Source organism: Electrophorus electricus, chromosome 23 (assembly GCF_041902795.1).
Source record: "Electrophorus electricus isolate QZ-2024a chromosome 23, ASM4190279v1, whole genome shotgun sequence".
Lineage (NCBI taxonomy): Eukaryota > Metazoa > Chordata > Actinopteri > Gymnotiformes > Gymnotidae > Electrophorus > Electrophorus electricus.
The window spans coordinates 11,482,039-11,626,217 of record NC_137519.1 but is presented as its reverse complement, the minus strand read 5'-3'; the positions used below and the strand labels follow the sequence as shown (position 1 = coordinate 11,626,217).

General features: G+C 41.9%; 8 protein-coding genes across 18 annotated transcripts; 4 read left to right on the top strand and 4 right to left on the bottom strand.

Annotated features, from left to right (window-relative positions):
- Positions 1-27,823: 27,823 nt before the first annotated feature.
- kcna4 (potassium voltage-gated channel, shaker-related subfamily, member 4) lies at positions 27,824-59,369 on the bottom strand. The gene is made up of 3 exons (XM_027017667.3): positions 59,276-59,369; positions 54,858-58,722; positions 27,824-32,545 (listed from the first exon to the last, which is right to left on the bottom strand). Exon 2 carries the CDS (start codon positions 58,159-58,161, stop codon positions 56,188-56,190), a length of 1,974 nt encoding a protein of 657 aa, XP_026873468.1. The 5' UTR covers positions 58,162-58,722; positions 59,276-59,369; the 3' UTR covers positions 27,824-32,545; positions 54,858-56,187.
- A 190-nt stretch (positions 59,370-59,559) lies between these two features.
- fshb (follicle stimulating hormone subunit beta) lies at positions 59,560-64,625 on the top strand. The gene is made up of 4 exons (XM_027017695.3): positions 59,560-59,696; positions 62,649-62,944; positions 63,180-63,353; positions 64,178-64,625. Exons 2-4 carry the CDS (start codon positions 62,909-62,911, stop codon positions 64,403-64,405), a joined length of 438 nt encoding a protein of 145 aa, XP_026873496.1. The 5' UTR covers positions 59,560-59,696; positions 62,649-62,908; the 3' UTR covers positions 64,406-64,625.
- A 350-nt stretch (positions 64,626-64,975) lies between these two features.
- Positions 64,976-67,952, bottom strand: arl14ep (ADP-ribosylation factor-like 14 effector protein). The gene is made up of 5 exons (XM_027017684.3): positions 67,812-67,952; positions 66,939-67,146; positions 66,356-66,481; positions 66,104-66,165; positions 64,976-65,879 (listed from the first exon to the last, which is right to left on the bottom strand). The coding sequence occupies exons 1-5, from the start codon at positions 67,880-67,882 to the stop codon at positions 65,651-65,653; spliced, it is 696 nt and encodes a 231-aa protein (XP_026873485.2). The 5' UTR covers positions 67,883-67,952; the 3' UTR covers positions 64,976-65,650.
- On the top strand, positions 67,886-72,403 carry si:ch73-314g15.3 (uncharacterized protein HI_0077). The gene is made up of 13 exons (XM_027017679.3): positions 67,886-68,019; positions 68,342-68,487; positions 68,632-68,720; positions 68,931-69,049; positions 69,138-69,240; positions 69,325-69,422; positions 69,685-69,834; positions 70,193-70,360; positions 70,445-70,514; positions 70,625-70,703; positions 71,344-71,497; positions 71,721-71,825; positions 71,924-72,403. Exons 2-13 carry the CDS (start codon positions 68,381-68,383, stop codon positions 71,954-71,956), a joined length of 1,275 nt encoding a protein of 424 aa, XP_026873480.2. The 5' UTR covers positions 67,886-68,019; positions 68,342-68,380; the 3' UTR covers positions 71,957-72,403.
- Positions 72,404-72,559: 156 nt separating this feature from the next.
- Positions 72,560-79,640, bottom strand: spi1b (Spi-1 proto-oncogene b). 4 transcript variants are annotated; one of them, XM_027017680.3, is made up of 6 exons: positions 79,289-79,640; positions 78,535-78,609; positions 78,347-78,425; positions 76,636-76,865; positions 74,121-74,271; positions 72,560-73,676 (listed from the first exon to the last, which is right to left on the bottom strand). In XM_027017680.3, exons 1-6 carry the CDS (start codon positions 79,328-79,330, stop codon positions 73,363-73,365), a joined length of 891 nt encoding a protein of 296 aa, XP_026873481.1. In that variant the 5' UTR covers positions 79,331-79,640; the 3' UTR covers positions 72,560-73,362. The 4 variants fall into 4 exon arrangements, with proteins under 4 accessions (XP_026873481.1, XP_026873482.1, XP_026873483.1 ...); XM_027017681.3 differs by having other exon boundaries at positions 76,636-76,826; positions 79,289-79,638; XM_027017682.3 differs by lacking the exon at positions 78,535-78,609.
- Positions 79,641-93,398: 13,758 nt separating this feature from the next.
- Positions 93,399-107,813, top strand: slc39a13 (solute carrier family 39 member 13). 7 transcript variants are annotated; one of them, XM_027017676.3, is made up of 10 exons: positions 93,399-93,821; positions 95,104-95,472; positions 97,961-98,068; positions 98,592-98,725; positions 101,994-102,122; positions 102,442-102,531; positions 104,649-104,699; positions 104,979-105,111; positions 105,984-106,083; positions 106,235-107,813. In XM_027017676.3, the coding sequence occupies exons 2-10, from the start codon at positions 95,112-95,114 to the stop codon at positions 106,308-106,310; spliced, it is 1,182 nt and encodes a 393-aa protein (XP_026873477.2). In that variant the 5' UTR covers positions 93,399-93,821; positions 95,104-95,111; the 3' UTR covers positions 106,311-107,813. The 7 variants fall into 7 exon arrangements, with proteins under 7 accessions (XP_026873477.2, XP_035376703.1, XP_026873478.2 ...); XM_035520810.2 differs by having other exon boundaries at positions 93,399-93,915; XM_027017677.3 differs by lacking the exon at positions 104,979-105,111 and adding an exon at positions 105,694-105,718 and having other exon boundaries at positions 93,399-93,915; positions 95,085-95,472.
- A 1,328-nt stretch (positions 107,814-109,141) lies between these two features.
- Positions 109,142-117,830, top strand: tmem276b (transmembrane protein 276b). Of its 2 annotated transcripts, XM_035520726.2 has the most exons (5): positions 109,176-109,227; positions 110,269-110,993; positions 113,989-114,102; positions 114,429-114,566; positions 114,944-117,830. In XM_035520726.2, the coding sequence occupies exons 2-5, from the start codon at positions 110,600-110,602 to the stop codon at positions 115,192-115,194; spliced, it is 897 nt and encodes a 298-aa protein (XP_035376619.1). In that variant the 5' UTR covers positions 109,176-109,227; positions 110,269-110,599; the 3' UTR covers positions 115,195-117,830. The 2 variants fall into 2 exon arrangements, with proteins under 2 accessions (XP_035376618.1, XP_035376619.1); XM_035520725.2 differs by having other exon boundaries at positions 109,142-110,993.
- gas2b (growth arrest-specific 2b) lies at positions 116,368-137,348 on the bottom strand. Its single transcript, XM_035521065.2, has 8 exons — positions 137,282-137,348; positions 132,495-132,645; positions 130,272-130,381; positions 128,306-128,447; positions 124,426-124,489; positions 123,800-124,250; positions 123,532-123,639; positions 116,368-118,886 (listed from the first exon to the last, which is right to left on the bottom strand). Exons 2-8 carry the CDS (start codon positions 132,637-132,639, stop codon positions 118,668-118,670), a joined length of 1,239 nt encoding a protein of 412 aa, XP_035376958.1. The 5' UTR covers positions 132,640-132,645; positions 137,282-137,348; the 3' UTR covers positions 116,368-118,667.
- Positions 137,349-144,179: the final 6,831 nt, after the last annotated feature.

Sequence of the window (144,179 nt, the reverse complement as noted above, 5' to 3'; positions counted from 1 at the left end):
CATTCATGAGACTGAGCCAAATGAGATATGCTGTAATATCCCATTGAAGTAGGAAGTGAAAGAGTAAGCGAGTGAGAGAGGGAGCAGAGATTTATCGAATAGATTACCAAACATTAGCCTTGATGGAAAGGTTCTGTAAAATGGGCATACATCAGTGTCTTGTTCATAGCCACAAAAAACAGATCTTGTCAACCACGGGAGTGAGCTCAGCTAGAACGAATGAATCTCACATTTGTGTGTTTGAAACTTCAAAAAGGAGGCAGCCATATAAAGGCTTCCAATCTCACAATAATGCTTAAGCCCACAGCCACTGCACTGCAGTAATATGGGCATTTATGATCTATTTAAGTAGAAACAAGACTAGTCCTAAAGTGGAGATTGAGTCTGTTCAGCTGTTTTTGACCATGGTACCTGTGAAGGGAGTGTTATACTGACTGCAGTCATGTGTGGCTGATCAGTTGGTTCCAGACAGGCACACTGAACTATCAGAAAAGATAGCCGACGTTGTGCGGTCATGCGCTATTTGAGCTGTGAGACATATCCATGGTTTCCAGAGACATATCAGCCAGGAGCTGCCAGGCAAGGGGGGTTCAAGGGTCAGCCATGGGGTTGGGGGGAGGTAGGTAGGGGTGTCGGTGGTCCGGCTGGGGAAACATGGGCTTTGACCCCAGGTTTGACCCTGCTCACCCTTGGAAGGACAAGCCGTTGCACTGAGCAGGTGATTCTCAGCCAAATGCAGCAGCTAATCAGGCAGCCACTGCCATCCATCTGATCATTCCAGCATGGTTAAGATACCATCAGTCACCATCCTGCTCTACAGAGAGAGAAAAATGGAGCTGCTACAAGATTAGTTATGTTTGAGTGTGTGCATGTGCGCGTGTGCCTGTGAGCCATATTTTTCACATTTTGCGCTGGATCGTGTGTGTGTATTATTTATTTACCTCTGCTGTGTGTCGTTGCAGGGGGAGGCAGAGGTTGGTCCAGCGGGACACAGTATGTCCACTTCTATTTGTCTCCACGACATACTGTCGTGTCAGGGGGGCTTCGCCTGCTTCCCTGACCGTCTCCATCCACAACACTCAGAAACCCAAAATGGAGAAATGTTGACAATCCCACCCACCCATACACATCACACATATCGCTGCACACATTTAACAAATGGATATTCATGCGCATGAAAGCATACACATGCAGTACATAGCATGCACATTCACACATGCGTTCACATGGTTAAAACAGCAGGATGGCTCTCATTAATGTAGGCCCTCCCCCATTGCCCCCACTGACACACACACACACACATTTACATACCATTTAAATGGGTGGACTGTCTACGTCAGATTCTTCTTTCCACATCAGTGTGCAAAGTCCACGCTCCTCTTCCATAATCCTCCTCAGTTCTCTCCTCCTCCTCCTCTTAGTCCATCGCATTAATCCCTCATCGCAATAATGATCTCACCGTGGCCGCTTCAAGCTGTCTCCTACGTTCCAGTTATATAAGACCATGTGCGCAGGAGAAAGGATCCTCACCAACTGTGTTGTCTTCTCCTGATCATTTAACTAGGAATTGTATTAGAGTTAGAGGAGTCTTCGCACTCCACATCACACTACTCACCTTTTGTGTCAATGCTGCTCTTCAGACCAAAACTGATATATGTTGAGTCATCAAAAAGATAGAGCTTCTGGGCGTTAATCAAATTTAGTGTTTGGGTAAGTTACCACACCAGTATCTTCATGTCAAATGCGAGAACTTGTATTTTACAATAACATAAATACTGTAAAAGGGCATAGTGCCTATATCACAATGCAACTGAACAAGCGATGTCTCTGCTCTCTGCTTTTGGACCTGGGTTTGATCATACATATATCCCAGACACACAGAGTAAACATACTACCATGTAATTTTGCTTGAGTAAAATTGCAGTATCAGTAAAAGTAAGAAGTTAGACAGGCTTTTGGCTATATTTCATAAGACACTATAAGGACCACATTTCACAGAATAATATTTGCAAGTAAATACTTTCAGTTTGTCTTGGACTAAATAGCAATACTAGTGGTGTATCAGCACTGGGAAGTTTTTTTAAATATAGGCTCATCTTTAATCTGTGTTTGGGTGACTCGCCCACTAAGTACTGTACAAACAAATACAAAATAGAGTATTTTCGTATTTTCACCAAAGTCATTTTCAAGCTCAAGAGATCCACAGTAACAGATAAGGTCGTAGATGTTCACTTCACAGGCCATATAGCCTTTGTTCAAAAAGATACAAAAGAGCTTATGTTGTATTTGAGGAAAAGGTGTTTTACTTGGGATTTATGAAGAGGTATGAGAGAAAGAGACATAGCAAAGTAATTTGGAATAAAGAGATTATAGATTTATGAAGACAAATGTTTAAAGAATTGCATATATTACAATGTTGAGAGTATTAGAATAAGGAACAAGTATGTTTTATTCATGTGTACATTCATATTTTTGTTTTAGAAAATATAGCTAAAGGCAGAAAATAACCATGTATTAATGAAAATGCATAATGTAATATTTAACATAATGTTCATTATGTTGAATGTAAATGTTACAATCAGAGATGTTTTCATATTTAAAATATTTGTGAACTGTTTGCTAAAATAATATTCAAATTCTTCATTTAAGTATATCATTCAACAGTTATAGATAGGAACCACAGCTGTTCAAAGCATGATGCAATTAGGCTTTTCCTGCTAAGTTTTTCAAAAGCGGTTAACCACCCTCTGATTCCAAGTCCTTCCAATTTGTTTTTGGAATTCTGTTAAATGATGACATTACTCTTGTAACAACTGCATTGAGAAAATCATATGCTCACTGCTGGGATTTGTGGCATGCGGTGTGGTTTCTGCTTAGACTGATAGTGTTCCTCTGTTTTCCTGTGTTTGGAGAAGTCTTGGCCATGGCTGATGTTCACAGATGATTATACTTTTACCATAAATTCTCTCTCTCTCTCTCTCTCTCTCTCTCTCTCTCTCTCACTCTCTCTCTCTCTCTCACTCTCTCACTCTCTCACTGCTGGGGGCCAGGAGGCTTGTGAGAGAGGGACACGCTGGTGCCAGGCTTGGAGGAGGTGCTTCACATACAGTTTCTGATGCAATTATTGTGCCAGATGCATCAGGGGATCAGTCCTCAACAATCAGAATTTATCTTGCTGGTTTCCCATAGACTGTCTCTCTCTCTCTCTCTCTCTCTCTCTCTCTCTCTCTCTCTCTCTCTCTCTCTCTTGCTTTTCGTCGTCCCTGTTCCGTCCATTTGTGACTTATTTATGGACAAATGTTATTTTGTGAATGCCACATTTTTGTTGATTTAGAAACATCCATCTCTGTATAAACCAGCTCAGCTAGATTAATGCATGGGAGCGCAGCTGAGCCTTGTTCCCAAACGGGCAGATGCATGTGCCTCAGGGTGCAGGGTACTTTCCCTCATGCATATACATTCACCCCCACATGCACAAAAAGCTCCGTTTGTTCATTACAAGTGACGAGTGTGTTCGCTGGGTAATCCAGGATCCATTCACAAAATCTGCTACCATAATCGCATAGCGCTCTCTTTGGTCTCCCCATCTCTGTTTGTCCTGCTGAGGGGCAACTCTTTGCGTCATGACAATGTCTGGCATTCTGTCCCCTAAACACCCTGCTGGATTTTAAGTAAATCTCATTTTGGAATGCAAGCTTGAGCTGACAGTAATGCACCGTGTCTTGAATGAGTGGATCTGTCTGTGCCAGCGTTGACTGTAATGACCAGCCATTTGTGCAGATTAACCATCTCTCAGGCCTTTGACAGGAAGAGGACATTTCCTGCAGGATGATGAGCGCGTGCGAGTGTGTTAGTGAAGGTACCCCAATATAGGTCAGGGAATATGTGGCTATAAGTTTGCCTGTCTTCGTTCGCGCGGTGGTAGGTGGTGCTCCATCACTCCTAGGCGTCTGCTTTGACATGACAGTGAGTGTGGAACATGCGCTTCTGTCCCTGGGAAACACAACTGATGAAATGCCAGACTAGCTAACATACGGCTAGAGCTGCCATGCTCTCTATACCATTGCATCATTCACCTTCAAGACGTCTAATGGCAGACAAGACGTCTAAGCACTCTCTTAGGCTGGGACATTTCTCTCTCTCCATCTCTCTCTCCATCTCTCTCTCCCTCTCTCTGGCTCTCTCACATTGGCTTTAAATAGACTGATATGCGCAAAGAGACATTTCTCATTCCGGAAATGCCCCGTAATTTGTTAAATTGCGAATCCTTAACGGTGCTTAGGATAATGTTGTGTTTTTGCTGTGGAGCCATTGTGAAGCTGACTGACCGCTAGGAGTGATGAGGTGAAGCTGAGGGAGGTGAGAGAGAGAGAGAGGTTGAAAATGAAAAAGAATCCATCAGGATTCCTTTGCTAGGCCTTCACATATTCAGATTAAGGGTGAAAGCATAAAGCATGTGCTTCAGCATAAAGGCATGCTTTAAAGCTTGATTGTTTGTTGGTTCCTGAGCTCATTAAAAATTTAATTGCCGTAGTGCAATCCAAAGTTTGATGTATTAACATGTTTGCATTAGGGAGGAGTGCCCATCAGACTCATTAGCTTAATATCCTTTGATGATAGCAATGTAACTATAAGAGGTTTTTTTTAAACCTTTTTTTTTTTTTTCTCAGTAGTGCTTACTTGCACAGTCTACAGGTACCCATAACTACATCACATGGTTCTCTACAAAGAATTTATGTGTTCCAAAAACCTTCGGCCAGTTTGGCAAGTATGTACTGCACTAAACATTTAGGCAAAGCACAAAACAAACTACATTTGTCTGCTCACCATTGTTCTTTGTGCCAAGTTAAGGACAAAAACAAATCCAGGAGCACCATACAGGGAGGGTGGGGGAAAGTTAGGATGATTCTCGGGGCCCGTGACTGACCTGGGCCCTAAAAACACCTGTAGTAATTGGGTGGTGGGGCCAAATGTGGGATCTTTTCATGGGAACCAAAATCCCTACCAATGCCCTTGGACAGACCTTTAAGTGACCGATGCTGTCAGAGCTTGTTATGTCAAACATCCAACCGGGCACTGCCAGTACACTGGACTGACACCACCTCACACAGCGTACAGGGTGTGAGTCAGAGCAGAGCTGCTGATTACTGCAGCCGTCTGTTCAGATGCCGAGATTGAGGGCAGAGGCCGCGGGATGAGTTTGGTTTTTCATGACATTGAATATTCAAGATGCAAGCTCTTCCACCAAACATACCTTCAATTCTAAGCACATTATTCTTCATAGAACCTGATTTTCACTTCTGCTGGTTCTTCCAGGGTGTGTGACAGCTGGAGAGGCGGATCTGCTGTTGTTCTGCTTGCAATTAAGGTACTTCTCCCCATCATCATTAGCAACAAGCATGTCTCATTAGGGGAGAAGCATTGGCTCCATAAAGCTGGACTCTCTAGCTGTGGAAGATGGGGAGATGGTGAAGCATGTAGTGTGGATAGTGTGGAGCACACACTACATGATTTTAGCCTCATTTGTGCTGAACGCAGACAAATGTTTGGTCTTGTTGACAGAACTGTCTTAGCTCGGCAACAAATTGCTTCTCGTGCCTGTGACAGCCATTCCTGTAGTATGAATGGTTCAGTGAGATTTTCTCACTCTGCAAGTTGTATGCCCTCCGATATTTTGAAACATATTTGAAAATCTTGGCGACAACTCTTGTCGAATCTTGTAGTGTGCTTACCTCTGTAAGTAGTAGGAATATCGATGAGTAATAGCCAATGAGAACACAAAACATTCGTTCTAGACAGTCGCTCAGGCCCCATCTTGACGTGATATGTATAAAACATGATGCAGTTCTTATGTGAATTTTAGTGAAACTGGGATTTATGGATCAGACCCTCTTTGTCGGGGATTTCAACTGAAAGATCATGTAGTGCGTGAGTCTGTTGGCTCGTGTAGGGTGTTGGGTGTAAACCTCTGTCAACAAAACAAGCCGCAGGAGACTTTTGAAAGCTGTGTAGTGTCCACTAGGTTTAACAGTGTTCGCCTGTTTGAGTTGTGGGCGAACCCTGTTGTTTGCCCAATACACCAGTGCTGACTGCTGCCCTAATCAGTCTTGGTCAAGCTGTCACCATTGGAGTTTGTTGTGTTTGTCAATTTTTCAAGTTTGCAAGATGGAATCATGTGAATATGTAAACAATGTATGTTTGTGTGGGTGACCACTCTAACAGCAATTGTGTGCGATGTTAAATCTTTGACTTTATCACTTAAATACCTTTAAGACTGAGTTAACTAGCTGAACTATCAAAATATCCATATATCCATATCAGACTCTTTAAGTATTATTAGCATTTTGCCTTTCTCCTGCTATGTGTCATAAGTACCTGAACTAATCTAGTAGTGATCTGAGAGTATCTCTGTCTGGTTGTTTTTTTGTTTTGTTTTGCTTTGTTTTGCTTTTTGTTTTTTTTTGCTTGCTTGTTTGTTTTGTACTGACACTCCTCAGTACTTGCTATCCTGTTGGAAAACTGCCTTCAGGAAGGATCAGTGCTCTTAGAGAAAACACGACCAACCAAAACTCAATTAGACAATATCGTCCTGCCTGACAGGTAGCACAAGGACCCAACGTGTGGCCATAATCAATAGATACTATAATAGATAATATTCATGACTCCTCACCTTACGAAGCGACACAGAGAAGGATATTATCCGCATATGTGTAGCACATGGCACTTAAAGCTATGTGACCATAGCAGATCATGGATGTGGAGAAGCCAGTCTGAAAAAAGCCTTCTGTCCAAAACTTGCTCTCTGCCAAATGCATAATAGGCTTAAATTGTGGTGACTGATTAACTTAAGATCTGTCCAAATCAGAATTACTTTCTAATGTCATGCATGGGTAAGATAAGCTAAAGAACCTTGGGGGGAAAAGCTTTCTTTTCCCTGTAGTGGAATAATATCACTAGGAAGCTTTTGGTTTAAAAAAGAAAAAGAAGAAATGCTGGAAAAACTTCAGTGAGGCTACAATGATCATTTTCAGCCCATTAAGCTGTGGCAATCTAATTCAGTGAGTGAAGCTTTAGCAGAAATACTTTGCCAAGAAACTGAGTCTGACCACTAATTACTTTATATTCATGGCATCCAAATGCAGTTTTAATCACAAGTCCTTTAAAGACAATGTTCCGCTATTGCTGGTGATTAGCCATAATAAAAATAATTCCAGTTATTTTCTTGGCTCATGGCAGAATGACGCATTTACTTTTGAAAATAGATACTCTTTGACCTCCCACCCCACCCCATCCCCCGTTTTGTAAACATTCCAGTCCTCTCTGCATATGGTTATAAACACTAGTATTAATATAGGACAAGTTAGTTATTTTTTTTCAAATCCCATCAAACGTAAATGCACTGGTGGAGAATGTACTCTGACATCATGGCTTTTTCTGTACTGTCCAGTCCAGTCATGTTTTGTGACATGCTTTGCATGGTGGTGGGCAGGAAGGCTCTGGGGCAAAACCAATAAAGCGATGTCATCTTGACTGCTAAGCCAGGAAAGCTTTACCCGGTCCCTGCACCTCCCCAAGTTTATCTAGAGTGCTTCGCAGGCCTCATCCTGCCATAACGAAGCCCACAGAGTTTGGAAGTGACGAGGGGGAGAACACGGCAGAGGCACATCTGTTCCTTATTGAAAACCAGGCAAGGATCGAACTCGAGCCAACAGGATGAAACACAGAGTCGTTGGAACTCAGTGTAAACGCTCACATGCGTCATCCACGTCTGGCTTTGTATGTAATTTTAGGTGAGGCCAGCCTAAGAATGTAACCCTTAGACCTCCCAAACACTGGGAGATTACACACATTAATAATAACAGCAGTTTTAAGAACCCCCAAAAAATTATAGATGTACAATACAGGAAACATTAGAACACACCATTTTATCAGGATAATGGCATTGAACGGAAAGAGCACACTTTTATCACTAAAATGACCAAACATACAGTTGATTCTTCCTGTATATTCATTGATGGGAAGCCCAATTAAAAATGCCTGGAATAAATTCATTCATTAAGTCCTGCATTTATGCTTTGCCCTGATGCCAAGGCACTGCAAAGCAATGAGAGAGCCCTGGGTGATGGGTTGAGCTTGTACACTTTGTACACTAATACACTTTTGATGTAAGTATTGTAACAGGGCCTGAATATGTTTAGTGTATGTATTAATGTATTTATCTAATGGGATCCTTTTTTAGTTTTAAGTGAATGTGAAAGTGTAGTACAGAATAGAAATCCAACATGCTGTTTCTGTATTGTCCTTGGAGAAAAAAACAAAAACCTTTACTTTAGAGTTCATTATTACCCAAGTGCTTTGCTAGAAGTGACCTGATATTTCATTTCAGTGAAAGTCCACTCATGTCATATAATAGGTATTGGGGTTTGGGGGGTCCTTTTCCCCCCAAATTTAAACCAATTCCACAACATCTGTTAAAGTGATCTAAACTTTTCCACATTACGCTACTGCCCAAACCTTTTGCAGGATGCGTGTGTCGCCAGGGAAACGTGCCTCTGAAGAGATGAATGAGCACGAAACTGCATACTTAGCATTAAAGCCAACATTCACACAGGCACAATGACCGTTTGCAGAGAAATGCCGCTGTTCCTGTTTGGCGAATGTCTGAATGGACCTGCCTAAATGAGGATGTGGAGTTAGCGCGCAGATGACGCACCTCTCCCAACCATGATGTGTTGTGGCTCACCGTGATTCAGCAGATCGCTTGCAAACCACCGTCGTCTCCGTGCGTCTTGTTGGCATGTGAGTGAGCGTGCGGTGTCGTTATCGGACAGATACACATGCAGCTGTCGGAAACCCGTAGGACATAAAAACCCGCAGACACGTCGGAGGGAAAAAGTGGGAGAAAGCATAAATGAAAAAGATGCATGTAAATAAGACATTGCTACGAGAGAACAGTCTAAGTGGGAAACATTTTCAAAACCCTGTGACAAATTAAATTCCTCTCTAAACTGTTTTCTGTGATTATCGCTTCCATGAACTTTTAAACAACAGTAAAGCGTAACGGAAGATTGCAAACGGCTCAGGCAAGCTGCAATGCTTCCCGAGTTCAAATAGTGGTCTTCAATGCAGTCAACCAATTCAGTGGGATCTGGCCAGCCCGTAAAACCAAAGCCGAGCAATTTTCCACATTTGCCGCTTCAACTCTCGGTTTATTCACCATTAATTCCCAGCCATGCTAGCAGTATTGGAGGGTGGAGGCTACATGAATCTAAAACCTCAGACTTTTTCAGACTCAACTCTGAGGAGGACTCTAGGTTCCTGTCTCAGCCCAGGCCAACTGGCTAACACACTTGAATGCAACAGAGAAAGTGGCCAACCACCTATTTCACAGTTATAATTTTTTTTTTTTTACAAATATGGAAAAAAGGGAATGCTTTTAAGGGTTGTATTGGGGCAAAGGTCTCTCAAATTTCATGAGATTTTCACCTTTATTTTTCCATCTTCATTGCCTCTTTGTCTGTTGATTTCCCTTAGTAGTGCCATGACATGTGGGCCTTTACAAAGAAAGTCTCTTTGCAAACTGTGAAATTACAAGATTATGATAATATTTGTGCGAAAAGTGATGTGTAACTGAGACTGACTATAAGTGTGTGTGTGTGTGTGTGTGTGTGTGTGTGTGTGTGTGTGTGTGTGTGTGTGTGCGCGCGTGCGCGTGTGTGTGCATGTGCGTGTGCGTGTGTGTGCACGTGTATATGCTATGACTGCAGTTACTATGGGAATTATCTCCTAATGCCTACAGTGACAAACAAGCCTGAATCAAGCTGAAATTCCTGGAGCTATGTGGGATTCTTCTCCTAAAGGCTTATGAGTGACACCCCCCCCCCCCCCCCCACCCCGCAACCCATTATGGTTTCTTCCACAAACTTGCTTCTCCTCCTCTGCTTTTGTCAAACCCTTATCTCCTTGTTATTTCTGCATAATTGCACGTGACCACCATGTTCATTCAACATCTAACAGATGTATAGCTCCTACTGCAGTTAATAAAAATGAGGATCAATGGATAAAAGTTAAATAACAAGGCAATTTTAGCAGGAACAAGAAGGATTTAATCGTAGTCTGACAAGCTCACACTATATATTATATAACGTCTCTAGCAGGCAGAAACCATAACGTAACTAATTAGGCCACATAATGCTCATACTCTCTTAGTATAATCCAGTGGTCAGTCTGCTGTAATCGTATTGTATTGGAATAGTTGTTAGCCTTGGGAAATGTAGATTCTACTGCCCTTTTCATCCTTAACTCACCTTGCCTTACATCACAACTTTAACAATTTCTGTTTGTTTTTTTATCCCCTTCAAATCTTGTTTTTCCTTTTGATTCTGCACTGATGTGCTTTTAATTCATGCACCACAGTCCAGAGCACAATCTAATGTGTCACTGTGGTCATTTATCAATAATTGATTTAGCCGTACTTGAGCTCAAGAGTCTTAGATAAGTGGAATATAGCACCTTGTGCAGAAATAACAGATGCTCAAACTACCAGCGGTCCATCAGCTATGGAAACAGCTCGGTTTATGCACTGCTGTTCCCCAGAGTTGCATGATGAGCCATTCCGATCTGGTTTTCTGACTTTTAATCCAAAGTATTGCTCTTGATTCACTGTTGGCCATTTCACTCTGCCACCCGGCTCACCCTGCTGAGTCACGAGCGCTTGTGAGAAGCAACTGACTGGCGTGTGGTGCCCAGTGACTCAGGCAAAGAGACAGACTGTGTTTGTGGTGTTGCTTTCACAGGTGCCGCTTCATCACACACATGCACAGACACATATACATGCGCATACACAGAGCGAGACGAAGAGGGAGAGAGGAGGCAGTAGTGGGCGTCGCATAGCTCTGAAAGAGCCAGCACTGTAGGAGGGATCCCAGAGAACAGGCTCTCTTCTTCTAAATGTGCTCAAAACAATCACCCAACATCCATGCAGCATCTGTGATCATTACATAAAAAGAGGCTTTCTTTGCTGGTTGGAACATACAAGATCTACAAAAGTACATTCTGTGAACACCTATCCAGGGTGTTTTTCCACTATTATGTAGTCTTGTTACTGACAGGGGTTATACATGTTTACCTCTTAGGTAAAACATAATATTTAATTTATATTATATTTTATAATATTGAGTTATTAACATTAAGTAATGTATTTATTCAGTACCCATTTTGAATTGCTCGGTAGCTACATTAAAACGGTTATAAAAGGTATGCAGTTGCAAGCATGGGGAATGGTACCAGTGGACCAATGGATGAGTCCTTGAAGTGTGAGCTATTAAAAGGAGCCACAGGCCAAACCAAACCTGCACAGCTTTGCTGAAGGCCCATGAGAGCATCTGGGCATTGAGGAGAACAGGTCAGGCATTTTCAGCCATGCTGAGGAAGCATGCCAGCGACTGTGGAGAGTACTACAGTTTCCTCCAGTGAATTATCTCCAGCTTTTTCAATGAGTTACATAACTCCTCTCAGTGCCATGAGATTTCCTATGGAAAATGGTCCGGTTGGCTTATTCCTGCTATATTGCCAGTAGTTCGCATGAATGAGGTTCACAGCAGCCTATGAGAAGCTCGCAGAGTTATATAAACTAGAGCCTAAACAATAACTCACAACTCAAGGGCACAGCTAACTTAAAAGCAAGCCAAGCGATGTGAACCTGTACAGCAGGCTGCTTCAGAGTACTAATTACCTCCCCCGAATTAATTATATATGCTGCCCCCATCATAAATCATTCCTATAGCAAGCACGTTTTCCACCATTCGGCAGCAAGGGGGTGGGCTGGGGGGAGGAGTCAGAGCACACCTCTGCTGCCTGAAGGCTGATTATCTCACTTAGCCTTGGGTAAAGGGGGCGTTGCCCACAGGGCCGTTGCCCACGGGGTCCCCTCTGGGGATGAGAGGTGAGCGTGCTGTCATCAAAGTACCGCCTCCATCACTCACCCACTCAGGCTGGTGGATTTCAGGCTCTCAGGATTTATAGCACCAGACACGTCAGGGTCCCAGAAAACAAACAAACAAACAAAAAATAAACAATATGTGCAGCCTCCAGCAGGCTGGGAGGCGGCCTGTCATGGAAAGTTCAGAAATACGTAAAGGGCCATGAGTGATTTTGTCAGAACTTCATTAGCTCCGAGTCCTTTGACCGGAGCTATTGATCTTCATCAGGGCCGGAAGCAGGAGGGTGGGGGATTAGCTCCCATCCGCGCTTCAGAAACGAGGCCAGCAGAGTACATAAGTGCCAGGGACTTTTAATGAAGGGTGGACTGTATGCCAAAGTGAAAAAGGAGGTGAATGATTATATCAGTGATAAACATCTGGAACACACTGCCAAGGGAACAGCATGGGACAAATTTATCCCTTAAAGGGGCTCAAATCTAAGATGAACAGCATGGGACAAATTAATCTCTTAAAGGGGCTCAACTCTGATCTGAACTGTGTTTTGTTTCACTGCACCATGTTTATTAAAGAACTAAGTGCTTTTTACTGTTGGATTGCTTTGTTGAGAACTTAGCCGAGAAATCGGCGATTTTGTAACGTGGCGGTTTTTGGCAGGCTGTGGAGATGAGCAGTGTGGAACAGAAACATATGTTTTATTTAACGTTGAGACACGCACACCAACAGAGTCAAAAACCGACAACACAACCTATCAGCCTATCAGGCCGCAGCCCCGAAACCAACGCCAAATGGTGTTGGCCAGGTGACCGAGTGACCCGACACGGGCCAGCGCGAGCAGGACAGTGGGGAGAAGGACAGGGATCAGGACATGGACAGACACAGGGATGGACACACTGACAGGCACAGGCACAGATACAAAGGGGAACAAAGCGACAGGCACAGATAACGTGATGGGGACAGACACAGTGATAGGGACGGGTACAAAATTACACAAAGGACTAGTGAAGAGTCTGGGGGGGGCCAGCAGGATCCCCAGCCTGTCCCCCGGTTGTTGGCTGGGCAGGAGTCCCACCCGCCTGTGGGGGATCACCTTTCACCGATTTGGGGGGCGGTGACCTCCGCGCACCCGCTACAGGAGGCGGACCAGTTGCTTTGTCTGTCTCTGGGGCGGGCACTGGTGACACCTCCCCCTTGCCTCTACGAGGCTTAGGTACCGGCGCACGAGTTCCAGGGCTGTATGCCCTAGTGGGAAGAGTGTCCTCGAGCGCAGTCGCCCCTCTTTGAGCGGCCGCTGGAAGGTTCGCTCGCTCCCGAGCAGCGCCTCCTAGGCAGAGCCTTGGGCGGTATCTGAAGTGCCAGGGCTTTGTGACTCTCGGAGTCTGCAGACTCTATGTCACTGTCTTTGGAGGGATCCTCATAGAGGACCTCCTCCACCTCCATAGATGGGAGTCCACCTCCACATACCAATCCTCAGAGTCCGGCTGCGGACTGTAGGACTCCACGGAGTCTGACCCTGGCGCGTACTCGGGGGGGCCCCCCCAAAATGGTCCTGCCCCACGGTGGAAGTGTGGAGTGAGGCCAGGATGACGGAGGGTCTCGCTGCGCGGGTTGTGGGAGGGCGTTATCTCCCTTCTTCCCCTTCCTTTTCTTACTGCCCTTCCCAGGCATCCTTCGTCAGTCGGTTTTTCTGTAATGTGGATGTTTTTGGCAGGATGCGGAGATGAGCAGTTTGGAACAGAAACATACGTTTTATTTAACGTTCAGACACGCACACCAACAGAGTCAAAAACCGACAACACAAACGCGTACACGACAGACCTTTATACATATGATAAACGACACGATAAGGAGCAGCTGTGAGACACGAGGGTGTGGCCACGTTAACGAACACACACACACGAGAAGACGTTTGGTGGGGGGGGGCGTTCCATGACAAATGTTCAAATTGTGAATTGCTTATGTCAAATGGAGATCTGCATCTCAAGCAAGAGAATGGGTTGTAATCATTTCCTTCTAAGGTAATTTTCCCTGCTCATCTCAGTCAGAATGATGGTACTTATTTAGAAAATGGCCTCCTGAAAGCTGCAATTTAACATTCTTTCCACTTTGTCTGGAATCTTCAGTTTACTGTCTGTCCCATGTAGTTTATACCTTGGCCATAACCCTCCACAGGCAGTCCAGATGATATTCGGTCCAGACGTGTCAATGACTTTGCAACATAATTGGAATAAGTATTTGATTGAGGGAACAGGTGTGTGATAAACACACATACACAGACAGAGAGACAGAGAAGGGATGAGTCTGCAGTGATTGTTGCTCAGGTCAGATACTGTTAATTAAGGTTAATGATAAGAGTGGAAGGAGTGTCATAAAAGACAAAGGTGCCATCTGGTTCCAACAACATAACACTTGACAAAGACACTCCAGTGTGCTTAGGACACAGTGAGAAATACTGACAAAATGAGAGTCAGCAAAGCACTGAATTATATTATTAAATGACAAGATTATTTTTGGGTAGACAGTTTTCAGACCCTTTCATAGTTTTCCACAGTTGTCTCAAAACTTTTTTTTCTCATCAATTTGCATTCAATACTCCATATTGGCAAAGTAAAAATAGAATTTTGGAATGTTTTGTAAATTTATTAAATAATAAAAAAGAAATATTCCATTTAAATATTTGTTGAGACCCTTTACTTGGTACTTGGCTAAAGCACTTTTGGCAGCAGTGACAGTCTCAAGTCTTTTTGGGAATGACCCTATAAGCTTGGCACCCCTTTCTGTTGAAGGTTTTTCCCATTCCTCTTGGCAGAATCACTGAAGCTCAGCCAGACTGAATACGGAACATCAGTGCACAGCCATTTTTAGGTCTTTTCAGGTTGGGTTCAGGGCCAGACCCTGGCAGTACCACTCCAGGACTTTCATAGTTTTCCTGAAGCCACTCTGGTGTTTTCTTGGCAGTCAGGTTGTTGTCTTTTTGAAATGCAAACCTTTCCCCCCACCTAGATATGGGCATTCTGGAAAACGTCACCCACCCTTCTCTATCACAGAGAAAAACGTCTCCACTTCATGGTGCTAACACCACTGTCAATGACTACTGGGATTCATCATGTGATGCACAATGTTTGGTCTCATCTATACATGCCTGTTTGTAGCCAAGTAGTTCATATTGTATGCCATCAGACCAGATTTAGCTTTTTATGGTCTGAGAGTTCTTCAGATTCTTTTTGGCAAGCTCCAAGTATGCTCCAATGTGCCTTTTAGTGAGGAATGGCTTCCATTTGACTATCATAAAGGCCAGATTATGCTGCACTGCAGAAGATCTTTATGGGAGGTTCTACCATCTCCACAAAGGAACTCTAGATCTCATTCACAGTGACCATTGGGTGTGTGCTTATCTGCTTTGTACTGGATTACTCAGTTTGAATGGGCAGCTAGATTTAGGGAGACTGGTGTTGGTTCCAAACTTCTTCCATTTTGAGAACATTCGTGTGTGAAGAAATGTTCTTGTGTTCTTCCCCAGATCTGACACAGTCTTATCTCACAGGTCTACTGACAATTCTTGCAACTTCATGGCTTAGTTTTTACTCTGACAAACGCCATCATCTGTGAGGACTTACATAGACAAGTGTTGGCCTTTCCTAATTATATCCAATCAATTCAGTTACACACAGGTGGACCCAAGTGTTGTAGACATATTTAATGGACCATTGTTAGAAGTACGATGCAAAAGAGCTCAATGACAAGTGTCAGAACAAAGGGTCTGAATACTAATGGAAAACTAACATTTCAGTCCTTTATTTGTAAGACATTTCCAAAAATCTACAAAGAGCAACTTTTGTTTTGTCTACTTTTGCTTTTGCTTTGTGGAGTATTTTGGATTAGATGGGCAGTGGTAGCTCAGTGATTAAAGTGCTTGACTTGTTGCTGGTTCAAGCCCCGTTACTGCCAGGTTTCCATTGTTGGGCCCCTGAGCAAGACCCTTAACCCTCAATTGCTCAAGTTGTACTCAGTCAAAATTGTGAGTTGCTTTGGATAAAAGTGTCAGCCAAATGATGAGACAAATGAGTCGAATCCATTTGAAGTTGAACCTGATACATACCAATATGTGGAAAACCTGAAAGTGTCTCAAAACTTTATATATGCACTGAATACTGTTTATACTGTATACACAATACAATATTTGCTGCTTGAAGAAAATGCCTTGTATCACAAACAAAAGTGTGATACTGAGTTGCCACATCATCAAGTAACATGCACTGTAAATTTGAGCTGCACCCACATTGTCTTGCAGCCTTTCCTGCTACTCCAGGTCCACAGAACCAGTAACCCATAGGTGTCACCCTGTTTTGTTATTCCATATGGCCCAGCATCAAAAATAGTTCTCATAATAAACAGCTTCATGTCCACCCCAACCCCCCAATACACAAATAGAATATGAATTTCACAGCTTTCATTATTGCTTGTGTGTGTTTGCGTGTGTGTGTGTGTGTGTGTGTGTGTGTGTGTGTGTGTGTGTTTGCGTGTGTGTGTGTGTGTGTGTGTGTGTGTGTGTGTGTGTGTGTGTGTGTGTGTGTGTGTGTGTGTGTGTGTTTGCGTGTGTGTGTGTGTGTGTGTGCGTGGGGGTGGCTGAGAAAGCTCACTTGTGGCGTCCACGATGGAACAGTTGGCATCTCTGTTAGCTTTGCTGGCAGGAGCCCAAGGGGAGACTGCTGGGTAGAAGACGCCTCACCATCTGCGTCCCGTGCCAAGACTCGCGCCGTCTCTCTCCTTCTCTCTCCTTCTCTCCCCTCTTCTCCTCACCAGGCCCCACCGACTCGGCAAGAGCCTCAGCAAAGACTCCCGCTGGGTCTTGGGCTCACGGCAAGGCACTTCCTTGCTACCTAGGAACACTTGAGACATGGGATCTGTGAGACGAAGCTCAGATTAGAATGAACCTTTTCTTATACGGTCGGCCTGGCTCCCAGCCCGTGCACATTAGGCCGTGTCAGATTGCAGTCACCTCTCACGTATCAGCATCGTAGCAATAGTTAAAGTTGTCCTTTAACCTAAACAGGTGTAGCTGTCTATTAAAGGTTAAGTAAAATGACGCAATTAATATAAAACTCAAGTGGTAGTCTTGTCAGATTGTCATCACTGTTAGTATAAAATTTGTTTACATTTTTACAGATACAAAGGAATACTTTGTGTACATAAAACACAATATGTAGTCATGATCGCTTCAGAGTAAAACTTTTCCAGATGTCACTTGACACTCTGTGAAACAAAGCATAGATAAATGGGGGTTCGGTATTGTTTATGTGTGATATCAATAGTTTTCTTCAGTTCTTGCCCACTTAGTTGAGTGCCCTGGCCTGGTAGGCATCCAGATACATCATTTAGATGCTGTGTCATGGTGCTTGTTTCCTTGGATTATTCACCTCGAATGGGATTGAGTGAAAAAATTCATAAGTACACCTGCTTCCAAAGGGAAAACACATATGTTGCCAATAAACCATGGTGTGTTTTGAGAGAATGTTCATATGACCTTTTTAAAGAGGGCATAAACCTTTGATATGTTTATGATTTTGTATTATCATTTACTTCTGTAGTAATTCACTCATTTAGTTTAGCCACATAGATTCTGGGGAATCTTGGTTTGGAATCACTTATTAAATTATGGATTTGCCGTGGAAGAAATCATAGCTACAAGGCAGTTTGAAGAGCCCATGATTGAAAATATCACAGATTGGGAAGTAATTGCACTTAAAGGAAGTTTTCCAGTTTTGATTAAATAAATGGAGCTTCCTCTAATTTTGCATACGGCTCAAGGTTATGATTGTGTGTGACACTCAGTGAAAAGATTTCATTACAAAGTATTTTTCCTGGTTTGAGTTAAATGTGAAAAACCTTTTAAGCATTTTTTTCTAGGTTGCACTGCAGATTTAAGCATATTTAAGTGTACACATTGGACAGTCCTTTGGCTGTTTCACAAGGTACGTGGCAAATTTAAAAGACCACTTTGAAGCCCTGCATGCCTTTATACATGCTGATTGTTATTGACTGTTTATCGACTGGTCTGCTGGCAGATCTTTTCCCTTCTGTAGGTGAGATGCATTGCTGAGGCATTGAGTTTATCACTGGCAAATAGGCTGCCTGCTCTGGCCCAGCGGGTCTTTATGCCTTTCACCTCTTAGGCTCTAGGAAGAAGAAATGGAAAATCACCTTTGCCCTCCCGGCCTTCTGTAAGAACAGCCTGCTGGCTCCTGCTTATTTGTGGCACTTCTTCTATTGGGTCACTGCTCATAATACATAAACTGATTTTCCTTTTTTATTCTTGTACATTTTCTCATTGCTTGTTTCTTATTCTGCTTTTCAAAGAATATAATTATTACTTTAATATATTTACTTGCAAACAAGACAATTGCATCATCTTTGTTCAGTAATGGCAAAGACATTTTGAAAATGCAGGTACCAGACTTGAAAGTGGAACTTTCAAAGTAATGCATTATTCTGTCTGCTAGACAGTTTCATTTGATTACAATGACCCCATTATACCTTATTGACTCTTCTCCTCTGGCCTGCTTCCCTAAATGACCCAATAGCATAAACCCACTTTATCATCACAGATCAATTGCTGTTGGATTCATGAATATTACAAATATGTTAGTACAGAGAGGGTGGGAGAAAGCATTAAGACTATATGAAATGGCAACTTGTAACTGTTTTCAATTCACAAAACTGTTTAGGATTGTTACACAGAGTGAAAACAGATTATACATATATGGCCAAAAAAATCCCAAAATTGACAAAGAAGGCTCCGTTGAATTATTCTGAGTACTGAGGGCAATTTTGTGGCAGTTTGGTGGGGTATCTGTGGATTAGAGTGGGTGGAAGACATATGAGGTAAGGATGCCAAGGCACAGATGATGTACCTGTTGTAAACAAGACCGAGATACCCCCACCCCCAAGGCAGGTTGGTGCAGTGCCAACGGTGATTTTTTTATCCCGAGGTGAAAACTCTCCATCCTGCCAGCATGCTTGAACACACAATATAGAGGCAGTGTGTTTCATCATGACTGTTCAGTAGGAAAATGTATTACTAGTCCCAGCACAGTTGGCTTGGTGATATACACCATGTGCTTTCGACCACAGAATTTGGATAGGAAGCCCATAAAATGTTTGGCTCAAGCTGTATTTGTATTATCATTGCATTGCTATCCCCCAGTAGCTTTCATGTAATTTCAATAACACTCTTCCCTGCAGTTTCTCAGGTATTGCCACATGTAAACCACAGACAATACAGTCATCTTCCAAGGTAAGTAACCTACTTTGAAAATATGGCTTTAACCTTTCATCTTATACATGTTTTGTGCATCCTGACATTACAATCTTTATAATCTCCTTCAACAGGATCTCAGTTTCATTTGCAGTGTCTTTTACAGTGAGTGTATACTGGTTTTGACACTACATCTTTACAGGATTACAGGTAACCTGCAAAATGTGCCAGTGTTACTATGCTTGTGTGATGTTTTGTACTGTAGTTCATAAGTATACACTGCTGGGATTAGAGCCTGTCCCTGCATTCTGGCCGCTGCAAGAACAGGGACACCTGTCTTGGATCCAAGAATTTTAAGCAACAGCTTGTGATCTGTCAGAAAAATGAACTTTCTACCATAAAGGTATTCCTGGAATTTCATGACACCAGTGCCTCCTTCTCTATTTGAGAGTATTTCTGTTCTGGTTTTGTCAGCATTCTAGATGTTAAAGCAGTTGCTAACTTGCATCTTTCATTCTGTTAAAAATGACCACCCATATTCCTACAGGAGGTGCTTCACATGACAAAATAACTCAGGCTTATAATGAATATATATGAATATATAATGACTATAATGTCCATAGATTGTTAGTGTCTCTTAGCTTCTTCAAATGTCCAATAACATTAATTTGACCACATCCATTTTGATTATTTGCATAACAGGGCTATCATATGTTGGATTATTGTGGACAGATTAGGAATAAACCTTCCATAATAGTTGAGTAAGGCTAGACATGACCTAATCATGTCTAGCCTTGTTCCATCAAATCTAAGGCTGTTACATTTGATACAGTTCCTTTTTCGGTAGCATTGATTTTAACTCTCTTTGGGTGGATACCTGTAGCATCTATGACGTACCCTACATAACAAATGTAGTTTGTCTCCTTAGACCTTGAGATTGTGAGGTTGTAACCTCTTAAATACCTCTTCAAGGTTTTTCTTTCTTTTTTTTCTCTACCAGTTATCCAGATGTCATCTAAGTAACAAATTACCCCTCTAGGCCCTGAAGAATCTGGCCCATTATCCTTTGGAAAAGGTCTTGTAGATCTTTGTAGACATGTAGGTCTTTAGATGTCAATGTCTTTAAGACACTATTTGGTGGACCTTTTGGTGGTTTTGCAGACCTAAACCAGCGTTTGCATAACCTTTCTGATATTATAGAGAGAGCTGCTCTAAATGTCTACTTCCATTTGAACTCGGACACTATTTACTTAAGACCTCTACCTGTCTCTAAATCAAAGAGCTAATTGCCAACAGTGCCACCTGAATCATGGCCAGGAGTACCTGTATCTTGTGCCCCTGACTATTGGCAATATCCTTCCACCTATAATTGTAAAGCATTGCTGGTTCCACTGGCCTTGCACTACGGAGCAGAATTGGACTTTATTGTGACATCCAGATGCTTGTCCACTTGGTCTTTCCCTGTTGCCCCCCTGACAAGCTGTGGTGCTGTGCCCTTTCTTTTTGCATTCTCAGCATTCCGATTCTCTCAAGATTCAGTTGTAAGTTTGTGCCCCGTTCCACTGCACCTAAAGTTTCCCCAATTTCACATCGCAGCCAACTTTATGCAACTCACAGGTTGACTCTCCTTTGAGGTTCACTAATAAGGTTAGTCCTATAGTGTGTTTAGAACAGGTCAACCAGGTCCTTGTTTGACTTGTCTGTCTGTTCCATTGGCACGCATGAGTACATTAGCAAACTTTCTTGCCCACCACAGTGAGAAATACAGCCTTTCTCTTCCTATCCATTGGATTAAGTCCATGTGCTTCAAAATGATTGCTCTAGCCTTTCCAAGTAGGCTTCAAAGTTTTGCTCACTTTCGTCAAAGTGAAATTCCTCTGGTTTCCCAAACACCATTCTACCTTGGCAAGACGCCTTGACTCACTGGAACAGTGTCGCCATTTTCAACACTTTCTTCTCAACAGCTCAACAGAGTTGTTTTTCCTGATTGTTTCTCTTTTTTATTAAAACATCTAATCTGTGTCACTGAATTCTGTAGTGTCTAAAGTAAAACCTGCTATACCAAGGTTTGGAATGTTTTAATGCTGAAATGAAACCAATGAAATGTGACAGCGGAGCCTAGCACATCATACTAATCCTTTACTTCCATCAACGAGCAACCAGAAGGTGGCACTCAAATTACATCAGACCAAGAGGAACCAATACGAACCACTTACATTTAAATGGTCCAATCTACGCCCAGCACATGTTTTATATGGTTCCTGAACAGCACAGGATGCCTCGCAGTACTCCAGAGAATCACACTCTCTCACTCTGTCCTGGTGGAATCAAGTAATCAACAAATCGCTGTGGGATAAAAGTAATAATAATAAATAATGTGCTACTGAACAGTGAGGCCAATTCCATACCTGCACCAAGAGCTTTGTTTTCATGCTTTTTGTTCTTCTCCTGAATCCTCCGTCGCCAAGCTTCATCAGGAAGGTGGTGTCTGAAGCCGGGTGCAGCGAAGAGCAGCTCCACCTCCTCTCTGCCTGTCATTTAACCAGCCACATGTGACACTTTCAAGGCTCTAGCACAATTCATTAGCATGGGAGCTGTGCAGAATGAAATAAATATCCTTTTCTGCCTCATCAGTACGATTCCAACTGAGGAAGGGTTACGTAAGCTTGCTAAAATTACCAGCGCTCGTTTTCAGCAAAGACCCTGGCTTGCAGGCAAAGACTTTGCCTCTCAAACTGGAGGATGCTTTTTGTTTCTCTGCAAACCAATTCATTCTATTTATGTCAGTGGGGGAGAAGAAAAACAAACATGATAGAAAAAGGGCGGCTATTTTTAGCAGGGGTTTCTCAGACGAGGGGGGGAGGAGAAATAAGTACATCTTCAGTTCATGCTTGCACAGTCAATCAAAAAGGATTTCAATCATTTTAATATGCACAAGAAACAGAGAGAGAGAGAGAGAGAGAGAGAGAGAGAAAGAGAGAGAGAGAAATGGAACGAAAAGGACACATCTATACCATGGGCATAGCTGATGCCTTTGTATTCAAGAGAGCAAAAAAGGAACATTGTGTGTGCGTGTGAGTGCATGGTGTGTGTGCGTGTGTTCAGTTGAGTCTTTGATGAATGAATTGGTATTCCAGCAGTGTGAGGCTAACAGAGAGAGACTCAGATCCCACAGGAAACTGCTAGTCTCTCTCTTTCTATTCCCCCTTTCTGTAAGGCTGAGTAGTGTGATGCTTCATGGCTGTGAGGTACTCAGCCCCACAGGGGAATGGGGGGGGGGTGAGAAGTCCTTCAGCAGTGCAGTTTAACATTAGATTATACAGCTACACAAACACACACACAGGCACACATGCAAACACACATGCATGTGTGCATCGTTTGTGGAACATGTAGAATAGGTAAACAAGCTAGATTTTTAAACAGTACAGTCACTGGTACCCCCACTGGGTGAAAACAATTTCCTGTATATCTGCACTATACAATACAGAAATAATACAATTACAATTAACTTAGAATTAATACACACAAATAAACTAGTTAAATATAAACAAAAAATAAATGAATAATTAAACACTGTGAACCTGACTTGAAAACTCTAAAATAACATAAATCTTCTTTAATGCAGGTTTTTTGCAAAGTTCTAATGGCAAATAGATGCAAATGAAAACTAATGAGTGTGTATGAAGCTATTAATTGTAAATGGGTTTAAGGTGTTCAGAGCATTTGTTTTGGGATTAAGTATTAAACACATTAATTATATTACAGTGACAATAGAAATGTATATTCATCTTCACTCTTCATTTAAGAAATTTAACCTGATTGTTTAAACTCCTTCATACACACACACACACACACACACACACACCCCTGAGTGTGTCCCATCATGGCTGATGAGGGCACCACCAGGTCAGTGATGTCAGGACTGAAAATATCAGACCTGCTCCCACTGCATGGATGGCTTGAGCCTTTAGCCTGCATGACTGGCAGAGGCCTTTGTAAGATGCGTGTGTGTGTGTGTGTGCGTGTGTGTTTGTGTGTGTCTGTGTGAAATGGAGGCCTTTTCCAAAAGGGTCTGGTGTATTGTATAGTCCAAAGGGCAATCCAGCAAATGGAAAGAGCTGCAGCAGATGATTGACACAACCTGACAGTCATATATCTCAAAGTCCCATGGGAGATATGTGCCCCCCAAGTGTGTTTATTTATGTGTGTGTGTGTGTGTGTGTGTGTGTGTGTGTGTGTGTGTGTGTGTGTGTGTGTGTGTGTGTGTGTGTGTGTGTGTGTGTGTGTGTGTGTGTGTGTTGTAGGAGAGGTTAGGGCATATGTATATGAGTGTATGTTGTAGCAGGGTTTCTGTGTCTGTGCATAGTAACTTCCTTATATCATAATGCATTTATTATAACCCTGAATGTTTAATATGTAATCTTATTACAAATTAATTCAACATAACTAGATTTTATGACTTTGGAAATGTAAATTATTTGAATACATAAATTCTTGAATATTTGCATCATGATGGCATTTGTATATGATTGATGCTTTACTCAGTAATCTGAATTAATCTCAATAATCTTTGATAATCTTTAATGCCTTCAGTCTTTCACAGAAAGCATTTTTCAAACCTACTTACACTGAGCCTTCAAAGCTCTGGCTTCGTAAGAACTCACTTTTCTAATTAGGCAAAATTTATATTGGATAGCACTAGGGCATGTTTCTGCCCCAGGGTTTTCATTGTTCCAATCAAATAAATGTGCCTCATCCCTGAAACAGAGAAAAGGGATTCCCCCAATGAGATATGGCATGTAATCTCACCTCTCCTCTCCTCTCCTCTCCTCTCCTCCACTTCTGTTTCTTTCTCCTCCAGACGATTCACACTGGCAGTTTCCATGACAACAAATAGAAATTTAACTGCACACCTCATGTGCATCTCACCATCAGCATCCTGCCCATATGTCCCCTCCCAGGCTGTCACATCTTCCTCAACCAGAGCCCTTACACCCTACCACTGTCCACCAGTACCCTCACCTCTCACCTCCTTCACTGAGAGGCTTCTCCTCCACCTCCCATACTCCCCTTCCTCATCCAGAGCCCTAACCCCCCACCACCCTCACCCAAAGCCCTCATCTCCCATCACCCTCACACAGAGCCCTCAAATATGGGCTCCAACCCACAGCTCCCATACCACGCCCCCTCAAACCCGGGGCCTTACTTCCAGTGCATCATATCACCGCCTCCATTTTGCCACCGTCTGCCGATTGAGGGTGAGCCGACTGTGACGAGGCCGACTGTCTATGAGTCGAGCGTGAAGCCCCCAGCTGGCCTGAGTGGTTGGAGTGCTTCGCACTAAAAGCCCACGGCACTGTGGCTGGTGCTTTTCAACCTCCTGTTCGGCGCAAGCCGCCCCCATCTCCTGCTCCCTGCCAGGACCTCCAACCCTCTCCTTCTCTGTCTTCATCTCTGTCTTTTGCATGCACCGTTTCACTGTTTCGGGCTTTGAATGTGCATTTTGAATGTGCATATCCTTAATGTGTAAATTAAAGATGAAATTATTTGTCAGTGTTTTATTATAAATGTTTCTCACATTTTCTTGTATGCGTGTGTAAAAATGAAACCTTCAACTACGTTCAAATGAATGCGTCTCAGTATGTTGCTCAGGTTTTCCTCCTTGAGCCTCGACATTTGACTTTCCAAGGTTCTAATCCTCCTGTAGCTGTGATAGTGACTGAGGGACAGCTGTGATGATGAGCCCTTGACAGTGACAGGGGACACACTGGGGCAATGACCTCTACCTCATTCTATCAGATGCATCTCGCCGAGTCATTTTAAATATGTTTAATGCCAACATCAATTCATCTGCTTCTTGATTGAAAGATCACCAGTGCTGAAACTGGACAGGGCAGGATTCAGGCCACAGTAAGGAGAGATAATGGTTAACAGTGTGGGTGATAGTAAATGTATTAACTCTGTCCTGGCCTTCTGATTCTCATGAAATCAGAGAACTATATCTATTACCCCATCTAAACTAATACAAAACGTGTTTTTTCAATAGACCTGTATCTAATTCAGTGTTGAGAACAGGCTATTCAAAAGGAACCCTTCACTTTCCTATAGCCACAGCTCCCACTGTGGCTTCTGTTAGAACACTGCCAGAATTTTGAATGTGACCTTAGCAGCTGGCATAGTTAACCAAGTGGGAGAAACCACAAAAGACTACATGTGTAACTTAATAGACTGCATTGCAATTGCAATTAAATACCAATCAAAGCTAGCGTTAGGGTTAGTCTATCTTTCATTTGATACAGTGTCAAATGCAGGTTATTTTCTGTTGCCAATGTAAAAATGTGCATTGTCAGTCCCATTTGTGCTGGAGGAAGGGCTTCACTGCTGAATTTGCAGGCCTGTCTCAGTTAATCAAACACCTGATGAACAGTTGATTGGTTTAATTGGACTTGCTACTGCCTATATAGACCAAATGAGCTGCACAGGCATCATTGCAATGCAGCTTGGGAATTGCTGTCTAAAGTCAAGCAGTCAGTCAGGCATGCCGGACAGAGCTGCACACGTCAGAAAGGGGGGGACGTTTTAGAGAGCTGAGGGGAGCACTCTGTCGGGGGTAAGCTGTGGGAAGAGAGGGGCTCAAGAGGGCATGGTGAGCCGGGGCAAAGAAAGGACGCGCCAGGGCCGTTGGAGGGTGTCCAGTTTCGGGGGACAGTAGCGCACGGGGGTGTTGAGTTTCCAACACTGGATCTGCGCTGAGAAGCGCTGCCCTGGGTGCAGTCATCCTGGCAGCGTGACGGCTTCAGAATGCCCACCATGTGCTGGCCTATTGTTCTGGTTTAATGTTACACCTCTGAGCCATGCCACCTATTCCTGGAAGATGGCCGTGCGCTCGTATGCCACCCGCAAGGCTTCCCACCCTTGTAGCATAGAGCTTACTTAACACTTCGCTATATTGCCTAATGCCTGTTGTTACCATTCATGGGAAGTTATGTATGCTTGAATAATGGTCAAATGGAGTTTCCTGGAGGACGCTTGCACGGTAGTGGGAGAGGTAAACAGGGCTCACCTGCTGCACAGCTGAAACACTGGAACAAGTGCACTGCTCTGTCCTGAAACAGGCTTGGTTTGAATGGGATGGCTTACATTTTACATAAGTATACTGAGTGGTCTTTACATGTGTATACAAGTGTGTATTTAGTTCTTTGTGGCAGAAAAACGTTGACATTGTGGGGCCATTTGCCAGGGCCTCGTGAAAAGTTTCTGAAATAAATATATAAAATATAACATTTTATATATATATGTTATATTTTTATATATATATATTTTATATATATATATAGAGGAAGAGAGAGAGAGTCTATGGGAAACCAGTAAGATAAATTCTGATTCTTGAGGACTGAAAATCTTATGGTACAAGTAAGATTATTTACCTATAAAAACACAGGACTCTGTGTGTGTGTCTGTGTATGTTTGTGTGCATGTGCATGTATTTGTATCTCGGCAGGAGAAGATGTTTGTTTCTGTCACAAAATGGTGTTACACAGTGGCTAGTGGCAAAACGGAAATCGCATGGATGGTTCCGGATTCTTTGGCAAGTTCACCCACTTTTCCAGACAGCTCTGATGGGTCCTGCTGTATAAATAGCAGCTCCTGACACTGATTTACACCCTGTGGACTCCTCCCAGAGTCCACCAGCACCGACCTCCAAGGTGGACGCAAACACACAAAGACAAGTCTGCCTCTTTTCATGCCAACTTCAGCAGTTTACAGTAAATACAAGAGCCTGGAGGGAGAAGTGTGTCCTATAATTAAAAGAGAAAGGTCACCCAAGCTTTGTTACCTGTTGACTCTCGTTCTCCAGCCACTGGTGTCTTGGCCACTGAAGTCCAACTATGTTAGAAGATTAACCTGGGCTTAATTAATGTGTCTTTATTTTAGGTAAGGTGTGTGTGTGCAGGGAAAGGAGGCTTTCAGCACACGTGCATGTCCATACCCTCAAACAGTCTGTAGAGGACCGCATTGCTTGTGTTTAGACAGAGAGAGATGGAAAGAGCAAGAGAGAGCAGAGAAGAGAAGAGTGAGAGAAACTCAGCTGTTTTTGCCTTAGGTGGGGCTCTGGCATCTGAAAGACACACGTGGGTCTAGCAAATACTGCACATCCATTTTAAATATTTAAAACCTTATGCAAGTGAGTGGATCAGGTGTCAAAAGTAAACCTATTGCTGGAGAAGATGTCCCATCATCATGGGGCTCTTTGCTCTCATTAGACACACACTCGTGTGCGCGCACACACACACACACACACACACATGCACTCAGTGGTGTAGACACACCTGTGTGCACATGCACGCATAGACACATGCACATACACACACGAGGACATATACAGACCAAAATGTATTAACATGTACAACGTGTACAATATAAAATATACCATTATCAAATATATTATTGGATAATCTAGTCATGTCCAGTCATGTGTCAGGTTTGTGTTTTTTAAAAAAAAGTGTGAGGATGATGTAGTGTTATAACAGAACCCATGGACGTGCTGGCTTCATTTGATTATTTAGTCTAATTAGATTATTAAAAGAACACTATTTAATGAAGAAAGACAATAGGGTACCGTTTGTTTTTTATTTAATATATTATGGTTTTTTTTATTTAAACATTGCACATAATTCCATTTTCCATCACATCTCATATTGCTGCCTACAAAATGATAAGAAGGTAGAAAAACTCAGACGATCAATTGATGAGATCACCAAAAAGAAGAGAGAAGAAAAGAAACAGTGGAAAATAAAAGCTGAGGGTCCCAAATATAACCGAGCAGCACATAGAAAAGAAGAGGGATGAGTGGGTGCGAGCACAAACACACAACTTCAACTGTGATGCACGGTTTTCAGAAACAAAGCATCATGCATAAGAAAAGGCAAGACTGTCCTAAACGCACATGAAGAACGGTACGCCTGGATATGTCCGGCTGACCATATTATACACTCCCCGGCGCTCAGGGCACCGTGCACACCTTGGCCTGTGCCATATTCTGTGTGAGTGACCAAACTCTCGAGATGACACAACACACAATGCCATCAGCCCCGGGAGTGGTGGGCAGGGACGTCGGCGGGGGTCCTTGCGTGTGTCGGCAACCAAACGCGGCTTTTCAGCTGGAGCAGAGGCTTTTCTGCCTTGTTGTGCTTGCGAGAAGTATTGTGGTGGACTGGTCTGTTCCTACAGGCGACAATAGATGGGTTCTGAGGCATATGATATGATAGAGGCAGTAAAATGATCGGCCGGCTGAAAGAGATCTTCCCCAGTGCGCAATGCTCGGCTTGCCTCCTGTTACCATGGCAAGACAGACCAGGGAGCAGCCGAGTATTAGTATCCCATGTGGATTGCTCTGCCCCATTGGAGTGCTTCTTATCCTAATGGAAAATATCTCCTCACTAGTTATACCTTGTAGGTCTACCTAATATAGTCACACAGGTATAGGTTATAGTATTATAGTCATTATGCTACAGCGCATACAATAGAATGTAGTGCATAAATTATAACCATTTTTAGACTTTATATGTTATTATAATTTAGATGTTGGTTTTACGTTGCTTGATATAGCTTTTAATTTTCTAAGCAAGTGCTGTATATATACAGTCATTACCACTAAACACGAGGTCATTATGGTTGAGATACTGATAGTGAGTTCTATTAGTAAGACATAACTCTCTGAGTTGGTGGTATTGTGTGTTGTATCATCTATACAAACGTTTACAAGGCTGACTAGTAAAAAGTGGCGTCATCGCCATGGTTTACCTCTATTTTGTTCAAATCATTTAGCAGAAGTGACAGGCCATACATCATTTGAACATGTAAAGCTATAGCTGAACAAAACTATCAGCTGATCAAATCAGTCCAAAAATGTGAAAAGTGCTGTGTGAACAGCAATGCTTTGTTTCATCACGTAATTCTCCACTTCTTTATAGCAACCCATCGTCTTCCTCAAAAACAAGCCGACTAGTCAGCAATGGAAGAGTGTCCATGGTAACACAGACCCCTTGCAGTTCGTTGGTAATTCTTGGCTATTGACTGGATGTACAATGAGAGACATGCACATTGCATCGCGGCATAGAAAGGAGCTCGTTGCGTTGGGACGGAAACCGTCCCAGGCTGCCGGAAGGAGCCCAGAGCAACGTGCTGTGGTGACATCATTATCTTGCTAGCGTATTTATTTACATGTTTGTGCCACACGCAGGTACACAGCATGTGACGCGACACGTCGCCCGTGGCGTGGTTCTCCAGCCCCGGCCAGATCGCCATGGCAGCCAGCCGTGCAAACCCCCAGCCCCTTACTCTTTACCTCTATTCCCGGCCTTTAGCGCTAAATCCACTCCTGAGCAAACATATTCACATGCTTAGGGCATGCGTGGGTCGTACCACCCAGGAACAGGGGACTGGCGCATTTTGGATTAGGTAGATGGAAAATTCTGCGGGACCTCATTTGCTGGGGAGCCCGGCCAGCTATCAGAAACAGACAAACACAAAAGAGAATGAAAAAGAACAAGAGAGCAAGAACGTCGGGGGGGATCCTAGGTTGGTAGATCTAGCATTCACTGGCTGCTAAATAACCACTAGGGATCAGACAGTTGAAGAAACACAGAGGCTGGAGACAAGTAGATCAAGGAAACACAGGGTCTGGGAGCTGGAGATGTCTAACAGTCAAAAAAGTAGAACTTTCTGGAGTGTGACTTCTTAATAGGACACATCAAAATAAACATCATCTTATGCAGACGTTCTGTGCAGCTCACCAGGTTTATATCTCCAAAGAAAAAAGTCCCAAACATAGAGCGGATTTGAATTCAGCTTTGGTTATATAAGAGTCAAGGCTAGATTTAAAAAAATAGATAATACACCTCCAAAGTACTTTGCATACAGATGAATTGAATGCATTTTCGTGACAACAAAGCAGCTGCTTCATCCTTTTAGATATAATCTAGCACTCCAAATATTTCATTTAAGAAAACTCCACACATCCTTTCAATAACATCTCTTGACAGGCTTATCTCTATTCTGTGCAGATATCAGCAGGTGCAGTTGGAGCTGAGGGAGAGACAGAGAGAGAGAGAGACAGAGAGAGGGGGGGTGCGAGAGGATCATGAGAGAGAGGTTGAGAAAGAAATGTGGGCTTGTATGCATAAGTTCATGTCTGCATGCATGGCTGAATGTGTCAGGCAGAGTGTGTGTGTGTGTGTGTGTGTGTGTGTGTGAGAGAGAGAGAGAGAGTGTGTGTGTGTGTGTGAGAGAGAGAGAGAGTGTGTGTGTGTGTGTGTGTGTGTGAGAGAGAGAGAGTGTGTGAGAGAGAGAGAGAGAGAGTGTGTGAGAGAGAGAGAGAATTGTGGGGTGGAAGTTTTACAGGGTGTTTTGTAAATAGTCACAAGCAGCTCTGACTCTCTCCTCCATGTAGAAAACGTTTGTGAAATGAGGATGCAATTTGCAGTACTGTGTTCTCATGTCAGTGCGTGTGAGCACATCATTGTCGTGCTGTCGCTGTGTGATACTGTAATTTGCCGCCATCTCTGCGAGGGCATCATTTGCAGCATGGGGTTGTAAAAGCGTAGATTAAATTGGAGCCTAAACTGTTTGGAAGAGCTCAGTACAACAGCAATGCTGAAGCATTGTCGTTGATACGTTAGTCTTAGGCGCCCAGTGTGAGCCTCCCAGGCTTTTAGCATTCTGAGTACTCTGATGAATTAGGCTAGCAGCTTGGTTCATAATGACAGTCAGACGTGGAAATGCATTCTGCAAGCCCCCACCAATGGCTGATCCAATCATGTCAAAGGATTTTTGCTTCACGTCCACTGGCAACTGCCTGCATGCCTATATATGGACCAGACAGAAACCAAACAACACTAAGTCAAAACTCAGTTCCGGGACAGTAAGACTACTAATTCCAAGAGGTGTAACTATACAAAACTTGTCATCTTAAATTAATTTGTGATGCAACAATTTGCCATGTTGTTATAATCTACAAATATGGAATTATATTTTATTTAACCTTTTTTTTTTTTTGCCTCTTGTGACTTTATCTGTAGGCATGTAAATTGCCTCAGTCCCAAGTACTGTGTCATATCTTGTATAGTATAATACCCAAAGGTACTGTACTATGCTAAAATGTATGAAATATTAACATATTTCACTATTGTGCATTGTACTTGTAGCCAGACCCAGGTTTCACGCCCCTGGCTTATCATGCTGATTTGGTCTCTGAAGTTTAAAAGCCAGATTGTTGTGATGAGGCAAAAAGTGATGTTTGTGGTGTAGGCACATGCACAGCAGTGTAGCCAACAGCAGACTGAGGCCGCCATCTGAGCATCGGGCATGGGGCCAGAAACCCACTGCCATGTGCCGAGCCCACCCAGATCTCCAGTACACCTGCCACTACGACTGTTCATCCTCGAACCCTTTAGCTCTACACCAGCCTCCGCACTGTCTCCACTCCCAAGAAAAACCCTGTCACACCTTGCATCTCTTGTGGCTAGTTTGTAATTATATATTAACTGGCAGCTACCAATACTCTACACACTGATGTGCTAGCTCTTTGTCTGACAGCAGTGCCTGTGATACTGAGTCCAATGATGAGGGTAGTGGGGCAGTTTTGATCCTGCTTGAATGTGCTGCAAACGAAAGGCCGTAGGACACCTGCAAGCTGACACCAGGCGCCCCGCTTGCACACTCACGCCCTTCAGGCCTGCAGTTTCACTTCAGACAGAAGGAGATATAAAAACTAGACACTGCAGAGAGAGAGAGATCTAGAGAGCACAGCCTTATCTGCTTTGCAAATCTATTAGCAAGCCCACCCAACGGAAACAAGTGTCCATATTACAACCAAACATAGAATTCTCTATTATATTAAAATATTCACATCTGTTTTGTACAAGACACAGGTTCACACATAAGAAAAAAAAAAGTCCAAAAAAACCTCCAAAAAAAAAACACGCCAAGCTTTTTTTTCTTTTTCCTTGTGTTTTTCTCTCTTTTTTTAATAAGTTCTGAATCCCTCTGCGCAGAGATGTAGTGTACTGTGTCTTTAAGGCAATCATTAGGAGCAGAACATAAATAAAGTGAGTGACATCTGGCTTGATGATGGACTTCCTGTCTTACTGGTGGTGGGAGAGCCAGCACTGTCCATGCTCTCCTCCGCTGTCCAGAAGTGGTCTCTCTCAGGAGGACATCGTCAGGTCTTTGGGTTCCATCAGGCTTCTGTCCACCCTGACGCCTATTGCCACAAGTTGTTATGGCAAGTCCTTTGTATGGGAGCTCCGATCATAGACCACTCATAGTCTCTCATGGACAAGACACTGCACTGCAATGGAACACACGCAAGGGCTGCTTAGAAAAGCATTGGTTTCAAAAAGTATAAGAATGCAGGCAGTAGGACATGAAAAACTTATGAAATTTGAATTTCAAATCAATGCATTGCCAAAAGTAGTGTTTCTGATCATAAATGTTTGTAATTTTCATATGAAATTATTTGTAAAGTTCAAATATAGAAATACACTAATAAATAGAGTGTAGACTAAGGACTTCTTAGGGAATGTTAGGTGAGAACAGTGTATCTTATTCCATAAAACAGTATGCAAGCTATATGTGTTTACATCCTGGAGTAGACAATCCCCCCCAACACACACACACACACACACACACACACACACACAAACAAAACAAAGTGACAACTATCACTTTTTCCTAGCAGATCCACTCCTACTTAAAGATTCTTTGTAAATTATTCTAAGCACTCTCAAACTTTGATGTATACCTAATCACAGTAATGATATATTTGCCAGAGTAATTGGGGAGGACCTATAGGCTTATTGACAGCAGGTTGTCTGGCGTGGACTGCTGTACCAAATGCCTAACTGGACCTCACCAGTTACAGTGGACCGGCCAATAAAACTATACACAAAGAACCAGAAAGAATCACTGTCCACAGTCAGGAAATGAGGCCCAGTTCTCCGAGAGAGAGAGAGAGAGAGAGAGACAGACAGAGAGAAAGAGACAGAGAGAGAGAGATTTGCCTAATATTGAGTATCTCTGCGTAGACTCTTCTTGTATTATGTGTGAAATTCTATAAATTACAGATGAGTATGGTTTCTAAAGGAGGATTTGTGATGTTTTTTGTGATTCATTCAGTTTATGAAATACGCCAGAAGTGTGGAAGCACATAAGCACAGTAATCAAAACCTAGCATTCTAATACATCGTACAGCATTGGTCATTTCAACACATATTCAACGGCTGTCATCCAGTGTTATAACAAATTAACATCTGAAATGCAGTAGCATCAACATAACAAAAAATGTATTCAACAGAACTAAAAGGTCTGATGATTTTGAGTCCAAATACATCACCTGTTTGTACAACTGTTTATTTTATGAATGTCGTTTCGGCAAAAGTGCCAGTGGCAGACTTAGAGGAAACTCATGAGGTTGCAGTTCAATTACTTTAAACCCAAGAGGAATGAAGGTTCACGTTCAGTTCTAGCATATTGCTTATAACACAATTATACAGCAGAGCATCTCCACATTATTGCCCGCATGCTGACCGCATCCAAGTGGAAGTAATGCAGGAAAACAAACAGTAAAAATAAACAGTGGGCTGCAAGCAAACAGGCTGAAGGCCATACTGGACTTCAGATGCTTAAAAGGATAACTATTAGAGGGGAATAGAGTCCAATCGTGGCGGAATATAATGAGTCACCTTGCTCCATAACAGCTTCACTGCAAACAGCCTTTCCACGCCCGGAAAATAAAACATCCTTCGCTCAAACAGCGGCTCTCTCCCTCCTTTACCTATCCTTCCATTCTCTCACTCCTTCCCTCGCTCTTTCTTCCTGTTCCTCGCTCGCCAGTAGTGCTCTCGTGCCATTTCCCCTCTGCCCCTCACCCTAGACGATATTTTTCATATTTTCCTGGCACAGTGTAAGTCAAAACGTGACTCAGTAAGGAATTCTGCAGTAATTGCAGCCAATTTTTGTTTTCCAGGCTGTCTGATTCTGGGGCTAATTTTAGCTGGCCAGCGCTCAGGGCCTGTGCAGTGAGCCGGAGACATCGCTGCGGATTTCAGCAGAGGCAGGCAGTGCAGGCAGTCTCTTGAGCAAATCTCCGTTCACCTCACAGCAAAAATCCCACACGATTAGTTGGTGGCTGATAGATTTGTAAATAGATGAGAGAAACAATCATGGAAAGTGAGACAGAGGGGCACTGTACACGGGAGACGGGCTGTTTGGCAGAAGTTGAGCATGAGAGGGAGAGAAGAAAGAAAGATATCTGAAATTGCTTTTGTTTTAAAAAGAGTACAGTGATTTAGTACAGTACAATAGAAAGTTACAGATACTGTAACTGGCCTAAGAGGTTTGATCATGAAATGGAAAAGTCTATACATTTTTAAGTATACGAGGGCTCAGGATTAAGGCAAACTAAAGCACCTTTACATTTTTTACCTTTAGACATATCCGTGAGAAAAACGTGAGAAAAATCCGTGAGAAAAACATGTGCAAACCCACTGGAATTATCTGGATTTCTGCATGAATGACTGAAGATGAGATGTAATCTTCATCTAACTCATAATAAAGCGTTGTTGTTTAACAAACATGCCCACAATTTTACACTGCTTTATCTTTATGGAGCAAATTCTTTAAACAATAAAGATTATTAATGGAAGTAGTATGGAAACTTATATTTAGTAAACACTGCTTTCCAATGCAGTGTTTCTGTGAGGAGGTGTTTTGGCCCGTTGCTCTATACAAAACTGCTTCAGTTCATGTATATTTTTGGGATCTCTCACTTGAATGGCCTGCTTCAGATCACTCTACACTCCCCCAGGGGGATTGAGGTCAGGACCTGGCTGTTCCAGAATGCAGAATTTCTTTTGTTTGAGTCATTCTTGCAGATTTACGCCTGCATTTTAGATCACACATGCTCTGACAGTGTAAGTCTCATCAACTGTAAGCTCCAGGGCATCAAATGAGCCCCAAACCTATGTCCTCCTTACACTATACTTCACAACTGAGGTGAGGTTTGAGTGTTTTTTCTGTAGTACTGCAGAACCTTAGGACTGCAATTATGTTTTTTGTTTGCTTGTTTGTTTAAGAGCACCATTTTCTCTGGATTAACCTCACATAGACACCATCCTTGTTAGTGTTCTTTTTATGGTAGATGTTAAGCTTAAATGATGTCTGCAAATGTGAAGATGTCACTCAATGCATCTTTGCCACTTGTTTGCACTGATCCACTGATCTTTGGGGCTGCTCACACCTAGAGGGAAGCCACTGTGCTGAATCTTTTCCATTTGTAATATTTGTATGAGTGTAGACTGACAAAGGCCCAAGTCTTCAGAAATCATTATGCACCAGTTTACAGTGTAATAAGCAAATCTTCTCTGTTGATTGGACCGTACTGCACTTGAACGGAACTCAAGAGATAGTCCAACTATGGCAAGAGATAGTCCAGCCCACACCTTAATTGATCAGAATCACAATGCCCCTAGATCAGGGTTTGAGTCTGCTCCTTAGGCTTTTCCTCTCTGCCAGCACTGCATACACATTCAGTGGGTAATTAAGACTTGCAGAGCTGCAGAGCTGCAGAGCTCTGGAATACTTGGGCAAAATGTATTGGGAATTAGAAAGAACAAAAGCCTGGTCTGACTGGGGGTCACAGTTGTAAATACTCTGAAACAATAAACTGTGGATTGGCACAGTAGATTACTTACTAAACAAGAATTTACTCTACAAATACTTTTATATCACAGTGCTTTCATATTCTAAAATACTGCAAAACATAAAATGTTTATTACTACTCTTTTGCAACAAAATTTACAGCATTTGAAAAAGTCAATCCAAATCAATCCATACAAATAATATCCACATGTAGTTTTTTTTGTTTGTTTGTTTGCCATTTACAGCTTACATTGAATATTTACAGCAATACTTCTATCTATACTCAGACAAGGCCATTCCAAAATGTCTGCTGCAAATTTCCACATCATTTATCATTGTTGATCTAGTCTGAATTTTCAGTGATGCATCCTTCACAGAGATGCCCGAGTACCCTCACAACTGCCATCATCTCTCTCTCTCTCTCTCTCTCTCTCTCTCTCTCTCTCTCTCTCTCTCTCTCTCTCTCTCTCTCTCTCTCTCACATACACACACACACACACACATTCTCTATCGCTAGGCCTTATGGAGTATGTGGCGGAGAGTTTTGACAGAATCCTCAGAATCTTCATTCCAAACAGGTATGGAGGAGAGGTCTATTAATGCCCCAGACTCTCATTTCAGTGAACTCCCCACAGACCTAAGCCTGTTTTCCCAGGCAGAGGACACAACACAAAGTAATGATGCCCTCCTCTGCCTCGATAGCATGATGCAAACACATCTGGGTGAAGAGCATCTCTACCAGCTGGCACTTACTGTACTGAGTTCATGGGCAGAGAGGGTTATAGGAGAGTACGTAATCGATTACAAATGCAAGCAGTGGGGCACCAGAAGTGTCCAAGAGGCAATGAAGACCATGGCTTGAACTGCCATGCGCTGCAACAGTTATTGATGTCTTGCCAAACACCCTCTCATTGTCTCTGTTGAGACCTGTGCCTTTAATAGTCGCCAGTGGCAATTATAAATAATACTTGCTGTAGCAGTTATCTGAAACCAGGAGGTGATATATCATAATGAGGACATGACCAGCCCTCAGCCAACGATGGCAACATTAAAAAATCTGATGCTAACAGCGATATCATAGGAGCAATTTCACTAATTTTCTGTAACACAACAAGAGTGCCTATGTCAATTTTATTGATATGAGACAGTTGGTGCAACATCTTTCCCCAGTGTGTTTGAAGTTTAGGAGCCTAGTTACACCATGATGGTTCTACACTGCAGATGATTTTAAGATGTTCAACTACCATTTAGCCAACTGCAACTAGCATCAAACTTACCCATCACATTAAATATGAATTATTACATTAACCATTCCATATCCAAAGCCCTTACCCAAACTTTGACCCTAACCCTATAACTAACCCAAAGCCTATAAATATAAATGATGAACATATTTGTCAGTTCAGTTTGATTAGATTAGTTTGTTAATAGTGTGAGTCTCCACAGACCTAAATTTGGACCTCTTAGCTAACTTATTTTTGAATTGAGCAGGGTGCTATACTTTTAGATGTAGAAATAATAAATTGTACCTTACCCATTGCATTAAGCATTACAATCAATGCTGAACTGCAAAAAATAACTGCACTGCAATTGCTTATGCTCCAAAGCATGGATTTCAGCAAGACATAAATGTGATCATTTACCGGACATTCTCCCCTCCTGACAGCTATCACAGACTAACCCTATTTCAGGCAAACAGCGAATGTGCTCTAGTGCCAAGAGTTTTGGAGAAAGCATTTCAAAGTGCATGTGCACTTTCACAAGATGATAAACTGCACTTTCAGCCAGTGCTTAAAACAGAATCCTTAGGCATGTTCTTATGGCAGTAAAATAGCCCAAAGTTCAGCATTTAAAAAGGGGAAATCTGCCAAATTTTGTTATATTGTGTATTACGATTAAATGTGCCCCATGAATACAATAAACACCATCGTATTTGGATTATAAGAAAGCTTAGGGATGAAGGGTGGCTATTTCAGGCTATTTCATGTTTACTTACCAGGGCTGTCCCTGGATGCCATCAGTGACTTGCCACTATAAAGAATGATGTCAGACCAATCTGCTTTTTCAGACAGCAGAGTATGAGAGTTCTAGCAATTGCCTAGTTTCAAAAAGCTGCATGTGTATGAGGGGGCACAGGCGGTACCTTGATAGCATGGCTGTAGTCTTTTCTGAGGTTGGCAACAGTGATATTACAGCAGCTAGGAACAGTACAGAAGTAAGACCAGTTTTCTCTCACTCATCTAGACTCTTAAGTGAAAACAGTCCAGAGGAGGAGAGTCCACCAGGGGTTCCCCAGCCTCTGCAGCAAAGCTCTAGTCAAGCTTGGGTGATGCACAACACTGCCAAGCCCCTAGCATGAGAAAGGAATGTACAGGTGGGAGACTAAAAAGGACCAAATAAGGATCAGTCTCCACTTCAGTTATTGTTGTTGAAAACTAAAGAAGGAGTCTTTTTAACTACAAGATTAAATCACTTTTTTTAAGCCAATTATAAGAGTGGCTGATAAGTGCTGTAATTGAAATATATGTCAACACAGCAAAAATGTCTTTTTAGTGAGCATTCCTTCTGGTACACTATTACTTACTACTGGTGCACATACAGTGTGTGTAATTATGAAAGCCACAGTACAGATGAAACTTGCTTTTAGAAACTGACTAATCAAATAATTGATGATTATTCCAAATTTTTGTAAAACTTTCCTTTGACCTGTCTATAATTACAGCCTGTGTCAATATTCACTTAATGCCTACAAGATAGATCGATGCAAGAGATCAGTCCTACTTGATCTATGCACAATTTCTTTTCTGCACGACAGCATTAAGTCTGCTGAATTCCCGTGATCCAGAGCCCCAAGCAATATCCCCTAATCAAACTCGTCTTAAATACCAGCTCGTCTGAAACGGGGTCCCAGCCAACCTGCTGAAGATTTAGCCAAATGTCAATATGTGATTGGTAATAGCGGCGGGCCAGTTGGGGAGCCAAAGTGGAGCAGCAAGAGTGTGAGTCGCGGCCGATGCTTCCCTTCGCCGTGGCGGAGATTTATGGAGCGTGTTTGGCCTCATCAATCAAGCCGGCACATCTGCTACGCGGCTGATCGGAGCAGTCATTCCCTACCCATTCCCGTCTCTCTCTCAGCGTAGCTTTTTTTTGCTTCTCCTGACCTTCATCCCGATCGGAGAGGAGCAGCGCTAATGCGCCAGACGGGCCGCAGCTAATGTCATTTACGCCCTGCTGAACAGCCATGAGAAACTTCGCAGGAAAAAGAAACAGGCAGAATATTACAGTTAGAATAGCCATAATTATAACATTCCTGCATGTAATACTGCATTAAAGGTTTAACATAAAGCATACAGCAGTAAGATACAGGAATATTAAATTGGGAGGATCTAGTACAACTGAGCTTCAAAGTGGTAGATACTTGTTGGCTGTTGTCAAGCAGACAACCTCCATATTGTAGCTAACATTCAGCTTAATGCATTACACAGTATATTTATTGAGGAAGCCAGATTCTGCCAGAGGACAAAAGAATGTCATTCTGAGTAAATAGAGGAAAAAAAATGAATAGTAGTTTTATAAATTCCATATCACTGACCTAACATACAGGATTAGATACCTTAAGGCCAGGACTATAGTAAGCCAGTTCCATTAAGAAGGGATAGTGAGTTTACATTTACCTTTACGTGTACAGCATTTTTAATTAATTTATTACAACACAAAGTTATGTTAGAAAGCGTACACAGTTATATTATAAAGAAGTAAAGCATCGCTTAGTATGTCTACCATGTATAAGATCCATAGATATGGTGCACATACATTCAGTATGTAAACTATCACTGATCAAGTGAGGGTTAAAGTCACACAAACATCAGACAAAATCATCTCCTACGGGATGACAATCTAGTGCATCATGACCTGAATCCAATAACCAAAGAGGGGGAGGTTGGGGGGGCGGGCTCTTCCAGTTCAATGTTAAGTCTATTAAATGCCTTGCCAGAACAGTAGCATCTGCTGTAGTGTCAGATTGGGCTTACAGCAGTACTGGTTTGTTGCAGCATTAACAAAAACAGCCCATTTAAAAGCAGTGAGTTCACTGAGTAAACCAAGAATGTTGCAGGGGCATGAACAAACTATTAATAACAGGATCAACAAGGCATGTTTGCGTCACACAAAATGACAATGTCCCAGAATGTCCTGCGGGAACTACTACTCTGGCATTAGGTTAAAGTTCAGCACGCAAGTTTCAAACCAGAACAAGTTATGTGTTTTCTTACAGTCGCTGTGTTGCTGGAAATTACACTTTAATGTGTATCTGCACACAAACTAAATTCAGTTTCTGTATCATTCCAAAATACCCTAAGCACCAGTAGATGTCACTGAATCTGTGGTTTATCTTGACTCTAATGTGCAGGTTCACATTAGGCTTTAGGGGAGTTTAGGCTGTGAGGATAAACCTCGAGGTTTAATGTTGGTGCTGGCCCAAGCTTGGCATCCTGGAGTGAACAAGGTGAGCCTCACTGAGTGAATTCAATCATTGAGTCACCTAAAACAATTTTGTTTAATTTCATTAAAAGCTAACATTATGGTCCAAGGTGCTAAACCAGAACTAAGCTAATGAAAATACAATAGTTTAAATTTAAATAAATACAGAGTACAAACTGAATTAGGCTATGCCTGACAGAAATTGAAGAAGAACCCAGTCCAGGGTTTTATCCCATAATTCATCTGAAGAAATTATATTCAAATCTCCTCCCTAACTTTCCTTTAATATTGTGAGTGATGGGCAATTCATCTGTGATATAATGGAGAGAAAAGGCACATTTTTAACATGACATCTCAAGGCTCTTAGCAACAGACTGATTTGTTGCTTAGTATATACAGGCCCTGGGGCTCAATTGTTCCAAACATAGGCTATAAAATCCTGAACAGAACTAGGCACATATCAGGTTGCTGCAGAAGATATAACACAATATGACAGGAGAATGCTGTTTACTTCAGTAGCTACAAATCTCACTGCTGATAGTTTAAGCAGGTGTATTCCTCAGTGTCCAGAGGAAGCTACAAAGTGGGAAAGGACATATTTTAATTGACATTTTCTTTGTTAGACCGTGGAACTGTGTCGATTGTGTTGCATCATTTCGTCTGATCTCTGGTTCTTCAGGTCCTGACTGCTATCAGCTACCCCCTACCACATTTTCAGACTGCTGCAAAATTAACCTGTTGGGTATAGTTTGAACCTTCACAACTTACTCATCTATGCAATGAAGTCTTTAATATGGGGTTTTTTTCTAAACTCATTTCTCAAAATCTCATTTCAGGGTATCTGAAAAAGAGACACTGCTAACCAGGAATGTGATAAAATAACTGAACAGTATGTGGGACCAAAGCACTATTCAGAATATGAAGCACTCACAGTTTAGCTTAGCAGACACTCAGAGATGAGCAGAGGTTTGACCTTCAATGATGCAAGACCTGTGATAATTGCTTGCAAAGCTTCTCCATCGCTACTGAAAACAAGGCATGGGAAAGAAAAGACAGCAGAGCACATCATGTAAATCTATATTGTTGCCATGAGAAAAATGTTTCTTAAGGCATAACCCATACCATATTACAGTCATAGTCTTTTGAGAACCAGGGCACAGTGAAGCCATGCTCCAAAATCTCCTTGTATGAGACAAGGATGTAGTAGTCATCATACATTCTCTTTGCATTGCATGAACATCAAAAGACTGTTTACCCCTGAGGACAAAACCCCCACTTAGCAGTGCAGAGATGTATCCTGCGTAGTTTGAATCTCAGCTGTGTAATGTGCCACCGACTGCAGGACGCTGCACTATCACTGAGACAGATGATGGTGTCCTTCAATATGGACGTTGGAATGGTAATGTGGTAGGTTTCGAGCAAATGCCACTCTCCTCCGAGTATGCCTGCCACTACCGTGGTGAAGGTGAGAGCAGTGGCCTTGAGTCGAGGCTTATCGCTGACTGACATCTCAGTCTCGCTGCAGCCCAGCGTGTACAGAGGACGAGCTCTGTGCGCTGCCTCATGTGTACCCTGCTCTTAGCCATGGTGTGACAGCCACAGCCTTTGATATTCGTTCACAAAGTGAATTTAAAAGCCATTGATTTTCTCACACTTCCAAAGCAGCCAATGATTCAACTGTCAGAGGCTCAGCTACATATACGTCAGGCTTAAAATCCTTACTCTGCCCACACCAACCACACATGCGTACACAAACACACAAGCTGGCGCGCATGCACACACACACACACACACACACACCAATAATTCTTTACCTGACACTCTCTGGCACTATCTGTGGTGAATGTAGTTAGTTCTGTAATTTGTTTAGTAACCTTGATGCATTTAATGTTGAATTGTTCAACAGGTGACTCGCAGACCCTAAGCTATATAATAACTTATATTAGCTGTCATGCTCATAAAATAACAATAATAAAATAAAGCTGTGCTCCTACACCTAGTGACAGCATCCACTGTGCATGCGTGGAGCAAACAAAAAAAGAAAGTTCTGAAATGTTAACCTCTAAAGGGAAAGCCGGATGTGCGTGCTCCATTATCAACAGGTTTTGATCAAATGTTTCATACTAAAGACATTGTATCATAGCTTCCTTCCTTGCATTCCTCTCCTTCTGCAAACAATTCTGCGCTGGTTTCCATATCACACTGCAAACTGCATTTTACTGTGTTCATAGTCGCAAAGCGAGCTATGCTTGAGGCACAGTGTACTACACTGTCTAGTACTGGCCATGAAAGGACTTGCTCCTAATATGAAGCAGAAAGTGGAGCAACAAAGCATGGAGAAAGACCATTAATAGCTAGTTAGAATCTGTAATTGCAAGCACTGTCTTCACATATCATAATAATATCAATAAAAAAAAACACAACCAAGACATTACATTTCATAATGCCAAAGTGAAGTGGCCACAGCTCCACAAAGTCTGCTACAGACATGGGCGTTGCACAGGCGATGCACTTGCCTCTTGTGATCAGTCTACAGCAGGTCCCCATCCCGGCCATTTTTCCACCTTCACCCGAATGTAATCCAAGCTATGGCCTGCCAGGTGGTAGATGAAAGACATGCAGCCAACAAAGGGGAGGAAACGGCTGAAGAGCAACACTGGCCACAGTGCAGCTAACAGAAGCAAAGGCATTACATGAGAAAGAGCTAAATCTAGAAGCCCAATCCCACACACACACACACACACACACACAATATATATATATATATATATATATATATATATATATATATATATATATATATATATGAGAATCAAAACTGGATCATTTTACGGTAATAGCATTAATTCATTAATTCTGAGTTGAACAGTAAGGTATTTGTTCTTATGTAAAATTAAAAACTAATGGTTTAGATTTCCCATATTAAAAATACAGGCGACACAGTAGGAACTCAATACAACAAAAGTCACTGTACCTTTCATTACTAAGGTTTTTCATTACAAAATTCAGTACACCAGGTTCAAATCTTTTTTTTTTGTTCAATAGTTCTGGAGAGATGTTCTGCCATTCATCAGAGACAATTTTTCTCAGCTGCTCTTTGGTGGAGAGGTGGTCTTGCCCTACCTTTCATTTTAAAATACCCCAAAGGGGTTATATTAGATTCAAGTCAGGTGGCATACTGAGGCAGGTGATAGGTTTCAATTTTTTGTTCTTTAGAAACTCTTGGATTTTGGCAGTGAGTTTTGGATTATTATCTTCTGGAATATTCCTCTTCTGTCAAGCTTCTGGTGCCTGGGATTCATCTGGTCAGCCAGTATTTTGGTATATCCACAGGCATTCATGGTACCATCTATAAATGTCATCTCCCCAACACCTTTTACACTCATGCAGACCCATATCATCACACTCCTCCCCTCATGTCAAGATTGTGCATTCACTGTGGTAGTCCTGGCCATGTTTATGCCAAACATGCTGTAGTCCATCCAAGCCAAACAAATTTATCTTGGATTCATCTCACCAAAGAATGTGCTCCCAATACTCATCAGGCTTCTTACCATGTTCATGTTTCATGCAAAGTTTAATCTTGCAGTTTTGTGCCAAAGAGCAAGCAAGTTTTTTTTTTCTTGGATGCCGTCCACAGAGACTGACTTTATGCAATGTCCTTCACATTTTCTGAACTGTCACAGAAACTCTGACTTTCATTGATTTAATTGATTTTCATCTGTGCCCCTCTGTTTTTCAGACCTAGACTCTGCAAGTAGCACACTGTCTGTGGCGTCATTTTAAGGGCACAGCCTCTACAGTTTCAGTTTGTGGTACTACAGCTTGTTATACCTCCTGATTACCGCTGCAACTGTCTTTCAACTGATTGCTAATTAGTGAGAGATCTTCCTGAATCCTTTTCTATCTTTGTGAAGATTCAAAATCAGATTTTTCAACACCTCTGGCAATTATTTACCATGTGGAGCCATGATACAGACATGCACATAGAAACAGCCCACAGCTCCAAAATTGAGAAAGCTCTGCTGTTTAAGCAATTAGTCTAATTGGAAAACACAGATGTACTCAGTTTTCTTTCAGTGATCACAGGTTTTCTAACTTGGATGTCAATGATCAAAGGTATATTCACTTATGTTGCATTGGAGTTTCTACCTCAGGGCCTGTATTTTCAATAGTCTTTCTAAAATATTTATCTTTGTGCATAAGAGAAAGAATATTTGTCAACTTTGTTAAGAGGTGATACAGTTTTGAATAATTTGACATTTAAGTGAGGGTGTACTCATACGTTGTAACTTGTGTGTGTGTGTATGTATGTAAATATATGTATATATAATATATGTATATATTCAGTGCTTCTGAATTTGCAGGAGGAGGGACCAGTTTATATATATATATATATATATATATATATATATATATATATATATATATATATATGTATATATATATATATATATATATATATATCTATATCTATATCTATATCTATATATATATATATATATATATATAAACCAGTCCCTCCTCCTGCAAATTCAGAAGCACTTTGCTCCCTATATATATATATATATAGAGAGAGAGAGAGAGAGAGAGATAGATAGATATGTATATATATATATATATATATATATATATATTGGGAGCAAAGTGCTTCTGAATTTGCAGGAGGAGGGACCGGTTTATATATATGTATGTATGTATGTGTGTGTGTGTGTGTGTGTGTGTGTGTGTGTGTGTGTGTGTGTGTGTGTGTGTGTGTGTGTGTGTATGTATGCTAATAATTTCTCTTTAACAGGTATTAATATAAAAATCTAGTGCTTCAAATATATTGTGTGAGACAATGAAGTACACAGACACACACCCACACATCTGCAGTTAGCAGTGCAAAGGGTCAGAGCAATGCTTAGCATTATTTAATCCACAAGGAGAGACTTGTCCAAATCCATGTGCCATGGGTGGAGGGGAGCAGAAGGCCAACGGAGCTTCACTCAAGAGGTGAGCCACTGCGCAGAGCTTAAGTGCTCCCCATGTAGCATATAGCAAAGCCTCTGGGACTGGAACGTGGAATTCACAAGCTGCCTCGGGGCGAACACTGCCCTGCAATGAATATGTAAACCCCTGGAGCAACAATGCACACGTGCTTAACTGGGAGACAGAGTTATAGCAGAGAGAGAAACAGATAAAGATTACTGTTATTCTCTCTGTCTGTGTTTGGATAAAAGTGTGTCCCCGGTAACATTAACACATCATTTCCAAATAGGGAGCAACTGTAAGAGCAAAAATTGCTCTAAATATGTAAGGCTAAACTCTGTTTTTCTGTCATCCATAACCTTACTCTTAACACTTCGTTCTTTGCTCTTTCACTTTCTTTTTTTTCTTTCTCCCTCTTGGTCTGACACACACAAGCCTTCGAAGCATACTTGGAGAATAGCTAAAAACAAGTATAGTTTATCAGATATTTCAGCTCAGGGTTTCCATGGCAACCGTAACATTTATCACAAACACTTGTGTTCTCTCTCCCAGCTGATGATGCATGCCGCAGGCCAGAAACAGAGAGAAAGTGAGTGAGTGAGTGAGTGAGTGAGTGAGTGAGAGTGAGAGAGAGAGAGAGAGAGAGAGAGAGAGAGAGAGAGAGAGAGAGAGAGAGAGAGAGAGAGAGAGTCTAACTTTATCCCTGTCCCTGGAACGAGAATAGAGGGGAGATTGATCAGCTTCCTGCATTCCTTTAGGTCTGTCTGACTATAAGAGAGAGAGAGAGAAAGTGGGAGGGAGAGAGAGAACCTGATGAGGTTTTAAATAATTTCGCACTTGTTATTTGCTAGCTGGTAGAAACAATATATTATGAAAATGTGCATTTTTGGACTGTTTGGACTGAAGCAGCTGCAGCCAGCAGGAAAGTGTTCCTTTTTATTGTTCACGTAGCTATAAATGTCGGTGGGGGAGGTCATTTTTTTTGCCTCTGACCTGTTCATACTATTCAGAGTCTAGAGAATAGCTATTATCCATCTAAGAAATCAATTAAATCATGACAGCCATCTCAGAGTACAGTATTTATATTCTCAGGTGGCTGGTATTGGTCAGTATACATATATGGCAGCTCCAGTAAATCAAAGCATAAATGAGCTCACAGCAGCCCCTGGCATATCAGTGCTGAAATAAAATAATATTTTCAGTATTCAACTTCAAATCTGCACCAAAGGGAGGCCCAAAGAACTGCACATCTGACAACAGGTTATCATGATAACAAGTGACACACATAAATATGACAGAACATGAGATTAAGGCTTTTGTTGTGCCAGAAGGTTGGTGTTGAGGACTGGGGGGTGGGGCTTCCAGGGAGCCACACCCCTGTCCCATGTCCCTTGTCCCAGCAGATAGACAGGAAGTGAAGGTTATTTCCAACCATCTAAATGTACAGCATCCCATCCCACTCTCTGGGGGCAGTAAGGAGGGCCAATTACACCCACCGAATGTAAACATTTTTGAGGAGGAGAATTGTCCCTGTAAATAAAGTCATCTCTTTATAAAAGATAAAGATGTCTCTGCTCACGAGGGAGAGAGAAGGAGACGTCTGAGTGAGCTTGCCGGTCCCAGGCTGTGAGGCTTTCACATGAGTGGAGCTTTGCAGAGCTCTTTCTTCCTCACTTCACTCCCTCTCTCACAGTGCCATTAATTAGCCATGTTTGGTAGACTTTGGATAATAGGGGACATGTAAATGCATGTCGTCCCTCATTAAGAAAATTTGTGCCATGGAGCTGTATGTGCAGCAACATGCAGGCTTTAGAGCTCAGCAGTTTGTGTGTGTGTGCGCGTGTGTGTGTGTGCGTGTGTGTGTGCGTGTGCGTGCGCGTGCAAATGTGTTTTTGTACTCATGAGCTTTGAGGCTGCCTAGGAGGCTCAGATGCGAAGCGATGTCATCACAACTATCCCTAGACATCACAATCTCCTATTGTTAAAGAAAAGGACAGCATGAGACAGAGGAGAGCACTGTTGCCCAGTTACACCAAATCAAGTGTTTCCATATGACACCTGTCACACTACACTGTATATATTGCTGGTTCAAAGTATGTTTAGGGAGAAGTCTTCCATGTATGGTTGGTCTGGGGACGTACATATCCTGAAACATCCCTTATGCAAATCTGAGGGCCAGATTGGTATTTGACAGAAGCCTGATAACTAGCAATTTTCTGAATGAATCTACGCCAGTCCGGGGACATCAATCATTTTCAGGGAAACAGTCAAAAAACTGTTTTATATCCACTCCATTTCCAGTTCAATTTAATAAGCATGTGCTCCAGGCTGAGCTTTCTGCGGTGCGCTTTGCCAGTGAGCCGAAACCGACACGAGCAAGAAGCATCTCAAAAACAAACACCAGCTGGCCATTTTGCCATGATATTTTACTGTACCGCACTGTGTAACACATTTTTAAAGTACAGCTGCAGGTCAGTCGCTGGAGGCTGACATGAGCGGGAAAGCAAAATGCGTCTCAGCACGTGCGACCTGTTCTGCATGAGAAGATGGACAGGGAAGCACTGCAGCCCGAGGTGGTGTTATGCACACAGCCAGAAAAGCCAGGCAGGATATGCCGAGCACCAGGAGGGCCGTAGGGGCTGGAGTTGAGGGGTGCCTCTTCGGAGGTGGCTGAGATTAGGGCCCTCATCACAGGGTTCAGGGCCGCCTGCACCCCGTGACGCTTCCTCTGCTTGTGTGCATTAGGCATCCGCAGCAAGTGACATGAAGTAACAAGATGGGATTACTCAGCAGCACGCACACCCTGACCTCCTCAGCCCTGGAGTGCAGGCACGTTAGAAGGCCCTGGAGGAACTTGGTGTGTGTGTGTGTGTGTCTGAGAGAGAGCGAGACCATACTGACGTGAAGGACACACACAGATGAATACATTCAGATGTAAGCTATGACATCTAGTACATGGTCACAGTGCCGAAAGGGAAAATGAACTTTTTCGAAGATGAATAGAAGACCCAGACAGATTTTTCTCCTGCCATTGATATGAGAATTGAATTTTGAGGGAAATTTAATTTGGCTCAAAACCATGAAAAGATTATTACATATTACTTTGTTACATTATTACAGATTACTTTGCTTAGTATATAGTGTAAAAGAGCAAAAACAGTGTAATATTATTAATGCTATACTATGTTGGCCACTCAGCTCATCGGTGTTTAACCTCATAAGACTTAAAATGTTTAGTGTGTAACAGGGCAAGGAAAATGGTAAGATATAGCATCTAATCCATCTCCTAAGTAATGGCCCTGCAATATGAAATACTGCCTCTCTTACTTGTAATAGTTCAGAAGAATACTGGGATTTAAATGATAATTGTGTTTGGTCTTTGCGACTGTCATGATGAATCAAAACCTGCCACCCATTCTTTTGTGACTCTTAACAGCAGACTGATTTATAAGCTCTCCTTAGGGTAGTGAGGACTGTGCAGAAGTTCTCCTGTATAATGGCTATAACTGTACACCAGGAAAATATGACTTTGTAAACTTTGCCAACTTGGCTGGAGCCTGAAAGAACCTACTGTAAAGACTTCTAAATCAGTCAGAGAAATATGTCTCTCCCTAAACCTTGTCATTTACAGCCTATTTACACCAAAAAAAGACTCCTGGTCTTTGTCCAAACCAAATGAACTGAAAAGTTCTCAGCTGCACCAACCACATGGAAAAGGGTCAGGTTGCAGTGCCAGAGGTTTTCTATGGCACACCCCTTTACCGTATCTTATCCCACACAGACTTTGCTATGGCACACCCCTTTACCGTAGCTCATCCCACAGAGACTTTGCTACGGCACACCCCTTTACCATAGCTCATCTCACACAGACTTTGCTACGGCACACCCCTTTACCATAGCTCATCCCACACAGACTTTGCTACGGCACACCCCTTTAACGTAGCTCATCCCACAGAGACTTTGCTACGGCACACCCCTTTACCATAGCTCATCCCACACAGACTTTGCTACGGCACACCCCTTTACCGTAGCTCATCCCACACAGACTTTGCTACGGCACACCCCTTTACCATAGCTCATCTTGCTACGGCACACCCCTTTACCATAGCTCATCTCACACAGACTTTGCTACGGCACACCCCTTTACCATAGCTCATCCCACACAGACTTTGCTACGGCACACCCCTTTACCGTAGCTCATCCCACACAGACTTTGCTACGGCACACCCCTTTAACGTAGCTCATCCCACAGAGACTTTGCTACCGCACACCCCTTTACCATAGCTCATCCCACACAGACTTTGCTACGGCACACCCCTTTAACGTAGCTCATCCCACAGAGACTTTGCTACGGCACACCCCTTTACCGTAGCTCATCCCACAGAGACTTTGCTATGGCACACCCCTTTACCGTAGCTCATCCCACACAGACTTTGCTACGGCACACCCCTTTACCATAGCTCATCTTGCTACGGCACACCCCTTTACCATAGCTCATCCCACACAGACTTTGCTACGGCACACCCCTTTAACGTAGCTCATCCCACAGAGACTTTGCTACCGCACACCCCTTTACCATAGCTCATCCCACACAGACTTTGCTACGGCACACCCCTTTAACGTAGCTCATCCCACAGAGACTTTGCTACGGCACACCCCTTTACCGTAGCTCATCCCACAGAGACTTTGCTATGGCACACCCCTTTACCGTAGCTCATCCCACAGAGACTTTGCTATGGCACACCCCTTTACCGTAGCTCATCCCACACAGACTTTGCTACGGCACACCCCTTTATCATGGCCTGCCCCTGCAGACTCGGTCCACCCCTTATCTACGTTACAGATGGAAAACACTGGATCATGTAGGAACTCTACTCATGTGATATATACTGTGGATACTGTTCCATAAATTGCAAGACACAAAAAGGATTTTGATTGTGATTGTTAAATATTGATTGTTCAGTGTGTCAAGTTTATTAAAATATCAGTTGTATATGTAATGGTTGACTATAACAGTGACATTTAATTACACTTGCTTAATTACTGAAACAATCTGAATATTTAAACTTCAGTTACAGTTTAAAGCTAAAAGCTTTTGATTTGTACCTGTACTTGTTATTTTTATTGTACTATAATGGACAATGATACAGATTACTTCAATAATAGCCAGGCTATTATAGTAATTATATTATAGCTATATAAAATACTATTGCTGTTTAATACATTGTTATTTTACACACAATCCACATTTAACTAAAGCTACATATAAAATGCCATAATTTACCAGTATTTATATTTTAGGTTGGTTGCTGTGTAATATCATACAGCCTGCTTTACACATGTAATTGGCAGTGGCCATTTACTTGGACAAAACATGGAACATCAGAAAATATGAACATGAGTTGTTGAAAAACAGTTTAAACATTTGAATTGATCAAAATTTTAATAAAAGTCAATATATGATTACAGTGCATACAACACTGGAGTCAAGCCCACATGGCCCAATTACTGGTGTTTATTTACTGTAACAGAATTAAGAAACCAACAGATAAGTTAATATCCAAAATTCATCATTGCAATGCACACACTACACCAATCACACTGACAAGATAAGAGTTTTATGTGGGATTAGTTTTTTTACAGGTGACAAATGATTTCCAATTTCAAAAAAATACTTAAACTGCTATGAATTGAGTCAGTGAGAGTGCTTCTTTAGCAGTTTACTGTCAGGTTTCAGCCATAGATATGATTTGTGGCAAAGTGGTTTAGGCACAGACAGGATCGATGTGCGTGTAAGTGAGAGTGAAATTATTAGTACAAGCTATACAGATGTCATACAAACAAAATACCTAATCCACTTGATTGTTTATTTCCCTATTATCAGATGAGCTAGATGTATGTGCAGGAACAGTGCTAATTTACCAGGGCTTTGAACAGTGATGTTATGCTGCTGTATCAGACTGCCCCAGTGGACAGCACGCATATCAATTAATTAATGCACTGAAAAGAGCCGTGATGTTGGATGAGTGCTAAATTATGTGGGCTTTGACCCCCTCCTCAGTTCAAATGCTAAGCTAGATACTGACATTTGGGTCAGTGTTAAGAGGGAGCTAATCATTGTTATGGGATCTGTCAGTATAGACCCACAGCCGTTCAGTATTGATCCACAAGTGACTCAAGGTGACATTCTGTGCTGCGCTGTGGTGCAGTGCAACTTGTTGTGTGCCTGGGAAATGGCACAGAGTGGTTTCTAGTATTTTGGTTTATTATTGTTGATATCAGGTCACTGGAGGAGATGTTTAATGGGGAAAGGGATTCAAAGGGAACTAAAAAGAGCTACTGGAGGATTTTCATTCTCATTATAAATTAAATTTTTTTTGGAAAATGTTATGACCAACCTAATTAATTTAGCATCTTTAATAAGGCATATATTTTCATAGCTTAATGTTTCTAAATCCATTTTCATAAAATACCTAGCCAAACAAAAATAGTGTTTATTTTTTGTTGTTGTTACACATACGAACTCCCAAAGTGATGCGCTCCCCAAAATTATAGTAGGACACAGAGCAGAGTCTGTATCATTCTGTACACTGTGTTGACTCGCTAGTGAGACTTTAACACTGCTGTTGAGTAAGTGTAGCCATGCAGCCTTTAGCTGCTAAACATTTAATTTCTGTTAGCGCTAGCGGCAGCGCTCTATGAAAGCCATCATTAGATGTTTAATTTTTTATACAGCTTCTAAACTTTACTTCAGGGGAAAAACTTCCTGGTGAATACTTCACTGCAGTACTGCTATGAGCAACACTCCCACCTACTCCCCATCCACTTTCCATATTTCCTATTTGTCATTTTCTTAGTGTATCATTGAGCAGCTGCTATGAAGATCATCATTAGTACAGTGCAATGTTCAAATATTGTAGTGTGTTCAATTTTGTTTACCTGCAGTAAAGTGGTAACGTGTGTTTTATATAAATAATCTTTGACCTTCATTGAGTTTATCACAACTAACATAGAAGCGTTTATGACTCATCTTTAAATTAGGAGTTTCACTGAATCTGTGTGTGAAAGAGAAGATTTTGAGCCTAATTAAGAGGCTTTACTGTCAGAAAGAGAACGAGAGGGAAAAAGAAAAAAGAATCTGCACCTAAGCTCAACAGACCAGTTCAAGAGACCAAGGAAAACAACCACATTCGTAGAGTACCACTTAAAGTATGGACAATTTAGTCTATAATTCACTTTATTACTTGATCAAACATTAATCCCCTAATGATCAAAGACATTCTCAGTGATGTATCTACTCCAGCCAACCCATCTCTGTTTGGACGTAAATACATCTGTGTGCTCTGTGCACATATGTGGGAGCTCATGGTCTTTGTTGTCCAGTGAGTTGACGTATGAGTCATGGCCATGCATGAAGCTGAAGGAGGCTGCACACAGATGGATGGATACATCTGAGTCCTAGAGAACCTGACTTACTCAGTGCACATTAAAGCAGCCAAAAAAGAGAGAAGGGGGACATGCTGAGAGAAAAAAGAGAAGGAAGACAACCAGGAAAAGCAGGGGCCATGCTGCCCTGGTATTCTTGTGGCCACTTTGCTAATCCACCATGCACTTGCTTTTACACGCTCCTGAACAGCACAGGCCCGAGATTAAATCTGTGATTAATGCTGAAACCTGATGAACTGAAAACCACAGCAGGTCGCTACCATAAAGCAAAGCACTGGCCCTGAGAAAGGAAGATTGATAGAGGTTAAAGCCAAGACATGGAGCCATCCTAACGTCATCCAGACTGATGTCAACATTTACCCTTCTCTAACATTAGGCTGTCATTTCACCCCTTATAAACACAAATTGATGTAAATAGTGTTTGTCATAATGGCCTATGGCAGTCCAGGGGCAACACCTCTGGGAAGAAAGAGTTCAAAACCTGCTTGCTAGAAGGCTGCTGTCAAGCAGAATTACATTAGTTGATACTGAACAGGGCATCTATATATCATAAATACACAATTTATAAAGTTAAATATGTCATCAAGACTGCTACATAGGCTGCTCTATATTTGCTTGCACATTGCATGCATGTAACTGTGCAAACTCTGGTGATAATCTTAAAATCTTATCATGCACCATTGCTGAAGACTCACTGCATCAATCATAGACTGTAATGACTGAATGCTTAGCCACTGTCCATTACTGCTCCTATGTAATGGACTCTCTTAAATAAGTCACTGTTGCATTCACAAATTTGCCTTAGCAAAGGAACTTAACAACTCATTGTCGACGATGCATTCCAACACTCATCAACAACAGCAAGTCTACAGTTAGAGTCTACAGCACATCTGTTGCATGCTTAGCTTGGGTTAGCCCTCCTCTAGCAGTCCACTAACAGTCAGATTCTGAGCCATCCACTTTGGTCCACAGTGATTGTTATCATGACTGACCAGTTAATTAATGGGATTAGGGTTGCCTGACAAACTGTGTATGCCAGCAGATGGGCTGCAGCCTGTAATTGTACACCTATCAACTTTTTTTTTATTATTAAAGTGGGTTATGAGTGTCTTGCTTCCTGTGAATTCTTGAGAGATGCCTCTTTAGTAAATTATTAAGGAGATTCCACTCAAGGAGATTTTTTTCAAGTAAAGCCTCTCGTTTAACAAGAGTACAACATTACCTCTGTGATTTGATTACATTATATAATTCCTATCATAAACCAAATGTGTAAGTAGACAATTTAAGTAGACATTTGATAAAACTGTTATCCATGAAGGAATAGTCCACCCTGAAAGTTATTAACAGACTTTTTGGGTTGTACAGGAATGTAGGATTTAATAATGTACATTAAACAGTCTGTGTGCTAGTGTTTTTACACAAGTTTGCAGTATCTCTATATATTTATAATCTGGAGTACAAGCACCAAGAAAACATCTGATGAGCAGCAGATTTTACAAAGGCACGGATAGAATTATCTACAGAGTGCATGTCTTATTAATGACAAAAGATAGCTTTACTTGAGTTTACATTTAATCATCCTGTCTGCTACGAAATGGTAACAGCTAGAGCCAGTCTACTAGGAGATGGTAACAACTATACAGCAAGATCAGTACATTTAATTAGGCAGGAATAATTAGCCTATCAGGGTAACCTGTCACAGTAAAGATATTGTTCACATTAAAAAATGTTTCTCCAAATCTTAGTGGCCTGTTTGGTACATTGCTGCTTGCTGGTTCATCTAGAAATTAACTAGCGATTTATAATGTTCTTGTAAACGTCTCAAGTTTCTCTTTTATGTTACTTGGGTTTCTTGTGCGTCTTTAGTGCCCACCCACAATAAAGCAACTGTTTCCCCAACAGCGCGTGTAACGACTTCTCCAAGGAACGACTGAAACGTGCGCGCACCCGTAAACATCTGCGCACATGTGTAAACAGCTTGTCACGTCAAAGCGTGAGCATAAATAATGCAGGTTATATTCTAGCGTAACTGAAACTGTGATTTATGGTCTATTCAAACTGCTTACCTGATCAAATGTACTACTTTTGCCAGGTGGTCCTCGCCCTTTCCAGGAAGACCAGTTCCCCACTGGAGCGTAGGTACGTGCAGAAGTCCACCACCGGACAAACGGGAAGGCAGTTCACGTTTCCATGAGAGCTGTTCTGATGTAGGTTTCCGTCAGATTTCTTGTAAAGGGATGCATTGTCAATTGGTTAAAGGGACGGACAGTAAACAGGTGCATGAAGCATTCCCTTTTAAAGAATATATTCCCATGACAGCGCTTGAACACAAATGACAGAACTGTTCTTTTAGCCATGGCGCCAGAGACACTGTTGTGCACGATGTTTACTTTGTGATACAATGCAAAACCGGTATTTTGGGGCCTAGCTCTCCAGGGTGTGACATCTACGCTAATAAAAACTCTTAATAATGCCATACTTGGTGTGACGTGTTATGGTAGTCGTTTCGATGATGGAAAGAAACTGTAGTGTAATGTTAAAACGCCGAGATGACTGATTTGTTCAACGCTCAGAAAAGAAGTGAATAACTCCGACTTTATTAACTCTATGCTTATGTAGTAGTTTTACCGATGTGTGGGTACTGAGCGTGGTCTGAGTGTAGAGCTCACACTGGTACGCTGCCACAGCTATTTGTAGGCATATTTGTTTTCTGTACTCTTAATACATTTCGTAATGGTGTACTAGCCTTCAGCGGCGCAGGATGCTACTGTGAAATTAGTTTACTGACTAAAGTTAGCATGTGAGAAATGGTTTAACTGTTCATTCATTTCGTAACAGTTGTATGGTTGGTCATAGCAAAGTTACTAAGTAGTTATTAAGTTCTCTCTCTCTCTCCCTCGCTTTCTCCATCAAAGGTGCGTGTCTGGTACTCTGCTTTAAACTGGGAGACTAACATATTTGATGATAGTGCAAATGACTTAAACTTTATTGCATAACAGCCGTACGATAACAGTTCGCTTCTCCTTTCAACAATTACTGACAAATGTAACTCATAAAGTGCCTATGCGAAATACTTATTTTTCCGTTCCTAGAACCGAGAATAGTTAAATTCTGTGTACAGTATAGATGGGCCACACCTTCCCATGTTACGTAAAGCTGGTGATTTTTGCGTTGCCTGTCACTTGATTACAGGATATGTTTCTCTACAAAAGGAGCCACACTGCAAAAATGTTTCAGCTTAGGTCCGTATGAAATTATACGTGTGCGCGGTGTATGTGAGAGATAGTGTCCAAATGCGCAAGGAGCGCACTCGTACGTGCATGTGTGCTGATAAGTGAGTTGTGCAATCATCTTCACGAAAACCTCTACAGAAGGTTAACAATTTGTTATTTATAATCATACATCTGTCTGTAGGGTTCTTGATTGTGTGCTGTTTCTCCTGCCTATGTCAGTACCATTCCCTCTACTCGGACTCTGCTTGTCAACACCACAAAGAGATTCCGTGACACCTTCCTCCATCTCCATATACTCGGCAGCCTTGTCACCAAGTGAGGACCCGGACGGAGATCCTTTGAACTTTCTCAGGAAATCCGGGAAATATGGGCATCCTGGCGGCGGGTATTCAACAGCGGGAGTCTGATCCTCGTTGTCGGTCTCCCTGTGGTAGAAGTAATTAAAGTTGGAGACGATAACAGGAACTGGAAGCGCAATGGTAAGAACCCCGGCTATGGCGCATAGCGACCCCACTATCTTTCCGCCGACTGTTATGGGCTTCATGTCACCGTAACCAACCGTGGTCATGGTTACTACAGCCCACCAAAAAGCGTCTGGAATGCTCGTGAAGTGGGACGTTGGTTCGTCTGCCTCTGCGAAGTACACGGCGCTCGAGAACAGGATGACGCCGATGACTAGGAAGAAAATGAGCAGTGCCAGTTCTCGCATGCTGGCGCGCAATGTATGTCCCAGTATCTGGAGTCCTTTTGAGTGCCGGGAAAGTTTAAAGATCCGGAATACTCTCACCAGTCGTATTATTCTCAGAATTGCAAAACTCATTGCCTGTTGCCCGTTGCCTTGTTGCTGTGCAAGGTCTGTTCCGAGGGTAATGAAATAAGGCAATATGGAAACAATGTCTATGGAGTTCATAATGTTTTTAAAGAAAGCAGCTTTGCTCGGGCTGGCAAAAAAACGGACAATTATCTCAAAAGAGAACCAAATTATGCACACAGTCTCCACAATAAAGAACGGGTCGTTGAAGGGTGTAAACCCATTGTCTGCACGTGTCGAATTATTACCTGGGCTGAGGAATTCTTTCTCGTCCCTGAATTCTGGTAGTGTCTCCAAACAGAAGATGACTATTGATATCACAATAACCAGGACTGACACAACTGCAATGCCTCTAGCTGGGCTTGAGCTTTCTGGATACTCGAACAACAGCCAAATTTGACGTTTGAATTCGTCTTCGGGCAGCGGTTTTTCCTCCTCTTTCACAAATCCCTCATCCTCTCGGAACTTGAGCATTGCCTCTTCACCAAGTTCATAGAACTTTACCTCCTCGGAAAAAATGTCAAAAGGTACATTGACCGGTCTCTTTAAGCGTCCACCTGACTGGTAGAAATATAGAATGGCGTCAAAGCTTGGTCTATTCCTGTCAAAAAAGTATTCGTTCCGTAGAGGGTCGAAGTACCTGATTCGCTTTTCAGGATCCCCCAAAAGAGTGTCTGGGAACTGGGCAAGAGTCTTCAGTTGAGTTTCAAACTTCAAGCCAGACACGTTGATGACAACCCTTTCAGAGCAGCCATACTCACTGTAAACATTTTCATATCCAGACTGTGGACGTTTGTCTGTGAGAGAAACTGTCTCCTCATCATCCATGTTATAGACAAAACTTGATCTCTTACTTCCCCTGTCGTCCTCTTCCTCCTCGCCTTCCGCTTCGTCTTCTTCTAACATAATGTCCTCCTCGGACCCGAGAAGCGCCAACTCCGAATGGCGCAGGTCCCCGCCTAGAGCCGCGCGGTTGCGTCTCCAGCGCCCAGCGTCTCTTTGCTTTTTCCGCTCTCGGAGAAGTTGCTGCTGTGGCTCGTGGTGCTGCTGCTGCTGCGGCTGCTGAGAGGAGGAGGGGCGCGAGACGGTTCCGCCGCTACTGTTGTTGGCATTGGAGGAGGAGGCGGTGCGAGTCTGACACTGCTGGTTGTACGGATGGCCACTGGATCCACCTCCTTCTCCAACTGCTCCGGCTTCGGCCGCTGCCGCTGCTCGCGACTGCCTTTCCCTTTCGCGCTCCCTCTCCCTGGCGCGAGCTTGGACATATCCGTATGGCAGGTGGGTGTTGCACCCGCTGCTATCCGCGCCAACCATAGCAAACTCCATTTTGTATGACTATTCGTAGTTTATGGCCGAATAGTTCGACAGGGTTATTTGGTAAACACCACTTACTTTAAAAAAAAAAAAAAAAGTGAGTTTTTGTTAAGTGCAGTAGTGGCGCTTGAATAACAGCATTAGTGACACTTTTGGAAGCTGTAAAACCACAGAGGCAGGAACTCACAATATGCACGGAGATTTTCCAGATGGAATTTCATTGTATGGTCTTTGCTTTAAACATAAAGTACATTAAACCGAGTTGTATGCTGATGGATCCATGAGGTGTTAACACCTACCAAATGACATCATCAGTTTCAGGTGCGCAGAGGTTATGGAACCTGCGTCCTTTGGTGTTGCTTCGGTGTCAAAAAGCACAGGCTTTCTTTAAAGTTCTCCATAAGATAATCAGTGGATCACGGATAACGTCTCCCTGGCGGGAGGGAGAGACGTTAAGCCAGTTAGAGATGTGTTGTTTCCATCTTTGGAGTGAGGGAGGGGGACCGCCGCGCTGTCCTCTGCCCCTCCAGTGGCTATGAATGAATCACTGAATTCTTTTGACGCCAGCAACAGCTGCAAAGGGCAGAAAACAAACATACATGTTACAGACAACACGCGTTCAACAGAGTCCTCCTCGTAGGCAATTCACCACCACCACCCCCCCCCCAAAATAAGATACTTGAATTGACACTACATAAAGACACCATTGTCAATACACGTAATCATAAAATACGATAAACACATATCAGGATTTTAAAACGCTCTCTGCAAGAACAGCAATAATAATAATACACACACACACACACACACACACACACACACACACACACATATATATATATATATATATATATATATATATATATATATACATATATATATATATATATATATATATATACATATATATATATATATATATACACACACACACACACACACACACACACATACACACACATACACACACACACACACACACACACATGGCAACAGGAGAGAACGCTAGATAACGCTTATTATTGAACGAAAATCCCTAGGCAATAAATCATAAACACTCGTTCACACGCAATATTTCCAAGCCCGCACTCATGCACCCCACCTCCTATTCGTTCTGGTGACTTACATGAGAAAAGACGAGAGAATGTCTTCTCAGTTTCCACCTCCACCACAATATGCAAGAGATAGCTGAGGATATAAATTCCAGGTTTGCCAAAAAAAATTCCCGCTTGCTCCGGGAGTCCTAAAAACACTCGACGCAGCCAACCGGAGAACATGTCACCTTAGCAGTCGAGTTTTATCGCGTTCGAGGGATGACACTTTCTGGCTGCGTCTCGCCGTGGTGTCTCAATTCAACAGGATCTCTCATCACCTGCACATCACCCCCTCCACAAAAACCATGCACCGCTGCAGGAAGCAAAGACTCACTGACGCCGAAAAAGCAGGTGTTGCCACTCGGCGGACACAGCAGGCTTGGATAAATCAAAAGAGCAGCTTTGAAATCACGAGGAATAAAAGTTTAATGATGACATGTGAAATAGCCTTAGGTAAGTCAACGCACCACGCATCTGTCTGCCGCTCGCTCTCGCCCGTTTACCATTGTGCGTGTGTTGCTGAGCAGCTCCGCGCCGCCGCGACGAGCAAGTTGCGCAGCGCCGACAGACCTTGATCATCCCCCAGTGGCTACTGCAGGTCACTGCGCTTTCGCCGTCATGCTGCAATCCGAAAACTTTAGCACATCAGCACATGCATCTGTTGACATCCCGTTCATCGCCACCGGACACCGGAGGGCTGGACCGGTCAAGCGAGGAATAGTCCGGTCTATAGCTCCAAACGGACAGGTTCTGTACGTCTGCGAGAGCATTTAAATGAAACCATCGCTTACATGATAGAAGTTATACTGGTACATAATATATATTAAAACAAAAATATTCACTGTTTGACCGCGTGTTAATATCTTTTAATATTTAAGATGTCATTCCAAATATGAACATTTTCATCCGCAACGAACATTTCCAACCAATATGTTAAACGATATGTTTAATACTTAATGAAAAAAACAAGCCAGTATATATGCATATTATTTAAAAACTTGCATGCAAAATGTACAGCCTGATAGTGAAAATGAAGACACTCGTGGTCTCTCAAAAGAAGACACTCGTGGCATGAAACACCCCATTTACTATCTGGCCAGGAACTGTTAATTACAAATAAATAAGGACAATACTACATTTAAGGGCATCTGTTGGTCTACTGCACACTTGTATGGGTTTTATGTTATAAGCAGCATTAGAAGATGAATTATATATTCATTAAATAAGTGCTACATTGTTGCTTATGTCTTGTTTATAACTAAGTAGTCTGTAACAGTGCCGTAATACAACAGGGATAATGGGGTTGTCATCAAAATCCAATATGTCTATTCCCGGAGCTAAATAATGAGGCTTCATCAGTCTTCTTTGTCTATTAAGTATGTCTGATAAAACCATGAAATTCAGTTGATGTGTTGCAAATCTAAAAAAAAAAAAAAAAAAAAAAAAGTCATATTGAAGGCAATACTATATTGTCTAAATATCAATAGTTTCTGTCACTAGGCTAGGAAGCGCAGGTTTACTTTGTTTTTATATGATCTTTGGCTCAATTAGGGGGAAAAAAAACTGCAGGTAGCGTATTCCAGTATGCCCTCAGCCTGCCTTGTCTGTTCACAGAGCAAGATGATGAACCGACCAAAGAGACTATACCATTTAAGATACAAAACATTCACTCAGAGAAATTATTCACAGTAGTGAATGATCTTTCTGTCACCCAGTAAATATTTCATACTCCATGGCCTAGGAACAAAGACGTAGCTCAGTAGTCTTATTAATGGTTATGGCAAAAATAATGAAATAAAAAACATTGCCTTTGGTAATGAGAAGGATTTAATACTAAGTCTTCTACAATACCAAATATGTCTCCAGTGGCACATCACACTGTTTCAGACATGTAATTTTAGCACTGTTCATGTAGAACTAATAACTGTAGTTGAACAGGATATTCCTTGCTGCAAAGTAGCAATAAATATTATACGTTTGGCCTTAGCGGGGGGGGGGGGGGGGGGGGCTTCTGCTGGATTTGGCCATAATAGGCCTGTGGTGGACCGTAAGAGCTGCAGTGTACTGAACAAAACACAGGGGGCAGTATTTCACTCACTGACATCCCAACCACGGTCAGGGCTAAATGGACACATTATCAATGATTACTGAGAGCTAATTGGAATCTTTACAAATTCGGAAAATAAATATTTGTGTACCTTGCATACATATGTGACAGATTCTTTTTTTAATGTATCAATAGTTATGAAACAGTCATGCCAAACCAGTATAAGTACAAACCAGTAGAATATGAATTATTGTGGGGACAAACACAGCAGTCCACTAGCAAGGCAAGGCATCAAACTCTAAAGCTTCAACATAAACATTTGATGTAAGAACTGATGTCAGAATGCAGTAATCTAGAGATTATTACTCATTAGCATTCTGAGGTCTTACAAGGATTGTCTTATACATACTTTCAATAAAGATGTGTGCTCAGTTGCAACCTGCTAACCCTGAGCCCTTTATGAAATTGCCAGCATAGCCTCTTCATTCTTATTCTTGAAGAGTTTATCTTGAAATCTTCCTCCAAAACACTAAACCTGGAGCAGTGTTTCTCTTAGCAAGCGTACTGGCTGATCCTATTCTCATCACTTCCTGTTCCAGACCTGCTAAGACCTGATAATGAGGACAGAGAGGCCTAGAGGAGCTGGCCTCTTCACTGCTAATGCCTTCGTTGACTATTTTTTAGTTTTGTTAAAATGTAAAATGCAAGTTTGAAGGTGTTGTAACATATATTTCATAGAAAAAAGTCTGATGAATATCTTTGTTTGGATGTTGCTGCTTGATGTGGTCGTTCAATAGTTGGAAATGCTTAAAAAATAAATACATAAAATTAAAAAAAACTGCTCTGCCCTAGAATAATTAATAAGAAGTTATGTTTAATTTGGGTTTAGGGGAAGTTTTACAATTGCTGGAGAAATGTGTGAACTCACTTGTTTTTACTTATTTAAAATTTCTTTAGAGATAAACTTCTGATTGTGATCAAATTGAGTTCTGCCTGGCCATGTGAATCTGATACAATTTCACTGTGAAATTGACTGGAGGGAGTATGATTACAGATGTTCACTATAAACCTGGGAAAAGGCATGACTGACAGGAGGTCAATCTGTGGCCATTTGATGCGCCTGTTTAGTGGGGCAGTGTGTCTGGAAGTCTTTGAAATCAATGCTGAGTATTTATACTGACCAGGTCCTTCTTAAGGAGCTTATTCCAAATGCTCGCTGTGTCTGAAGCAGCTTTTTGGACAGCTCCAATCAAGCATGGAAATTAACCTGCATGAAACTGCATTATCTAGCTATACACATCTTTAAGATTACTCTGGCACCCATCCCGATCATGTTGTCTGCATTCACCATCTTACAGAATGTAACTGTGGATCAAATGGGCCTGTCCATTGTGGCGTTGGTTTGACCTTGAAGCCCAGACCTGCCAATCTGATTCAGACTAAACATTTATCAGTCCAGACGCTGAATGCCAAGGCTGTGGGGATTTAGGGATTAAGGCCCACCTCCACAGAATGGACGTTCACTGCCATCACAACCTAAATGGAATATGATAGGAAGATAAGGCTGGAGCCTCCAGTGGGCGTTTGGCTTGACAGGAGAGTATAAGTAAGATGCGGAATGAAGACAGACAGAATACGACGGAATCTCCAGCAGGTAAGGCTAACCTCAGCACAGCTTTTGGTCTCACTTTAATGTGTCATTTTGCTTGCAATATGTGCTCTTCTTAGAAGGATAGTTAATTGGTTAAAGTATTAAAATTTGCTGATTGAGCTAGCTCAGCTTCAGTCAGTTTGTATGAACATTTAGAAAGATTAAGAAACTAGTTAAATGTACAGTATTTGCTGAATATACTGGTATACTGGCATTTTATGTGTTTGCTATTTCTCAGGCGAGGATGCTTGTAATTGCCCTGTTGATGTTGTTGCCTGTACTGGTGGGGGCGGAGTCAGAATGCAAGGCCTGCTGTGACCTCACCAACATCTCCATCACCGTGGAGAGCGAGGAGTGTGGAAGCTGCTTCACCATCAGCACCATGTCCTGCGCTGGCCTCTGCCAGACACAGGTAGAATACAGCGCTCAGCCTATGGGCTTGCCACTATACTAAAAAATCTAGTTAAACTTGGATTGGAAATATACTGATAATGTATAGAATAACATCATAAAGTAGTTATAAAACTTTATGTTGTTATTGTAATACTACAGTAATTATATTTGCATAAATTACCATTATTTACTCCTGCATCTTATCTGGTAAACTATATAGAGCAATGTACTTGCAACACTCTAAGGTTTATGAATTTGATACCCAGAGGGTCATACTGATAAATATGTAAGTCACTTTGGAACATCTGCCAAATAACATAAACGTAGAATTCATTCACAAAACCGGTACCTTTTTTTCAGGGATGTATTTTTGCTCTCTACTTTAACTGAAAGCAAAATATACACAGTATATTTATACCCAGTGTATATTTAAGTATGAAATGCTTTAGAGTAGAGGTGCTCAGCTATGGATCTGGATATCTGATGGTTTGTAGAGTTCAGTCATCAAAGTCTTCGTTAGATCTATAATATTAGACCCAGGTTTATTGGAGCTAAACTCTGCAGTGATCAATCTCCAGGCTTAGACTTGAGCACGCATGGCTCTAGTTCAGCTAATAAATCATAAATGCCCTGCCCTTTGGGTTAAGCAAATCCCCACCAGATGCACCACATAAGCACCAATTAGAATAGTATTCAAGTAAAGACACTCAATGATAGATACATAACATACCCTTGGGATTTGTAATTCTAATATTACATTCAATGATAACTAAGAATAAATACATGTTGAACTCTTTTCCGGACTGCTTGACAACATTTCATGTGCCGCTGTTCGTTCGGCAGGAGAGAGCATACCGTAGCCCTGTGGCGCCATACTTCCAGAACACGTGCAACTTCCGGGAGTGGAGGTACGAGACGGTGGAGCTGCCAGGCTGCCCACCGGGGCTGGACTCGTCCTTCACCTACCCTGTGGCCGTGAGCTGCGAGTGCAGCCAATGCGATACAGACAGCACTGACTGCGGTGCCCTCAGCACACAGCACAGCAGCTGCCTCGCTCACACACACTACTGAGCCGCTGGCCAAGTTAGAAAACACCTTTGTAATGATTTAAAAGGACGAGTGTCCTCTTCAGACCCCTGACTGCAAACAGGATGCATGTCTCTTACGCTTGAGTTTCTGCAATGTTCTGCAGGTAGTGTTGTGCCTGTGTGACCGTACTCATCATGGAGGCCATGGCTCTGCGTTACCTAAGCATGTAAAAACCCTGCTTCATTAAAACAGCATTTGCATTTCCCATTTGTTTCTGTAACACACCAGCTGCTGCCAGCCAGTACACACACACACACACACAGACGCACACACGCAGGCATGCTGACCTGTGAGCACACACAAATTAATTTGCACTGCATGAGAAATCCGTGTGTGTTTACCACAGCTTATAATTGTTCTTTGGAGACCAATTATGAAATTCCTTTCCACAAGCATACTGGATTTACTCCAAAGAACAGAACCCATGAACTGAGCTTGTTTTGCATAATCAAATTAGCAATGAATCAACATGAATTTCAAATGCTGTATCTGTGGTATAGCTGAACGACCAGCAGCAATATACATGTGAACACAATTAGCTACACAATGTAATAATAATGAAACAAAAAACTTTAATGAACAAACATTTCAGTGAAAAAGCACTGGGCTTCCCTGAATGCATAACCCCTGAACTTCACATTCAATGTTACAAAGCAGATTTTACAACCCGGACAACACAGTAACTGCTGCATGTTTGAATGGGCATTAAAAGAGCAATCACAAACTACAAACTGCTGGTCTATCAGGTATGAAGGACATAATGAAGCATAATCATCTCCTCACTGTCAATGAAACAGCTCTCGCTCAAAGGCAAGTGAGGCCAGGAAGACCAGATCCAAATCCATCCAGTACGATGAGGAATTAACAGACTCCCAATGGCATCATAGTGTTAAGATCTCATTACATGCAGAGTATTAAAGTGATTTCCCTCTACCATGTTATGATGGTCTTTGCTTCAAGACACCTTTGGGAAACTTGGCTCAGGTCCAAGCAATAATAGAAAAAAGCATCGGTGTCCCTTGATGACCATTTGGGCTTTACAGTCACTTCATACCTTTTTAGTCTATAATAAAACAAAACAAAACAAAACAAAAAAAGTTGACATTGTATAATCCAGATGGTTAAATTGATGACCTAAGAGAGTTGCACCTCAAGATTTACATTCTTGAAGTTAGTCCTCAGTCAGCACGCCCTCCCTAAACACGCCTCTACATCATCAGCGCCCCGTCAGCCAGCAAACTTGTTCCGGATGATCTCCCCACCCTCCACCTCCACCTGCTCATACAGCCACTTGCGGTCGCAGCGACACTCCACGCCACACTTGCGGGAGGTACAGTGGGGGCATGGGTAGAAGCATCCCATGCAGTCCACGTCCAGGCAGTCGCACAGGTCCCGGCCACATGAGATCAGGAGCCCGCGGCTGTCGTACACCTTGCTCTTAGCCGCCATGCTTTGTCTGCAGGGTGAGAGAACATGTACCATCACTGGGCTGCATTCCACAGTAGTGGCAACCACCCAAAAATACCACCTGCAACAATTCTCCTTGTGCAGATGCGATTACATAATAAGGTAAAAATGATCCTGAAGGTACTGCACCCCAACTCTTCTGCATGGTTTAGATCCAAAAGATTATTTATAAAAAATATAGACTATGTGAATACATGAATTCAAGTCTGATACCTGTCACCAGATGAGAGTTTTGCCCCTCCACGTCTCTTGTAGCCATCATTTATGGTTCTTCCCTGTAAAAGCACACTTAACCTTTCAAAATGTGATTATAATCCCATGATTTTTTAAGGAACTGAATATCAATTTTATTGAAATTGATTTTATTGAAATATTGTAATGCATAAATAACATGTGAAAGGTTGTAATGTTACAAGCAAACGAAGTTAATTCAAACATTTACTTAGAGAGCCAAGTGCATGATACCTTAAGGCTGGTCTCTCTTGTGGTTTGTCTCCTCTCCTTTGGTAATTGTTTGGATCCCTCTGAAATTGAAGCAGGGCGATTAGATTCTTCTTTTGTCCCCAATCCTCTGTTCTTACGTAACTCGATCTATAAGGAAATGCAAGTCTTGTCAACAGCATTTAGCTATAGATTAATTCTCACAGCATGTAATCATGAAGTTAATTGTGAATGATGTGAAGAACAAGATAAATAGATACAGCCTGATAAAGAAGCATAGCAATCTCTATTTAATAAACCTCTATTTAGTAAAGCAGTAAAAATGCTCTTAGTCATCTAATATTTGACATATGATGCCCAGATCCTTCCTAAATAGAGATTAAATAGAGTAATCGTGAAATTACTTTCAAAACTTCCTTACTGTTACTTGAGTGTAAACACTGAAGCTTATTACCAAGTAAATTGTAACACAAAAACAGAGCACCCTACATTTACAAGTTACAAAAGACATTTATATGTAGCGAACCAATAACAACAAGTCAAGTTCACAGCACTATGATACACAGTGATGTGTGGGTGTTTTATTATGGCCTGTTCTGGCACAAACCTTAGCACCATCTCCCCCTGCCTTGGGCCAGTTCGTGAAAATAGTGGGCACAGCGTCCTCCCTCAAGAACTGTTTTCCATTGTAATCACGAAAGCAGTCAGGCTGGAAGTGCTCTGAGCACAGACAGGAGTTGGTAGTTGGAGCAAAGTTCTTTCTGCCAAGGCTTCGCACCCACTGCTCGGCTAACTGGGGCTTGCTGATAGGGAATCTGCAGAAAATAAACAACAGGGTCATGGTTAGGCCTTAAAAATGCTTTTCCTGCAAGCCGACCCATTGGAGACTTTGTTGTTATTTGATTATTAATTTCTGCAACTAAGGTTAATGCATTGACTATAGAGCATGATGTTAAGCACTGTTAAGCACGTAGAAAATGACAGCGTTAGTGAGGTTTCTTAACCAAATCGCGGGGGAACAAAGTGGACTGTAAGCAGCTTTGGTGTTTTCATTTTTCTTATTTAGCAATTAACGTGCCATATCTAATGAACAGTTTGGCCAGGTATCTAAACAGGCTAACTTGAATAGCAGAAAAACTAAAAAGTAAATTTGGGGCACGGCTGTTGACTTGACTGGTTCCATATATTTACCCAAACTGAGCTCGTAGCGAACAAAAATCTCTTTCTGTGAGGTTACGCGTGTAATACGAGCCGGTTATCTGGGTAATAGACGTCTGATATCTTTTTGGCTAGCAGAAAACTTATGACGGCCTACGTAATAAAACTGCGACACTGTATCAGGTTTAGCAGAGTCTATAGCTAGCTAAATACATATTTATAATAAGCTTCTTACAGCAGTCTCCTCTAACCCTAACTAAAAACTAGCAGATTTACAGACTTATTCATTACTATTAGTCTATATTTCCTAAGCAATACTTACCTGTAAAAGCGGATCTCAGAGCCTTTAATAAATCGATTTGTGCATCCAAGCGCTGAGCAAGCAATTGGCATGATGTCAAGGCGTTATTTTCAAGACAGAGGATTCTGAAGGCGATCAGTCCAGTTAAACATCCATTTATCAAGGAGATATTTTAATACAAATGAAGAAGCGGACCGAAATGTCCCATTATCAGCATGAACAAAATGAGGTCGGTGTTTCTTTTAAACAGTGGATACCCTCTAGCGGCTGGACTTAATATCAAAAGATTAAGCTCGCATTGATAGCTGGGTTATGGTTTAGCCAAGATGTCCTGGCGCCTAGAAAAATAAACACAAGATGACTCCAAAAGTGCTTCAATATTTCATTAGCCTAACTTATAAATATAAGCAGAAATGTGTATTTCTATAAATACAAGTGTGTAAACGACTTTTATTTTGGAATAGGAGAGGATGCATTTGAGCGGAAGTAAAACGTGAGAAATTCTGAATGCGTGAACTGTTTCATTTACTTTATATTTTTAAAATAATAAGGAGTATGGACCTTAAGATGGTAACCTTCTGAGGTTCTTAATGGATCGTTTTGAGGAAGATTTAGTTGAGGCCCTTAAAGACGTTGTAAGGGCCAGAAACTGGCAGTGTATTGGAGACGCATCGAAATTCAAGACCCCATGCACGAAGTAAGATGTTTTTGAAAACATGAATAAAAGCATGCAGTTTTGAGCGGGTGCATATCTTTCATTTTGTCATCTTCGAAATAGGACAGGGAACATAAAAATACTGTATTGTTTTTTTTTTCTCATGCTCTGAAAAATCTCTTTAAGGTTGTACTCAGAAGATGGACAACACATCGTTCTTGTGCGCTCGGACGACGGACGGTTTTGGGCTATGGATTCATCATGCCCACATGAAGGTTTGTCGAGGGTAGGGTAGGGGGTGGGTGTGCAGTGATAAGACTATTGTCATTGTAGTTGTATAACTACATTTTGTTACTGACAGAAGGAAATCACGGGTGTTACTACACGTAGTTAATGTGTGTCTTGTCCTGCCATAGCTTGCGTGATGCAGGTCTTTTGTTTGTGTTTTATTTTCATTTGTTTATTGGTTTGCTTTGCTTGGACAGGAGGGCCACTTGATCAAGGAGACATCGAGGACCTGGGCAATGGCAGGCTGGCATTGATATGTCCCTGGCACTGTTTTGAATTTAGCCTGGAGACAGGTTCCTCTTCCACAGGACTGCAGGTATCGTGCAGTAACGAAGCTCACTGTGTACCAGTAGTGAACTGTTTGCAAAGTGCTTTCCTCTTTCGTTTTGTATTCTTGACCTCAGAATCACGTCTACAATGTCAGAGTAACGGATGGAAAGATATATATTAACACTCAGCATACCTTGACCCTCTACCCTATTCCAGCAAAGAAGGGAGCAAGCCAAGGTGAGTGAGAACAAACATGTAAAAATATACCTTGACTATGGATTCATGTTATCCAGTTTTTCTTTGTTTGCAAACCTCTCCTAGATACTTCATTACCAGTGGAAATAAATTCAGCATCTTCAGAAAATACACTCTGTTTTTGGGCTACAAAAGTCCTGTGTACTCCAGACCCACAAGAAAAGGTTATATTTTTTCATTAGTAGTTGTTTTGTTTTGTTTTTTAGAACATTAATGCATATATATATATATATATATATATATATATATATATATATATATATATATATATATATATATAATTATTATTAATTTTTTATTTATTTGTTTATTTGTTTATTTAATTCCCACAGATATAAAAGCATGCATACATGTTCAGTGCTTCACTCAGACAGTCAGTATCACCATGTACTGTAATTCCCTCAGCTCTGTCTTTCTGCACCTCAGGTGGTCTTGACCAGGCAAGTGCAAGGTTGGTGGGACACTGGGAAAATAACAGAGATCGGTGAGTGCACTCCGCCAGCTCAGCCAAGTAGGATGGACAATCTGACCGTGGTGGAGCCGGGCAAAATTAAACGTGGCAAAGGAGGCACTCAGGTATACCTGCCCTCACTGAGCATGGCGGGGTAGTTTTATTAGGCACTCAGGTACACATGCTCTCACTGAGCATGTGGGGGTAGATTAATTAGGTGAAAACTTCCCTTTTCACATGTCAGTGTTGTTATAGGACACACATTTAAACCAACTGTTTAGTAGGTTCACCTTCACTGCAGGACTCTGTTGCTTCACAAACTGCCTTTATCCTGTAGTTGTAACAATTCTGTACAGACATTTAAAGCTGACTGTTCACTTTTCACCCTGTATGCAGTTACTCTATAACTCTGGCAGCTAAGCTCCACCTCTTCATATTACAAAACACTGAAAATCCTCGTAATTTTTGCTCTCTCATTTACAGGCAAGCAGGATCGCTTTGCTTCATTCTTTGGCCAACATCGAGCAGTGGGCTATTGATCTGTCATGGGATGTGATCGCTCGATTCTCTACAGTAACACTTGGTTCTGGTGACTCACTTCCACGGCAGTTCTTCAGTGACTTTGTCAAAGTAGCTGGGGATGAGGCCAAAGTTTGTCTCTTGGCTTTATTGAAACATTATGATAATGTACTAGTATATGACAGTATGATGATCTTTTTTTTTTTCTTCTGACAGCATTATGATTTATTAGAACAAAGGATAGAGGAACTTGGTAGTTCTTTTGGTGCCCTTCCAGTACATAACGGTATGTTTCATGTTAATTCCCCATATTTGGTCAGTGAAGCCGACAATGACTATTTTTATTGTCTTTTTTATTTATTTATTTTTTTTATTTTTTTTATTTTTTCGCTACAGGTCTGTGGCAGTCGGCAACAGAAACTTCCCAGGACGTTCTGGCTAGACTGGCAATAGTGCACATGGTCCACGAGGCTAGGTATAGCACAGAACACATTAGCATTCAGAATAAATGTACTGAGGAATTGGTCAGTAATAATGTATTTCACTTCAAGACAAGCCAGTCCTCAATATATCAGATGTCTAGCAATACCTCTGCCTATATACACACACCACTGCTTTTATTATTTATTTATTAATAACATTTTGTAGGTGTATAGCTACAGACTAAAGTCAATCTGTTGTCATGCACCTTTTGTGTTATCCTTCAACTAACCCTTCAGTAGTGTTCAGTTTTTGACCATAGGATAGTTGTTAGCAGTTTTGGGTAGTGGACCACTGCCAACCCACCAGTGACAGTAACGGGTGCAAAAACCCCAGCAGTTGACCCAGCACAGCACCTACAACGATGCCACTACCATGTCTGCTGTGATCATTACTGCTGTGATCAGAAACTGACTATTGATGAACAGGGTGGAGGGTGTCAACAGATGCGCTGAAGTATGTAATTATACATCTCATTTGTAATAAATCATTTATAGTTAAATTAATATTAGGTGTACCAAAAATAATTAAAAATAAACTTTTGATTTTCATATTCATTTATTAGTGGTTCCATGAAGGTTCTGTGTGAACCAATTAGGTGTTTTTTAAAGGTTTTTGTTTTTTGTTTTTTGAAGGGGCTTGGACGTACACCCTCAGACGCTGTCCCGCTTTGCTGCACAGGGGGATACAGCATCTGTGAAGGTTCTGGAGGTGATCTACGCCGACGAGATCACGCATGTGGCTGCAGGACTCCGCTGGTTCAGCTACATCTGCTCCAGCGAGGGGCGGGTAGGAGTCACGTTAGTGCCCGTCTGGGTTTCGCCTCAGTGGGGGGGCTGTCCTCCTCGGCTAGGCCGGTGGCGTTCACGGCCTGCGTTCCAGTCTTGCATGCTGGATAAATAAAAATGTTTTCCACTGATACGTTTCAGTTGAGCCATAGGGACATTTTGAGTGGATTGTCACCACAGCGTGCCGAGATCAGTCCTGGCTATTGCTGTGCTGGTTTTTCCAGGATTGCTTGACGACTTTCCATGACCTGGTTAAGTTGCACTTCAAAGGTTATTTGAAGCCCCCGTTCAACGCAGAGGGGCGGAAGTCAGCAGGGATGACTGAGGAGGTAAAAGTGTTACTACTGTACTTCACTATTCTTATGGGCCACTTCGTTTGATCAGATTTTTTAGAGCATTGGTAATTATCAGATTTTTTTGTCTGCAGTGGTATGTTCCACTTGTTAAGCCCTCCAACTGACTGAAGACCTCCACCAGCACTTCAACCGCAGCGCAGAGCTTCTTCACTCCATCCCTCATGTCCAGCGTACATTCACTCTGCCATCATTTCCATTACAGTGATGTTGTTTACTTGCCTGGTTGTTGTTGTTTATTTATGTGCCCCCAATTTTTTTCCCCATTAAATATGCTATGTAAATTTTATCATCTTGGATATTTTTAAACAACAAATGCATGCATGATATTCAGAGAAATTTCTTATCAATGGACGTTTTTGAAAAGCCATATTTTTTTTCTCAAAAAAATTGATTATCGATTGTATGCAAAATATATAATATGGTCTAATAAATACTATAGTGTTATAGTGTTCATTGTTTTTAGGCATTGTGAAATGTGAAGTAGATTTCAAACCGTTTTCCAAATACCCTCAAAGATCACTATACAGGCAAAATAAAGATTATGGAAAATATTACTTTCAGTTAATTCTTTGTACTGCCAGGGGTGCTGGTGAGTCAAGCAAGCGTGAAAAACGTCTGTCTATAGTTAACATGGCAGATTGCTGTAATAGAGTTGGATTTCATATTGTAGGTGTGCCAAGAACTTTATCCCAAATGATTATCTGCTCTTATGATTAAGATGTTTATTCTTCTGTGTGACTATGATGGGGTTTTTTTTTTCAGATTGTCAAGATGAAGTTCAGGAGTAAGCAACAGAATGTCTATAGAAACTCATTCACTGCTGCTATAAAGCTCAAAGACAATACAATACAATACCATACAGAGCCAAAATCCCAAAAGGCTGATAATACATTATGAATATGAAACCATTGTTCAGATAAAATCCAGTCCCTATTAGATTTCATTTTATTAAGAGTTTTTTTTGTTTGTTTTTGTTTTTTCAAAACCCAACCCTGGATGGGAGAGTAAAGAAAGAGACTAAATGTCTGTGTGTGTGTGTGTGTGTGTGTTGGCCAGACGAGAGACAGCCGTATTTTCCATACAGCGTGAGCCTGTGTCATTTGTTTTCACTTCTGCTTTTGTATTTTTGTGATTTTTCTCTCCCCCCTGTGTTTGGTAAAGAAGTTAACAACTGCCCCTGCTCAGGATCCAGTCCATTTAATTTTAGAAGCCACCTGATGCTTACGTTAAAGTATCAATTAGTACAGTGCGTTTCGTTCATGTCTCTGCCCCGTGAGTATGTACAGACCCTGTTTTCATCTGTGGCAAATGCTGAAATGGACACAAGACCTCAGGGCTGAAAGTTCAATTCATTAATGCAAGGATAGTATAAAAAAGAAAAACTCTAAAAATCAGTCAACCAGAGTTTCTAATGCTCCAAGTCCAAACGAGAAAAGCAGAGGCCATCCGTTCTTGCCAAAATGTTTTGTTCTTTCTTTTCTTTCTCTTTTTCATTCTTTCTTTCTTCTCTTCACAAGTACACCTTCCTCTCTAGGTGGGTCTTTCCCAGCACCTCGCCACTGAACTGGTATGTGAGCTTCTTCTTGATCTTCTTGACCTCTCCAGTCTTGCCGTAGTTTCTCAATGCCCTAGCCATCTTCTGGTAGGTCATCTTCTTACGGTTACCCTTCTGCACCCCCCAGCGGTGGGCCAATGCCTCTTTGTGTTTGGAAGAGAACTGGAAAGTTCCCTTTTCTCTGTCCACCCACCAGATGCTGTCCTTCATGTCTCCGTTTCGCAGAAGGTCCAGCAGGAACTGATACAGGCGAATCTTCTTCTTGTTTCCTAGGCAAAAGGAAAGAAAAGAAAAACAAACGAAAAAAAAAATGTTTGGGGGGAATGTTTGGCAAGGTCACAGTGTGAGATATGGTTGCTTATTAGAAAGGTGATCTTTCACAATGTTCCTCTTTATTTTTTTGGTGTTATTAGGTATTTTGTCCATTAATGTGACACTGATATTTGAGGAGGCAATGCACCATTTATAGTGTATGTGCATGCACATCATGGTATTTTTTGGATGATCATTATTTATAAGAATTCACCTTACGAGGAAGTTATTCAGGGGCATTTTCCAGTAATTGGTTTTCTGCATGTTTGTGCTGGTGAGCACAGTAGAGATCAAAGGGCACCACACAAAAGGGCACTGCACTGACACCACACTGAGCGTTAAAAGGGAATGACCAGCTCCAGCCCTCCCTGCTTGCCCCGTGACCAAGGGAGGCTCCTCACCGTGCTCTGCTCCTGTGGTGGAGGAGATGTGGTCCCTCATGCACTCCTCGTCGGACACTTCCAGCGGCGGGCTGCGGCTACCGGGGTCATCATCATCCGAAGGCTGCATGCTCGGGGGGTAGCACACCGGTGGCCGGGGCAAGTACGGAATCTGCGGGATAGCAACAGCACTTTATCCTGGGGGAAGGGAGTCATCTAAAACGCTGAAGCATTGGAACTGTTTGGTATGTGGGGCATAAAGATAGCTAGTCATTGCATTTACCCTCCTCATTCATTTATAATCTTTACTGTAACAGCACTTGACATTTGACTCATCTTCAGTGGAGTCTGAGTCAGTGTGGTACAAAAAAAACCAACTATGCTTCTATCAACAGGTGGCTAGGCGCCATTATTTCAAGACATCTTACGCATACTAAATAGCAAAAGAGGAAGTTTCTCTCTTACCACTATAGACCACTGAGGAAGAGTATGATCTTCTCTAAATACTATTTCAGTCTTACTGTTTTGCCACAGAGCTTATCTGGTATTGCTTCCATTTAAAATGTGAGAACTTAAAATGAACAAAGATTATTTGAACTGTAACAAACTCCCTTAAGCCGGAGTCCCACACTTTGAATAAGGCAAATTCATAGTTGTGAATTTCCAGGGAAAATATCAGCACATGAGAGCAGGGTGTGAGCTTTAAAAACAATGGGGGAAAAATACAGAAAGGAAAAATGAGGACAGTCACATCACTGTATTTTCCTCTTATGTCATGTCAATTGCACCGAACGCGACTGAAAACACCATCCTAAGTGATGGCACAGCTATGTGGACAGTTCTGACAGTACAAGTTCAGCTGAAGTCATCATACCTAACTGCAGCCCAGCCTGTGTTGTAGCCAAGTCAAGGAAATCCCTGTGTCAGGTAATCTTCATGTGAACATGCAAGAGAAGATGCAAAATTGTGATGGTAGGAACCAGTGGTTTCTAAACACTGGGCCTCTGGGTGTTGCTGAGCAGCATCTGTGGCTGACAAACTGGAATGGCATCTCCGTTTTAGCACCAGCTGGGACTTGAGTTCACACTGATATGTTGAATCATGTGATAGCTCAGACGACCGTTTGCCCTGCCTTTTCTGCTACATTTATATCCACACAGCACCCATAAAAAAAGAAACGGAGGGGGTAAAAATAGAAAACTCAATTTGTGCTTTACAGTTTTGTGAATTCACACAAATGGGCTGAACTGAGTCCATTGGCCAACGGCACACAGTATTCTGGACCACAACAGAGATCAGATAAGACCAACAAAAGAATATTATTTTCAGAGCGAGTTGCTGTTTCTGCCCAATTTGGCCGTGTGCAGGAGCGGTCTCATGTGACATGGGAGACAGTAAATCAGCCTCCCCTTTCCTGCAGTGGACCCACAGCCCTGCTGAGAGGAAAAGTGTTCTTTTCTATAGCCTGTACTGTGGTTAGGGCCAGAGTAAGACGTCCACTCAAACAGAGAGGATCCAATCACAGTCACTCTCTAACCTGGTTCCCATTCTAACCCTGAGCTCACTTTCACTAGCTGCTCTGCATTTTGCCTGTTAGTTGACTATGTGCATTTCATGTTTCCTGTTTAGGCAAAAGCACCAAAAAAAACCTTCCATTTGTTTGTTTTCTGCTGTCACACTCTTGTTTATAACATTAACATATTATGAATCTGATATCAATCATACAAATTGGCAGTCATGTAATTTATGAGGCAAGGATGATTGAATAGAATCATAAAGGAAACTCCAAATAATATAAATATTAATCCAGTAATTTAAATTTAGTATTAATTGAATTATCTGCTCAGGTTGTGTGCGTGTGTGTGTGTGCGTGTGTGCGCGCGTGCGTATTTCACGTGTGCGTCGTCTGATGGTGTGGTCGTTCCTGAACATGTGCTTCTCCGCGTGTCCAAGCACATCTGCGTGTGTCACAATAAGGAGCGGTTGTGTTTGTGTAAGTGGGGGCAGGGTGGGGGGGCAGTGGCGGTTGGTGAGTGCGCAGGCTTGCTCCTGTGGTGACAGTGGTGAGCACTGGTCAGGATGAGCCTGCGTTGAGAAACAGTCTGTCTACAGATGCACTCTCTGTCCTCCACGCTAGCTGTGCGGCTGAGCGACTGAACTGTTTCAGTCACAGTGAAGCTTCAGCCTGCACTGGATCCACGGAATCTGTTCAACTGCATCAAACACCCTTATGTCAAAGTCCCACACATTAAATTATGAAAATTCCTAACTGTGTATTTCCACGGAAAATATCAGCATGTGATAGCGGGGTTTTTTTTAACAAAATTTTGAACTTTTGAATTACATGAAGCATCTGCCAACTCACACATGGAGACATTTTTGTATTCACATTAGCACTTGCTCCCTGGACTGGGAGTCCAACCATCTAATGACTCGCCCTTGCTACTGCTTCCTGCTTTATGGTGATGTGCTACATTGCTTCCTCTGGAACCCTGTCCTTTGCTTTTGAGGATGGGAGTGGTCGGGAAAGTCTCACCTGTGGACTGGTGAGGGTCAGGTGGGATCCGGGCAGACTGGGGTCGAAAAAGTGGTTGGATTCAATGTCGCCGGGTCGCATACCAGATGGGTGGACCTGCTGCACACTCTGGAGTTCCGTGAAGTGGCTCTCCGTGAGATTCTCGAAGTCCGCAGGGTGGACGTGGTGCGGGTTATACTCCCAAGCATGGTCTAGATACAAGTGTCCGGAGTCAGCAAATGCCATCTTATCTATCACATACAAAACAATGTTGCTGCTAGTAGCCAGATAGTACAAACCATGTCTGCTTATTCAGTTATCCATTTTATATTGTGAAAAAGATGCTATGTACTTTTTTTTTTTAACAAAACCAACCTACATGCATCACACTTTCTTGTTTCCTGTTCGCACCACCATTTCCTTCAGCAGTTGTGAATAGTATCAATCCTACAGATGGCCCAGTTGTGTCTCTGTTTTTGTTTTTCCCACAGCTGGAATCAAGAATTCCTGCTTTTGAGAGTACTTTTGAGACTGCACTCTACATTAATATGGTCACCATAAAAGCAAAATAAGACAAACAACTCATCTGGCAAAGAACTACTGGATGGATTAAAATGAACCTTCAAACATTTGTTAAATGTCTGTAGCAGATTGAACTCTAGGACGCGTTGTGGAGGAAACCCCTTAAAATTAAATAAGAAAACTTGCTAAAATGTTTAGGTAAACACAAGCTGCGCTGGTCAAATAGTTACTGCATACATGAAGCACAAGTATAATGCTGAATAACAAGTGAAAAGCAGTGCTAAATAATAAGTGAATTATAACTGTGCCAGACACAAAAATGGCGGTAATCATACAGTCACATTTAGGGACAGCACACCATACTTTTCAGCATACCAATTCATTCAAGAGAATTAAATGATGTGAATGAAAATCAACTTTCTCCCTAATGATACGACTTCCAAAGCATGCAAGCCTTGGGTACAGCAGATGCCATCTATTGCTGTGATGTGGTGTGACTGATGTGGTGTAGTTTTGCTTTTTGGTTGCTGCAGTTAGCATATCTGAGACTTAAAGAAAGTAAGCAATACATGAGGTCTTTTTTTCAGTTACATAACACTGCACAAATGCAGGTGGTACAAGTGCCCAATTTACTAAACACACACCAAAATCAGTCTCACACAGCTCCACCAATGAGACGCAGCAATGTCCCTATGATCATGTACCGCACAGAGAACTGGGCCATCATTCACTTCATGTCACTCCTGAGTCGTACCCACACATCGATGCTATTTATCTTCAGCGTTTGCTCAGGCTGATCACTCTGTGGACTAGTTGGACACTTTTAGGCGATGGACCCTTGGGGATATTTGCCGTTCTACGTCTGTAATTTTCTTGCCTGTCAAAAAGAGGCATCTGTTTCCTGCTTTGTGCTGGGTCACTTGCCTGGTTCCACCCGCTAACTTTTCTAACGCCCCCTTCAAGTTTATTCCCAGCTGCCCTGGGTGTGATTTCAAACCGTTAGTTCATTCTACCAAGATGGTGTCAATAAGGGCCTCAAAATGTGTCAAAGCAGTATGCTATTTTGAAAGGGTTTTAATCAGTTTAAAAACAAAAAACATTATCTTGTTATCTCCAAAGGTATAGAGCAGTTTTGAGTCGTGTAATAATTTAGGCAGTAGATCAATACATATGCACAGATGAAGCAATGTTCAAAAAGACAGCATCTCACCACTTTGGGCTTCTCCTTCAATAATGTAAGGATATTCAGGTCGATAGATGTCAGGTTCATAGATCATTTCTTCCGTTGGCTGTGAATTGTCAAGAGAGAGGTTTGACCAATTTAAATGAAAACTGAGGTCAGCCCCAAAGTTCAATGCAATATTTTGAATGCAGTATGCAGTATGAGAAAAGCCTCACATCTTTGTTTACAAGTGCCCAGTAATCTTTAAATTCAGAAGGTGTCTGTGACATCCAGCCAGTCCAGGTTATTTTCTATTACACATAGAAATTATATTTCAGTAATTCAATATATTTTGGAGAACAATTCAATTAATGGATTCAATTGTGGTGTGTGGTAAATTTAATTACACAGAGGCACCACCCATGCTATCCTAAATGATACATTTTACCTGATTTATTAATTTTCTCATAATCCACTAAAGTTGATACAGTAAATTTGTGACTTTAGACTTCAAAATCAAATTTTGAGTCAAAGCAGCAGCAGAAAACCCAGAAAAACGTAAAGGTAAATGTATCTAAAGTCTGCAGTTGGTTAAAATAATTATGAAATTAATCTACATGACATACCCATGTCAAGTTTAAACTCTTCAGCCCAACTTTGTGTTTTACTGAGGGTGAAAGAGCTCTTTAATTGTTTAGGAGTAATAGCCAAACTCCCAACTTGATGATGCTGTACAGGAGAAATGATTGGCCTCCCATTGCAATAGTGATTGTTTTAATCATCTTTCAAAGTTAATATTTGAAATATTACTGTACTATGACCGTAAAATTAACACATATGGACGAGTATGGCCATTCTCAGGAAACCCGCAAGACCCTGAGTCTTTGAATTTTTACGATATAACATGGTGGTGGCGTGATATTACACAGACACACAAACATACACATATACAACACACACACACACACACTGAAGATGGGGAATACTTACAGGTGGGATGATGTACCCCTCCATTCTGAATGAAGGCAACATGGAGTCTTCTCCGCTTCACGTACTCTAGCTCTTTGTGCTAACGCTTTCTCAATGGCTTTCAAAACTGTCCCCGAGCCATTGCACAACTCTAAATTTCCTCTTACCAAATGAAACCAAAGATCACACACACCTTATCCAGTGGGGGCCGCACAGCTATTTCCCAGGGCCCAAGAAAGAAACCAAGCCTGGATACACTGCAAGTGGCAACTTAGCCTAACAGCGACCGTGACAAAAGGATAGAGCTTTCTGTTTGTTACCTCTTTATTTTTGGCTGTGTGTGTGCCTGCTGCTGGTTCCTGATTTCAGGGTGATGTCAGGTGGGGATTATAACTACTCAGTTAGAACAGACACTGAGTGTCACCTCCCCCAATAGCCAATCAGAGACGACTCAGCCGACCCCGCTCTTCCTGTCCACCTCCATACTGCCTGCAATTCCATAAACTTAATGCAGGATTAAGGAATAATTGGTGCCACTTTAGATTACTTTAGGATTCCTCTAATTTCTCCATTTTGCAAACCATTCCCCAAAGTAACCCTCAAACGGATCTTGAAAGCCACAATCTATTAAGAATTTGTCTGTTAGATTTTTTTTGCAAGACAATTCAAAATAAAACAAAATTAAATTAATTATTAATGACATATATTTATTCATGACTAGGGCCAGTGGGAAAGGAATTTTAAAATCTTTAAATCAGCATAAATGTGATGACATTATAGCACAAATAAGGAAATAATCAATAATCTTAATCAGGCACAACATATTTTTGCATATTTTACAATAATCTACCCAGATGATCAGGGGCTAGTTGACCTATCAGTAACTTTTGACAAAAACACACTTCCCAAAAGTAAAGTCAGTTTTGGCTTCAAGCCGGAACTGAATTTCGAACCCACTGCCTTTTTTGGTTGCTGATGATGGACTATCTCAAAGATAGTGGCCACTCATATCAGTTCAACTAAGGCAAGCAGGGACAGCAGATAACATGTCTTTTAATGTAGGGGGTCTTTTTTGAGACCCAACTTCCTGGCTACTCAACCCAATGTACTGCAAAAAGGCAATGTAGACACAAATCCAAACCAACTGGGTATGAGGTCATTTCAGAAGGCTATCATGAAACCTGACATGCACCTTATACCTTTATGTGTTCAAACTCAGACTCATTATAGATTTTTTAATTCATAATATATCTTTGGCAGACTCCAGGTAAATACCTAACATGTCAGGGCTAAATTACGTTTCAGTGATGGAATAACCAATTTAAAAAATAGGTTTTAAAATGATAATCACATAAAGAAATTTTTTCTCAGACTCTTGCAAGCGGGTGAAAAAGAGACTGAGCTTCTCTGTGTCAGCGGTAAGCACAAAGCATAAGGTCATCAGAAACAGAACTTTCATGGAAGCCACGGTACGATTCCACAGCACTGCGGAAATTACCAGGGAATGAGAAATGTAATTAAACCAGTACAAGGGACTTCAGATGCTTCTAAAACAAAGGCCATTTTATTTTTTGGAACTGTAATAGGAAATGATTCATCTATAGTTACTTTGTCTAATTTTGTCACATAAATGTTATCTTTCAAGCATTTCTATTTCAAATGTTTCCTAAATAACACAAAACAAAAATAACGATAATGAAAAGTGACTCTAAGGCAGCTCATCGTGCTCATCATTTTGTCAAAATCTGACAAAATCTGCTAAAGTGTTAAGGGTGTGTTTGGAGTGTTGTAAAAGCACAAACTCTGTATATACAATTGAACAAGCCTGATGGAAAATATTGGCTTAAAAAAGAAAGACACATTTTTGTCATTCAAGTTGTTTTCTAACCTGGAAATAGATTAGATGCTTATTAATTTTTTTAAATTCTCTTCAGAATATTTTAAATCTTTGTGAACCTGTATAATATGTAATCAATGCATGAATTATATTTTATACGTGGCCTAGCACTTAGCGAATTTGCCTTTGGTGACAAAAATGTTCACGTTAGAGTGAGTGAGGGTTTGCCTTCAGAAATCACAATTTCTAAGTTATCAGGATTTCCATGCCTGTGAAATGTTGGTTTCTCTTGAAAGGATTAAAAATCTGACAAGCATTGTGCTATTGTGGAAATGAATTAAATCTTTGGTTGCTCTTCTCATCTCTTGCCACCACTCTTAATTTTTGGGTTTGTTTTAATGAGCGAGATAAAGGTAACAGATTTTCCCCATTCCTCTTTGACCAGTTCACAAACATATAAAGAATTTATGTAAATTTGTCATTTTAGTTATGAAACAGGCCAAGCAGATAATGTCAACTAAGGATTGTTTACAAAGTGGTGGACATACGAGACATTTCCCACTTATAGAGATTGACCATGTGCTAAGGGTAAACATTACTATTAAAATTCTCTCTCTTTCTCTCTCTCTCTCTGTGTGCGCACGCTTACGTTTGTTCTTATGTGTGCAAAGATTTTTGGATCTTTCAGTTTTGCATGGCAAAGTATATATCTCAGCATCCAAACCCACATCACGAGTCAAGCAAATATGATGATTGGTGTAAAAATGATGAATGCTAAGCAAACTTAGCATTATAAACAAGGAATGCAAGGAATACTGATGAACTTTAAAAATGCTTAGACTCTATTTTTACAAATACTTGCATGCTTACACAGGAAAATATGACAAACAAACTTCAATGGTTCAAATGATTCCAAATAAGGAGGGGTCATGACAAACTTATCAGTGCTTGGAGGCTATAAATGGGTCCAAACACATTCATAGTTAATTGTGCTCATCTCAATCTTGCAAAGTCACTCTTTATAATAAAAAAGAACCAAAATCAAAGCAAGGGAGGGCCATGTTGTTGTAGGAACCTAGGGTCAAGGGCAGTTATAGATCAGAACATACTATAACATATCCAACATCTTAACAAAGTCTGGTGACTTGACAAATTTCTTCCATTTCCATGTAAGTAGTTGCACATGCATGCGCACGTTTGTGTGTGAGATTTTTTTTCTTTAGTCAGTTGCACACTAGAGTGCGGCCTGCTGCTTCCTAGTTTGGTTATTTGTGTATTTTTGGTCAATATAATTTAATCTATATGACAAAACCTTTCTTTGGCTGGGAAAAGGGTTAACTGTACCAAACAATAAAGGTTTTAATTGTGTTAACATCTATTGTCCTGGTTCTGGCAAGCTACGGTAACCACGTACAATCGAAGCCACAGCTGCATGCACAGCCGGACGGAATCTGATGACATTTACAGTTTTCCCAAAGTATTAATACACTGTATGTGTGCTATGCAAGCTATTTTGCCCCCTCCTGTTATTTCAAGAGGACCACAGACACAACTGAGATTTACATGTACCACACAGAGCTTGGCATATAAGAAGCATCTTTGCATAACGAAAAGCTTTTTGGTGATACAGTTTGCATGGTTATAAGCAAATATTTCTTATTAGTTTTGTAAGCCAAGCACCCCCCCCCCCCCCCAGACAAGGAGCTTTCATTAGCATATACCGAGTGAAGCATCCTATGTTTAGCCACAGTGGCTCAGGCCTCCCACACGACCTCGCCTCATCAGTTTGCAGGCAGGTTGGCTGGCTCTTGCTTCACTGTCTCTGCTAGATCGTGCAGGAATGGCGCAATCGTGGGAAGATGGCACGCATCTTGCTTAAACATGTACAGCCCTTTCCGTAAGCCAGCTAGCTGCACTCATACTGCTCGTTTTTTGGGGGGGGGGTTTTTTGCTTTATTCAAACGCATTAAACCAAAAGCAAAAGTTGGGAAATTTAGCTGCATATATGTTGATTTATCTCTAAGGAAGTGTGATTATAAATAGAAGCTATGTGGGCAAATATTAATGGTAATGAAGCAGGTATATGTTTGAGTTACACTTACCAACTACTTTATTAAAAACACCTTGTAAGTGTCGGCTATAGAGTCCATAGCCTGTCAGGTTCCATGTAACTTTTGTCTCATCCCTTTAATCAATGATTAGTTTTTGATTACAGAACGACTGCTGGCTGGTACTTTTTGAGTGGCAGACCACTCTGTACCTGATAAACTTACAGCAGGTGAACATCCTCAATTAGGACACTATCATGCAGGTGTGCTGTGAATGGTCTCCCACCCAGATAATATCCAGCCAACGGTGGTCCTATGGTCAGATAATGACCAGTAATGAGTGAGGCCGAGGGCGGCTGACAAATTGCACATGCAAACAAGCAAGTTGAGGCTTGCACATGTTCCTATAAAATGAACCGACAAGAAAAGTGTAAACAATTAAGTAGCCACCATAAGTAGCTACTGAATATATATTCTACTTCAAGGTCCAGCATGTAAGTTTAATACCTTTCACTGTTGTTAATGATACACATTAATGCCATGCAAGCAAGCATTCAAATGCACATAATAATGCATTTGATAATAGCAATCTTGAGATGTTAAAGGTAAACATAATTGAACTGGTCTGGGAATGAGTGTGGACCATACAGGACTCAAAGGCACTTGAGGTAGAAACACAGGAGCAAAAGGTCATAAATATTTTATAATGAAACTAAATGGATTTCAGGCTTTATAAACAAGCAACAAAGCACTATGACCTTCAAGTCCTGTCAGGCTTTGGAAGAAGACAGAACTATGAACAGCTTTCATTGTGTCCCTGACGGGGAGGAGGGAAAAAAAACAAAGAACACAAAGAGAAAGAAACGAGAGGGCTTTCACTTCTCTGTTTGAATAAATGTCTAAATAAAGAGTTAGAGGTTTTTTTTGTTTTGTTTTTTCCAGCCAAAATGACATAAATCCTTTTACAGACCTGGACATAGATTAGACCTTTATCAGATACACTGAAATGGTATTGTAACCTTTTACAAAAATTTGTTACGGGAATACACATGGAGGAAACGTCTTTAGATTATGAAGTTTTGATATACAAATCAATGAATAGGGAACTCCAGTGCCCTGATATGCCCAAAACCAAACAGCATTAGTATATCTCCATACATCTTTGCATTTTACCACCGTTGCTGGTCTCTTCTTAACTTGTGTGTCTCCGGAGGCTTTGCCTGTTTACCTTCAGTATGACAGAGGCCTCACATGTAGGTCCAGCACAAATAAAGCTGCCTGCCCTGTGTATCGGCAAAAAAGCAGAAGTGGCGTACTCTGTTTCAGATTCACTTCCTGATAGGGCTGAGTGAATGAGAGCCTTTACACCATAGACAAGCCTGGAGATCAACATGTGTGGCACGCCATTAATTTGCGCTCCTCTCTGATCATTATGATTGTGACTTCGTCGTGTTTATGGCAAACCCGTTGATATTTTGGGAAAGGTTTCAGCATGCTGTTATTATCACAATATTGTCTGTTTATCTGTCTCATGATTTGTTTGCTTTTCTTCTTTCTTTTTTTGTAATATTTTACCCAGTGCAGGCTCTGGACACATAAACCAAATGTCTTCTCAGTGAACCTTGTTTTCTGTTTTCTCTCTTTTGAACATATGACCAGTCATGTGATTACTGCTCAGCTAATTATATGGGACCTACTTCCAAAACGAAAACCATTGCTTACTGTATCTTTAAGGATGTATCATTTTACCTGTTGTTATACCTTTAAAGACGTGCAAAATAAGGCTCAAACCTGCATTGCCATAAAATAAAAGTGAGAGTATTACATTCCAATAAATGTATATGAGATCAGTAATCCATTAGGTCTGTAATCACAAAGAGCTGTGGTGTGTTGTACAGTAATCAAAACAATCCATATTAACACAACCCTCCTGACAGATGAAATTCTGAAATCCCCACCAGTCGTCATGCATTGATTATTTCTGATAGTCAGATGTTCCAGTCATGTGTCTAGTAGTCATCTGATGGTTGCTGTTTAAATGTTACCAAATTTTTTTTCTTTAAACTGTGCATTATGGTACATTTCCTTTTGCTATCTATCTATCTATCTATCTATCTATCTATCTATCTATCTATCTATCTATCTATCTATCTATCTATCTATCTATCTATCTTACACACACACACACACACACACACACACACACACAAAAGCACACACGCACTCACATACATATATATTCACACACACTCACCATACACTCACTGGCCACTTTATTAGGTACACCTGTTCAACTGCTTGTTAATGCAAATATCCAATCAGCCAATCACATGGCAGCAACTTAAAGCATTTAGCCACATAGACATGATCACGATGACCTGCTGAATTTCAAATTGAGCAGCAGAATGGGGAAGAAAATGTGATTTGAGTGTCTTTGAACGTGGTGTAGTTGTTGGTTGGTGGTGCTAGACGGACTGGTCTGAGTATTTCAGAAACTTTAGATATACAGGGATATTCACACACAACCATCTCTAGGGTTTATTAAGAAGGGTTGAATAAAGAGGAACTGTCAGAGCAGCAGTTCTCTGGGCAAAAATGCATTGTTGAGGCCAGAGGTCAGAGGAAAATGGCCAGACTGGTTCGAGCTGATAGAAAGGAAACAGTAAATCAAATAAGCACTTCTTACAGTGAAGGTATGCAGAAGAGCATCTCTGAATGTACAACATGTTGAATCTTGAAACAGATGTGCTACAGCACCAGAAGTCTGCACCGGGTACCACTAGTGTCAGTTAAGAAGAGGCAACTGACCCTACAATTTGCACCGGCTCATCAAATTGGGACAGTAGAAGATTGGAAAAAAGTTTTCTGGTCTTGATTTCTGCTGCAACATTTGGATGGTAGGGTCAGAATTTGGCATAAAAACAACATGAAAGCATGGATCCATCCTGCCTTGTATCAACAGCTGAGGCTGCTGGTGGTGTAATGGTGTGTGGGATATTTTCTTGGCATGCCTTAACACCATCTGAGCATAATTTTAATGCCACAGCCTACATTGTATTGTTGTTGACCATGTCCATCACTTTATGACCACAGTGTACCCATCTTTTGATGGCTACTTGCAGCAGAATAAAGTGCTATGTCACAAAGCTAAAATGATCTCAAACTGGTTTCTTGAACATGACAATGAGTTTTTGGTACTCAAACCTGCAGTGGAATAGGATCATGTTTGTGCAGCTGACATATCTTCAGCAACTGCATGATGCTATCATGTCAGTATGGACCAAAGTCTCTGAAGAATGTTTCTAGCACCTTGTTGAATCTATGCCATTAAGAATTAAGGCAGTTCTAAAGGCAAAATGGGTCTAACCCCATAGAACTAGAGGATTTTTTATTTAGCTCTAGTGTTCCTAAGTCAGTGCATCTTAAAATGCCTATTTGAAACACCTCTTATCTATCACTGCAAAAAATACCACTGCAACATTAAAGACATTACAAAATGGACAAAAGTCTATTTGATTCAGACAGGAAGGGCCTACACCATAAGTACAGTGCACCCTAACAAAGCAAGAATGAGGTCTGAATAGCACGGCCTACGATGGCGACACTGTCCTGCTTGTTTCTTCATGTGCATGCGTATCCTGTGGTCGAGATTCTGCTGAAGGGTGTCAGTGTGCTTTTCACACGTCTGCTTGAGCCTGACAGCACATATAGTAGGCTGGGTGTATTTGCAGATGAACCGAAGCAGTACTTGAGTGAATATGTTTGCACTTTGGGGTTTTAGTGCTGCTGATACCACAAGCTCACCCAGCTAGCCCTTGTACTCTTCAGCCTTGTCCGCTACCCCAGAAGTATCTCTGTGATAACACTTTGTGTATGCAGTGTGATCATCTTTGTATGCAGTGTGATAGCTTAAGCTTACATTATGCTTAGAACTTATATATATATATATATATATATATATATATATATATATATATATATATATATATATATATATATATATATATATAACTGAAAAGGGGGAATTAGTATAAATATTATTATTATTATTATTAGTAGTAGTAGTAGTAGTAGTAGTAGTATCTATACTAATTATGGGTAGCTGAATATTTATTTACACTACCATGGAATTTCCTATGGTAAGTGTAGCTGAATCATGCTTTATAAGTGTAGAAAGAATTTTTTCTCCCAGTATTATTTTTAAATGTTCTGTTCTTGATTGTAATGATGGCTCTTCATAATGCTATTCATAAGGCTCTTCATAACTCATGCTCTGCATCTTGCATTGTTGGAAAGGGACTTGCTATCAGGTAATCATAGAAAGACTCTTTAGAAACACACATAGACAGTACAGTCCACCCTGCTTGCATGACCACACATTTTAAGAAGAAAACAGGAAACAGTGGTGCATTGCAAAAGGAAATTATTGCACTTGTCCTCTTCAAAGATGAGGTATTTGGACCCAGAGTTGCACCAGACTAGTGTCCACACGCTTGTGTTGACATCAGCGACTGTCATAACTCCCCAAAAAACAAACTCAAACATATCCAGTGCCACTGAACAGAAACTGTTTATGCATTTGGTTCACTAGTGAATCACAGATTTTATGATGACTTCAATATTTTTAACTAACATATCAATCCCTTTTTAATGTTAAGAGTCAGCAGTGTGAAACTGTAATAGCTGTGATTTTGAAATTATATAAGTATTTTCTTTCTTTCAGTAACAGGAATGCTCATCATATTTTGCATAAAGGCTTATTGTAAAAAACAAACATCATACTTTATGTTACGCATTTAATGTAATTGTTGGGCTTGGGACTATGCTTTCTTTAGAGTGATTTGTGTCCTTTGAACACAATAAATAGCTTGTGTTGGAAAAAATGAGAGAAACATCTCACATGTTAAACCACATAAACCACGCTACTTAAAGAGAACACACAGCAAGGGAATTTTCCTGGCCTTAAACATATAATAAAACAATACCAAACCTTCTTCCCTCAGGTGTAATGTCCAAACTCAGACCCAAGAATATAAGACCCACACTGTTTGGTCATAGTTTCCTGTTATTTCTGGATTATCTTTTAAGTTGTTTCCCCCAAGGTGGTCTAGACATGTCTTTTTTACTGTAAAGGGCTAGTAATTAAGATTTTCAAATCTTTTGATTCAGAAGAAGGGAATTTTCCTTCTTCCTGTCATTTAGTGAGGAACATTTATTTTTATTTTAGACTGTGTTGAACTTTTCCTGCCTTTTGGTTTCCCAGTGACCTTTAACTAATTAAATAATTTGTATTGTAACTATGAGGATAATTTGGATTAAGATAATCAGGTCTGCACTGAACTATGCACTAAACTATGCAGGTATGAAAAAGATTTAAATGTAAAAAACAACAACAACAGATGAATAAATACCCAAATACAGTGTGAAGAGGTTATTAAATGGTACTGTGATCTGCAAAAATTCAGTTTTATGTGGCTACATGTTAGACATAGCAGACTTTTTTAGGGTGTGAGAGCACATTTCTCAGATCCCAAAATGTGGTCAAAAAAACAAAAAAACCAAAAACAAAACAAAACCGCACCTGTAGGGAATGTATTGGCTTTTGCTTGGAGGGAGAGAGTGGACAGGCCATAGTGTGCTTAGCTTCCTGTCTGCAAGTATGCAGAGGTTTTGGTGGCCTCCCCCTTTTTCATTATGACACAGAGCAGGGCATCAGAGAGAGTGTACGGGTGGACATCGAGCCTTTCTCACTTCTTATTCCCAATTCCGCATTCTCCCCCACCATGACTATGCTGCAACATATCCCTAACATCTTAGGGTTCTGGAGCTATTTTAGGGGAGGTTAGGCCTGTTGTCTGTGAGGATACGGATGCAGACAAACACACATACACTCCCACCAAACCTACCCACGCTCAGAAGAGGACATGCAGACAAATATGGCTGAGTATGTGCAAATTTGGTTTTAACATACACATCTTATTTAACATGCACACAATACATCATCCTTAACTGCCAATACATTTTGTAGGCAGACAGATTTTGTTCACTGTTAGTTTGCTATAAAAAAAAAAAGATCACCAAGTTTAATAAGCCTCAATCACAGTGAAAACTTCAAATATAAAATATACTGAGTTTTGAGGCTTTAGCAGACATGCTGTATTTGAAAGGTTTTCACAGTTCCCCAGCAAAAGTAAACAAAATATTCAGAGGTGGATTGTTTCAAATGAATCAGCCTATTGGAAAGAGGAACATGTTTACTGATTAATCTGATTCCATGCTATGCTACTGTTATAACATGGAGTGTGTTGCATTAAAAGATGAGGGATTACCCATAACTCATCATGGGAATCTCCAAAATATTCTTATAAATAGACTATAGACTATTGAGGAAATGTTATTGGGTATAGCATGGAAGTAAAATTCTATTAATAAACCTGCATTCATCTATTCTATACAATGAATGGAAAATATCTGCTAGCAGCAGATAATCAAATACCACTTAATTGTTTCAGTTACAGTTACAGTTACAGTGGGTAATGGAGGAAGATCACCATCTGAAGCTGCCTGTAGCCTGGGCGTAACTTTGGACAACCAGTTGTCATTCTCAGCTCATGTTTCTAATCTAACCCGGTCTTGCAGATTCTTCCTTTACAACATACGAAGGATTCGACCCTTTCTCTTGCAGGAAATTACCCAGGTGCTTGTGCAGTCTCTTGTGATTTCAAAGCTAGACTACTGCAACTCGCTACTTGCTGGTCTTCCTCTAAGAGCCATCAAACCTCTACAACTTGTCCAGAATGCAGCAGCATGACTGGTCATTAATCTTCCGAAGTTCACACGTTACTCCACTGCTGCACTCCCTTCATTGGCTCCCTGTAGTTGCACGCATCAGATTTAAAACCTCGATGCTTGCCTACAAAGCCTAAAATGGACCAGCCCCTTCATATATGAAGTCAGTAGTCAAAGCCTGGTCCGTACCTCGAGTACTTCGAACCTCAATTATGGCTCGGCTTGAAATACCTTGCTTCATGTCTCATGGACGACAAGCAATGAGACTATTTTCTGTCCTGGCTCCAAGATGGTGGAATGAACTCTCACTTGCTGTCCGGACAGCAGAGTCCCTTGCAGTCTTCAAACGCAGACTGAAGACCCATCTATTGGCAGAATATTTAAAGGACAACTAACATTGCTCCCATATTGACTGACTAAATTAATACTTATTGTAGGGTATTGTTTATGTTGTTTAACAAACTCTAGCACTTATTGTTTATAGCACTTATCATTGTTTAAGATAGACCTTATGTATTTTGTACTTCTAGGTATCAGCATTCATCCCTGTATTCTACAGTATTCTAGTTCATTGGTATGTCTGATTCTAACCTATTGTACTGTACTAGGGGATATTCTATGAGTAAACGACAAAGCACTTTTATAAGTTGCTCTGGATAGGAGCATCTGCTAAATGCCTTAAATGTATATGTAAATGTAAATCTTACCTCTCGATGGATGACAGTTTCTGTTAAACATGAGATGTTGGAGGGATGTCACTTATGCAGCCCTGAAAATCCCCCATAGTGTCCCAAGAAGTGGAAATGCCTGGATGGGAACATAAAGTGTTCATTTTCAACAGATGCACTTAGCAATAGCTGCACAGTTGAAGTGTGTATTTCTTTTGTGGCATTGTTTCAGGGTCTTATTTCTGTGGCTTGTGTATACAGAATCAGCCACATCAACATGCATATGTGTGTTTATTTGTGGTGAAAATATAATTACTTGTTGTGGAGTAAGTGGTTGACCTAAGTCTACATACATGTTTTTTTATCTTAACAAAGCACACTTCCTGTTTGACCCATTACTTCCTGTCAAAGTCCAGCCCAAGTCATCACATCTGCTCTGACAGGCATCTAGGTCAGCTTGTCCATAATTGTGTAAAAAGACACTAATGAAGGAGAGTTTGGGCATATTAAAGCTACCTCCCACTCTCATCCCACCATAATAAACTAATAAAGTCATACTTTCAAGTCTGAACTGAAGTTCTGAATGATGAAGTAAGAATCAGGTGAGAATCACAGTGGAAATGACAAGCAGTATTTTCACGCAATAATGTTCAGTGCATGTTCTGTGTAAGAATGCTGTGTAGATCTTTGACTTTGTCTCTCTGTCTCCATCCATCTATCCATCCAGGCATTTCTATTTGGGGGTTTCACTTTATTTTGTGTTAGATCCTATCCTGGTAAGAGTTGACTACATGCTTATTGTGTATGCAGAGTGAAAAGGACTTCATAGCATCTGTTTGATCATAAAAGATAGGCGTCAGTGTGGTTTTAACACCAGCTGAGATGCAATGTATGTAATAAACACTTCTCAGGGTGACCAATACTTGCATGCTTTTCACGGAGTACATTTTTTATGATGTAGAGGGCTAGCACGACTGCCAGCCACAGTGCATGTGTGTGCATGAACACACACACACACACACGCACACACAAACACTCCCACAGTGACATGTACATACATCCCAAACTCTCAGCCTCTGTGGCCCCACAGCTCCACAGTTGTTCCTCTTTCTATATACATTGCTTAATTCAGGTCAGGATGACTCACACATACTGTGTTTTGTTCAGTGGGATCATGGATCATCTTAACTCCCTGCTGGCAAGTACCAGTCACAGTACTGTCACCAGTCGAAAATAAGGACAAGGGTACTGAGTCACTAAACCAGAGTGAATGAGTATGGTGTCAGTGTAACAGCATACCCATATATACATTGCGGTGTACTGTAATTCAATGAGATAGCGGTAATACAAATTTTTTGTGAAGAATACAAGGTTTCTCTTTCTCTCTCTCTCTCTCTCTCTCTCTCTCTCTCTCTTTACACACACAATAAGCTTATTTGGCTTATTGTGGCTTATTGTGGTTATATAATGCGGACTGTCACCCCCTGCCAGTCTCCATCACCTAATGTGTGAATTAATGCATGTTCTGTTTGTATGTATGTTCTGGGTTAGTAGCTGGGTGAGGCTGCTAACCTCTGACTTTGCACCATGGTATCATAAGCACTTTTAGAACAGTACTTTTAATCAGATGAATATTTTAAAAAAAACATAGCTATTGAGAGCAATTATACAGAACCTGTTAACAACAGTAAGGTGGGTCAAACTAACTGAACTTTTTTGGCACAATATTTTTTGGCATATATATAAAAAATATAAAAGTCAAAAGTTTATTTATATATATATATATATATATATATATATATATATATATATATATATATATATATATATATATATATATATAAAAAACATTAAACTCTATATGCTGTTATTAGAATTTTGGCTGGAAGACATGATCATGGTTTGCATATGATATTAAAGTTGATGCACATACCCATTATGTGAACATGATACTCTGAAGGCAACAGAAAAATTCAGGAACAATTTCAGAATACTCACAGGTTTTAACTCCCTGTTTATCACCCGATTGACCTATCAGACTAAGTACAAGAACAAAAATAATGTGAGTTAGGCTCACTCTGAGTTGCAGTGAGTTTGTACACTTAGCTGTTCTACAGTACCAAAAACAAACTTGGTATTTATAATACTTCCTGGCTGGGTTATCATAATAGAAAACAAGATGCTATCCATCTCTCATTTCTCAGTTGTTAAGATACTGAAAATAAGTGTTGAGCAAGTGACCACATTTCATAGGATGTGTATAAATTGTACAGATCTATACGCTTACATGAGTCGTTTAAGATATCACTAGCACGTCTGTCAACGTTACTTGGAACTCAACTCGACTCATAACCTAAAACATGCAAACTGCTAATTTTTGAATACATAGCGCCCATGTGACGTTAATCTCGCCATCCATTTCAACACGTTTCTCAGGCGAGTGAGCCATCTTGTGGTCTAGCGAAATAGCACACCAACTGATATGCGTAGGGTTTGTTGTGTGCTACACATCATAGGTCTACAAAAGCATTTTCGAACTCCTTATATGGTCTGAAAGCGTATTGTAGGCTATGAGATGATGCATTTGAAAGTTTAGATTTTAAAGATTTACAGCTTTACAGTTCCTTTAATACACAGATTTATAAACGTATAAAACAATAATCCCACAATTATGCGTGGCAAATCTCCCCACTCTTAATAGCGAATGATCACATGGCGTGTAACTGCACAGATTCTCCGCTAGGGGGGGCGCTCTCCAATGCTATCTTGAGTGCGTGTCGGAGCGCTGCGCCTCCTCCGGCGACTCCGTTTAGCGCTTTCTGGCCGATGAGACGTGGCTGCCGCTGGAAAAGTCTTTCCGCTTCCAACACACAGAACCTTCCGGGCGTTTGCGCCTGCAGGCTGGGTCCACCTCAGCAGCCCCTGCCGCTCACAGGACAGCTGGATGGCAGGGACAATCCGGAGCAAACGTTTCAAGGACCTCGACAGGGCGAGAGAAAACCCCTGCGGCTGCTTATCTGTGGAACTGTTGGGGAGCAGCAGCTAGTTGCCAAGGCTTTAAAACTTTGCGCATGTTGGCTGAGGAGTAGTTTGCTTTGCGACCTAACGTTGTTTAGTTCTTAAACGAGAGTTTTGTTGAGCAACGGTGTGTTGGCAGCTGGTAAACAAGCTAGCTGGCCTAGCTAGCAGATCTTCGGCGCACAGACATCCAGGTTGTATCCGGTCTTCTTGTTAACCTTATTTTTCTTACGCAACGTTGTGGATGAAATCGCATGCGAACTATTTGAAGCCTCTCGAAGTCACTAGGTTAGTGGAGTAGTTTTTTCTGTTTTGTTTTTTGTTTTTTTTTGCTTCCGTCTGTAGTTAGATTGTTTAAGCAGTCTTGCGAGGGGCCTGGTCAGAGTTCAAAATAGCTATGAGACATCGGTATTGATTTAAGTCGCCACGTTGTTGTCTGGAAATTTAGCTTGGAGGTCTAGCTAGTTTAGTGCAGCATGGCACCGCCGCCTTTTGCTGGTCAGTATAATTCGGCAACAGTGCCTGCGTTCAGCAGCGCCATTGGAATAATGCATTTATCATTTAGAAAGCTCGGTAGCTGAATTACCTAGTAAACCTTATATTTAATGTACTGAATTGTTTGGCGTTGCGTACGACGCGACAGCATCAGAGGATATCGATGCAGTTGAAGTTAATAGATAAGCCACATTTACGGGGGCTGACGGAATGGTAGGTTTTTAAAGTTTTCTGTCAGGATGAAAGTTCGTGTGGACCACCTGTATGGAGCTTGTACAAACGGCAAGCTCTCCTCCATAGCCTGCGAAACTTAAATTAAGTATTTAGTTATTTGGCATTTTCACTGCATTCCATTTCACAGGGTCCCTATAAGCAGTACTTGTACTCCCTACATACAGATCACATGTGTGACAGGGTAGCTGCGGCTGGTTAAGTCCCTTCATTTGGAATGCCCTCCACGCAAAAGACTTTCTGAACCTCTTGACAGCTATTAGACAACGGAACTGGCCGTTTTCACTCCCATCTTTTCTTTGTGTAGACCAGATCACAGGAAGTTTGGTATGTGCCTTTGGCCTAGCATTGACTGCCATCAAAATACTTAAGGGCCATCAGCTTGAATGTTGAGAAAAAAGCTTATGTAGGTTTTACCCAACATAAGGAAGACCTGTTTTATGAGGAAGGGGAGAAATTCTAGACAGTCATTTGCTGTACGTTGGCATGTTATTTGTTGGACACACTTTGTCTATGTACGTTATGTGCCCTGAAGTCCACGTTACCTTAATTAGACACTCATTTGGATTTTATGGCTCTGGAATGAACTGAGTTTTTCTTTAGCCTCTTTGGCCTCTCATTAGCAAGAAACTTGTTTTGAGCTTCCTACATTTTAAAGTCAATCTAACTTGCCTTTTTTTTTTTTTTTTTTTTTTTTTTTTTCCTTCTGCTACCTGAAACTTTGTGTGAAGACTCCTTCCTCCCTTGCAGTACCTTGCATGTGGCTCACGAGCACTCCACAGAGGTCTGGCCTTATGAGGACCGGACCCGGGAGGCCCGTTTGGGCATTGGGTGCACTCCTGCTTGTCGCAGCCCTGCTGGCTGTCAGCTCCACTGCCTCCTCCAGCGGAAAGAAGATGGCCCAGACGGTGTTGGCTCACGCTACGGCTGCAGCAACTGGCCCGGGGACCTGGTGTGCCGAGGAGGTCTTCGGCTTCCACAGCCTGACTACGCTGTTGTCCGGAGAGGGTGTAGATGTTTGGCTTTGCTCCCTTGTAGGCTCCATTGCTGTAGGCCTCAGTGGGATATTCCCCCTTCTGGTGATCCCCATCGAGGCTGGTGCAGCTCTGAAAACCGAGGGTAAGATGTGACTTCATCTTTGCATCAGTAGTTCACACTAACCGATTGGTCTTCATAGCAGAGATGTTTCATTTGCTCTGATGCACATCAGTTACATCGGAGGCGTTGTGTTGTCATTTATAAGATACAAAAATGATGCAGTGGAGGTGCCCTTCAAGATTAATTCTTGACTGTAGGACTAGAGGATGTCTTTTTTCAAGTTATGAAACTGAATATCATTCACAAAATGAAGATCTCGTCCGGTTACAATTCTCAGTAGGCTATTATTATAATATTCACTGAAGTTATTGGATAGCACTAGTAGTGAAAAACAGGAGTAAAATGACATTCTCAGGTGTTTTTTTTTTTTGTTTGTTTTTTTTTTTTCTCTTTTCAAACTGTGTAATACGTAGATGTAAAAGAATGCAGGTCCGTCTGTTATGATAACATTGACAGTAGGCCTGCATTATTTTGACTGAAATTTATCGTTGGAGCGTGTGATTGATTCACGTCTTGATTTATTATAAGGCCCACAGGACGCTTGTCTGAAATGTTGGTAATTGGTCAGGATGCTTCACAGCACACAATAAATAGTCTTGTGTTATTGGCATGTTTTGGCCTTCAGCACAACCAGTATTGCAATGGCCAGTATTGTATTGCCAAAACAGTTACTAAATGAGATATTGTGTTGCCCTGGTTGCTCTGTGGCATCTATTGTGAAGCACTGATATTGGCCCTTGCTTCTTAGTTTTCACCAATGGGATTACTGAGCTGGGTAGGTAATGAATTCGAAGTCAGACAATAGAAACCAGAGCCCTTTCCCTGTGTCCTATAGCATATGAAAGAGTAGATGCGAGTTGTTGGGGGGGGTTTTTGTTGTTGGTTTTTTTTTTCTCGAGCTACTGAACTACTAGAGACTTGCGCAAGTAAACTAAAGTTTGGTCAGTTAAGAGCATCTTTAACTCATGCTTACTAATTAACCTTATATATGAATGTTTGTTAATGAATTATAATGAAACTTGTGTTGTTTCCATCTTAAATCTGTTTTGATATGATGTCCAGTATCAAGTGTGGTAGCTTACATAATCAACTCGCAATTTATTGTATAACTTCTCTACAATTTTATATATTCAGAAATTAATTGACTGACGCTAACTTGTCTTGTTCTCTTTTATTAATGGCCTTTAAAAAAAAGCAAGATATGCCTGAATGCTGGTGTTCAAACAATGCAACTGCATTTTGAAATGTTTATTATTGTTTATTATTATTTAATTATTTTATTATTAAAATTGTATTATTTTATTATGCATTGTTTGAACATGCATAATAAAAGGAACACGACATCATCCATTACCACGATGCACATTGTCATATTTCTGCAGCCCAATGAATCGTGTCACGATGCATTGATGCACCCCTAACAAGCACTTTTAAAGTATACATTTAGCCGACAACTACCCTTAGGTCACTCATGCCAGTAAAGGTCCTTGGTACAGTCTGCCAGCTGATTTTAAAGTACAGCAATAGTGACAAGAGTAGTGTATTCGAATTTGCAATTAAATCTTAAATGTGTGGCAGCTTTTTACAGATGTAGAGTATTAATAATAAAGTGCTCATCAGTGCATAGACACACATCTGAAGCCATTTTTTTTTTGAGCCACTGTTTCCACACCTGTCAGCTTACACAGATCTTTGCATTGTGGTACAAATGAGTAAGGACATGGAAGAATTTATTGAGCAAATGATCTAGCAGTGGCTGCCTCATTGCTTTCTTGGGTCTGTTTTATGGAGCCTGACTGAGCGACTAGTGCTTTCAAGTAGGAATGGTTTTGGGTAGTAGCACAAGTCGTATTTCATGTGAGGAGGTACAGAAATAACTCAACATTCTATGCCACGTACTTTTTAAATGGTTCCATTACTCCTCCTGCAGTAGGAAATTGAATGTGGTAGAGCTAGCTGGAACTTACTGGTGACCTGGAGAGAGCTCTGAATATGAGCACATGACCTTGACCAAGTTGTCTGATTTAATGCTTCTGCCATGTGGCAGCTCTCTCCTGCATCCTCCACCCCCCCCCCCCCCCCCCCGCAGTACCCCAACGCATCCTGTGAAGAAGCAGAAAAGTGCTTAGGGGACCCAGTTGTTCCAGAAATATTTTTAAAAAATCGAATGATGCCAGATTCTTCAGACACATGATATCTTTGAAGTTAAGCAACTAAAATCAAACTCTAAATATGAAACCGTAAAACAAGAATATTCGCATGCCTTTGTAAAGTCCCAGAGTGTTTTAGTTTGAAGTGCTGAAAGGCCTGTTTGTACCGATGCTCCCTGTCTGTGTGGATCTGCCCCCGGCTCAATATTATAGCTGCTGCCGTTGGTTGTTATGACTGCTTTAACCAGCTCTAGATTCCCACAGTGCTGCACGGTAGTGGAGCGTTCGGCCGTTAAGCCGAAGTCTAGTGCTGACGGCCAAAGGCCTGACTTTTAACTGTGACTCATTTCTTTCTTCAGCCGGATGTCAAAAGTTGAAGAAACTACTGAGCTTTGCGATTGGTGGTCTCCTTGGAGATGTCTTCCTCCACCTTCTCCCTGAAGCCTGGTCTCATATGTGCAACAGTGGTGAGAAATGCACTCCTGCTTTCTCTCACACTTTGTCCTCCTCTTTAACTATTTATTACTTCCACCCATGTCTCTTTAGTTTAGGTCTTCTTCCTTTTGTGTATCTCTTTGCTTCGATCTGGTTTTCCATTTCCACCCCCGGCCGCCCTTTGAAACAGGACCGTTCATCCACCTGCTTTTATCCTTTGTTCCCCTGGGCCTCTTCTACCCTCTGCTGCTCTTTTGTTGTACCTTATTTGTAAAGGGTTTGTTATTAAAAGCAGTGGGAACACGGTACACGACACTGCCGACCTGTTTTCACGCCGAGCTTTCCAGGTGTTCTGTTTCAGAGATGGCATTATAATATATACGTTTATCTCCAGTTACGAAAAAGTAAAGACTTTTTGTCCTCCTGTCTTTTCTAGACTGTTTGGCTCTGTGGCAGTGGTTGTTGGTCAGCCGGGTGGTAAACGCCGGGTGGTAAATTCGCTAATTCTCAGCTGCGCATGTGTCTGATGTTTGTGCTTTATCTCTCCACGCTTAGATGAAGGTCCAAAACACTACCGCACACAGGGTCTGTGGGTGGTCACAGGCCTCCTGGCCTTCCTCTTGCTGGAGAAGATGTTTCCAGATGAGGAGGTCCCTGCCGAGGCTGTTGCCATGACCCGGGTAAACAACGTGAGTCTGCCTTTCATCACTGAATCGTCTTAAATTTAAATCTAACACTGGAGTTTGAAATTGTCTATAGTTAATTGAACAGTTTGTAGAACTCTTTGCCCAGTCTGTCAGCACAGCCTGCTCTTATAGAGGGAAGGTGGCAAATTTGTAGGTTCCAGACTTCAAAGACTGATTGGAATAATTCTGGGGTAGAGTATCAAGATGACGCAGGAGATTTGTTTTGTTTTTTGTTTGTTGCATTAGCGTACAACCATGTACCAGCACTGCCTAAGAAAAAATATTTGTCTTTTTTTTTTTTTTTTACATATTTTCTGTGATTTCTTGCAATGTACTATTTTGGTAGTGTTTACAATGCCTTACCTTGTTATTGTTTTAGTTATGTTAGTTTTTTAATACAAGCTTAAACTGGCAATGTCATGCTATGGTTTACCAGTGCATACCACATAGACTACAATGCAAATGTTGTTGGCATATTCTCAGTGATGCATTGCGTTATCTGACCTCATGGTGGTGTCATGCCTGTACAGAGCAATCATCACTACCTCACTTTCCCTCCTGAACAGTTTTTGCAGAAATGTTGTGCCCACAAGGTTCATAAAGGCTCATCTTCAAGAATAATATTTCAATACTCCACAGCAGTGGAGTTTTTAATGGTTATTTTCTGCTTAAACTTTAATAATATTACTGTGTAACTGTCTTAAGAAGAAAGCAATCAGAAGGCTGTAGCCCTAAGCATTTGTTTTTGCACTAACAAAAATGTCCCCTCTCCTGTTGACCGTGGCGAAACCGCAAGCAGGTTTGATGTTCTAATTAACACAGCGGGCGTTATTGTGGCATTCCGTATGCTTGCACCATGTGCTCCCCTACCCATGTGCGGGGCATGTGTAGTAGAAAGAGTGTAGCAATCTCCAAACCCAGAAAAAGCCTCCCTGCCATTTAAAGGCTTCCAAGAGGTGCTTTTATAGCCGGTTGCTTTCAGGGTGTTGCATCAGACCTGGCCCGGTGCTTGCTTTGATTTACATCTCCTGCAGGGCTCTAAGGATCGTGTCGGCCCAAAGCCTTGGAGCCGTTTCGGCTTGCGGCTGTCTTGCTGTCCCATCAGCCCACCCAAATGCGCTTTCACCAGTGTCCAACGCAGCCACGTGGTTTGAGCGGAGCTGGGATTTGCATGGCTGATCCGGTCTATCTTCCCTCACCAGACATCCAGGATCAAAGCTGCCGCCCCCTTCCTAGCGCTCCCGTGTTCATTCGCTCTGATTTGCTCGTGCTTGCTCTCTGCCGCATACCTTCTCCCTGTGCCTCTAGTGTTAGATCTGGGTTGGATGTCGAATAGTTCAAATGTAAGCCTGTGCTGCCTGCATCGGATATAATTCTTTCTTGTCTAGCCTCTTCTCTCACAGGGGAATCCTAATGAATGTGTTGTCTTTGATCATTTGTCTGTTAGATGGTCTCTCTTCTTCCTCCCCGCCCCCCCCCCTCCGCTATTTTTGTTGTTGTTTTAAGAGAACCCAAACCCGCATGGCGTTCTGCTCCTGGATGAGACCTAGGAGGTAGATTGGCATCCTGGCCTGAATGTGAAGGTGGTTTAAAAATAATATCTAACAGGAAGCAGCTGCAGCCCAGTGCACCAGCAGACAGAAAGGCCACTGGAGTCAGTGGTGCCAGCCAGCAACCGCGGTGGAGAGAGCAGAAGTGTCTAATTCCAGTCCTCTGTAGAACCACAGAATTCCGTGGCTACTGAGAGGTCTCGGAGAGATTTCGTCAGCGTCCTCCAGCAAACGTTGATCATCCCTGGACTCCAGACCATTTATCAGCGTTCAGGGCCCTTTGAAGTCATAGCTGTCTTGCTCTTTCTTCAAAGAATGGAGGATTGGGGGGGTGGGTGAGGAAAATGGATCACTCCAGTTGTCAATTCATGACCTTGAGCAGTCAGCAGTAGCTTTCCTGAATCACTATGGAAAGGCCGGCTATTAAGTTTGTCACACATTATATAGAAGCATAAAATGGTCACTGAAAATGTAGACCGTTATCAGTTCAGGCTTAACTGACCTAGTAAAGTCTGTTTTTGTTTTCAAGACACAATTTGCCCTCAGTGATCGGCTGGAAGTTAAATGAATCATGGAATTGTTGCATTGCATGACATGGTGGTAGCATCTCGTGTTTTTTATTCTGCCCCAGATTCCAGGACTCTTCTTTGATGTTTAATGCAAGAGGGAAGCAGATGTGTTCTCGTCTTTTTTTTTTTTCCTCTTTTTTTTTTTAAATGTGTGTCATGGAATTTCCATAGAATTGTCAGAAGAGCTTCTCGCTTGTTATTTTTATATATGTATATATACACACACCCACCAGTCTGTATTTTTCCTTTTTTACACATTTTAGAATAATAGTCATCTGACCTAGGAAGGAGTAATACAAATGGAACTATTTAGTGAACAGGAAAAATGAATGCCATTCAAAACTATTTTACATTTTAGATTCCTTAAAGAAGCCACCCTTTTGCTTGATAACAGCTCGGCACACTTGGCATTGTCTCAACCAACTTCATGCGCTAGCCAGCAGGGATGCATTTCTGCCGGTCTTAAAGGAGTTCCCATGTATGCTGGGCCCTAGTGTGCTGCTTTTCCTTCACTCTCCCAAATGTTCTCTGTGGAGTTTGGGTCAGGTAACCATGGAGGGCGGGTTGTCTGACACGGCACTCCATCACGCGCCGTTTTGTCAAGCAGCTCCTACATAGCCTGGAGGTGTGTGTTGGGTCATTCTCCTGTTGGGTCATTTGCCCAGCAAAGCGCAGACAAGATGGAATGGCGCGTCACTGCGAAATGCTGTGGTAGCCATGTGTGCCTTCAATTCCATATAAATCACCAACAGTTTTTCCAGCAAAGCACACAATCGCACCTCCTCCACAATTCTTCACAATGGGCACCACACATCCAGACATCATTCATTTACCTTCTCTGCATCAGCTAAAGACTCGGCGGTTGGAACCAGAATTCTCGAATTTGAACTCATCAGACCAAAGCATAAACTTCCACTGGTCCACTGTCCTCCCACTGTGTTCCTTAGTCTCTTCTTATTTGTCTCCATCAGTAGTGTTTTCTTGCGGATTCTTCCATGTAGGACTGATTTGTGCAGCTTCCACTCATCTGATTAGTCGATACTTAGATTTTTCTGCTTCTTGAACTCATGAAAACATTCGATTGGACTATAATCTGAAAACTTGTTTCTGTAGAGGTTTCATATACATTTTTCCTCTTAACCTTTCATGCAGTCTTCCACGATGGATCTCAGTCGTGACTGTTTTAGATCTTCACAAATAAATGGAATCTGCTCCAACAACAACTCTGAGTCCAAGCCAAAGGCTGACCTCAGCTCTCTCCCTGGGACGGAGAAGATCAAGGTGAGTGGGACCATGTGGCTAACGGTGACTAATAGGGATGACCTGCCAAGTATGCAATCAGGCAAAATGTTTGGACGGGACATACAATTTTCACCCAGATTTTGTGTGGAGAGAGCAACACTTGAATTCTGTGGAGCAAAAATGCAATAATTTCCTATGTTCACACCAACTAAAATGACCCCAGAAAAGTCTTAACTATTCATTCATTTTGAGGAAATGGTATAACATTTTTGCTCATTGGGTAACAATTATTACTTATTTTATAAAATTGTACTGTTTCACTGTTGGATGTATGTGACTGTATGTGTCTTCTCCCCAGACGAGTGGCTATCTGAACCTTCTCGCCAACTGCATTGATAACTTCACCCACGGCCTTGCAGTGGCAGGGAGTTTCCTAGTCAGCCGGAAGGTAGGAGAGCTCAGAGATTAGAGACCTGCTAGCACTCATTTGGACTAATTAGTACTTACTGTGCACTGCTTGAATGCATTAGGTCCACTCTAATTAAAAACCTCTCTTGTTCCTCAATTAGCAGTACAAAGATTGACGGGAGGGATCCTGATTTGTGGTCCAGCTGTGCCACATGCCATCTGTGGCCAGTGTTGCTCTAGATCACAGTTGGTTATGGTTGGGGGTGGGGGTGGTGCTGGGGCTGGGGGTGGGATTCCTCCCTCCAGTTTCCTCTCACAGTCCCAAATCTTGGAGGCTGGGTCAATTTGGCTAGCCTAAATAAGTTGTCTGTGTGTGTATGAGTGAATGATTGTGTATGACAGTATGTCTAATAAAGTTGTTGTCGTGTGTGTGTGTGTGTGTGTGAGAGTGAGTGTGAGAAAATGATTTCATTGAATGAATGAATGAATGAATGAATGTGTCTGCATGCCCAGTGGTGGATGGTGCTCTGTCCTGGGTATTGTCTTCTCTCCCCTGCCTGCACCTCATTCAGTCCCCCAGGGGGCTGAAAGTAAAAAGTGCGCGATTGGCTACCTCTTCTTACCAGTGTGTGGCTGGACGTAAAAGCTGTGTGTTAATTGTAAATCGACTTTGGGTTCCTTGAAAGGCGCTATATAAAAATAACTTGATTCATTCACTGGCTGCTTCACATGTGGCCTTTTCTACCGCATCACTACACCTCCGACAGTGCATGTAATTGTCTGCAAGGTAGCACCACTTGGCCCGGTGCTCTAGTTTAGAAGCATAGGTAGCAAATGCCTTGCAGTCTGCCTGATTTAACTAGGAATGGATTTGGCTTAGTTGAAAGAGTAATGTGGAAAAGGTCTAGATTTACCTTATCACATCTCATACCATCAGTGAAAGAAATGTAAGAGAACTTGTCTGGGAGGGCAAAATCCATCCCCCACTTTTAGATTACATGAAGCCATCATTACATCGTTTTTACCTGCCTGCCACACAACACGTGATGAGCCTCAACAGGCTGGCAGGAGAATGCTCAGTGGTACATCCTGTCATGTGACCATACAGAAGTCTGATTGGCTGGTATGTCCCTGCCCCCTTTTCTCCCCACTGGGAATGCAGTCAGTATTCTGGAGCTCTGGCCTGTCACACAGCTGGAATCTGAATGCCTATAGCATCTGTGCTTTTATTTGTGTAAAGAAAACGCCATTACAGAGTAGTTTATTTTTAGCCATTACAAGAACACATTAAAATTACTTGAACAAATTTTATGAAAATGGATTTATTGTAAATTTCTGTGGTATGGTCATCCATAACAAGGGGATCTCGGTGTTGAGCCCAAACAAATGTAAGACCTGTCTCCTTGAGTTTCCTGCTGAAACTCATTAACCAAATGCCTTTTGTATTTTAATGTTACAGGCTGACTATATTGAGTATATTTTTTAAAGCATCTCCCTGTGAATGCACAAATTTGTAGAAATCAAAGCATTTTGTATTTTCATTTGTTTGGGGCATTATTAAGTAAGTGTGTGCCACACAACTGACTATATTTCAGGGCTTTGATGCTAGTAACGGATGCAGAGTGCATATAAAACCATACAAACGGAACATTATGAACGCTGAACGTTTTGCTGTTAGGGGCCTTCTCTTTGTGTTTTGTAGGGGATTAGAATAGAGGAGATTACTGTAAACGGGTGCTGTCTTGTACTGTGTAGTATTTATAGGACGGCTGTATTTTGCCTCCCTGAAGTGGGAATGGTCCAGGTGGAGAACCATACGGCTCCCAGCATGGCTGCAGCAGTGCCCTGAGCGCGTGGCATCCAGTTGATTTCCTCTCACTCCCATACATGCACTCTTGTGTTTGTGCACTGCTCTCGTATTGCTAAAGGGCTCATAGAAATGGAATTTTAGGCCTCTGTCTCCGGTCTTTTTGTGAAATAAAGCATGCCTTGAGGGATGTTTCAAACAAGTGTTCCGTTTCATCTGCTGCTCACCCTTATGTACTGACACATGGTCAGATATTTAATAAAGAATGCCTAGATTCATGTGTGATGAAATGTAAAGGTTGGGTATGTCTGAGAGAGCTGATGGGACAACCTTCTCTATTGCGTTGGCAGGTTGGGTTTTTAACCACCTTTGCAATCCTACTGCATGAGATTCCCCATGAGGTGAGTGTGTGTGTCTGTCTCTCTCTCTCTCTCTCTCTCTCTCTCTCTCTCTCTCTCTCGGATTGAGTGATGGACTCAAATGGTGACAATCCTGGTTAGAATGTTGTTAAATAACACATTCTTCACAAAACTTTGATTTAATCTCATATACAAATTCAGTTTTCTAGCTTTGTTGTCCTTTTATAGACATTGTAAATGTCCTTGTAAGTCAGTGTAAGTTGGGCAAGTTCAGTTCAGTGACATCAGTAAGACCAGTATGAAGTGTGTGTCTGTGTAAAGGTGGGAGATTTTGCCATTCTCCTGCGTGCGGGCTTTGACCGCTGGAGTGCGGCCCGCATGCAGCTCTCCACAGCGCTGGGGGGTGTACTGGGTGCATGTTTCGCTCTCTCCGCCCAATCACAGCAAGGGGCAGGTGAGTGACCACACCCACTAAACAGATTTGGAGTACTTGTAATTATGCTGGCGATAATACAATGATGTATACATTTGAAATTGTATATTTTGAAGCAAAGAAATTGGAACTCTTGTCATGACATAAGAATTACAATGCTAAGATTTGCAAAGCTCAAAGCCAGGTCAAAGAAAGGACATGACTCCTGCAAATTTGTATTTGAGTGTTTATCAGGTGTTGTGCTGAATTCATACTCCCTAATCAAATCTGCCCTCCCCCGTGTGCACACATATCACAGTGGTCTCAGTCCCTCGTGATATTCTGGTTTAGGTAACTGTTAATATACAGGTTGTAAACACACCACCATCATGATGGCATCATGTGTGAATGATAAATGCATGTCATTTAATATTGTGAAGATGGGTTGTTTTGGTTTTTGGGGGGGTTTTTTACTAAGCCAAGCGCATACTTGCATGTATGCATGCATGCATACATATACTGCCAAGATTATTTTTATCATAACAGTGATGTAACTTTTGTGGCTCGCAACAGTCAACAGTTGGGTTTAGGTTGTCTAAAACACTCTACTTCTCACCCCTGAAGGCAAATGGATTCATTGCAGTCTATGGTAGGCCTATATTTACCATAACAGTTTTCACACTGACAGTCTTGTTTCTTCACAATAAGTTTGCTGTTGTGCATTTTTTAATTTATGGTCTTTGTTGATGAAGAAAATGGTGCATGCATGCGAGGGGAGTCTGATTTTGTCAGGGAGCAAAAATTTGGCACACCAACACCTGGGGGAGCAGTGTCCCTGCGCTTAATGGTTTTGATGTTCTTGCCAGCATGACCCTGCTGCAAACTCGCTTCTTGTTTCTTTTTCCATCCTGAAGAGAACGCGACAGCATGGATCCTCCCCTTCAGCTCAGGAGGCTTTCTCTACATCGCCCTGGTCAACGTGGTGCCTGACCTTCTGGAGGAGACCAACCCCAGGTATCGAGCCTGGTCAGGCGGGTTTAAATTAAAAGCTAAAACATCTTTAGGGCTACAGAGAAGGCTGTCTCACATACAATACCATCATCTAACATCTGAATTTTATTACCTAACAAAGCTTTGTGTTTAACATCATCTCTGATCCTCTCAGGCACTTATTGCTTCAGATTCTCTTGGTCTTCTGTGGTGTCGGAGTCATGGCCCTCCTTTCTGCCATAGCAGAGTAGGACTGAACGAAAGCAAGAGCGCTCCATTCAGGATGGAGGACTGATGGACAATGCACTCCACTATTTATGCTTTAAAGCAGACTGAATTTAAGACTGACCTCAAACAGATGAACTGAACATTTTTTTTGTGTGTGGGGGGGGGAGAAGAGATCCTTTATTTTGGACTTGAAAATGGGTACTATCAAGATGAAATGTCGGTGGCAATACACTAGTTCAAATGGTGTATGTTGTGCCAAAGACTTGATTTAACCTGTCATTGTGTGTAATCATTCTATCAAGCATTTATTAATGATCATTTTTGATAGTTTACCACCATGCTTAATGTTCAGTACTCTTTGTTAGAAAAATAATGGCAAATTTGAGAAGTCATAAGGTGAACCTACTAATGGCTGTTGCATCGTCGTGCACATAAATGAACCAAACTGGTGGTTTTTTTTGTTTGGTTGGTTTTTTTTGTACAGAACCTGTCCACCAGCACTCTGTGCAGATAACATTGGTAAGCCCACAGAACTTGTGAGGATTTGGAATTAAAAGCTTTAAGCTTCTTTAAACATCTGTTGCACAATAATGCATCCAGCCTGGGTATGCTGATTACAGAGGTACTTGGAGCACAGAGAGAGTACTGTCCTGACTGTCTGCTTTCTCATCAAATCTGACTAAAGTGCACTTGATTTTCATAAACAACCTCAAATATCCACTGTTTAAGCAGCGCATGCATACACAGACCAGTTTAATCACGTGTGCTGTATCCATAAACTTAGATTCATCAGCCTATCCAGCAACCATAAGTATGTTAATGTTTTGTGTTTTGTTTTTTGTTTTTTTCCTACAAGTATTATTCCACTACACATATTTATAAAATCATGCTGCTTTACTTTTTGCACAGTGTTAGATTTCATTAAGGCTATGTCATATATTTGTCATTGATTTATGCTCTGATGTCCACTACATCCACTTCGGTTCAGTCTTACTCTATGGATAGATGTAGATCTGATGCAACTATGCAGTTAATATTGCCAAATGACATTGTTTCAGCCTTATTACACATCACCAGCTTATTCTGTCTGTTGGGGCCTTTCAGTTTCTCACGGTCATGGTGCAGAAGTGTCAAGTCACAGTGAAGATTCTACCGTGGAACTGATCACCTGTTCCACTTTAAAGTTACAAAACATATGGCCTTTCAATTAAATGTGGCACCATATTGTACAATCAAACCAAATGAATAAAATTGGACTAGCTGGCACACTACAATGCAATGTTACTCAAATGTGTGTTCTGAAAATGTTAGGAATGGGGTCAAAAGCATGCTTGCATAAATGTACATATTCCAGATAAGAGCTATTTATTATATAGGAAAGGTCCTGTGTAAAAAAAAAAAAGAAAATGTCTAGCTTTTAAATGTATAGAACACTCCCAGCATTGTTGAAATGAGGGGGAAAAAATATTTTATTTTTACTTGGTAGTATATATTGACTTGATAATAATATACATTTTTCAAAATAACTACCTGGGTCTTCATTCTCTTTCTCATGTATTTCTTTCCCATAGATGTTTTACTCAAATACTGTAGTCTCATATTTTACTGAATGCATAGAACAATATGACTAAAAAGTAATAAGCTTCATACAAAAGTTGCTTGCTCTCTTTCTCTTTCTCTCATTCATATATATAATTTTATTTATTTATTTTTTTTCCCCTTGTGCTGTCAGAATGACATATGGTTTGTGTACCTGGCATGCATGTGCCCAGAACACCAAACTGCAGGAGTGCCGTTCAGCGCTGTGTTCATGCCATCCTCTGTTTCTCGCAGTCTGGGCCTGAACTGTCGTATGGAAAGCGGGAGGGTGGCATCGATTGTGTGTTCGCACCCTGTCCAACTTTGACAGTCTGTTTGGCAAGGGATGGTTGCCATAACGACTCCCCTGTGGGAAGCCTTCCTTTGTCAGCTGCCCCAGAGAGGCTTGCTGCGTATGGGAAACTGCCTACAACTTTCATAGGCAGGCTGCACTCTTACAAAGCATGCCTAATTGCAGGCATTCACTCCCAGCAGCAGAGTTAACCGCTCTCACTAGTGCCTAAAGCGATCAGTTTCTTTCTAGATCATATCTCACATTGCTCATGCTGGATGCAGAATTTGTAGAACTCTGGAGTGTACTCCCTTTCATATTGAAAATGGATTTGGTTAAAGACCTGCTGTGGACTTTTCGCTCTGCTTTTCTCCTTCCAAAACCTAGCTTTCAAGCTGTATTTATTCTTGTGATGGATGACAGCTTTGAATGAACCCTATCCATGAATCCATTCCGTCTGCACTGCAGACTTTAGTCATTTCACTGCACTTGCACTCTGATTCAACTCACCAAGGGGTGAGTTTAGATGTAAAATGGGTATGGGTGTGTGTGTGTGTGTGTGTGTGTGTGTGTGTGTGTGTGTGCGCGTGCATGTACGCGCTGGTTAACAAATTTGTGTAGTGCAGTATACCAGGAGAAAGGCATTGGGGAAGGCATACAGTAAGTTATACAAATCACCCACTTTACTGGAAACAATTACTTATAGCTATTGCATATAACTCTATTAATTACTATACACAGTTTGTTGCCATCCTACAACTCTTTATCAATAGTTCCAACAGTGATACTGACACTGTAAAAGCCCCAGTGACCCTTCAGACTCTTGTACCAACGCAATGCCTGCTACCATTCCACTACTGCTCTGTCAGCCACCATAATGACGTCTGGTCAACAGTGGTCCTGACCAGTAGAAACTGGTCACCAGAAACTGACCAGTAAGGGGGGGGGGGGGGGGGGGGGGGTTGGTAAATCTGAGCATGGCAACCGATGGACTACAGTCTGTAATTGTACATGTTTTAAAATGCATGTATAATTAGGTGGCACTTACAATCGGTAGATCTAGGTGTAAGGTAGGTGTTTCTTAAGTGACTTATAAATAAGCTAAATTTCTTCCATGAAGGTTGCATTTACCCTGCTGTTTGACTCTTTGGGCATTGTGTTTTTAATTTAATTTTAATTCAATAACTACCCTTGTTATTGAATTGATTATTCTGGGTTTATGTAAGTGTAAAAGCTGTGCAGTTACCTCAAAATAAGAACTTGAAATGCGGATTGCTTGAATTTAGGTTGTGGTGCTATTGGAAAGTGAGGCGTGGTATTTGAGATAATTAGAGGGACCGAATTTTGCCTGGACTGGGTGCACGGGCTGGGGAAGCAAGGAGACGACAAAACAGTGTAATGGCACGAGAAGAAGGCATGCCGCAGTAAAGCTGCAGTATTTAATTGCTGTTCATATTTCCAGACATCTAGTACTTGGTATATTAAAGTCCCTGGTTCCTTTCCGCGTGGTGAAGTGGACTCCTAAATAGGGTATTGCAGTGGAAATTAATCTTTCATTATTCTACAGTTCAAGCGTTGGCACCACATACATTTGATGGCTGCTGTTATACTTACTGCTTTTGGGAATATTTCAAAGCAGAAATCATCCTGTGCGTAGGCGGGCCGCAGCGGCGCCTTCAGCGGGTTTCAAATTGAGTTTCCCTTGAGCTGCTGCACATCTTGAGTTTTTCCGTTATGTTGGTAATGCCAGTGCTAGTCTCTCTGCTAATGGCAAGAAGATTTAGAGGAAATTAATCCTGGCATGACCGTATTTTTATTTTGACTTTTCACTTAATTCTACTCTATTCCTTTCCTCAGAGAAGGGAAAACTCATGAAAGTGACGCATTTGATTACACATGTATCCTGTGAAGTTCCAATGAACAACTGCGAGAAAACGCAAGTTCTTACTATTAAATAGTCTACTATACAAACTAGATTTGAGCTTTGCACTAAATGCAAGTGAAGGGGAGTGTTACCGCGAAGCTGTTTTATCTGTAGCACCCTGCGTGATAACACAGGCTATTCAAATGGGTCAGTCGCAATACCCTACTTCACTTCTCTTTTTCTTGAGGCATTTGATTAGTTGCTTCTTTGCCCACTGAAGCCCAAGAGGAGAGAGAAAGCATTACACCCTCCAACTGTTTCTCGGGACTGGTCGTGTCGATCTTCTCCTCTCCTTCTCCTCCTCTCCAAAAAAAAAAAAAAAAAAAAACACCCAGAACGGTCGGTGAGAGCAAAACGCATCGCCACAGCAACAGAATACCCTCAGCATCGGGCGACACTCCGTGTCCGTCATGTCCGCTTCGGAGAAGTACGAGAGGTGCTGAGTGTCAGATTTGTTTAGCTACCTCTCACCACGGAGCGGCCGTGCGCCTGTCTGGGCTATCCATCGAACGGAGAAGATGGCCGCCATCAAGATTTTAACCAGCGCGGGGCTTTTCTTGGCGTTCTGCTCGCTGTGTTTGCTGGCCATGGCTATCTGCACAGACTACTGGTACGAGACGGATGCCCGGCGGCACCGGGAGCGCTGCAAGAACTACGCCAACAACCGGAACGACCCTGGCTACATTTACATCTCAAATCACAACCTGCCCCTCCAGATGCCTCCAAATGGCATTGAAGCAAAACCGGGGCCAGTTGCGAAACCACTACCTCGTGAAAGGCGGCACCTCGTCGCCGCAGCATCCACCATGGAGTCTCACTGTAGCCGGCAGTACAATTCCACCATCTCCGGATTATGGAGAAAGTGCCATCGCGACGGCTTTGACCTGGAGACAGACGATCTTATATACAAAGGTGAGTGTTTGTGTCGGTGCACATACAGCTAACTATAGTAGTTTACTTAATATATTCAGTTCGTTTGTAAGTCCTCGTGTAAATAAGGAGGATAAAATATTAAACACATTTATTGAACATGTCCTACATTCAGACAGCGCTTCTAACAGCAGACCCTAATTTCTTATTTCAAAAATGGCCTACAGTTCTGGTTCTGCCACCTACAAGTCCTGGTCAACATCATGCTCGAGGAAATCGGTAGCCTTAGTTTAGGATGTTTAATTCTAGCCTAGCATAAGTCCATGTTTAATTCGTTTGACTCTTTTTCCTGGACGCACTGGCAAAAGTCAAATGGCACTTCAGTCAGTGTGTAAGTAACCGTAACTGTGTCGCTGCCCATGGTGCTGATTCCTGCTCCAGCAGGCAGTGCGGCATGAGCTCATGTGCGATTGCACGTCTTTCGATTGTGTTGAGAGTATTTGCATATGTAAGGAATGCAGCCATGAGATAATAAGTTATAATGGGTTGATGGCTCACACGTCTCTGCAGGGAAGAGAAAAAGGAGCAGAATGAATTATTTATAAACACACAGGGAAGAGGCCACACAGAAAAATCACAGCGCACCGTCTTCAAGATCTTGAAGAAACACGGTACAATGAAGCCTTATGCAAGATAACCTCATGCGTCTATCTTATCAGCAAAACACACAAGCTGCGTGTAGAATAGAATTGTTCAAGGAAGTTAGTAGGATACGGTTACTGAGAACCCTTTTCCAGACAACAAAGGCATCACGAAAATATCGACTGTTTCTTCGCTTCCATATGTCAGAAATACAATACATCTGAGTCTCAAAAGGCAAGTAACAGTCCTCACTCGATAATTAAAACCTTTATTTGCATTTCGCCTGCTCACAAGCATACATGCTATGCTTTATACAAAGCTTCAGTCTATGGTGTTTAGATGTCGGTAGCAGCTCCATTCTGCCCAGGCTGCCAGGCGCGTGCTGTTCACGTGACGCTATGGACATGAATCATTTGTTCCGTGGATTGCCCCAGTGTCTGTGGGTGGCTGTATAGATTGCCCTAAATGCTGAAGCTGTGACGAAGCGCACTACCAATCCAGCTTGAAAGAGACGAATGTCAGGATTACACCTCTCGCCGATTTATCGCAAGGCGCACATTTGTCTCACTTGAGCTACAGTGCTAGACATGGGAGAGCTTTTTCTTTCGCGTTGTTGGTCCCGGGGGCGAGACTAGCGGCTTGTTCTGAACGGATTAAATCGTATCCGTGTTATCTGTTATTAGGCCTATAAAGGCTTTCAGCCGATTTCATAGGCCTACTGACATTTGCTGGTCTTTTAAGTCTATAGTAAACACAAAAAAAGTTTTTTGGGCAGTGCAGATAAGTACTTTGGGAATGAGATGAGGCTTCTGAGGTTACAGCAGCTCAGAACCAGGCAGAAGTTATTTTATCACTGTAATTTACCCCTTGTGTGGACAAGTAGGTGAGCTAAGAATGATGATGTAGATCTTTCCAAAAATGGGGATTTCCAAAAATAACCAAAGAGAAATGGACATTTCCAAAGATTTGTGCTTAAAACCGAATGGTATATGCAAATCAGTATGTATGTGAATACGAGTTGGTAGAGGTTTAACATAGTTGCACATTTTTCCCAGTACAATCCCCCAATAAACCAGGGCATTGTTATAGTGCTGCAAAGCAATACACAGAACACATGCTCTGTTCGAGTCGTGTTTGACTCTTAGTATCTCGTAAATGAAAAATGTTTCTAGATATATTGCTTTAATAATTGATTGTAGAGTGCTCATTCACATCCTGCTTTGTGTAGCAAGCTTTGACCCTGACCTAATATTGATGCAAGACAAAATGAAGGCTAGCAGCCTGATTTTGCTCCGGCACGATCTGCATATGTGCTGCACCTGGCGTTTGTCTGCTGAGGTGGCATTTCTCTGTGCAGGACTCGTGAGCCGCCACGGCAAACCGAAGCAGTTCAGCCCTGATGTGGGAAAGAATCTGCGGCTTTAGAACTGATCTAGTCTCAGTCTTTAGAATGTTCTTAAAATACTGATCGCTTACCGCTCTGCGTCATGCACGCTTATGTTCTTCACTTTGTTTAGTCAGTAGTAAAGTTTTTTAAAAATGGGGTTCAATGATTATAGAATAAAATTTCCGAAATGATCTGTTTTTTTTATTACATTAAAGCTTCCTCCTCACTAATCTGCTGTTTTTGTGATTCGTGTTGGAATACAGTAAAAATCATCGCAGTGTTGCGACTGTCCAGAACACTCAGTTGTGTCAGAACAATTAGCAGTACTGTCTGTAAAATAACTACATAGTCCTCATGGGATATGGACTGCTGATTGATTTCCCTGTCATGCGGAGCTGACTTGTGGCTTAGAATTGCTTCCTGTAATGCATGATGGTGACTAATTGGAGCGATTTTCTCACTCACCTGCTTGCTTTAGCGTAATTAGACGCTGATCAGTGAGAATGGCAGTCTAATCCACTATATCACAGCTGGCTTGGCTGAGATGCTGTCTCTTTGACGCTCTGTTCTCTTCTTTCTCTCCCCCCTGCACAGACTCCCACATGCAAGGCAAACATCCTGATTTATGTCATCTGTGACATTTAGGATGATTCACAATGTCTACAGAGCCGAGCAGATGCTCCTCCGTATTTTGTTTAACTTTGCCATTTTGTCTGATTTGGGTATTGTGTATCCTGCTTGACACAAAGTCCTTTCCATAATGTACATGATGATCATGCTTTTTCATAATGGCCATTTCAAGTTTTAACAAGGTCATTTTGAGCCACAAAGTCATCGTTAAGGGTTTGTTTGTTTGTTTGTTTGTTTGTTTGTTTTTGACAAACTCTAACTTTTTTACCTTAATATAGAGAACTGAACCTGATGGAAGCGCTCTCTCCACAGACTATATGTCATTATTCCATGTCCCACTTTTGTTTCACCTTGGCTCTGTTACACCACCCCCTGCAGGTCTGATCCAGCGATGCACACCGGTGAGGTACCACTACAGCTCGTCCGTCCTGCCCAAAAACCTCCCGGTGAACATCACCAAGACCATTCGGCAGGATGAATGGCATGCGCTGCGTGAGTCTTACACAGCCCACCCTACTGTCTCCTATGCCCCGCCCACTATCTCCCCCTATTAACACGTTCCCGACTTCAGCCCAAGCAACAGTGCTTCGATCACGCTGAATGTAATTATAACCACGGAGTGTAAACATTGCTACGATGACTACCCCCCCAAAAGCAGAGCCTACCGATATTTACAATAGGTGTCCTGTTCACTATATTTAGTGACCACCTGTCAGTGGTAGGCATATAGACTAAAACACAACCTGAGTTGTATGGGTGAGGCTTTGGCTGGTGGTGGTGTGGCGGCAGTCACAGTGGACGGCGCTGGTTTTCTGCAGATCTGCGCAGGATGACAGCAGGCTTTGTGGGCATGGCTGTCTCCATCATCCTGTTTGGGTGGATCGTGGGAGTGCTGGGCTGCTGCCAGCAGCATGATCTCATGCAGTATGTAGCGGGACTTCTCTTCCTCATGGGAGGTGAGCACACGTGTGTATGTGGGAGGGAGAGATGCAGGGAGGGAGACGGCAAGGGCGAATGCTAAATATAAGTTTTTAATGTTTGGATTGGATGGGTGATGCTAAATGTTCATTTTTCTCTATTTCACTGTCAGATTATCTATGTGTTACTACGAGTGAGGAAACTTGTGCCTTTAGACTTTGCTGTAGTGCCATTTAAATCATAATGCTATGATTGTAGCGCCATCTAGTGGTCTAGATGTGGTCTAGTCAGACCAGCATTTGCTTGTGATGTTGCTTTTGAGGTTGAGGCATTGTACTGATATCAGGACGCATAAATCGTCGGACTTCTTCTACATCTTTCTGTCCTGAGCATTCACCCTCTCCCTTTTTGACAGGAACGTGCTGTATCATCTCCCTGTGCACATGCGTGGCGGGAATCAACTTCGAGCTGTCCCGCTACCCGCGCTACCTGTATGGCCTCCCGGAGGACATCAGCCACGGCTACGGCTGGTCCATGTTCTGTGCGTGGGGAGGCTTGGGCCTCACCCTGCTAGCCGGCTTTCTGTGCACGCTGGCACCCTCGCTCAGCGGCCCGTCGAGCCGCACCGTTGTCCACAAGCCGCGGCACGAGAACGGGACCGTGTGAGCGGGGAGGGGCTGGGCTAAGCTGGGCTGAGCTGGGAGGGTGCGGGTGGGGCGTGGGGGTGGGAGGACTGCATAGCTTCAGCACACCTTGCCTGTTCATCGCCACACCAGGACCATCCGTCCTGTCCTCAATCCCATCAGTGTCAGGGGAGGAGGCGCGGCTGCCTGGAGCTTCTCAACAGGCATTCCGAGGGTGACACTCAAGCCATGCACTAATGTCGCTACATGGAACGAGTGTAGGTGGTTGTTCAGGAACTGAAGCTCACCATCCCGCAGATGAACACCAAACATAACACTTGTGCAGTTTCAGTACTGGAGATAAGCCACACACACACACACAATCCACACCATTGCTGCCATCCTGCTCCTCTCCACTAGATGGGCGGCACCAAGCCATCCATGCACTCTAATCTTCCCCAGCTTTTTGTCCCCCCCTCACACACATTAAGAGAAGGACAGGAGATGACTGATCTTTCTCTTTCCTTACAAGGATTCATTTTAAAATGGTGCTCTCTTTTCGCAATATCACATTCGTACGCACACAGACTTACACACACATTCTATCTATCTATCTATCTATCTATCTATCTATCTATCTATCTATCTATCTATCTATCTATCTATCTATCTATCTATCTATCTATCTATCTATCTATCTATCTATCTATCTATCTATCTATCTATCTATCTATCTCCCTCTTTTTCTAAGAAGCCTTGGGAAATGTCATTCAAGAACCAACTAGCATGGGCAACCATCTAGCCAGAAGCCATTTTTCCCATCAGATGATTGGGTCTGTACTGCATATTTTTGTGCATTTAACAGACATTTAAAGGCTTTAAACACTACATCAGGATATATTGCGATACCTGCATGGCCCGGCTCACAGCAGGATGCAGGCTCGACTCGCCGCTGCAGATTCTGATCGGGCGCCAGCGCAAAAGAGCCAGCAGCCCGCGGTGAGCCGAAGCAGGCGGACTGAGAGGACTGAGTGGCCTTGGCCTGAGCACGAGGAGGTGCGCAGCCCCCAGCCGGCGAGGAAGCCTGGCCCGGATGGAGAGGTGGAGGCAGCACCAGCTCCACAGCTTCGGGGAACAAACTTCCTGGGGCCTGTGCGTGTCCGTCTGTACAGATCCATTTGTTGTGTGTGTGTGTGTGTGTGTGTGTGTGTGTGTGTGTGTGTATTTGAGGCTTCTGTTTGTATGGAGCTGTGCTTGAGTAAGAATGGAGCCTCTCTTTTTTATTTTTACTCCCTATGATGTTGACAGTGGGTGGCATGAGCCTTTGCTATTTTTGAGGATTTAGAAATTATTCTGTCCAGGAAGGCACGCAGTATGAACCAGTGAGTCGGCTTAGTTTTTAAAATGCCTTTTTCGAAGGATATTTGTAATAGAAACCAACTGCTATTGTGACCACGTGATGGAGGGGTTTTTTTTTTTAGGTTTGAAAAACAAAGACTTCAGAGTCTTCAGTATTGAAGCCTGGTGAGGTATGAAGAAGGAGGTCCAGAACCTTTGCACACTGAAATCAAAATTTGAGCAGTCAATATTTAAATAGTAACAGTCATGCAGAGTGCCACTGTTTAGTTACAGCAATTAAAACAGTGTCCTGTTGATATAGTGAGGGTACATGTTGTATAGTGGCATGTAAAGTACTGTAATGTTTACATTACCCAGACTCCCCCACAGTCGCGGTTGTCATGCAGTGAACATGCTGCACTCATGAGCAGTAGACAACGGCTCAGGGAGCTTGGCTGCCTTCTCCGGGAGAGGGTTGCAGGGTGGGACACTTTTTATTATGCGACAAGGTCTATCACATCCCAGTCGGACCTGGAAGCTCCGTAATGGTTTCATTTAAACTGAGTACATCAACACGCACTTAACCATTGATGCAAACAGGCAATGCAACTATAGTCTGTGAATAGTAAAGGTTTTAGTATGGTCTCTGAAAAAGCACAGTTGTTTTACATTGCCTACTGACGCCTCAGAAGTGCTTACCAAATGGACAGGGGTCACAGGGTTTTCCCTGACCCAGCACAATCTGTTAGTATGTTTTCAGGATGAGGTGTGATTGTAAGTCTAAAGCTGCAAGCGCAGGGAAGCATGTTGAACAGGTATGTGTGATCCCAGCAAAAGAACTGGGAGTAGAGGGCAAAATGGGAAGTGTAGATGTTTTTCAAGAAATTTCTAAAAAATGTTTTAGCAAGACTTATCAACATAACACCAAAAACACTGAGGAATGAGCTGAACGGCCATCAAGAGGAAGCACGACCGTGTCTTTAGCACACCTGTGCTTTGCAAAGGCTCATTATTTACAAGATTCAGGAGGAGGAGTTAAATAAAGGGGAGGGGCACAAGTTGCATTTGCCAAAAGACTGAGCAGCTCAAGGAAATCTCTCGACTTGTATGAACTTGGATGCATTTGTATATAGCCACTACTTTTTTCAGCAATTGAAGTAGCACCATTTTAATTTTGTATGGACTGTTTTTATTGGCTAATTTGATGAAGCAGATCAGAAAAACAGGAATTGCTGTCTCGCATGACATTATGATGGTTAATTTATTTCAGTGTATTAAGAGACTTGTCCATTTTTAAAACATGGTTTTTATTTTAAGGAAATAAAATGTTATTAACATTAATTTTGTGTTTGCCTACATTAATTTGATTCAATAGAAAAAAATTATTTACTTTAAAATACAATTTTAAAAATAAAGTATTTTTGTAAAATATTGAGCCCATCACCTTGAAACAATGCAGAAAATTAAACACTCAAATTAGCATAATTTTAAAATCATCCAGCTAGTTTACATATAAGTAAGCTAAAATCATCCAGCTAGTTTACATACGAGTAAAGGAAGTAAAGTAGATAAAAGACGTTTTTTGTTTGTTTTGTTCTGTTTTTAAGAACTGTTTTTTTTTTTACCTCAATAACCAAACGTACTCTCAAATGACGCTGTGTATTCCATACCTTATCACATGGCGCCACCTTGTGGATTATTATAGAAATAAAATATTATTACGCTCTGGCACAGGGTACAGTTGAAAGTAATTTCCCCACACCTTTTCAAGATTAAAATCACATTTTCCCAAAAAGCATGATCAAACAGACACAGTGCCAGATAATATATAAACATTCAGCACTGGACGTGTGCCTTATGTTTTGTATAACCAGTTTAGGTAAAAAGGAATATAAATGCTAATGAATCTTTAAAAATGACATCCCTTATTAATATATATATATTTTTTTATTTAAAAAAAATAGTCATTCAAAAGAGGCAGATAAAAAGGCTGAAACCACTCTCAAGCCACCTGGGCCAACTCCTCTCACAGTCTCACCCCACCCCCACCCCAGTACATGTCCAGTACATTCCCAACCCACGCAACAATATAACAGAGCCAACAGTGCACGCATTCCAAACACCACATGACACATCGCTGGTCCTGACATCTGTCGTCAATTTCACTACTCGAGGCTGCTAGGAGATCTGTTCAGTGAGGTGGGAAGGTGTGCCCACCACCAGGTAACTGTCCCGTGAATGCTCTTTGGGATTGGCCGACCTGCCATGGCGCCTGCATGACCTGGGTCCTGGCCGAGGGAGCAGAGCCATCCTGCAGGGGTCATGCTTCAGTAGGTAGGTGCCAAATGCTTCCCAGCCACCTCCGACGCGCACCATGACATCCTTGTCATTCAGCATCTGGGGGAGAGACAGGTGAATGCAACTACACAAAGAAAACATTTTGAAAATGGCACGTGAGTACCATGTTCAAAAGCACCATGACCCAAGAAAGAGCAAAGAATAGTTCATTTAAAAGCCCCACATATCTTTTTTAGGCTACATTGTGTCCATGTAGCATATTTTCAGTACCCTCAGCAAACGTGCTTTGTGTTCAATCCCTGTGCCATTTGGCATTTTGTGAAGAATAATCTCCATACCTAGCAAGCCCCCTTCCTTTGGAAAGACCCCCCTCAACCTTCCACCCCTTTCTGATTAAATAATGAAAGCCTGCATGTCATTGTGCTTCCATGAAAATTAAAAGCGAATGTGAATGATCTCAGGGAGAGAGTGAGAGTGAGAGAGCGAGAGAGACAGAGAGAGACTGTGCTGTCAAAATCTCATTAAGTCTAATGAAACACTGCCTCATGGCACCAGCTGAGCACCAGCTTAAAACTAATCCACACACACACACACACACACACACACACACACACACACACACGCATACACACACACAAGCTCCTTTTTGTCAAATTTACACCTACGATGCACAGACCTCCAACACCCTCTGGAATAGTGCGAATCCAGCACTGCCATGGCAACAGCAGCAGAACAATAAAAATAAATAAATAAAAAGAGAGTGTGAGAGAGACGGAGAACAAGACAGATTCAAAAACGAAGAACAAAAGGAGGGAAAGAGAGAAGCAGAAGGGGTCGCGTCTCTGGAGTCGTGTCTCTGGAGACAGCCCTCTCCCTGGGGCTCCCCCCCCCCCCCCCCCCCCCCCGGCTATAACCCCCTCATTAGAGTGCTGTTCCAATGCTGGTATTACAAGCAGATTTACTGGGAATAGCCCTCCCTCTTTAAGTCCCAGTAACCTGTCTTGCATCCTAATAGACCGATTCACACACACACACTCACACACACACACACACACACACACACACACACGCCGCACATTCCGTGTCTGTTAGTTGTGCTGTGAGTCTCAGCTGTTTTGAGCCTGATTAAAATGTCGGGGCTGTCAGCCTGGTCAAGTTTTACATTAAAATAGATAGACTTGTAAAAAGCAAGAAAAATCTAGGGGATACCCCTGATTTCAACCAAGCTCCTAGACTGGCATTCACATAAAACTAGATTTTTAATTGCATTTTTTATATGCACTTGCATGTGCAACTTAATAAAGATTGATGTTTCCTTTCCATTTCACAGACACATTCTTTTGTAAATCAGCTTACATTTGTTTATCGGTAGATGCCATGTGTTCTTCCTGGGTGTCAAACCCATGATTTGCTGATAACTTGTTTTATTGCATTAGCAGGTCTTTTTAACACAGAAAGCAGACTGTCTGTCTTGCTCTCGGAAAACACGTGAAACACTCACTTTAATAATTCACAGTTGTTTGAAAAATGTCATTTTCAGTACTGCAGCAACTGCTGTGCGGATTCCCAACAGCTTCCCTCGCAAGGCTTTGAATCAAATGTTGCGGTTCATACCGCGGCCGCTAGATGTCAGACTGCAGTCACTTCATCCATCGACGAGGCTGAGAAGAGAAGATCTACCCCAGGTTTCTGCAGCACGCAGGCTGGTAGAGATGTTCTAATACAGGGAACAGATCGCTCCGCCTGCGAGTCTATTTTTGGGTATCAAATCAATCTGCAGTTATAGGGTGTAAGCACAACTAGGGTGCGAATGCTCTAACTGTCTAGAACTAAGAGGGACCCTAAGATGGTAGGCCATCTTATTGAAAGAGAGCGACTAATTCAAGCGCAGAGACTACTTCACCAGGACAAACAACGCAACAACGAAGGGAACGCATACAGGCCAAAGCCTTTTGTTGTTGTTGTTGTTGTTGTTGTTTGTTTGTTTTTTGCCTACCTCAGCTTCTCAATAATGATTAAAGAGGTCCAGTTTCAAGATAACCTGAAGAGAATACTGTAGGTGCATCTCCAGTATAGAGACCATTTAGCTATGTTCATCTCTGTGTGAAGGAGTTTAAAGGAGATTTACTGAATCCATTCACTGGAAAGGTCTTAAGACCTTCATCTGGCATTTAGAGTTCAGTGATCTGTTTGGAGATAATCTGATCCACAGAGACATGGATATATCAGTTCTGTGTGATTCCGGTAGCACTTTAATCTGCCTGTTGTTCCAATAATGTCACATTTGCTTAATGACAATCAACTGATTTAGACACAGCTCTCTCCGATTCTCTGTGAAACAGCTATTGTGATGATCTAAAGGACATACATTATGTCTTTCTTTTTCAGTCATAAAAGCAAATAAAAGCCATCTCCCACACATTTGTATTTAGGCAGCGTGAGGACGAACTGACTTTAAAAGCTTTAATACAGAGCCTCCTGCATGAACGCCAGGGTAAACCCCACCCCCCCCGCACCTCTTGCTAATTGGGCCTGCTTTTGTTCCACAGTGGAGAGTACAGGAGTCTGTCAGACTCGTCTGATTGAAAAATCCCAGCGCGAGGGGAGGAGCCAAGCAGTGTGGCCATTGCTGTTTAACAAGCTTCCATGACTAATCACGCTGCTAATGAGCTCACCACTGAAATCAATACACTCAACACCACCACCTCCACTTCCCCACCCACCCCCACCCTTTTATAGCCTGGCACTAACCTAAAAACCTCCTTCCGAGTCATTCATGGCATGTGTTATTCCCTAAAGGCTAGGAAGTCATTAGCAGTTTAGGACCTTCAAGAGGAAGACCTGAGAGCTGTTTTCTAAGATGACAAACCATGTCCGAGGATGTGCAAAGAACATTTATACAAAACTACCAGCAGAAAACCTGCAGGTATAAACCTTCCTAGACTCTGAAGGCAGGATGAGTTTAGTATGCACTGCATAATATTTATATTATAGGTTATGATTACCAGTCTCAGGTGGCAAATGTACTTGTCACCTAAAGCCAAATGCAGCCATATTGTATAATTACAGACAAAGACAAAAGACACAATAAATCCTCCAAGGTGTCTCCATGCTATCACAGTGAACAGAATTATGCTAAACCCAAAACGTGCCCTGATCACAGCTATTAAAAAAAAAAGCCTTTACACTTTACAACAATCATGTCATATAGAACAGCAAACGGCAAAAAAGAGCATGTATTCAGACCCTTTTAGCTTTGTTGGCCTGGAGAAACAAAGCCAAGGAGTCAGGAAAGCCTGACAGGAGTCTCCATGGCGTAAAAGCAAACAGAATACAGCGAAGGCTGCCTTTTCCCGGGTGCTCTGTCAGGCGCTTGACAGGAAGCCGATGGAACAGCTTCGTTTAGTTTCACATTATGAAAGCAAATGTGCTCTGCTCCACACTAAAGAGAGACAACAGACATTGTAACCAGCACTAACAGGAAAATTCAAAGGAAATGTGAATAGGTTTCTCTAATCACCCAAAGAGAAATACAGGAGGAGAGTCCATTCCAGAGAGGTAAAACAAAAACTACAAAAAGTATGTTTGCTTCATGGAGCCTCAAATTAACTTGGAATGACAGATTTAGGTAATCAACAGGTGTCTATTAGCCCTCCTTTAAGACCAACTATAAACTTCATTGCATTCTCTTAATTGCCCTTCTGCACATCCAAGAGTTCATCAGTACTCAGCAGTTTTTATGACCTTGCTCTATAGCCAGCATTAATGTACGCTGTCTGTTTTTCTCACTGGTTAACAAAAGTGATGGCTCAAGAACGAATAAGGCGTGCTGTATATGAGAGCGCAAGACATCCAGCGCAAACCCAGCGGCCAAGCTAAGCCGTTGCTGGAGGCCAGACAGCTTCGCCTATTGATCACTGATGCTGAAGCAAACAGAGATACAGACAGTTAAACAACAGGCTTTCAATAAGAGTAATTGAGCATGTAATAGTTTGGAGCAGGTCCCCAGTTAGCAAAAAGTGACAATGCTTTGAAGTGCTCTCCTGTCCTGTAGCTTTGAAGTGGCTTTCTTTTTCTTTTTTTGTGAGTGAAGAGAAAAATAATTTGATGGTTTTGATGTTGGGGATTACTTCACTTCAGTTTACACTGGGTTCTGCTTGCCTTAAATAGCATCCGGATAGATTTATAATGTTCTCTTTGCTCACCATGTATTATTTCTTCCTGAGATGACTTCTTCCTGCTGTGCTCTTGCATAAACGTGGGCATCTGATGGCTTCTGTGCCTAAGTTTATTGAAGAGCCCATCATCTGATCTTATCTTTTTTCCAGTAGGAATCTTTTCCTTCCCCCACAAGGCACACACCTTTTCTTCATGTTGCCCAGCAACCCAAGCTCCCATGAGTCTTTGTTTTTGAATGAGTTCTGCAGGCTCACAGGGGCCAAAGCAGCAAAACATACTAAGCACAGGCAGAGCTGAGTGAAACATCAATGACAGTGACGCTATTCCTCTTACACATCCACCATTTAAGCAGTGCAAGGGCTGCACACAAGTAAGCAATATTTATCAGAAATCAGAAAACCTAAAAAAAAAAAAGGTTTTCAGCTGGGAGCATTAACTGACTTTGGCCAGAGTTCTGCTGTGATTTGTGCCCGTGAAACTGGCCAGTAACATTGAATCCATCTGGCTGAGTTTACTCAGAGGTGCTGAAGCAGTCAGTAGAGAGAGAGTGGAGAGGAGCACCTACCCTCACATAGAGCACCTTATCCCCCACGCGATAGCGACCCTTAGGCTGCTTCTCAACACAGAACCTGGCCATACATCTGCATGGTGGGTCTTCTGAAATCTGCTTCACCTAAAACCAAACCACAAAGAGACAGACAGTCACACTCTCCAACTTTTTCTCTAAGCAGAAAATCTGAGCGGATTTTCCACTCCTTTTCCAGAGTGGATTTGTGCATATAGCTGTACATTCAAATATGCACGAATATCTGCTGATCACAGTCTCCACTTACAAAGTCATCCAGCAGGTTTTCCAAGCTTTTCTTCCCACTGGGGTTACTGAGGCGACGTGAGGAGTCGGGTGCGGGGGCAGGGGGTTTAACGGGTGGGGGGGGGCTGACTGAGGGGGGCTCAAACTTGGGCTGGGTGACCGGAGCAAGGGAGGCAGAGGGAGAAAGAGTACCAGGGTCTGGAGGAAGGATTAGGGATGGATCGAGGCAGGGGCTGAGATCCGGGGAGGGGGTCTCCGTTGGGGACGCGGCTAGGGTGGGGGGAGAGACAGCGGCAGGGAGGGGAGAGGGAGAGGAATGAAGAGGAGGTGTTGCGGCAGGAAGAAGGAAAAGGGGAGGAGAGGAGGGAGAGGGAAAGGGTGAGGTGAAGAACGGGGATGGAGATAAGGGCTCCTCTTCGTCTTTCTCAGTCTCCCTCGCCAGTTTCACCAACGCTGGGGGATCTACTCCGTACCTGTGAGACAACAGGGAACATGAGAGTATCAAAGTCTTATTGTAGATCCTCAACCCATAGATCAGGAACCGAAACCTGAGCACTACACTTTCCAGTGGCATTCCTTGTATTGTTTTAAGCGCACAAATGCCATGGCAGCAAATGGAAGGTCTCCCTAAAGCTAGTGAGGTCTTACTTTGATGCGATTCTCCCAAGCTGCATGAGACACAGACACACATCCCGCGGATGCTTCTGGAGAACTGGCAAAACACATATATAGTGATCAAAAACCCACAATATGATGCAAAGATAAATAGTTAGGAACCTGAATGAAAAAGAATTACTTTTTAATGCTACAATTATGATCTTACATATTAGTAAGAGAGAGAGAGAGAGAGAGAGTAAGTTGCAGTGAACTGGAGAGCCCACAAAAGAGATCTTTCTAGAACAAATGTGTGCATTCCATAAAGGTGACAGAATGCAAAATGGCTATAAACTCACTATGGCACTCATGGCATATAAAATGTCAGGACAGGAAACCATACAAAAGCTGATCATCCACTAAAGATGCAGACACACAACAAGCTGACAATGAGCCGCAACCTAAGATGCCCAAGGAGATAAAGCAGAAGATATCTCAGCTGGGAATAAAAGGAGCAACTCTATGGCTGAGAAGCCCAAGGCCTGTAGAAACCCCAGCAAATGAACAGGGGCATCATATGTTTCTAACCAGCCCTAGCAGCCGATTAAACGATGCCTCTGCACTGGGTTAATTTCCTGCTTCACAGTTTTTAAAGATATTGATCATTTGTGCATAAACTTTATTTGAAATTTTTTAAAAGGTCCAAAATATGCTTTGCATTCCTTAAAGCATAGTAAATCTTTGGGGGACCTTTCTTTTTCTAATTTTAAGTTTTATTTTTGGGTTTTCAACTGAGATCTTTAAAACTTTGTTGTTGTTTTTTTACTTTAAAACTCTGTTAGATACCCTGATGATCCATAGAGCAGGATTTAGTTTATCCTATCATAATTCAGGACCTACCTTTTGCTGGGATTAGGCAATGTAGTTCTCTAATGAGACTTGGCCCTATTACAGGAAATCTCACAGTTCTTCTCCTATATGGCGCAACAACTTTCTGACAGGCTCAATACTATTTATTTATCCCTCTTGGTCTACTATAAAAGTCTATACATTAGATGATATCTTTCATTCAGATGGGCTCCTTTCAGGATCTGTGTTTCTCCTTCCTGGCACATCCTACATTTATTATCTAGGTTACATTTAGCTCTTCATACTTATAGTGTTGCTTGGGACATGGGACTCCTTGTGACTCCAAAAATTGCAATGCATATGTTTTGGCAATGCCCTGGAATGCCCTATTTTTGGAAATCTGTTGCATGAATACTGTCTGACTGTCCTGATGTCGAATTCCCTTTGTGTCCAGACTTGCTCCAGCTGGGAGATGACGCTAACATAACTCTCAATTCACAGCAAAAACAAGCTTTAACAGCCTCCAAGAAAGCCATCTTGAAAAGCTGGCTTGTACCAGACACTCCACTGCCCTCATTTTGCCGTTGTTGTTTTTGTTTGTTTGTTTGTTTTTCACTTTGGAGTGAGCCATGGCTAAGTTTCTTAGGGTGAAAGCAGCTACAGTTTCCAGTAGATCACATGCTATCACCTTTGTTAAGAACCGAGTGGGGTGAGATGATGGTTGCATGTGCCATGTATATGCAGATGTCTGTATTTACATTTGCATTTATGGCATTTGGCAGATGCTCTTATCCAGAGCAACTTACAAAAGTGCTTTGTCATTTACTCACAGAATACTTCAGAGCCAGTACAGTCGGTTAGAGTCCAAGATACCATTGAACTAGAATGCTGTTGAAATATAGGGTTCAGTGCTGATGCCTAGAGGTGCAAAACACATATAAGCTCTATAAAATACCCTACACTAAGTACTAGAGTTTCAGTTAGTCAACATAGGTGCAGGATCAGTATCTGCATGTGTTTTAATTTAACATTATTTATTACAGATCATTAGCAGATTATTCTCCTCCTTTTTTCCTTTTGTATATTTGTCTTTCTTTGTGTGAGAAGTTTGAAAACGATAAATAAAAATTAACCCTAAAAAGGGATGTAATTATGTCCAGTAAATACATAATTTTGAACATAACAATCTCCTCACGTTCTCCACTTCAGTCCTGAAGGATTGCAGCCCGCATAAAAAGCAAGCTTGTCAACATTTATTTTGATGAACACTCTTAAGCAACAGCAAGATAAATTACTGAGAAAGTCATCTTGTGCAGAACTGTGTTGAAACTTGTGATAAATGTGAGATTTAGATTTGAAACTGAAATGGATTTCACTGTTGACAGCTGTGTTTGTTTTGGCTTCAGTATTGGAATTATTTCTTGAGAAAACCAAATGGAATAGGCAGCGCAGAGCAAGATCCCAGCCTAATGCTGCAGATATTGTTAATGGTGGCCCTTAGTGAAGCAGGGTTGCAGTGTGAAAAGGGCTCTTCTGGGTAACACATCTTGGGTTTAACATTTAATGATAGAACTGAGAGTACACAAACATCTAAAATAATGCAGCAACTGCACGTGGGGACCAGTGAAACATCTAGGTGAAATCAGAAACTAAACTAGCACTTCGATGAGTGATTATTCGCCACTTTCCTTAAAGATGCATAATGTGCTTTACGTTCCATCCGTAGGCATCAAAACCATTACAAAGATGTGGAAATTGAAGTCTGCCATACCCAAAACAAAGAGCAGGATATTACTTCAGAGCATACAAATGCCAGATACAAATGCACCACCCTTGTTGACTGTTAGACCTTTGCCTCTAAATCCTTGGGTAGATTTCTAAATCGTTCTTTCTAAATGTTTCTCTCTATTAATCTCCTTACATTTCCTATCTACCTGATGATGTGTATTGAGGGACTGAATATTGGCTTTCTTACTCACTCCGTCTGTCTCTTTTTACTGATCCCACACTTTGTTTTATTTCCTTTTCCCTGTGACCTGGCCACCCTGGACTCTTTTTGCTTTGGTTTTGGCTTTCCTTTCCATTCCTCACCACACATGATCAACCACATCAGGGTGAGAGAGGCTGCCCTTCCACCCTGCTCCCAGTGGAGCTTACAGAGAAAGAAAGAAAGAAAGAGAGAGAGAGAGAGAGAGAGAGAGAGAGAGAGAGAGATGGAAGGGGGAAAGAGAGAAAGAAGAAGGAAGGGACCCTTTCCACCTGCAGGATGAACCCATACTAACAGCACAAACAAACCTTTTTAGGGAAATATATGATTTAAATTAATTTGACTAAAAGGAAGAAAAGAACACCATGCAGGATGGAGAAAGAGACAGAAGAGAGAGGGAAAGAGAGAGTGACAGAGACAGAGAGAGGAACATAACTCCATGCTAACGAGTGTGAACAGTGAGTTAGGCAGAGGCTAACGTATCACTGATGAAAAAGAGTCCAGAGTCACACTTCTGACTCATCACAGGTTGACACAGGCTCTGATTATTTGTGCCGGGAGTCAGGAGGTGAACACAGAGACTCTCACACACTAAGACTTTCATACACTGAGTCTGTCACACACTAAGACCTAAATAAACACAGCTGTCACGTACAGAAGCTTGCTGATCTGTCCTAAGACAACAAACCCTGGACAACATACCCTGAACAATAAACCCTGGACAAATGGCTTGGTCAGCAGCATCTTTGTTAATGTAAGAAGTTTGCTCTTCACAGGAACAAAAATATTGTGATGTAAGATACTTAATGCATGAGATTTCAGTATATCACTTAGGGGGTTAATTATGACTGCTCACTGCAGATTTTATATATATATATATATATATATATATATATATATATATATACACACACACACATATATATATATATATATATATATATATATATATATATATATATATATATATATATACACACACACACACACACACATATATATATATATATATATATATATATATATATATATATACACACACACACACACACACACACACACACACACACACACACACATATATCTGTTGTTACTTACCCAAGTCTTCTGATTCAAAGAGATAGGATTCCCGCATCCCAATTTTACGGCACCAGTACAGGAAGTTGGCTGTGTTGTCCCGGGCAAGAAAGGAACCGGGTGCAGCGTCAGCTCGCCAGCGAATCACACGCCGGATAAACGGCTGCAGAACACACATTGACCAATCAGAAAGTGAATTCCTTACCGGTCTATGAATTAATAACCATCTACACAATAATAACTAGACCAATTAAATGACAATATAAAAATGAAGAAAAGGGTTCTGCAAACCTTTGCCTTTAATCACAAATGTCTTGTTTACTAAGCACAGTTTGTTCATTATGTATGAATTTGGAATGTGTGATGCTTTTTCTAAAAGTTTCAGCTTAATCACACATCTGTTATTTTTCTTAGCACTCAGCAGATGTGGAAAAGAGACACATGGAAAGAGAGAGTGTGAGTGAGTGAGAGAGCACGAGAAAGAGACAGAGAGAGAGAGGCACACGGCATGCAGCACAGATGGCATCTGAGATCGAGGGTAAATGCTGCCAAGGGCTTTCTAGTCTCTCTGTTCTCTAATGTGCTCCTTTTCATCTATGGCCAGCTTCCAGAGCCATTCAGCAACACAAGTGAGCAATGCCTGCTCCATGTGAGGCTGAGAGAGAGACTAGTTCTATATGCCCATACCTGAAAAGTCTATTTATATAATCCCAGACCTCAGACTGTGCAGAAAAAACTAAACTAACCATATGATGTCCAGGTCAGCAGATTTATATCCAAACAAATACCTGGGGAGGAATTTCTATTCAGTTTTAACGGCTTACATCACAGTCTACAAACTGTACGGTCAGTTGATTATGACTTGGGTGTTTTACTTCTGTTTTCAAGTAATTGTGAAAGTAATATAGCTGCCTATGTTTATTTATTGAGTAGTAATATATTTGTGTCTGTTGCACTGTCCTGGTCACGACGTCAGTCTCGTCATTTAGCTGTCCTTCCATTTAAACATCCTTCCAACCTTCCATCCATCCATCCATCCATCCACATGGCAGGTCTTCCACCCCAGACTTCCTGGGGTGAATTTTGCAATCACTGCTAGTTAACTGAACAGATAAAATAATCGACTGGTAACTTTGACACCTCACCAGGCTACTCAGTAAAGATAAGATGAAAAATCTGAGGTGTCTGGAATTCAAGGACAAAGATTGGAATACCAGTGTCATATGACATTATAGTATGATTGGAATACCTGTTCTATGACCTAAATAATGATTACAGAGGACTGAATTCAAGGTCCAGAATTAAAAACCTCTGGATTATATCAACCCTAGAGTTCAGTCCTTCACATAAAGGCTGCACGAGAAGAACAAAGCACTGCTTTCTTCACTCCCTTCTAAAGGTTCAGTTAAGAGAAGCTCAACAGTAACACTTGGTATTAAAATATGATCTGGAGAAAATATGACCTGCATCTGGATATCTTGTCTGGGTTGCACGGAAATGCAGGTCATCTGCCCCACACTCTGATTGGATTTCAGGCAGACGTAAAGTCAATCTGTACAGCATGCTTACATTAGGGGAAAGGACCCGTCCAATTCATTAGAATACCATGTAGAGGAATATCACACATAGCAGCACAGATGTTGTGAACAGATTTCTGTTGCCTGCTGACCGTTGCAAATGTAGTTAAAAAAAGGTTGAAGATGACACCTTCCTCAGTAGTGTAAGTACAAGCCGTTAGAATAAACTCATGCCTGACGGCACTGTACCTGCCATGTTATTGATTTCAGTTAGTTTAGCTGGATGGGCAACAGCTATGTGGCTTTCCACACTTCCACATATTTGCATACTGGGTGTCGGGAATAAGATCTGATTGCCGTGCCGGCCATGGGACACACGAAAAACATCAGGTGCAAACGTCTGGGCAAGGGGGCGGAGCGTTCAGGTTGTGTGCTAAATGGTGGGAGTAAGAGCCGTGTGAGGGCAACACCTTGCTGTTGCTGGCCAGAATCATCCTCTCCTGCAGCTTCTCAGCCAGCTGACAGAGCACTGTGCCGGTCTGCAGCGCATCCATTAGGCTTGCAGCTGTTACATCCAGCCCTGCAGGAACAAGGGGTGTGAGATGGATGAGTGGTATTGGAGGCCACAGCTCAATGGGGACTGGCAACTGAGCTTCAGTCCTGCAAAATCACGCCAGACAAGCCGGAGCTGCGTTGCAGAAGGATGGGACAGAAGACGGCGTGAGGGACTGCAAAAAAAACAAACAAAAAAACAACAACAACCCAACAGTCTTCTAGATAGACATACTGAGTGAGTAAACATAATGCAGACATTTGTGCCATAGATGAGCTGAGTGCACAGTGTGCAGGACTGTAAAACCCTTGGCGGTGGTTGTTTTTCTGTTGTATAAATCCCCTTCCCCTCATCTCCTCCTGTTCCTTTCTTCAGCAGACATGGCTTTCTTCCTGTGCACACCCCCCCCCCCCCCCCTTCTTTGGTCCGCAGGTGCTCGGAAACATATTTAAAGAGGGCCACCCTCAACCGTCAACCCTCCAAGGTCTCCTGGGTGCGCAGACACATTCCAGTACCCAGGGGTTAAGTGTACACGCGGCTGCGCAGGGCGGCAGGAACCAGAGCCGCACTCCTGTGGGTGTGCGAGAGGAAGAAAGGGAAGACCGGGAGCAGCGGGCATTCAGGGGGCATCAGAGGAGGGAAGCCACAACAAACCTGGGCCCGGACAGCGATGCCACCATTAGCCTCCGTCGTGAAGAGGGAGGTAGGGGTAACAAACCTGAGTGCTCTTCTGTGGTCTGCTCTTCCCACCTGGCTGTGCTGGCATGATAAGATCAGCAAGAAACAAGTAGAGAGCACCAGTGAAAGGAGGTGTTATGGAGATATAGAGACTGCAGAGTGTGTGTGTGTGTGTGTGTGTGTGTGCGCGTGCAGGTGTGTGTGTGTGTGTGTGTGTGTGTGTGCATGCGTGTGTGTATGTGTGTGTGTGTGCGTGCATGCGAGTGTGTGTGTGCGTGCATGCGAGTGTGTGTGTGCGCGCGTGTGTGTGTTTGTGCGTGTGTGTGCGCGCGTGTGTGTGTGCGTGCGTGCGTGTGTGTGCGTGCATGTGTGTGTGTGTGTGTGTGTGTGTGCGCGTGTGTGAGTGCGTGCGCACGTGTGTGTGTGTGTGTGTGTGTGCGCGTGCAGGTGTGTGTGTGTGTGTGTGTGGATGCGTGTGTGTATGTGTGCGTGCATGCGAGTGTGTGTGTGCGCGCGTGTGTGTGTGTGCGTGCGTGCGCACGTGTGTGTGCGTGCATGTGTGTGTGTGTGTGTGTGTGTGAATGATTGTGGTTATTTGTTTGTTCAGTAGCAGCTGCATAAAGATCTGGTGAATTTGAATAATGAAATATGGAAATAATCCCTTAAACCCTTTTGCAAGATGTCCACAGGTTTCTCTCCGGCTCTGTTGCTGTTGTTTTGATCTCAGCTTCTGACTAAGCACTGAGGCCGACAGAACAGGCACTGACATGTCCTTTATTTATAAAAGTCAATCCATTCTCTAAAACATCATCAGATCTCCTCTCATTGATCCTATGCATAGTGGAATTTAGGGAATTCAGTTGTCTGTCTGACAACGCCTATTATTCCCCATCATCTGATCAAGGCCATGTGATGATCTGTATGTGATGATGGCTAGCATGCTCTTAAAAACATTAACCACTAGACTGCAAAGGTACCCGGATAGTAGTTAAGGGATGTGTTGACAACTACATTATCACAGCACGAGGGAACATTACGGGCAGTGACAGAGTGACCAGGAACATCTGTCCTACACACATGCCTATGTTTCCAGATATAATTCAATGTTTTGCCCTGCTGAATGGGACCTGAACATATGAATAGCTTCATATTTGTCAGAATCAGAACTGCAGCTTTGGGCGATACCCTCATTCACGTTCATGTTCCAGGTGGTGCAGGGCTGTCCAGTCTACAAAAGGCTGGTGTGGCTGCAGGATATCAGCCAAGCAGGAGCACAGGAACATGGTCTTCAATCAGTCGTAGTTCTGCAACCACAATGGCCCTTTTTGGACACCTCTGAGGTAGAAGCTGATCTAAGACCAGCACCTCCTTCCTAAATCTTAATCACACCCATTCCAAAGAAGGTGCAAAAACCAATGTCAGATCAGGACCTAAAGGTGCCCAGTGTGTTCCTCGTCCTTACCTAGGACTGCATTGAGCCAGACAGCGAGGTCCTCCTTCATCGGGTGCAGACTGGCTTCATGCCTGCATGCCAGCCACTCGCTGTATTGCTGCAGGAAGGACGGGTCGGGCACGGGCTCCTGCCACAGACTGAATGATCCATTCATAGCCTACTGGAACAGAGCACAGAGCAGCCAACCCTCAGCTTGGAAAAATGCATTTGAACATGTCAGTGCCAGGCATAGGCAGCAGTAATCAGGTAGCCACTGACTATAAAGGTGAAAACCCTTGAAGGCTGATGTCAAAGTGCTGGTGATTGGTTTCTGCACATAATAAGAACATTTTGCAGAAAGAGAAGCTTAAGCAAATCAAAGAGTATTATTAGAAATGTTTGCCAGAAAGAATGAGTCCAAACATAACAGTTTTAACTACTCTATAACATATGTCAAAACAGAGCTACTTCAGTACCTGTACAGACTTTACTGAAAGTCTCCAGCCCACTGTTTACTCTACCTTACTTTAGTGGGTCCATCATAAAAGTACAGTATGTTTATTTAGAAAACTGTAGGCTGTGCTCAGTGCAGATATGTTACCTGCAGTCACAATCCAAGTCCACCTAAGAAAACATGTTGTCATATGACACCAAGTCTCTGCATCAATGGAAGGACTGAATATAATTCACATGCTGTAAGCTACCCTCAGCTTGGACCATGATGGGGTTTACACCACCTTTAATGATGCAGAACTACTCCAGTGGAAAAAAATCACTGAATTGAGGGCCAGTGGGGTTCCGCAAGAAAGTTCTGCAGGACTTGGGAGGAAGGCAGGACTGATCTGTGACACGGGTGTGGGAAGTCTGACTCATTCATTATCTTTGAAGATGAGGGCTGAGTGAAGCAGAGCTTCCATCTTAAACTGATCTTAAGCAGGATTGTTGGCTAACGGATAATAACTTGAGTGTGAGAATCTCGAGGCGTTTGGCCAAACAGGAAACATGCAGTACACGCTTACGGCTTTGCAAAAACATACAATCACAGACTATTTCTCCTCCTACAAAAGTATACACAGCCTTCACTGTGCCAAAAACAGCCAAAACTATACTGGCATCAGTAAACTGAAATCAGACAAAAATATTCAACAGATAGATCACAAATAACCACAGACAAATACTTGCTTAGCTGCTTTATTTTGCTAAGGACCAATGTATAGGTGAAGCCTTATGCCAGTTCCACACACTGCCCTATATTCAGTCAGCCATTCATCAAAGTGGTTTGAACATGTAACAACTTGCTTCCTGTTTCTCTTAGCCACAGTGCTCCCTTCAGCCAGGGAGCAGGGAGGGTGGGGAGGGGAGTGAACAGCTGGGGGGCAGATGTAGGGATGGAGCCGAGAAACAAGGAGTATAAAGGGAGAGTAGGAGGCAGGTATTGTACAAAGGTCCATATAATTATAGGCCGCTTGTGCCCCACAAGTAGAGGGGCTGACTTGGTGCCTTTATTGGCAGTTCTGCACTGGGGTCTGGTGAGTTCAGTGCTGGCTTTCCAAAAGCAATGAAGCCAAAACAAAGTCAACCCAGGTTATCTTCTTTTCCTCAAAGCAGAAAGATAGGGAGTGATAGGAGAGAAAAACAGGTAGTGACACTGTACCCATACAGCTGAGTAAATAATGGTGAAATAAAAGCAATAGAGAACATTATGGAGTTACACGGAAGATGCCAGAAATCTCTAAATTACTATCTGGGCTTTGATCGTCAATGTAGTTCCAGATTTACCGTCATGCTCCACTCCTTATGGAAAAAATCTTATGGAAAAAATGTACAGCTGTGCCAAGCATCACACTGGGTCATGATCTCACACCCTTACCCTAAGAGTATGCAAAAGAGATACAAAGGACAAGAACAAAACAGATCAAAGACAACCTGTCCATTAAAGTCCCAGGACCCACAGATGGCCAGAGACTCTCATTCCTCACTCTACTACAATGTAGTTACTGAATAATTCACAGTAAGGAATAATATGCCTTAAGATATTATTGATATTTCAATATTTTATGAAAGTCCACATAATATTAACATTAATATTATGTCTTTATACAAATGGAGAAGTTGCATGACTGAGATCCTAACTAATATCTGTATTCATGGTGTACATATACCTTTCCACTGCTTGCTTTGGGTCACATGTTTAGCTCTAGTCAGGAGGCTATGTGCTACTAACTAGCTCTCCATCAGGCCAAAGTACTTCCAAGGTTCCATTCAGGCTTTCTATGGACTCTCTGTGGTCTACACTGGACCCAAATTAACATTTTAATTAATTTGGTTATGAGCAAATAAAGTATATGTGCTTTTTTTTCTGTGTCACATGTATTTGAGGGGACTGAAAAGGTGTAGTGTGGAGAGGCGTGACAGATCAAGAAGGAGGGAGAGCAGAGCAGGATGGTTTATTTATGGGCCAAAGCAGGGCCGGGCTGGCCAAGGGGGCATGGGAAACATAGGCAGCAGCGATACAGCACCCAGGTGCTACATTCACACCTTCACTGAGGCCTGAGCCAGTGCAGACAGTTCTGCGGCCTGCCCAACACTCATAAAGGGCCTCTGTGCCCACACACATGCATGCCCACAGGCTCATGCACATACACGCACACATACAAAGCATGCCTACTGAGAAACGTGCTCGTTCTGCACATCATAAGAGACTGTGAACACACATTTATATGCACAGACCCAAAGCTACAGACATCAGACACACACACACATCTGCAAACACTCACACACAAATATATGCACCCACGCGCAAGCATGCGCACACACACAACTGCATAAACATTTATGCAGAGATCAATGCCCCATTTATGCATCATTCATGCAAGGTCTTTGCAAAAAAAGATTTTGCGAAAAAATAAAAACCATTGCCTAATTTTGCAAGCTATAGTTTTGCCTCCAGCTCACCTTTTCTAAACAGTATAATGAATGGAGGAAATGCAGGACCAACCTTTTCAGGCTTACATGTAGTAATGCTGTATCAGCATAACTTTCATTATACTACCACAGCAGACTATAAATGGCTCAAGAGCTCCTGGGCATCTACAAGTCAATAAATCAACTGTTCTGATTGGACTTGAACTCTGACAGCCAAAAGCTGTTTTGTATTGCTCCCACACAAGTCCTCCTTATTTCACCCCAGTCCATGACCCTTCGGCCTGTCGAAGCTCTTGCACTCAACATCGTAACATAAGTGTGCTGAGGTGTCTTCTGCAAACCCTCTTCATACAGTCATAGTCGTAAAGACATGAAAGACAAAAACTCTTCTTTAAAGCATTGCTTTTACTCTGAGGATTCTCAAAGAGCAAGTAAACAGTAGTGGTTTGTTGATATGATCTGTTCCTGGACGAAAAACCGCTTTAAAATGTGATATGGGAAGCCTCAAGGTAAAGCTCTTACAAAGGAGGCCCAGCTGGAGCACACTGCGGTGGGTAAATGACCAAAAATGCAAAGTTAGTGTTTAGAAGGGGCATGAAAGCTACTGCGCAGAACTGGAGCAGCACACACTGTTCTGATATCACATGAGCTAACCTAATATGTATCATCTAACCACAGCATCCCCCCCTGCCCCAAAACAAAGCGTTTTGCATTGTTCAGTGTTTTGCTGAAACCTGAGCCTGTACCACAGACAAAAAAACAACAACAAATAAAAAATACATCACTGGCAGTGACAAAAAAACAACACAGTGTAAGCAAAACTGTAACAAGCCAGTAGCTTTACCATGACCAGACTGAGTCTGGAAAGAGAAACTGGATCTAGCTAAGTGGAGGTTTGGGTCAAGAGTTCATTCAGAGTCCTATACCAGCTCCTGCTATAGCTAGAACCCCAGACTAAACAAACAGAACAGTTATACCTGGAGGATGAATGAAGATGCAATAAAAACTTTACAGAAGAGTGTACCCTAGAGCTTCAGCTCCACATGAGGTCACTAAAAGGGGAAAAAAAATCAACCTTAATACACTGGTGACAATGTTTTAAATGTTTGTTTTGTTTTGTTTTTTCTCTCCCTGGAGATGCTTATTCACTGGAATATCTTGGACTGAATGTCTAGAAAATGAGTGGAATATATTTGTTCAGGCCCAGAGAGCGAGAGTAGGCATGCTATGAATATTACATGCCTCCTTGTTTTGTTGTACTGCAGTCCTATGCTTTCTATCTAATGGGATTTTATTGCTTATACTCTTCAGGTAGTGGCTTGCAACCCTTATTATGCACAACACATCTTCTGACCTGAAGCTTGTATATCTGTGTATCACCCACCCATTAAGTTAATAATACCAGCTAATACTATAACACAAATAAAAATCTGCTAGAGGACAATAATGATGTGTTCTCTGAACAGCGTCTTCTAATGCCAAATATAAGCACATTATCATACATGCAAAACATCGTAGTTAATTAACAAGAAACAAAGATGCATTATTTATTACGATGGTTTGATAGTTAGAATTCTGTAAAAATTCTGAAAATGTGCCAAGTAACAGCAGCGTTTGGAACAGGTGCAGATCAGCGAGTGAGTGTATAGTACTGGTGTTTAAAAGCTCTAGGTACAGAACTTCTCCTCAAAAGCTAATGATCACGTCGTCGGGTAGAGAACTTATGTTTCAAAGCTGAAGTTACTTAGTAAGATATATAGTCTTTCTGATGGTGAAAACTGTTCTTAATGTAGCACTACATTATTTTAAGAAGGCATAACACACACTGTACGAATGAGCTATGTAAGCTCTTGTGCACAAGATGAAACAAAAAACCATATAATAAGACTTACCTTAAAGTACTTCTCAGGTGACTCTGTAATAGAAAACTACAACCGGGAGGCTCACTGTCAAACTTTTGCGCGCCTCTAACACGCTGCTGGTGTCCACTCGCATTTCACACTTCAGTTCAGTGACGTATATCACAACAAGCTGTCTGGAGGTGACTCATTCTGAACATGTGCGCCTTCAAACAAACCTTTCTGAAGGGATACCTGTTCTGAAACTCACTGAAAGGAGCACATATTTCCTGTTTTTACTGGACATCATTTGAAATGGTTCACGGAGAGTTTTTGTATAAGAAAATTTGAATATTATAAGAAGTGCTATTAAAAAGAAACACTAATTAGCAGGACATATGAAGAAAGCGTTGCTAAACCTGCTGTACATAGGTTAGGTAAGACTTTAAGAAATGTTTTCAACGTGCCAGATAGGCTATTAAAAATACAAGACTCGGGAGAGAGAAAAAAATTGAAATATTTTGTGTTGTATGCAATTTCTGTTTATGTTTGTGATGTTTATGTTGATGTTTATGTAGAATACATTAATCTATTTTAAAAAATAAACTTCCTCTCTATCTGACTACCTACTCATCCCATTTCAGATTATTTAAACCTTAAAAATTATAATGTTTCAGTGTGAGCCTGGCATGATTTTCCTTCAGCGCGTTCGTTCAATGTTTGCATGGTGGGATGCTTTTAAATAGAGTTTATTTGAATAGTGTGTGAGATAGTTAATCTCCACTGAAGTTTGCCTTTATTTTTTCACTTTTACTTCAAATAATTCTTGTTTTCTATCAAATAAAACACACCCATAGCCGTCGGTCTCTGTGAATCTGGGTGCGGAGCCGACATGCTCACACAGAACACTTCCGGTTTTCACCAGCAGAGGGCAATGTTCATCATTGTTATTTGCCCTCAATGCACGCTCAATGCACGCGTTTCTTAATTAAACCCAGCCGACAGTTATCTTCAATCACTAGGTGGTCTGTGAACTTCACGACTATACGACTGTTTATATGAACAAATATAAGCCTCTCGGAGGAAACAGTTGTAGCTCACGTTGGCTTGGCATTTTTAGGTGTAAAGGATTTCAGCTTGTGTCGGTGTGTGTAAGAGAGAGACATGTGCCAGCTCTGTCCGATAAAGCATGGCTTATCGCTGGTAATGGCCGCGAAACGTGATGTCGCCGCTGCACGACAGGGCGACAGGGATCAGCGGCACGCGGGCAGATGGCGGAGCAGCGCGTTTCCTGGACAACCAAAACTATGGAAACCCCGGAATCACCCGCCACGTGCTGCAGCCTCCCAAATTGGCCCCCAGGGTCAAAATAACCCCAGCACGATCAGATGGGTCTACCCCTAACTGGGGTATAAACGTGTAAGTATAGTCGCTGAGTAGTAAATCCATGTTTGATGATGAATTTGCCATAAACACGATTTTTTTATTTTAAATAAATAAATAAACACAACTGTTTAATGGGGTAATTAATATGGAAGTCACATTATTTTTTCTCCTTTTCTTTTTGCAAGAAAGGATATCTTAAAGCACTAGGAAAATAGGAAACGCTCGAAATTCGGTTAATCAATCGTCTGCACTTTGCGAAGGAAGTTAATTCACATCTAATATGCTCCCCGTTCTTCTGTTAATTTAACCACGACGGCGGGAGATTGAATTACGGCCAGTCTTTTCCCCGCAGTGGCGGAGTGGGAACGAGGAGGGGAGTGCGGCCCAGCGACGGAGTGAACACCCGGGTCATACGCCTTCTGGGTCCGTCTGGGAAATAATTACAGCGACTGTCAGCCTCGTGGCACACCTTTTATCAAGACGCCTAGATGAGGGCACGGCCAGTTTAGCAGAGGAAATACTACTGCGTTTAGGCGATATATGCTTTATAGTCCTATATATATGTGTAGCGATAGGAAAATCTTTTCAGTAGAAAATGATTTTACACGAAACATGTCATACTGTAGTTGACATAAACACGTAATTGGTGTTAAATGAGTAGTTAATTGTTGTTGGGAATTTATTTATTTAACAAAAAATAGGAAACCTCTATAATTTCTCAACAACACGTCATTAGGTTTCGAGTCAGGAATAGGATAACACATTATTTCAAAACCACACAAAATTTAAAAGGCTACTTTGATAGCCTACGTTTATGTATACAAAAGATATATATTTAGCTAATCTGATTTTCCACTAGTGTGGCAAACGTATTCTACCACTGGATGGAGCTTTAACAGTTTTCCATTACAGACGTGAGTTCCTACAAAACTAGCCTCAATTGAAATACTCCTGACTTGTATGTTATACGATTTGTACACTAGTTTTTTAGTATGGTAAATAATTTACAGCTTTGGCATAAACTATGGATTCATATAAATCTGAAATGTCTAAACACAATACAGAGGGATGAAAAATGCCTGAATCATTGTTGCTCCATTTTTTTTGCAATGGTCACATTAAAGGAAACCATTGTACTGAATCTCTCTCTCTCTCTCTCTCTCTCTCTCTCTCTCTCTCTCTCTCTCTCTCTCTCTCTCTCTCTCTCTCTCTCTCTCTCTCTCTCTCACTCTGATAATCATACTGAAGTGGTGAGGGCATGGAGTGTCACTGTAATGTCATTAGGATATGACAGAGCACTTAACCCCTGTCTGCACATCTACTTCAGCATCCACACAAAGAAAAATCTGCCAGTTACACAGTTTAAAGAGTTGTTACCAACCCTACAGATATTTGGACTTTTGGACTTATCACTAATGTAATAATTTAGGGATTGGCTGATTAAAGTGATTAAAGTCCTTTGATTGTTTTCATCTATGGAAAACATATTTATCCTCCATTTTGTACTACTCGATGCATTTCTCCTAGAGCCAAAACAATGTAGAATGACCAGATTCTTTTTAAATGTCTTTCTATAAGCATCTCTGTCTCTATGGCAACCCCATCCCCACTCTAAAGATACAGGGAGAAGTGAGAGTACAAAAGAGAGAGGGAGGGAGAGAGAGAAGGCCAGACAGACATTCTGGTTTTGAGTCTGAATGGGCACAGAGCCTTTCATGCACTACATGAAATATAAGTGGGTACACATCTGTTTGTGCACACAAGCACGTGAATATGGACACACGCGTACACACACACGACTTGGAACTCTCATTTTCTATGAACAAGAGGGTGTGGTCCAGTGGGACATTCTCCTGTTGTGAAAGCCTGATTGGCTTAGGTCAGGGTTGTGGGCAGGCCTACCGGGTGTGCGACAGCACATGCGTCAGTGTCTCACGTTTAGGAATAGTAACATGGTGAGAGGCACAAAGGAGGGAACCGAGGTGTAGAAAGATGAATGAGAAGGGACGAGCCTCCTGCATGAGCTTAGTACCATACTGAGGAAAGTTACGGGGAGGCAACATTGACAAACTGTTATTGAAACTGTGGGGTCTGATGAGCACTGCCACTCTAAATAAGTGTGTTTGTTTGGGCGTGTACATGCGCGTGTGCGTGTATGTGTATGAGAAGGTGGGGGAAGGGAGAAAGCTCTGACCTTGACTAGCTCATTGAGCCTGGTGGAGTCTGTGTTTCTGGGAAAACAGGTGTCTCCAGGTGCAGGATGACTCATCATGCATACATCCTTGTGCTCTGGATTTTATCATTTTCCACTGAATTACTGAACGTAAATATTGCTGCGTATAAACCTGAATCTATCCATAACCTTAACCACAGTAACCAAAATAAAATGGTTTCTTACCTAGACATTTTCACATTTATTACACTGAAGATTTTTTTAGGAAATAAATATTTTTATGGAGAATATTCTTATTTCAATTCCTGATATTCTTGGATCTTATTAATACAGGGTACGCTCTCTCTCTCTCGCTGGCTGGCTCGCTCGCTCTCTATCTCCTGCACATGCGTGCACACACACACACAAACACACGTGTAAAATAATCTTAAGCTTCATTTCAAAATAAGATGTCTGCATATCCCCCCCCTCTCTATGCCCCCCCCCACTCTCTTAATAATAATATATATAGTGGATGTAGTGGTATGTAGGCAACACACAGTCTGTCTGCATCTCATCTGATCACAGAGCAGTTTTCTGATTTACTCTCTGTGTGTTGCTCATCTCATTGGTCTCTAGTGCTCTACCTTTCTGCTGCATTCCTCTTCCTAATTACCTTTGTCGTGCAGTTGCATCTGTACAGCTCAAAACATTCTTTCTGTCTCCCCCTCTCGTGACCTTTTCCCTGCTTCATCTGTGTGCCATCCTTTGTTTCTGTATGGGTCCAGAGTGTGTATACGGGGCGTGTGTGTGTGTGAATGTAGGGGTGTTTGTGGCTGTCCCCAGATGACAGGTTTGCTTGTCTGCTTTGCACAGTGGCAGCCGCACCCCAATCCAACTCGCCAATGGCCAGAAAAGGGAAGCCACTTCGCATCTCTGAGATCGATTACACTGTCTGATTAAACTTTTCCAAAACACACAATATCAATCTATCTATAAACAAACACGGTTGCATGGCCCCGCCAATGGATTATCAGACTAAGAATACACACACACACACACACACACACACACACACACACACACACACACACACACACACACATACAGACACGCCCATCCAGACAGGCAGAACACAGTTCATGGGAAATTGGATATCTTCTGGGTGTGGCAGGAACTGACTGGGCCAGCATGAAAAGCTATTAGTTTATTAATGCCACTTAGAAAAAACAATAGCGCATCTCCCATATAGCTATAACAATGGCTCATATCTGTGAGCATGAAGAGATTTGCCTTTCATTTTCCATTTTCCCGTCCAAAATCCTTCAGGTTGTAGTGCCTGAATGTGTCTGCCTGTGTTCAGGACAGTGGTATTTGCATCATGTAGGAAGAGAAGCCATGATGGATGGCTGGTTTATGCATAAGCACATGATGCGGCCAGATATCATTCAGCAGAGAAAAACATGACAGCAGCTTTGATCATTGCAACCTCTCTCTTTTACTCCCTTTGTTTCTCTCTTTCTGTCTCCTTTGCTCCCTCACTGCTAGCAGGTGTTCTGGACAGTGGTTACTGAGTGACAGGTTTCTGAGGAGTAAGTGAAGGCCTGGTTGATTCCATTGTGTTGGATACTGTGATAATTGGCCAGAAAATACTGCTTGGTTTCAAACTCCTCGCCTGTATGCCTGAATGAATAGGCAGGTAATAAACGGCAGAATGTGTGTGTGTGTGTGTGTGTGTGTACTTGAGATTCTTAACAAGGTAAGAAGTGTAGCAGAGAGGAGAAGAACAAAAGAGCATATTCAGTGCCAGATGAAACCCTGTGGAGGCAGATAGGCAGTCAAAATCAGGTCCACCTCACAAATTATCTCCTAATGATTGTTGTTTTGTTTTGTTTTTTTTGCTTTTTAATCTGTTCTTGTGGGGCCCCTAAAAGGTGCAGGGCCCATAGGCCAGTGTCTCCTCTGCCTATCTAGTAATCCAGCACTAGACATAATGCAGACAAGTGAGAGATGTCAAGAGAGAATGTGTGTGTGTGTGGGTGTATGTGTGTGTGTGGGTGGGTGTGAGGTGTGGGTGTGGGTGTGGGTGTGCCTGACTCACCATCTGCATCTGTTTGATCAGGCCACTCTGCAGCATGTGAGTCACCTGATACAGACAGTGAGATGAGGAGAGGGATACGAAGCAATGCAGGGGGAACTGGGCGTGGCACAAAGATGTCAATCAAAGAAACTAAATTAAATTACCAAATATGGCAAATGAAAACCCAACTACATTCTACGGGGTAGACTGTGCACTTGATTTCACAGGGCATGTTACCTCCAAAGGAAACAGATTGTGGGGGGATTAGTTACATTCATTTTTCCTACTCTGCTTGCTGGTATCATTGATGGAAACAAGGACAGAATGTTTAATGTGTGTGGCAACTTAAAGAATTACACAATTTGATTCAAATATATGTTGGATAAGTATTGATTTTGTTTGATATGATTACACGCTATTGTGTGAGTTAGCAGTAGTGGATGTATAGCAGCAGCCAAGCTCAGTAAGTCTTGAGAGACTTGGCTTGCCTGCTGTCAGCTGTGCCTTCATTCTCCCCCATCCTCCTACAGGCTGAGCACTCTGACACCACTGAGAAATACAGAGATAGAGAGAGAGAGAGTTAGAATTAACATATTGAATTTTAATATGGCTGATTTTGTATAATATTACAGATCTACTTATCACATTTATGGTAACATTTTTACTTTTATTATTTTGTTATTTAAGTCTTGTTAGAATCATTATTAACTTTAAAATGTTATTGCTTCCACGGAGCATGTTCAGCTCTAAACTTTATATGCTTTGGCAAAATTGCACCTGATACAGGTAAACCAGTAAAGCTACCTTGAACTGTAAACATACAAAGAGAACAAACCTAACAGTCAAGGCGTTAGATTCAAGGACAGCTCAGACATCTTTATTTTGTTAAGAATTCAAAAAATAAATATCTTTTTAAGACATTTAATCATTTTATCTAAAATTGAGTTTAATATACATTTATTTAATTATGTATTGTTTATTTGATTAATAATAATAATAAATAACTTATTTAATTGATTAATAATTTAATGTATTACTTAATAATAACACTAGAGCTGGCAGACTAGAAGAAGAGTCAGCAAGCTAAACTTTGGAAACCCACAGAGTAAAATGGAGGACAGTCTAAAGATATTTACAGAGAGGTACATCATCAAAGTAGAGGACAAAATGAGAAAAATACTTTTAAATCCCCTTTTAAAAAGTTTTTAGGTTTTAAAAGATAAGACTCCTTAATTTCTTTATTTAAATAAACATCAGGAACTAAGTGGTTAAGATAGAGTTAGCATTGTCTGTGGACAATAGATACATTCAAACAGTCATAGGGGTGGAGACAA

Coding starts and splice junctions, on each gene's coding strand:
- fshb (XM_027017695.3), top strand. CDS start 62,909: ATGAAGACAGACAGAATACGACGGAATCTCCAGCAG. Junction 62,945..63,179: donor TACGACGGAATCTCCAGCAG/GTAAGGCTAACC, acceptor GCTATTTCTCAG/GCGAGGATGCTTGTAATTGC. Junction 63,354..64,177: donor CTGGCCTCTGCCAGACACAG/GTAGAATACAGC, acceptor TTCGTTCGGCAG/GAGAGAGCATACCGTAGCCC.
- kcna4 (XM_027017667.3), bottom strand. CDS start 58,161: ATGGAGTTTGCTATGGTTGGCGCGGATAGCAGCGGGTGCAACACCCAC.
- gas2b (XM_035521065.2), bottom strand. CDS start 132,639: ATGAATGGATCATTCAGTCTGTGGCAGGAGCCCGTGCCCGACCCGTCC. Junction 128,448..130,271: donor TTCTGGCCAGCAACAGCAAG/GTGTTGCCCTCA, acceptor TGTGTTCTGCAG/CCGTTTATCCGGCGTGTGAT. Junction 124,251..124,425: donor CTTGGGAGAATCGCATCAAA/GTAAGACCTCAC, acceptor GTTGTCTCACAG/GTACGGAGTAGATCCCCCAG.
- tmem276b (XM_035520725.2), top strand. CDS start 110,600: ATGGCCGCCATCAAGATTTTAACCAGCGCGGGGCTTTTCTTGGCGTTC. Junction 110,994..113,988: donor AGACGATCTTATATACAAAG/GTGAGTGTTTGT, acceptor CACCCCCTGCAG/GTCTGATCCAGCGATGCACA. Junction 114,567..114,943: donor ACTTCTCTTCCTCATGGGAG/GTGAGCACACGT, acceptor CCTTTTTGACAG/GAACGTGCTGTATCATCTCC.
- si:ch73-314g15.3 (XM_027017679.3), top strand. CDS start 68,381: ATGGATCGTTTTGAGGAAGATTTAGTTGAGGCCCTTAAAGACGTTGTA. Junction 69,835..70,192: donor GTGGCAAAGGAGGCACTCAG/GTATACCTGCCC, acceptor TCTCATTTACAG/GCAAGCAGGATCGCTTTGCT. Junction 71,826..71,923: donor CAGCAGGGATGACTGAGGAG/GTAAAAGTGTTA, acceptor TTTTGTCTGCAG/TGGTATGTTCCACTTGTTAA.
- arl14ep (XM_027017684.3), bottom strand. CDS start 67,882: ATGCCAATTGCTTGCTCAGCGCTTGGATGCACAAATCGATTTATTAAA. Junction 66,166..66,355: donor CAAGAGAGACCAGCCTTAAG/GTATCATGCACT, acceptor GTGCTTTTACAG/GGAAGAACCATAAATGATGG. Junction 65,880..66,103: donor AAACTCTCATCTGGTGACAG/GTATCAGACTTG, acceptor CTCACCCTGCAG/ACAAAGCATGGCGGCTAAGA.
- slc39a13 (XM_027017676.3), top strand. CDS start 95,112: ATGTGGCTCACGAGCACTCCACAGAGGTCTGGCCTTATGAGGACCGGA. Junction 105,112..105,983: donor CCAATCACAGCAAGGGGCAG/GTGAGTGACCAC, acceptor TCCATCCTGAAG/AGAACGCGACAGCATGGATC. Junction 106,084..106,234: donor CTGGAGGAGACCAACCCCAG/GTATCGAGCCTG, acceptor TGATCCTCTCAG/GCACTTATTGCTTCAGATTC.
- spi1b (XM_027017680.3), bottom strand. CDS start 79,330: ATGTTGCCTTCATTCAGAATGGAGGGGTACATCATCCCACCT. Junction 78,610..79,288: donor AGGGGTACATCATCCCACCT/GTAAGTATTCCC, acceptor TATGTGTAATAG/AAAATAACCTGGACTGGCTG. Junction 78,426..78,534: donor GGGCACTTGTAAACAAAGAT/GTGAGGCTTTTC, acceptor GACAATTCACAG/CCAACGGAAGAAATGATCTA.